At 44.7% G+C, this 125230-nt stretch overlaps 3 protein-coding genes and 1 long non-coding RNA gene across 8 annotated transcripts in view; 2 read left to right on the top strand and 2 right to left on the bottom strand.

Annotated features, from left to right (window-relative positions):
• Positions 1–10278: 10278 nt before the first annotated feature.
• Positions 10279–66117, bottom strand: arhgap20 (Rho GTPase activating protein 20). Of its 5 annotated transcripts, none has more exons than XM_076030932.1 (15): positions 65712–66117; positions 41935–42020; positions 33564–33740; positions 31832–31981; positions 30728–30769; positions 30405–30489; positions 30221–30298; positions 29234–29300; positions 28517–28726; positions 23338–23531; positions 22455–22619; positions 21879–21988; positions 21590–21779; positions 14550–14664; positions 10279–13640 (listed from the first exon to the last, which is right to left on the bottom strand). In XM_076030932.1, exons 1-15 carry the CDS (start codon positions 65826–65828, stop codon positions 11983–11985), a joined length of 3444 nt encoding a protein of 1147 aa, XP_075887047.1. In that variant the 5' UTR covers positions 65829–66117; the 3' UTR covers positions 10279–11982. The 5 variants fall into 5 exon arrangements, with proteins under 5 accessions (XP_075887047.1, XP_075887048.1, XP_075887049.1 ...); XM_076030933.1 differs by having other exon boundaries at positions 23338–23528; XM_076030934.1 differs by lacking the exon at positions 65712–66117 and adding an exon at positions 44214–44507.
• Positions 66118–88575: 22458 nt separating this feature from the next.
• LOC142891422 (uncharacterized) lies at positions 88576–93955 on the bottom strand. The gene is made up of 7 exons (XM_076030931.1): positions 93533–93955; positions 92342–93083; positions 92100–92226; positions 91274–91379; positions 90404–90648; positions 90126–90284; positions 88576–90017 (listed from the first exon to the last, which is right to left on the bottom strand). The coding sequence occupies exons 2-7, from the start codon at positions 93051–93053 to the stop codon at positions 89897–89899; spliced, it is 1470 nt and encodes a 489-aa protein (XP_075887046.1). The 5' UTR covers positions 93054–93083; positions 93533–93955; the 3' UTR covers positions 88576–89896.
• A 14170-nt stretch (positions 93956–108125) lies between these two features.
• On the top strand, positions 108126–112285 carry LOC142891292 (uncharacterized). Its single transcript, XR_012927255.1, has 3 exons — positions 108126–108438; positions 111157–111205; positions 111493–112285. It is a non-coding gene; the product is annotated as an uncharacterized LOC142891292 (long non-coding RNA).
• A 4707-nt stretch (positions 112286–116992) lies between these two features.
• The window catches only part of rnf17 (ring finger protein 17), a 14221-nt gene continuing 5983 nt past the window's right edge, over positions 116993–125230 (top strand). Inside the window, exons 1-25 of the mRNA XM_076031198.1 lie at positions 116993–117148; positions 118050–118168; positions 118412–118509; positions 118584–118671; positions 118933–119013; positions 119112–119215; positions 119387–119555; positions 119645–119721; positions 119891–119971; positions 120056–120297; positions 120381–120461; positions 120657–120815; positions 120949–121120; positions 121323–121470; positions 121579–121757; positions 122009–122138; positions 122249–122396; positions 122479–122594; positions 122847–122964; positions 123214–123331; positions 123570–123845; positions 123945–124095; positions 124208–124320; positions 124849–124939; positions 125045–125166. Of these exons, the coding sequence (XP_075887313.1) occupies positions 117082–117148; positions 118050–118168; positions 118412–118509; positions 118584–118671; positions 118933–119013; positions 119112–119215; positions 119387–119555; positions 119645–119721; positions 119891–119971; positions 120056–120297; positions 120381–120461; positions 120657–120815; positions 120949–121120; positions 121323–121470; positions 121579–121757; positions 122009–122138; positions 122249–122396; positions 122479–122594; positions 122847–122964; positions 123214–123331; positions 123570–123845; positions 123945–124095; positions 124208–124320; positions 124849–124939; positions 125045–125166 (3248 nt within the window). The 5' untranslated portion in view covers positions 116993–117081. The remainder of the gene's footprint in view (positions 117149–118049; positions 118169–118411; positions 118510–118583; positions 118672–118932; positions 119014–119111; positions 119216–119386; positions 119556–119644; positions 119722–119890; positions 119972–120055; positions 120298–120380; positions 120462–120656; positions 120816–120948; positions 121121–121322; positions 121471–121578; positions 121758–122008; positions 122139–122248; positions 122397–122478; positions 122595–122846; positions 122965–123213; positions 123332–123569; positions 123846–123944; positions 124096–124207; positions 124321–124848; positions 124940–125044; positions 125167–125230) is intronic.

Genomic DNA, 125230 nt, shown 5'->3' with positions numbered 1-125230 from the left:
CAAGGGTTCGACTCTGTTCTTCGTTTATGAAACTAATATTGTGCCGAATTTAAGGGGTCCAGCAGGTTACGTCACTAATTATGTAACATGTGACATTTATACAGTATCCAAAACCACCTTTCGAGGTGATGAGAGCATGCCTGCCTGGCAGTAAAACCCCGACAGGCACAAATTCAGGAAATTAAATCCAGGCGAGACTTCGCCTGAGTGTGGCTTGAGGGGGATGAGAGAGGATGAGAGGCAGGCAGGAGGTTCAAGAGGGTTGTTTTTTTGTGTGCAGGTTTAAAAAGTAGAATCGCTGTCAAAGAGGGAACAATAGGTCGAAGCGGCGAGACAGAACTGGAGAAAATATAGAGAGGAAAGGAGAAATTGGGTCATTGGAAAGGAAGAAAGAGCAAAGCAGATGGGACTGAAGAATATTAGAGGCTCTATATCACACAAAACTCACTTTACCTCAACAAAAAAAACAGCAAAAAAATGTCCCGTCAGCGACCTCCCCAGAAATGACAAATACGTTCATCCTTTAGTTCTTTGGCACGACTATTAAGAATAGTTTGCACCCTCCCCCTTTTTAAATTTGATTGTTTTTTTTGTTTTTTTTTAAAAAGTAAAAAATGCTAAAAACAAGAGCAGATATCAACATGGGATTTTCTGATTCCGACTGCTGTCGAATGGGTGGTGCCCTCTGAGTAACTGATGAACTGGCAGCGGCCGGGTGATCAGACCAGGTTTAAATACAGATGCAGTTGAGCGGAAGGCAATCAGGTGAATCAGTGGCAGGTGAGTCGTGGAAACAGGTGCAGCCGATAACACGGATGAGCCCCCCCAGGCCAGCTGCCAGAATGGAGAGACAGAAGACAACAGACAGGAAGGGAGGAGGGGAAACAGAAATAAATACAACTGCAGGACCCAGCAGACTGTGGCGGCATGTTTCTAACAATGTGCATATGTGTTTTGGTGTATCATTACAACCTTGAGTGGAAACTCCACTCAAAACACACAACACAGTCTTTGACTGGTTGGGCATAGTAGACGTGACGCCCTACAACAGAAACCTCAATAGCAATGACTGTCAACCGAGCTGTCACTGTTCTTAATCCAAATCAACTTCAAATGAACTGTGTTCAATAAAATGCCAGTTCTTTAAAATCCAGTACATGCGACATTCCCATTGCCTCTCTGTCCCAAACCGTATCACAAATTTCCACTGCTGCTGCCCACCGCTATCAGGGGATGATGGGTCAAATGTGGAGGACTAATTTCGCATCCTTCGGCATGTGACAATCAGTGGGACTTTAACTTGACTTTAAATTATTTGTTTATGCGTAAATGTCTCAAATTTATGTCCCTGTTTTCTGTTTTTCACTGTTGACATGCTAGCAAAAACCACAAACCTGCAAATAAAATAAATGATTAACACAAACACTTTGTCTGACATTTTCCACGACAAATATCGACAACAGAATGCATTTATTGTTTGCTTATGAAATTGAAGCATCAACTGTTGCCTTCTCGAGCTAGTACCTTCCTGAGAACCGCATCGCCTTCGACTGAACACGCTGGGCTCCGTCCGTGAATTCAAGCACTGATTTGTTCTTCCATTTAAGTTCTCTGGTGGATAATAAACGATCCCTTGGCGTTTCCTCTTCCAGCTGGCTTCCCTAACTTCATAGAGAGGCTTCCATGTCATATTGTTTGATCGTGTCATTTGCAGTCTCATTAGTCCGTTTGCAATCGTTGCAACCACCCAAAGGCCCGTTACAGCCATCACTTCGCATGCTATAAAACTTAACTGGCTGAGCTCTGCCATTGTTGCACAAGAGATAATAGCGTGGTGCGTCTTATTACCTTTACAGCAGTCAGATGTCTGAGCAGAGCGGCAGAAAATGTGCAGTTATGTTTTGGCCATATCAAAAGTCTCAGACACCCAAGCCAGGGAGCTGTAAAAAGACACGAGCGCCGTAAACAAGAGCACTTACGTAACGGGGGTCGGAGGTCTTCGACGCAGCAGCCACCCCTCGGAGAGGTAATGAGAAGGAAAAGACACACGCTCTCCAACCCTAACACAGCCGCGGTCCCAACAAGCACGCGCCTGTCAGCTTCCTCCTAAGAGTTCAGGATGTTGAGCCACATTCCGTCTGCAGGTCGGCAGAACGGACCATCTAATTAGTTCTAATTGGAGAGAAGGTGGGCAGACTCGGGGGTTCTGTCACTCCACCGAGATGTTCACGGGTCAGAAAGTGGTGCAGCGTCCAGCGAGCAGGTTAAAATGCAGAGTGTCATCCTCATACAGAACCGTACAAGTGAAAACAACCTGGTGTTGTAGCAAAAAAGCAAAAATCAACTTGAACAATCAAACGTGCCATTATGATCCAGTTACTTTAAAGGCATTGTGTCCTTCAAAATTCGCTTTAGCGGTGTTGCCTGACAGTAAGCTTTGTCTCTTTCCTGTCAGTGAACCCCCCAGAAGTGAGAACATTTCATGCTTAAACATTTGCTTGATACCTCCCCTCAATTTAGAGTAACCACGGCCAGCGAGGTGTTGGCTCTGCCCTCTGAGAACACCTTGCCCCCCCAAAAAAAAAACAGATTTAAGAGGAAGTTTAAATTCAACAGTTGGAGATGCAAAGCTGCTTCAATGGAGCTTGGGAGAAAATCAAAGATTTGGATACCAGTATAATTCAATTCAGGTCGATTCAAAGGAAAGAGCATCAGCGCATTTATGTATTCAGCAATACTACTTGACAGTAACAATATGCAATAGACATTAAACCATTTGTAAAATGTGACAGAAAAATGTGCAAATCTCTAAAAGCAGTGCAGTCTTTACAAGTGATCAATCCAATCCAATCCAATCCAATCCAGTCCAGTCCAGTCCAATGTTCGACAGTGATCCACTCCAGCTGGTATGCTGAAATTGAAGACTGATTTGATGGAGCTCTCAGGAATGACTGGTGGACCTGAAGTCTGCAGAGTTGTCTCAGATAGCACAGACATTTGGCAAAAGATGATTTCACTCTTTGGTTGGAAGGTGGTTTTGTGATCGTCTGGAGGGAATCTAAGTGATTCATCCAATACTTTTCTTTTGGCTGGCTGGTTGTTGACTGACAGGTCAGGGATGATCGAGAGGACCTTATGGAAATAAACAGTCTACTCCTTAGTAGGGGGGGTTGAGATCAAGGCATTTCAGCGATTTCAGGTCATCCCATCAATCCCAATCCAGCCTTCTGTGAATAAACTGACTGATGTTTATTTGAGTTTAATTTTGGGCCTGAAAAATACCTCTGTTGTTCTTTTTATGTGTAATGTATTTTTTCTACTATTGGATTTACCAACAAAGTAAAACTCTTAAGTTTTCACCTTTCACCTTCACTTTCCTTTTAGGCTACATAAGCTGCATTATTTCAGTTACATAACGTGCTTGTGCATGTGTGCGTGTGCGCGTGTGCGCGCGCCCAACGGGTGCGTTTGCTTCATGTTGAAAGGTTGTGCTGGTAACAAGGGGTGGAAAGGTGAAACTTGTCTTTTGTAGTGTAAATTACACGCTTGACTGAACGAGGTGGTGACTGACTGGCTCCGAAATGAGCATCAGCCGTAGGGGGAAAGGCTCACGACACCTTCTGTCTTCACCCTAGCTAGGTTAAAAAAGAAATCAACAATGTTTTTTCAATGGGGGTAAAGCAACAGTGAACACACACAAACACATAAACAGATCACTTTATTCAGCTGGCACTTTGACCTGCAGCCCAACATGACGCGCCGACGCATCCATCATCAGAGAGGAACAAGGGGTGTCGACGCCACCGGCAGCTTTGGAGGCCTTGGTGTCTGCCAGCAGGATGCCGCTGGTTCCTGGTGTCCGTTGCTTTGCTCATAGGTCACGGCGGCACCATGATAAAGTTCACGCTAAATCCAGCCCTTGAATGTCACATGCGTTTGCGCATTTAAGTTTAGACTTGTTTAACTGTAAAGACACGGGAGCTTTAAAATAGAATGCACTAATAAAAAAGCATCTAAGAATGAATTGCCTTCCTGTGTAAATTAGACTGTAACCCCTCGTCAGTGTTGGCAAGTAATCTATTACTAAGTAATACACTACTGTGATTACTTTTTGAATAATGGAGTAATGTAACTGGATTACTGTGGCAAAACTGGTAATTATATCATAATTACTTTATCAAGTAACAATTCCATCTGAAAAAAATTCAGAAAAAAAGAAAAGAAGAACACAGCGATAGCGTTTGATAGCTGGAAATACAAACACTATTTTGTGTTCATCTGTTACTTTATCTTTTTTTTCTAAGTTCAAGTAGCTTTGTTTCTTGGTTCCATGCAGTGACTCGATGAAGTTGTTACTGTTTTATCAATGAGACGTTTCTCATGACTCGTCCTAAATGTTGGAAAGGGGGGGAAAAAAATGCTCTTGTAATTTTAAGATTCTCCTAAATTTCTTTTTAATATTATACTTAACCCATCGTCATCTGTCTATCTTGCCCTGACTTTTTATCCAATTTTCTGACTTTTCCTTTTTGATTTCTAAGGAAAATAAAATTGATGTCCCACAAGTCCACTGATATGGAAGATTGATGGTTTATCGCGTTAAAAATTGAAGCGCTCGCTCGTTCCAAATGTACAAACAGCGTTCACAGTGATGCACGCAGGGATTCTCCAAGAGATCTGGCGAGGGTTTAATGTGGCTTTAATTTAGAAGCACATTAAGCAATTCAACGTGATTACCTTTGAGATCAAAGCGTCGCCATGTTCACATGGCCACAGAACTACAGTTTTCTGCGTGTGCTTTAGTCAAAATGAGTGACTGGAGGGAGAGCTAACCCGACGGCTAATTTCACACCCTCGCTGTCGTTGTCGACAGATTAGCGCATGACCCGCGCATGTGTGTTTAAAGTTTACAGAGGGGACTGGGATCGGCCGCTCAGACAGCGAGTCTGAAGCGCGTAGGCAGAAAGCCGATAGAGACGGCAGCCTTTGTAGATGAGAGGAAGAGTCTGTCTATTGTTGGAGGCTTTTATCTGGGGGTGGGGGGCTAGGGGGGGGCCCTCGCTCAGCGTGTCGCGGGTACAGGCCAACTGCACCTCTAAAGGGAATCGAATGAAACGCACGACTGTCGATGGTCGCAGTCTTTAGAATTTATCCAACAGGAAGAGGTCGGCGTGCAAAAATGCTTTTTCCTTTTGGGCTCCGCAGTGCGGCGAGAGCGCGAACGGCGACAGGTTTCACTGCAGCCGCCGGTTTTCTGGCTTGGCCCTCGGCGACGTTACAATAGGTGCGTCGGGAAGCCGTGAAGTCATGCGAGCTGTCAGCTAATCAGCCTCGGCTGGCTCTGACGATCCCCAGTCACGCCGGGGGGGGAGGGACACCAACGGAGGCGGGAGTCACTTTTTTTTCTACGTGACACCGGCCGTTAAAACACCGCAGCCCCGGAGACCGAGCGTCTGCTCAGCGTCGCTTTGAACAAGCATCACGGGGGGAACAAATGAGCACGCACGGGAAAGTAATGCGTTATTTGGGTTTTCACGGCGTGGACCTTCCCTTGCAAGGCGGGCGCCGATGGTCGAGATTTAGACTTTGAAACTGTGCACGTTCATCTACACCGGACAGGCTCCAGAGCTTTTCGGCGTGTCGTTAACAAATCTTCTACTTTTGAAGAAAGCAGGAAGAGTGGCTGCTGCTGTGCTGCGCTTGAAAAAAAATGCAGAAGAAGTGCTACTGAGTGCAATCATGGGCGCCGTCACGCTAACATGGATTCTGATGAACCAACAGTTTCATCCGAGTGGTTCGATATGGTTTCTATTTGGTTTCTTTTTTCATTTATAAGCAATGAAGGGCAATTAAGGCTAACTGTAGACAACCACGACTCCTTTATGTTCTCACGCCCCTGAAAAATAGAGGTGGGATCAGGACTGAGAGAGGAGGATAATGGACTCTAGAGAAACATGACGACACAAGTGAGCGAGGGTTTTGTATGAGATTGTATTGGAAAATTGAGGCCCCTGAGTTGTAACTGCATGGCATTGACAATGCTTCACTGTCATGCTTTGAATGCGACGGACAAGCCTTGGAAAGATTCTCAATAGAGATGAAAAATAAGCTTCTGAAATGTTCAGGGCCTGTTACAGCGAGATCAAAGATTAAAAATAAGATTAAAACATGGGTTAAAACTTTCAGGAGACGATGTTTACATCATCGCGTAAATTATTTTTTAGAAATAGCCTCATTTGACCGTAACAGATGCTAATTTCCTCTGTGCCACACTGAGTGGGGGCGGCCTAAAGTGGATGGTTGGGTTTTAAATTGCCCGACTTTGACATCGGGGACGGACACGCTACGAGTCTAGACGCTGGTTTTCTGAGCTTTGTTGGTTGAGGCCGAGGAAAAGTTCCCGGCTGAGTTTACACAAGGGCGTGTTTTCTGCAGGAAATCATTTGCATATAAACAAAATCTCCCGTCGACCTCTCCTCTCTCCCGTGCATCCCGATCCCCCTTGCTCCTCCGTGTTTTAACATAAATCCTCTCCTGCTGTTATGCAACCAAACTTAGCTGGAGGTCCTAAATTCTTCGGTGCCGGCCCTGCAATTTGCGGTATTTAGATGTAAAACTGTCAAACAACGAGCTGACATGTTTGCCTTTAAATGGTTGTGTACCTCCACCGATTCGCCCAGCGCACCCTGCAATCACATTCTGTGGGCTCCAGCTCGAACGTTACAAAACACTTGGTTCCTTCGCGTTAGCCGCTTTCACAGCAGGGCTTGTAAAAAATGGGCTGCAAGTCGGCACGGCTACAGTATATGCCCGCGTTATTCCTCGGTTGTTGTTTTCGCAAGTGGAATCTTAATGGACCTCAGATGCAGGAGCCTACGAGAGGGGATTTGTTTGTTTCGCCTTCTCTCTTTTTTTTTTTTCCTTCTTTTTTTTATTGCGACACAACAGCGCGAACAAAGCTGCCAAAATGTGTGTCAGGAAAACAGTGTGTGGGAATATCGGGAGGGTTCCTCTGCAGGGAGTTGCATGCTTTTCCGAGTGGGTCAACGCCGACGCGCGGGGAGCAAAACACGGCTAATTGCTGTTTTGACTGAAATTCACAAGCGGGATAGATCATATCAGGCGTGACCTCATTGCGCGGCGAGCTGCGAGCCAGCCGAGGGGAGTCTCGCCAAGCGGCCTTCGAGCTCCCTTAGAAAAACATGTCTGCAAATAGGAGCAAAGTTTTCTGTTGGCACGAGGGGAGAAACTGAGGACCTGAGTGTGACCCGCATGTCACCCAGCCAGCAGCAAGGCTTTCGGTCTGAAAAAGAAAGAAAGAAAGAAAGAAAGAAAGAAAAGAAAAAAAGCCCAAGAATAACAGAGAAATATTCCACCTCTGATCTGGTGCTCCAGTTACGGCTGCATTATAAATGAGCCATGTAGTCAAAGGCCTCACTTCCACTGCTGCACAGGCAAAGAGAATGTGTGTATCTCTCGGTTTAACAAAGACAGACGCCAACTACACATCCAGTGCAGTTGTCTCGGTTGTTGTCAGCGGAATTCAACGGGAAACAATGCTGTTGGCTGCATCCGCGGACGCAAAGTGTTGGTGTGGATCAGGTGGCAGTTGATTGACTCCCCAAAGGATTTGTTTACTCTTTCCCCCCCAAACTGTCCGCATCTCTCCTAAAAAAGGCCAAAACAAATGCATTACACTTGCTGTGTTGGTATGGATGTAATACGTTTAAAAAGATAAAATACCCAATTAAAACTTGCATTGATCATATCCTCACTCATATTGTCATATATTTAAATATATATTCTATATAGTCTAGTTTAGTTTGTTTTTGTTTATCCACCTTTTTTAAGTAAAGACAGCGCTGCCGCAGACATTCATAGTTTACCCACCTTTCTTTTATTTTTACCACGACAGCACTTCCTGAGTTGAAATGTTGAGCTCAGGATGGGCAGAGTCATGGACGAGTCTAAAAGCCTCAATTTTCCAGGAATGAATAAAAATAAACCCGTACACAGAACAGAGGACTTCACCTTGCACTACGATATTAGTGTGTATTGTTCAAGTGCATGAAAGTGTGTTGCTGTGAAAGTGCGGACACAACCGCGATCAGTATCTTCAATTTGTTTGGTATTTCCAGTGAGACTTTCAAATTTGTGTTTTATCTGTCATTTTTGGGGGGGGGTTTGTAACGTTCCACAGTCAAACGTCACTGATTAAAACCCACATATTCACAATGATTCCGTGCACAGGTCAGTTCATGTGCAGTGACACATGAGCACACAATATCGTGAATCCAATGACAGGGTGCACGAGTCTCGTAAACTTCGGTTTGCTTCAGGTAAAGCGCCGTCCAGGTATGCTGTGCCGCAAATACCAGAGACTTCTCCACACCCTGCTTACATCACCCTCCAGGTCCCAGAAAAGGCAGCGCAAAGGTAACCAGGCGTAACCTACATTTAAGACGCAGATATATCTGCAGCCTTTCTGACATTTCTGGCACGCAGTGTTCCCTGCGTGGAATTCCCCAGCTGTGACTTGAAGACAGCCGCATTGACCCTGTGAAACAGCTGGCCGCTAGGCGCCTTGAACTTTAGCCTCATGGAAATAATTTAGCATGATACAGGGGAAGTTGCGAGCCACGTTAGCAAGCAACGCTATTGCTAATTAATACAACTTATCATTAAAGGGGACTGAAGACTTTTCAGTTGCCATCATGTTTTTGGTGGTTGCTGATTACTTCCCTGATAAAGATGCTAATGGCGCGTTTTTGTCAATTCAGTAATTTTGCATGTTTTCATCTCTTCCTTCTTTTGTTTTCCTCGTCAGTTATGACTTTACTCTTATATACTAGCATTTCATTGGTTATCACTACAAACAACACACTTTTGTACAGGTTGTGCGAGTCACTCTGCAACAATTATCGTTCTTGCGTTTAAGACAGTTTTAGAGCAATGATGGAAAACAAGACCAAAGTTTCATCCCCAAATCGAAAGCGTGAACCTTGCAATTTAGCTCGATCACTGCAATTTCATATCTGAAATAGTACTTATCCATCCTGAAAAACTCCAATTAAAAAGTTAGGCTATAAATTATTAGTTTCATTCAGAAGGAACCAGTCACCTTCCTTCCAGTCAGGTTAGGGTTAGGGAGTTGGGGAGTTAGGGAGTTGACTTTCCCCCCCCCCCCCCATCAGCTCCAACATCAATACCTCGCTAGTTTCGTCGCAAACGGACGCCATTTTTTCATTTTTATGTGCTCATAAATCCGTAAGCTGACAGATCTGGCGCTCCGGGTTTCTAAAGCTAATTAAAAAAGTGATTTGTTGCTAGTTTCCTTCTGTTCTGGTACCACGAGAAACACATTTGACTCTCCGGAGAATTAAATATTACTGCTACTCACCAGCCATTTAATGACACTGTAAACATGCGTATGGGCGAAGTTAAGGGAAAATTGAAAACACGCCGCGAGGCCGCTGTGAACACACACACACACACACACACACACACACACACACACACACACACACACACACCCTCCCTTGTCACTCTGCACTGAATCCAACCAGTCCGATGGAACGCAAACACCGCGGCGCAGACATGCGAAGAGGCTTGTCGTCTGCGAGTTTGCGGTTTTTATGGGCCACTTTGACATTATGCAACCAAATTATATTTGCCTTACATCACCTGAAGTGCCAAGCAACCTGTCGCCATGAGGAACATCAGGCCGGCGGCTCCCCACCACTGCACCGCTTGTGTACCTCAAGCTTCATGGTGAATAATGTAAGGAGTACTAGATACGCCACAAATCTTCTGACCGGTCTGTATTTGTGCTCGCTCCGTCATCCGAGCAGCTTTTAATATACGAGCTGGCCGTGATGGTCTGCTTTCTGTTGAACTGCCGGATTCTCCGAGAATATTACAAATTAGGCTTAGAAATACAGGCGCAGGGCCTCGCTTCATTCTTGTGTTCGTAAAGAAAAAGGACGCATCCTGGCAGTAAATACTCATATCAGGTTCGCACTCACAATTCAAATTGCTTAAACAAACATTTCTGGGGCGCTTTTGGGCTGCAGTCTGAGGGGGAACCGCACAGGAATTTCTCCATGAATTATTTCCCAAACCTCAGCAGGAATTGTGTAACGCTTAATCCTCCCTAAATTTCTCATGCCCGCAACCAGTGGACATTGTCCAGTTGCAGGTTTTTTTTTTTGTTTTTTTAGTGATTTTGTTTTTTTTTTTTTTTTCAAACACAAAGCAAGTTAAACTGGCATCAGATAGTAGTTTCACAAGAGCGACATTTATTCAAAAAAAAAAAAAAAAAAAATCATTAATGACACAATTTACAAATGGTGCATTTTGTAGCAAATATACTTTCTATAGAGAGACAGCAGCAGCAGAATTGGGATGTACAAAAATACACATTTGATTTTCTCGCACGCACGCACACACACGGGCATGAAAAAAAACACGCTCGCTCTCACACACACACACACACACCGGACAAACAGAAGTAACAAAGTAATATATTTATATATAATTATATATTTCTGTATTATAAATATGCGGAACTTTACAAGTTGAACAATGCTGACTGCGGCAGACAGAGCGGCATGGTTAAGACTTAAAGATGTGGAGGCCATTTACAATGGCAACGCTTGGATGGAGGTTGGCCTTACCGACGTGAAGAATGCGCTCGCAATAACACTGTGTTAAAAGTATTTACATATATATTTGTACATAATAACCATAGTAATGAATGAAGGGTGGAAAAAATGTCACCTATCACAACAGCAACGGCTACCAGCTGGAATATTATAAGTCGTATCATCATGGACAAAATTAACCACACTTGGGGGGGGGGTACGACAAAGTCTTGAATGTTTCGTACGTACTTACACACATTTATAACACAGAGACACATAGGAGTGATACACCCATATCACTCTGGACTGGGAGGACGCCAACATTGAAGTGCTACGAAAGCAAGAGGAGAGAGTTCTCTCACATTCCCGCTCAGGACGCGCCGTCAATGATCACATTGCAACAGGCAACAGCAGCGACGCTTTTTCGTACACGCACACACACACACACACACACGGGTCGTTTCTCCTCACTCCCCGCTCTCCCAGCTCACAGTGATATGAACCAGAGCCGCGGGGGACAACAGTGGCCGCAGTGTGTCTCTGGAAACACGGCTCAGGTGGATAAATACCGACTCAGTTCAGACGCACAGAAACGCTTCTCAAAGTGGTGGACGATCAAGTGTCTTGGCCCTCTCGCAGATGCAGTGGAGTCGAGGTGCTGCTCGGTTGCTGGGGAACATTTAGCAGGCACGGCTGGAAAAAACCTGCCTCGGTGGCTCGAAATAAACATCTCAGGTGTTGCTGACCAGGAATCTGTTTGGTTTTTTTTGTGGCCAGTGAAAGGTTTGAACTACTCTTTTCCGCTCAAAGCCCAGAGGAAAACGTTAGCAATGCAGCATGAACCCATTTTTATAACAGATGTGGTCAATATTGCGAAACTTTGCGAAACACAAAGCACGTCTAAGCTTCCAAACCATCTTGACCCCTGCTTTTCCTCAGAAAGAAACATCAAAATCGAAGTGTTTCTTAATGTTCAAAGGTTAAGCAGATTGCAACAGAACAGCTGAAAACAAGCTCTGATATTTGTTTGCTGGTCCAGATGTTGAACTCAGGCCCTTTCATCTCAAAGATGCAAAATAAACATCTATTTTTTTCTTCTTTCGGGATTACAGATGCGGCAAAAGTAATTAGCGTGACAATCAATTACGCTGAATGGAAGTAATGGAATAAAACCAAAGGTATTGACAGTATCTGAAGCAGGAAGTGAAGGGTTAGAGCTGCCAGGAGGAGAGAGGTGTTTACACGGAGGCGAAATCATCACAACGGTTAAAGACACTCGCACAATTATCAGTCACTTGAACAGTCCGTCACTTTCGCTTTCGGTCCCAAAAAGTCTCGTTCACACGTACGACTCCTCCGCGAAAAAGAGCTGCTCGAACTCGTCCACCCGGGGGTCGCTGCAGCGCCTGCTCTGCCACTCTCGCTTGCCCTGCACGATGGCCAGCGCCACCTCCTGGCTCCTCCTCAGGCAGGCGTCGGCGTTGTCCTGGCCCTGGGACGTGAAGTAGTCCCGGACGGCCCTCGTGGCCGACGGCGACAGGCAGAATTGTGTCTCCCTGGGCAGCGGGCCGCTGCCACCGTCGCCGTTATTGTCCTGGCCCTGGAACCTGGAGGGGCGTGGCCGGCCCAGGGTGCGGCTGCCGGAGGCCAGGTTCAAGTTCCTGGCCGCGGTCGCCGGCTCGGAGGCGCGGCGGGGGAGGGTCCTCGTCCGATTCTGCGCCTCGACGGCGGCGGGCGCCGGAGGGGGGTTGGACTTTTGCCTCTGGAGGACCAGGGCGGAGCCGCTTTGTCCGAAGAAGACTCCCTGCGGGGGCAGTGCGCCGGCCTCCGGCCTCTGCGTGACCTCGCTTCCTGTGGGCGGGGCCGCGCGATCGTGGAGCTGCCGCAGCTCGCGCACCGTTAGCGGCTTCTCGGTGCCCCTGTAGAACGGCGAGCGGCTGTGCTGCAGCTGCAGCAGCGCCTGCTGGTAGGACGGGGGACTGCTGGACCGCCGCCGGCAGTTCCTGTTGGCCGCAGCATCCTGGACGCCGGCAGTGCCGTTGACAGCCGGGTGAGACTTCCCGTTGGCCACGGGCGGCGGCTCCTCCCCCTCCTCCGCCTCCAGGTTGCCATTGTCGGGCTGCTTGAGCGAGAGGCGGCGCTCCTTCTTGAGCCACGTGTTGGGGTGGAGGCCGTGTGGGTTGGAGGGGGCGTGGCCAGTCCTGGGGGGCGGAGCGTCCCGCTGGGGAGGGGAGCCGCGGGGCGACTGCTGGGGGCGCCCCGGGTGGGGCACGGGGAGGAGGAGCAGCGGGGGGGCGGGCTCGATGTGGTTGGAGTTGTAGTCGGTGGAGTACTGCGAGAAGGCCGAGTCCAGCGAGCTGAGCGAGGAGCCGGTGGGCGAGGTGGCGGGCGACGACAGGCTGGAGCAGCTGGCGTCCAGGCGCAGCGGCGGCGGCGGGACGTGCTTGGCCCTCCTCCGCCCGCCGCCCTGCGCCTTGGCTCCCACCTTCTCGCGGCCGCCGCCCCCTTCTTCCTCCTCCTCCTCCTCTTCCTCCTTCAGCTGCAACCCGCCCAGCCGCTCCTCCAGGAAGACCTCGTCCACCGCCTGCCCCTCCATGGCGGCGTCGTAGCTCGCCTTCCTCGCCGCCGGCCGGGTGGAGTCGGCGTTGCGAGGGATGGGCGTCGCGCCCTCCAGGGCCAGGGCCGGCTCCGAGCTCCGGCGCAGCCTGCGGGGAGCCTGCGACGGCGAGCCGTTGGCCTGCCGGCCGCGCGGCTGCCGGCTGGCAGGGTTGAACCGCCTGGGCCGGGCCAGCGGGGGGAGCTGCAGCAGGAGGTCGCTCTCGTGGTCCGGGTCCGGGTCGCAGTCGCTCAGGGTGATGACCGAGTCGCGGCTGCGGCTGTCCGGTTTGCCTTTATCCCGCAGGGGCAGCTCCTCCTGGTAGGGCGACTCGGGGTCGTCGTTCAGCTCGTTCTCCAGGCTGTCGTAGGACGAGTCATTCATCTGGAAGGACGACACGTCTGTGGGGCAGGGGTGACGAAAAAGACAACGTCAGTGAAAAGACTAGTCTCTTGTCCAGTATTACCCTACGAGTGGTGACCTACGCATTTTAAAGGTACAGTGTGTACGTTTGTGTCATCTAGTGGTCAGATTTTAGCATTGCAGGACTCATTCGCTCACCCTCCCTCTCCCGGGCTTGCCAGTAAACTACACTGGCCTGCGCACAAAACCTTCTTCTCCATTGGTTTAGTTGAGAATACGAGCGTATACCCTAAATACGAAGCGCGCTGTCAGGCAGCTGAATTGTCCACACCAGGCTTCCTTCGAAATTTGGTGGTGTAAGATGGCAGCTAACTGGGAGCAAGTACCCTTGATGAATGTATATTCTTATATTTAAATAAGAACCATCCTAGCTAGCAACCACTTACTGGGAACAACACAATAACTGAACAACATATGGGAAAAAAAAGTGATGTTTGGACACATCAAAGCACTTTTATAACCCAATACAATTGGTTTGAAATTTTTTTAGAGCGGGAGGACGCACATCGTGCTTGTTCCTTGACCCGCGACGTGTCATTCAAAGCGTCGGGGACGTCAGTCGGCGGAATTTCATGAATGAAGAGATTCAGTTAAGTCGGCACCTGTGACCCCCCCGGCAATCAGCGCAATTACCGCTGACCCCAATCGAGTGACACAGGGTTGCGCTTGTCCTCCTGGGACCACCTCGTGGTGACATCTCTTTGAGATGCAGCACACTGAGGTTCTGTCAATGAACGAGCGCTTTGAGCGAGCAACCAGTCCAGCTGCCGGCTATCTGCGCCCCCTTCAATGGCGCCTCTTGTCTCGAGCCGTTTCTGCTTCTCCTTTGTCTAAAAAAAAAAAAAAACGCCGCTCGGAGACAAGTGGAGGTATTCTGTTTGCCCCACCTGATCCGTGGTCGCTGCCGCTGCTCTTCTGGCTGAAGCTCCTGAACAGCGCCGCGACGTCGTCCCCCAGGACGCTGCAGCAGTTCTCGATCAGCAGGCGAACCAGCTCGCACACCTACGAAGGGAAGAGCGAGCTCGGGTTAAAAAGACACAGAAATGCACCGACGGCTCGTTTCTGTTTGTGTTTGGGTTGCAAAAGTATTTGCATTCTTAAAAGTACAGATACTTATACTGATTCAACTCCTTCACTCAAGTCAAAGCCAGAAAGTAAATGTAAAATCTGATCCGGTTTTATATTTTACTACACAACAGCATTGGTTGCAAAGTATTCGTACTTCGTTGCTTCCAACCACTGGGTTGCGGCGATGCCTTCGGTGGACGGCGGCCAAGAGTTCAGCGCCCGGCTCGGCGAGCAGCTGCAGAGCTTCGGCGCCGACACGATGAGTAAACTCGGAAATTTGCTAAGTGGAGTCACGTACACAAACACGCACGGGTGTGGAAAAATACAGATCAATCTACCAAAGCCGCCCGGTGGGCGATTTTGACACGAGTCAAATGGAGACGTGATGGAAAACATCGAACGCGTAAACACCAAACTCCTTCTTCCGAGACCCGATAACGTGCTGATAATATCTGACGTCACGGCTTGGCTCCTCATTTGAATACTTGTCAGGTGACTCAGAGAGAAAAAATACACTGTTTCTGCACAAAAACAGGTTCTACGTGTCGTGAGATGCCACTTCACTGGAAAAATATCACATCATATGAACTGATATCAGCGGCCTTCTATGTCAGTGTCCACCCCCGGTCTATGTCAGACCTCTTGACAAACATGAAAATGTTGAGATATTCTAAATAGGCCTCAAATTAAAAAAAAAAAAAAATGCTTCTTCTCCAGAGTTTGTTTTGAAAAATGCAGACAGTGCTGTTTTATGGGAAACGCCGACCCACTTGGAAGCATTCCCAAAAGAGACAAAAAAAAAACCATTCTGAAGCTGCCGCCTTTTAAACTGTGTCAACAAAATTTATTAGACACAAAAGTTGCCCTGTGACACACACACAAAAAGGCTCCGAACGCCAGGACAGTTATTTGCCTTCGGGCTCACATCCTCCCCGGGCCAGTGGAAAAAGTCTCAACTCAAGTCTGGCCCGTCGTGTTCATAAATTAGCAGTTTCTCTTCTCTTTCCTGCTGCGACTGCGTCTCGGTGGCGCACAGCTGGGACAAACACTCTTTCGGGGGCCTCCCTGTTTGTTTGTCGGGCCAGATGCTGTCTCTCTGCTGTACGACTTGCATGGCGTCCACATGTGTTAAATGAGTCATGCAACAGACGGCCCCGTCTGCTCTCTGTTCATTTTGCAGCGTAATTTCAGAGTAAACAAAATGATTTGAGGGGGCCGCGAGATGATTTTAAACCGCCGGTGCGATTCAGGGCGCCCGTAACGTGACGACGATATCGTGGACTTGAGCCGGGAGTTTAAGTTGAAACAGGACGTTTTTGACAGGTGTGCAGTGTTGGTGAGTAATCTATTACAAAGTAATCCACTATACTGCAATTAAACTACTTTTCAAATAATGGAGTAATGCAACGGGATTACTGTGTGCGTCACTTATTTTTGTAGTTGCGCAATCTCGAGTGGCGGCGGCAAATTTTATTGAATTAAATCGGAATTTCCTGACGCGCGAGCGGGTTCCGCGTGCAGTCCGCGGCTTAGGCCTTCTCATTTTAGGACTGTTTTTGTAAACAAAGCAGGGGTGGGATGACGGGAGATAAAGAGCTATCGTTTTTACAGTTACATAATATCATAAGCCCTAAAGTGTAATTTTAGAAAGGGTAATCCCGCACAGTCCTGCAAAGCCAGAGAACAAATACACCCCGACTGTTACTGCTTGCATCCCCGCCAGTTGACCTGCTCCACGCTCTGCCATTTACAAGATGCGCTTGTAAATGGCGGTTATCTCACGCTTCATCTACACACACACACACCGGGGCCGTATAAATCTCCCAGACCTCATCTCTCGGGTGGGTAAATCATGTCTTGCGCACCTCAACGTGTCATCTGCATAGAGGGCGAGGGGGAAAGAATTTTGATGATTTTTGCCTGGGGGAGGCCGAGACAAAGATGCCATTAAAATGGATCTGTTTGTGATTACAGGTGAGCTCTGTTCAGATATTATCACTGCTCTGGCACATTCCTGATAAACAGCGCATCTCCTTTCCAGACATTTTTTTTTTTTCTTGTTTCAGTCGACGTGGGGGTGCAGCGGTTATCAGTGGAAAACAGTGCAGTAAGAAACACGCGTTTGATGACTTACATGTCAAACATCTGCATGTCTGGATAGGATTTTAAATGATAAAGATCTTGTTTTTTTTAGGTCTTAAACCCTCTGCATATTTAAGGGAGTACGTTTCAACTCTATAGTAAGCCATATTTGTGACATTTCTCTTAAGAATTTGCTAAAACTCTGTTTTTTTGGGGGCTTCGAATGGACCGAAGCCATTTTTGAATGTCTTTCTCCACATGGTGAACCCATGCATGTTAAATAAACAAATTAAATTAATTTAGATCCATTTCTACAACAGCAGATAAAAACAAATGAATATTAAAAAAAAAAAGCTGCGTTCAAAAACACAACTGTCTTTCATGTTAGCTTGCTTTCCCCTGCTCCTGACATTGTTTTTAAGTCTCCTCATTTCTTGCCCACTGTCCCACGTTCCCCCTTGTTATCCCCCCCAACCCCATTTACTCTCGTCTGGCCTGTGTGACGTGTTCATTCAGCTTTCTGCTTCCAGTCACTCATCGTAAGTGCCGCGCTGCCATTCCAGAAAGGGCCGCCGCGCAATTCCGGAGCCCACAGGCGTCCAGGAGACTTTCACTCCTCCGTCAACAGCCCATTCACAAACCATTCCTCTTCCTTCACTCGGCGGGATGTTATCTCGAGCGCCCCACTCAACATTCATATCCAACTGAATGCTGAGTCCAGGTAGGCGGCAATCTTTCACAGTAGCCTGGTTTCTTTCTTTTGTACAAGTTGACAGTAATTGGTTGTTCAGCCAGTGATTTGGTGGGATGAGCCCCACCGGGGACTAGTAACACACCATAATATTGCTGTAATGAAATGTGGAAAAAGTGAGAAGATACAAACTGGAACTGTTTTAGTTTGTGGGGTCCTATGAGCTGCAACCCAATTTGCCCTTTGGGACATGAAATAATTTGAACTGAACTGAAGTGAACTAGAAAAGAAACTGGTAACTTGGGCACATTATTGCCAGGGTTATTGGTAGATAGATTTTTTTGGATTTTCTTTTCATGAATGAGGCAGAGTAACATTATGGCCTCCAAAGTGTGTAAAGTGTCTTTTTTTTTTGAACTCACCCTTCAACATGTAACTCAAAAACTGAAAAAAAAAAAAAAAAAAAGTTTTAAAATCAGATGTTTAATTTAACATTTTGCCATTTTTCCATGCACTCCTCCAAAAACTAGCACTGAAAAAAAGGATTCGGAGACCCCGTCAATGGCTGCTGCATACAGCAGACAGGGACACATCACAGCTGCTTCTCAATGGGTCACTTTCTCCAGCGCTCCTCCTCGGGGCGTCAGTCAGACACGGGGTATTTTGTGCAAAAAAAACAAAACAAAAAAAAACATGTCCGGTTAAAAATAAAACACAAGAGGCACTTTGGTTTGCATTTCAAGAGCCACGCTGGTGGGAAAACAACAACGGGATCTTTTTTCCTGTCCGCCTCCATCCGGAGTCGCACACACAGCGGCTGAGAAACTCCTACGTGACTGCATTTTTTCTGTCCGCCAAAAACATTTAAATTACACGTTTACACGAGAGAAACGGGGAGACGACTGGCCCGAACCGAGCGTTCACGTGTCTCCTGACAAGGTTGGAAGATATCCATTACGCAGCCAGCGGGGCCCACGCCGGTCGGAGTTGGCCCCCGGCTCCGACCGCAAGCAGGGAAATGTCGAAATCTCGCTTTGTTATTTTTCAAAGTTTTTTTTTCTCTCCCCCCTCCTCCACCCCCCCATGCCCAGAAATGAAAGGCCGCCTGTGCTCGTGCTGCGCTCACAAACAGGCTGTGTGCCAGAGTGAAAGTGTTATCAGGGGAGTGTTTGTAAAGGAGATATTTCGGTATTTGTGGGTGTTTGAGGGTATCTTTGCCGACAAGCGTGCATGTTTGTGTGTGTGTGTGTGTGTGTGTGTATGCGTGTGTATGTGTGCGTTAGCGTGAAAGAGACGGCTGTTTCGCAGAAGAGATGTCAACCCGCTGCAGCGCCAACTCGGCCCTCTGGATCCTGTAGGAAATTCTTTGCATGTTTTCTCAATGAACCTCAACTGCCTCGGGTACGAGCGCACACACACAACATGGGGCCGCTTACTCACAAAGATAAGCCAGCCAGCCAACCAGCAAGCCAGCTAGCCACCCACTGGGGTATTCGCGAATAACTCAATTGCAGCGACTTTTCCAAATAGACCACAAATCATAAAGCTCTGCGAGCGTTTCGTCTCGGTGACTGCACGAGAGACTCGGCGGAATGAAGGCTCGTCCTCGGCAGGCAACCTGAGGCAGTTGAGCTCCCAGATTACAGACGTTTAACACGCATAGACACTTTACTTCACCTTTGTGGTCCACCGATAATCCGTGGCCCGAACTACCATTGGGAAAAATTGGGTTCCCGTTTTACCTCTTTCACTTGCTGATTTTTAACTCTTCAAGTACTGTTTGAGTAATAAGCCCATTGTGATCTCACAAAGGGCACCGACATCTCACACAGGTTACTGACCACGTCCCCCGCCTAATGTGTTGGCTTGACCCACTGATTTTGTTCCAGTCCAAATCTCCAAGTGTGAAAGGTCCGAAAAAGGTGCTGAAAGTGCTGAATTTGCTATTTTGGGGTGGGTGAAATGGACTCTTGGATAAAAACACAGAGGATAAAAGGCAAAAAATCCGACCTTTAACAGTGCCAAACTTAATCAAAGCCTCTTTCAGCTCATTTTTAGCCTCCACAGTCCTGCCCTGATCACATGCAGTGATTTATCTTGACAACGGACCTGGTTACATGGAAAACACACACAATGGTGAACAGAGAAACCTATGACTAACGAGCCAAAAGCCTCATCCAGGGGTTGTCAAACCCCAGTGCCGATAATGAATTGATCCATCAGCGACTGTGAAAGCTTGCCTTACCACACAGCAACCGCGACACACAAGCTGATTCACTGTGAGTCAGTCATCAGCGCATGCTGATGCCAACAACACAAAAACACTATTTAGCTCAGAGGATTTCCAACAGTGTTTTTTTCATATCAAGAATCAAGCGAGGCCGCTTTACCAGAACCCCGGATGACAAAAAGTGAGATCTGACAGTGAGAATTTGTTTGCGAGGACCATTGAGGCCATTGCAATTTAAGCCTGGCCTGTTGAGATGCGACAGTGGATGAGCGTGCGCGCCGATGATTCACCGCAAGCGATGAGTAAACTCGAGAACAGCACAATTAGGCTAAACGATTTGTTTGAAAAGTCAGAAACCACTAAAGCCGCACTTGCGGGAAAAAAGACGCACAATCACACATCTCAAAGTGGTTTCTGGTCAAAAAAAAAAAAAGCTCTGACATTTTCAGGAAAGGCTTAACCCGGGGATTAATGTAAATCACGTCCCCGAAATAGTCTCACATGTTGATGAAACCGAAGCCATCTGCGAGGCCAGAACCAGCCCTTTTGTTTTTGTCAGGCAGCTTTAACTCCTTCACGCTCGCACAATCGTGCAGATCATCAGGTAGATACCTTCCTCGTGCGCTCCGTAGCGAGCTGGCGTGAAAGCGTGAAAAGCCTTGCCTCTTCCCGTCAGGCTCTCACACTAAGCCCGGGAGGATTTTCAGTGTGAGAAGGTTGTGATTTTTTTTAGATCGCGAGCGATGACATGAGAACGTGACCCCCGGGGCGCGTGCGTGTGTGTGCGCGCGCGCGTGCGCGAGGCACAGTTTACTCAGCGCGTCGCAGCTGCGCGTTACTGGGTCAGCTCACATCCGCGGCGAAGCCTGCGATGGTGCTGACGGATCCGATTGTGTGTATAGACACGCCGGCCTCGTTCCTGTAAAAAGCCTGATATTTGATAATAAAAATAAAAATAAAAAACAGCGCCTTCCGTCGGGGTCGCAGGTGTTGTGCGCGACGCTGACGCCGGCGCACTCACGGCTGAGTGATTTGCTGTCATCATGTCGAGGGACTGCTAAATTCCTCAAGTTTGCACAGACGCACACACACACAGGCGGCTGAGGCGGCTTTCAGAAAATGCTCTCATGTGTCCTCTTCTCAAGAGTCAGAGGGAAAGTTTACGTCTTAGTCATGCCAGCAAGTTCGACTGTTTACGGAAAGACAATTAAAATAGCTCAGCTGCATTGTAATCCGAGAAAAACAACAATTTGTGGTTGAAAAAGTGTGACATGTCGAGCAGTTTTCTATTTTATTCATCTGTCTGTTTTGTTTTTTTGCTTTTCTTGTTTAAATGAAAATGAACTTGGGTATGTTGGCCTCCGAGGCTCTCGCTGAGTCTCACTTCAGGTCGCTGTCACTCTTAAATGTGGCTCCTTGTACCAGTTTGCTCTCCCCTGCACACCTGCCCTGCATCGGCCTCGTTAGTCCTGCCCTGTTGCCGCGCTCACCTGAAGCTTTTTCCCTCGTTAGGGATTGAGCTTGAATTTCTTTTTTTTTTCCTCTGGAAAAGAGCCCATCAGAGGTGTAAAAGGGCAAAAAGAGGAGAATAGTCCTGGAAGGTGATTGGTCAAACTTCCAGCCAATGGATTTTCCTTTTTGCTCCCAAATTCAGTTCCATTCTTTGCTCTTCTTTCACTGTAGTAATGTTGATCTTCAATGTTAAAATTCTGCAATTATTTCCAAGCTTTGATTAGCTTCCTGTTTTCTATCTATCTATCTATCTATCTATCCATCTATCTACACTCTATGTACATAAAACGCAGCTTTAGTTAACACAAATTAAGGTGCTGTCAGTCTCTGTGTTTCTCCCTCACCTTTTTCGTGCCCTCGCCCTCCATCTCGGGCGTGCTCGGCGCCGGAGCCCAGAGCATGCTGGGAGCGATGCACACCGACAGGTTGAAGGCGTTCATCTGGTTGTCGTGCGCCTTCCCCTGGATGCACTGCAGCACGGCCACGACGTGGCGCAGCAGGAGCAGGTTGTCGGCCGGCAGCAGGTGGAGCAGCCTGATGCGGAGGAGACATTAGAAATGGAAGGAGGTCGAACCGGCTATGTCAAGAATGAAGCAAATCACGGCGCGTTCGGGTGCGCGACGTCCATCTCACCTCTGGACAGAGTGCATCTTCTTTTCGTCTTGCTCGACCTCCATCGCCTCCATCCACTGGTCATACAGGTCCACGCACAACACGCTGCCGGGGATGTTTCGCAGGAAGTCCTGGTGGTGAAAACGAAAAGCTTTAGCTTGGGTGTCACTGAATCAGTCGGCTGGCTTTAAATAAAGGCTAGAGCTAAAGGTTGTTTTTTTTCTTGATTAATCAAACAGGGGCTGCAAAATATTTTATTTGATATTTTTAGTGTTTTAAATTCACAATAAGACATAAAAGCATAAAAGCAACAACCAGGAGATCATTTAGCTAGCTACTAGCAGCTAGCGGTGTGTAAAACCCTGACCTTCCTGTGGTTGCAATGACTGCTGGATGCTGAACAATGACCACCTTGTGTGTGTGTGTGTGTGTGTGTGTGTGTGTGTGTGTGTGTGTGTGTCAGCCTGTCTGCATAGAGACAGATTATCCTGTCTGGACTTTATGTAGCTTTGGAAGAACTTCAGTCGCACCAACTTCCTGGTGTCTTTTTTTGAGTGTGTGTGTGTGTGTGTGTGTGTGTTTGTGTGTGTGTGTTACCTTGAGGACGGCGGCAATGACGAACACAGACTGGTGTGAGATCTCCGGGTCGTCCGCGCCGCTGTCCAGCCGGTCCCGAAGCTCCCTGCAGGCTTTGGCGGCGGCTGAGCGCCGGAAGACGCCCTTGGTGTACGGCCCCTCCAGGTACAGGAAGACCAACATGTCCTTGAGGAGAGACGACACGTTTAGGCCACATGGAAATTTTATAGTGGGAGACACTGTAAAAGGGAATTTTTTTATTTTCCCTGAAAAAAAAGAAAGAATTGGCTCTGTATTCCTATTTGGTTTGCTATAACTTTTGTCCCTTACTATGAAAAAAACCCATCTCTTTTAACATCAGTTTGTATCTCTATCCATGAGTCCTCCCTTTACCACTTTTGCTTCCACCTCTCTCACATTTGAAGGTCTGTGAAAATCAGCTTTTTGTGATGTCACCGGTAATTCCTCTCCCACCCCCCCGCAACACTGCCATCAATACTTGCTAAGCAGAGCGTCAGTCTGAGCAGGAGGTTAAAACCCTATAAATTTGGGAGGAGACTGCAAACAGAGGGCTAAATCAGCTGGAGAGCTACAGACCTTTCAGACGAATCCTGGAGTTGGGTCGAAGAAACAAAGGTCCAAAGAACTTGGCAGATTCAGTTCCTTAAGGGTAACTTCAGATTGCCAGGAAACACATTTATTTGTTGAGGGAGGATCCCTCTCTGCTTGTTCAGCAGACCCAAGTTTCACTTCTCCAGAGTCTGCACGATGTCTTTTCAATTCATAAAATTGACATTTGTCTTCCTGAGGTGACCCCGACACAGCTACAAACCTCATTTCAGTTCCCGCTATCAATACAAGTGAAGCTAAGCGCTCCTCTGACTAGCACTCTCGCTCCGCTCACCATCACAGGCTTGGGCAGGCCCTGGTCTGGAGAGCAGATGGCGCTCAAGGGCCGTCCAAACAGGCGCCCCAGCGTTGGGGACAGCGAGGTGGGGGACAGGGGCAGGCCGTCCAGTTGTGTGTTGGATCCTTTCCAGAAAGGCCAGTTGATCAGAGAGCGCTTCCTCTTGAAGGTCTTCTGCTGGGCGGGCTCTGCTGGAAGACACATTTCACATATGAATGCAAGAAGTCTGCAAAGCAGTTTGCAATAACAGCGTCTCGTGCGACGGCAAATTTACACATCAGCATTTTGATCGCGCTGCTATATTAAAGTTCCGCACTGGCTTCCGCAATAATCTGGATATTGCTTGCGTCCGCAAAAAAACTTCAAATGTCGCTTCAAGCAAAACATCCGCCTGTGTTTTTGGTTTTTATTTCCGATTTGCATTTAGGTCAGTCGGCGACGTGACAGAAAAGCTCTCCTGCATGGACATGGAACATTACGGCTACCTCATGCTTACCAAATGTCAGTGCAAACACCCAGTTATACAAGTTAACAGAGTCGTTGCTTAGTTAAATGTGAACAAATGAAGTGACAAGGTTTCGCAAGTTTGGAAAAGTCTCGATCGTCAGATTTTATCTCAAGATCATGATCAGCTCATGATCAGAAGGATTGTGTCTACTTTAAATGACGCGACTCAGAATCGCATGCAATCGTCGAGATCTTATCCATAAAACCATTAAACGATTGGGGGGGTCGTAAAGAATTCCTGCTCGACACTGGTGACACCCATAAAACAGCAAGAGCCCCGAACACGGCAGTAAATCTTTTAAAGGACTATTGCTGTAAAAATACATAATAGCAATTACGGCCGCTCCTATTTGCCAAACTCATGAAACATTTACATGAGCGTGATTTGTATCCAAGGGGAGGGCTTCTCAAACAAACCAGAGATTCTTCCAGAGGGTGGAGGGCCCGGCAGCACCAAAGGCAAAATAAAAAAATAAAAAAACAAAATGTGTTGCATACCTCACGTAGAACTCATTATTTAACGATCTGCCGTTGGCGTCATGGCCAAATACACAGAGGAGCAGAGTTCAACACTAACAGAATTACTGGGCTGCTCTGGCACTTCTCAGCAGGCCTTGGCCATCATGGGGAAAGAGAAAGCAAGCAAGAAAGAAAGAAAGAACGAAAGAAAGAAAGACAGAAAGAACGACCATGCAGTAAATCTGCCGTTACATCATTACGACTCCCCCGGTGTGAAAACACACGTAGCACACAGATGGCTTGTTAACTGGGTGGCCGACGTCCGTCACTGTGCCATGACCTGCTGCTGGCATGTTACAAAACATGTGCTGGATGGAGTTCTGCTGCTCAACAGGCAGCGGAAAGCACGAGGCGAGGCATGACCAGCCCACAATCGAGCTAGCATGACTCCCAAAAATCATGTCCAACCACTGTGGACCCACTGCAGTGCTTCTCCATCTTGAGCTGCAGAATGGTCATCTCCATTTCCACAACACCTCAATAACAGAAATAATGATAAGTGAATCCATCCCTTTTTTGGGACAACATTCTGAAAAGGAGCCACTCTGAAAGACAAACTGAAAGAACTCCACGTTGCTTACCCATTGATCATTATCCACCATGTTCCTCTGTCCCGTTCCACCTGCTTCTTCAACATCTATCTATCTATCTATCTATCTATCTATCTATCTATCTATCTATCTGCCAAAAGATGAGAGCACTGAGGACACAGGTGGAAGGAGCCTGATCCCAGAAAAGACGCCTCACTGATCAGATCTGACTCTTCACTTCACTTTAAACCTTTTGAATTCTAGTGTGTTTTCTACCTTGCAGTCCACAAACAAGCACACAGGGCATACTGTTGACTCTCAATTGTCCATTGGTGTGAGCATGGGTGGATGTTCGTTCCTACACGTCCCTACGTCGAAATGGCTACTTGTCCAGGGTGTAACGCTGCCTTCAGTGGCGAAGAAAGCAAGTAGATGGACAAAGAGCCTGTCGGCCGCTTCTTGGTGGATATTGTTTGTTGAACGGAGGCTGCGGAGAGGAATTTCCCCCTCTGGAGACAATCAAGGCAAGGTCTAAATATAAGGGAGTCCAAATCAAAAGTATTGGCAGCGGAGGGAAAAGGTCCCTTAATAATTAAGAGGAGCGCGAGTCAGCTCCGCTGGGGCATCCGGCCGTTTGATGGTCTATTTTTGTAAACGATGCGGCTCGTTATGGTGACCCCCGCTCCGCAAACAGGCCGACTTCTGGCCTCTCGCAGTCTTTCATTACGGCAAACACGGGGATTTACAGCGTAATTAAGGTTTGCGAGCTGGAATGTACGTTGAACTTGAAGGCCTCCTTCCTTCTCTCCTGGTGCCGGCGATAAAAAAAAGCGGTCAAATACGAAACGTCGGCCATTGAATGTATAAACTGTATGAACTCCGGCGGCAACGCTGACTTAACTTCCACATTCCGTGACAAACCTGTTTCTTTACAACCATCACTAGAATGTTTAAAGTCCTGGGCTGGCTAACTGAAGGGATTTGGTAGGTCGGCCAACCAAATCACCTCACTTGTAGGTCCCATTCTTTCGTGCAGTAAAAGGGCCCTGCGCAAATAGTCTACTGAAAGCTCTCTAGATCTACAGGAAGCAGCTCATCTATTGCTCCATTTACAGCTTCCTGATAAAGTTAAAGTCCCACTGATTGTCACATTCCAAAGAATGGGAAACTTGTCCTCCGCATTGGACCTGCATCCACTGAGAGTGCGGCGAGCATTGGGTGACCTAACCGCCCAAAGTCCAGCCCCAAACACTGAGTGCCAAGCAGGGAGGTAATGGTTACCATTTGTATAGTCTTTGGCATGACAAGGAGGGCAGGGGATCGAACTCACAACCTCCAGGTCTCAGGGCAGACCCTTTGCTGGACTTTGGAGGATGGACCTGGCAGGGCAGGGACTGATTGAGAAATTCACCAAAAAAACAAATACTATTAAAAATACTATTAAAGCTGTGTAAGGACAGCGGCACGTTGTACCTGTGTAATACTGTGGTTCTCTGGATGTTGTTAGGGCCGAACCTTTTTTGTGTTCTTACTTTGCTGCAGCTTTGTTATGTCACTGATAGCCCAATCGTGCAACATTTTAAGGGTATTAGTGTGTTCCTTTAATTGGATAGCTATCTAAGCTAGCTATCTAAGCTAGCTCTCTAAGCTGTCTAAAGTAAGAGAACATACTGATGAGGTTTTTTTTTTAAGTTTTACTTTTGGAAAGTGCAACAGTGTGGCAGCGCATCGGATCTCTCGCAAAGATACACGTCTAGCGGAAGGACGGCGGTTCCGCGGAGGTGGCGGAGCTACAACTCCCGTCTCGCTTGGCGGTGTGTGCATTAGCCTGCGCTGCCAAAATTCCATCATCAAAGCTTGATTTAAGCACGTACTAATTATTTTTTAATACGCGAGTCAGGATCGCCCCGAGGCATTGTTTGACAGTAAATCCCTGCCTGTCGCTGGAGAAACGCGGCGGCCGGGTGTGAACGACGGTATGAGCCACTTATGTAAGACACTGTTGTTCCTGAGCTACGGGTCTCTGGCGGGAAGCTTGCGGCTTACACGCTCTGTGGAAAAGTTTTTTTCCCCCTCCTCTCGACTTGTTTTTCTCCCAAACTCATCCCCTCCTCGCCTTTTCATATTTCTGCATCCCCATTAATTTTTTTTTTCCCTGTCCGCCACCGGCTTCCTTCTCTTTTCACCGTCCCTCTCACTTCCTCTCCCGCTGTAAATTCCTCCTTCTCTATCAGCTCCAGTCTGTTGTTTCTTTTTCCTTCACCCATGCTAACCTCTGGGCTTACTCAATAGCTGTGTCATCTCTTTTCCCTTTTCCATCTTCCTATTCTCACACTCATCCATCCCTTCTGGGTTTCTGTGGTTTCTTCGTCTTTGTCCTCCTGGTGTTTGTCTAGCGCTGACACCACCGGGAAGCCCTAATTTCTCACCGTTCTCGTTAACTTGTTGTCCGCGACGAGATTCGTATCACATAGCAAGAAGACAACTTTGCTCTTCTTTTTTTTTTCCAGTTCGGCGGCTTTTGTTTATGGAAAAAAAGTCTGAGGAAGTAGCCGGCTTTCTGTTGTGCATTTTATTCTTTTGTTTTCTCATCTGTCTCCTTGAGGTTGCATCAATTAAAGTCGCGGCTACATTCTTGGAACTGGCCATCTACTTATTTGTAAACCACAATTTTAATGTTGAGGTCTTGCCCTTGGAAACAATGTGGCTAAATGTCTTTTTCAGAATTCACCTTGAAGCGATGTTATGCAAGGTGTTGTTTTTTTTTTTTTTTTCAACAACTTGACATTCCATCATGTTTCACATCCGAGTTGCAAACAAGGAATTTACAGCTGCTCTGACCCAGAGTCTGAACTCAACTGTATTTTACAAAGGAACTTGTAAATGTTTCTGCATCATGTGTTTTAAAAACTAAAATAATTCAAATAGACAGTTACAGCGTTATATATATATATATCCCCTCAATTAGCTGAGAACTTGTGGCACACTTTAACTGTGTTTGCTCGTCAGTGTTGTCAACATAAATTGCCAAAAGCAATAAGTTGCTAATGTAAAAAATGCTTCTGGTCCCTTTGGAGAATGGAGTGATTTCAGCAGCAAAGTGAGATGAGGAAACTCTCATGTTAATTCAACAACAACAGCAGTTCTGCTGCATTTTCTTGACGGTAAAAACTGTTTTTAAACAAAAATATATCAGCAGATCAAGTTTATATTTGGTCAATGCGTTAAGGATGATTTTCTCTACTTTTTGTTGTGCCTGAAAATTAGCTGATGATCTTTTCCAGCGACTTTTAATACAGCCAGCGTTTTCCTTTTCTGAGGAGTTGGCGTCGATGTTGCTAGTTAGCCTCATTAGCTGCGAAGCTAGAAAACTTCTCCTGTGCCCCTCCATCTCTGCGCCAACATTCTTCACCCTCCCAAAAAGCTCCTCGTCCAGCAACATTAACACACCGCAGCATTTCGACAGATCTGCCTTTGGTTATGAAATATATGGACTGTGCTTTTTAAGCAAAAAAAACAAAAACAAAAAAAAAAAATCATGTTGCTGCCCAAGTGCAACCTCAAGACACGGGGCGCGATTTAATATCATGGAAAACCACAGTTTGACCAAATGTTCTTACCAATAAGTGGCGCCAGTCCCAGGATAGACTTGTTGGGTTTGAGAATGAACTGACACTGGGTGTCGGGTGGGAGACACTGGTCCAGCAGCAGCACCCCTGGACGGTCTGTGGGACTGGTCAGATCCCTGCCCGTCCCCCCTCCCAGTCCGGCGGCACTGCTCCCACCATCTCGAATGTGGCTCATCTTGATGCTGAAGGGGAACTCGTGGCCTGAGTGAGAGGAAAGTCAAGGCTCAGACATTTTCAGGGCAGGCGCGTCGTTTGAGGCGAATCCCCGGTAAAGACGCGCCGTCGGGGAGGAAATCTGACAGAAATTAGGGGCGAATTCGTGTTTGGCAGCGATGAGTCATGAGGTGGGGGGATTTTAAAACTCCATTTCGAGTTGGACGCTTCGACCACGGAACAAAAAAGATTACAGTAAGACAATTTAACTGAAACGCCCCGGTGACAAAAGACTAACTGCGCCGAAACGCTTCCAGATGTGAAGCGTTTTGTGCTGATGTTTGCACACCAGTGACCCCAACTGTGGCTACCAACTGACTGACTGACTTCTTTTCGCAAAGTATCCTGAGACGAGGGGAATAAACAAGAGCTTTTGTATTTAGTTGAATCCAGCAAAAAAAAAAAAAAGGTTGATGCCAGCTGTGCAAATTCGTAAAGGCTTTAAAAGCAGCTTTAAAGTGAGGACAGGGTTAGGTCAGGTTCTGGTGCGCTCACCAATGAGAGGGTACGGAGGTTCGTCCTTACTGGAGTTCACCCACAACCGGTGGTCTTTGACACAACCCTGGAAAAAGAGGAGAACACACATGAAATCCAGAACATGAAGCACTGTGTTCTCCATCAAGCATCATTCTGGCCTGGTCTACACATAAAACTTTCGACAATGCCAATTGTTAGCCCTCTGTTTACAGCCTCCGCTGAGTTTAAGCCTCCTACTACAACCTCGTTGTCGTCTTCGCACATCCTCTCTTATTTTCTGAACAGCGGGGCAATTAAAATAGATTTTAGTTTTTTTTAAGATTCAAACCAGTGGTGTAGTCTACGTGATTTGCAGGTATGTGCCGTACAACCACTAGAAAAGGTCCCAAATTACCGTACAACTGCTAAAAAAATTCGCAAAGATACGTGTCAATCTGTCTGTTTTTGACACAACTTTCACTCTCCAATTTGCAAATGTGATTACAATGATGTTTTATGTTCTGATTTTTTTTTTTCAGCCATTGCTTTAGTGTTTTGTATTGGCACATGACTGCTGAAATGTTACTTTTTTATATATAAGTGTGTTCATTATTTACAAATTTTTTCCTTGAAATAAATTAGTCATGTGATTGCTGTTTGTCCATTAATTCACTGTTAATTAACTGTTCTATACCTTGTGTTGCTTACAGTACATTCACGTTCAGACAGCACAGAAACAGTCTTTCATGGCTTATATGTGGATACAGACTTAAAGCATTACTGAGCATGACGGTGGTTCTTATTTTGTGTTGTTTTGAAGCAGCTGCTGCTGGACAGATGAGTACGAGGCTGGTAGGAGGGAGGGTATACCCGCTAGAATAAACTAGACTACACCACTGACTCAAACCATATGCTATATGATACATTGACATCACAGAATCACTCCACGTTCTGCTCCAAAACTTTATATTTAGTGCTGAATGTGGACTCAGGGCCCTGTACCAACACTGGCGCTTGGTTTCTCACCGATATGCCAAACTGCAGCAGAGCCATGCGGATGACGTCGCTGGTCGTGTCCATGTTGCTGACTGCCAGCGTCTTGGCCTGGACGTTGGGGAAGAAAAAGACAAAGAAATTGTCCACACTTGAATTAAATTGACATCTGGTAGCGATACCGGCGATTGACGTCAGGGGAAGAGGAGCTTCTTACATATGCACAATTGCCAATGTCCTTGGCAAAGATCTTCAGGGGGACGGTCTTGGGGTCGTCCCGCTCCTTTCCCTCGATTATTCGACTGCAAGGTTGAAAATGGAGGAAAAGGACAGGAGTCGGTCGCCGTGGAAATAAGAACCGGCTCCGTTTACGACGGGCTCACGGACATTCGCGGCCACGCACGCTAAAGCTAAACCGCGTAATCTCGGATCTTCATCTACCAAAGCGGACCAGGCAGTAAATAAATGTGACTTTTTCATGATCGACTATTAGCTGAGATACCGAGTTGAACGACTACGGGTCGAGGAGGAAATATTTACCTTTTAATGAGCGCCGACCACTTGTCCTTGTGCTCCGCGGAGCTGCGGAGGGGGAGACACATCAAAGAGTCAGAGGGGAGATTCAGGCTGAGAGCATCTGCCTGCTCGGTTATGTAACTGCGGCACGCGCACAACAACCACGCAATCGCACATAAATTGTCCATAAACGTATGGGTGTGTTGGATGTTTGTGGACGGCCGTGCGCGAGGCGTTACTCACGCCCAAACCGCACTGAAACGTCAGATTGAGCGACTCCCCAACAAACGGCCCGAGGCCCAGCGTGGTTTGGGGTGAAATATTTTTGCTCGCTCCTACACTGTTGACATACGTGGAGGGAACATTTTGTACCCACGCGCTTGGAGTTTACGCCGGGGCGACTCGCGGCGTCACTTCAGAGCTATGTCCTGCCTTGTGCCGTGTGATGTCAGCAGATGTTCCGGATGATGAAGTTATGCGAGGAGGGACGGAGACGCTTACGATTCACAAACGGATATTGAAGGAGCTACAAGTGGAAGTTTCATTAAATGACTCATGTTATAAACATTTTCAGAATTGGATTTATTTATGTATCATTCAGGGCTCTAGTGGAGCGGCCTTGCACAGCAGGGCAGGGCAGGGCAGGGCAGGGCAGGGGTTTGTCCCCCACTGAGTTCTTCGTTGGCCAAACTGGGAAAACTTTGTGACATCACAAGGGTGGACCTCCAGAACCGTGTGTTTTTAAGAAACGTCGTCTGAAAATGGATGTGAACGCAGATGGATTTTTCTGACACTGATTATTAAAAAAAAACAATGGTAATGTGAATTTTCCCGTTTTGTGGGTGTTTTTTTTTTTTTCAAATGAAAACTAATCAAACGAGTAACTGAATGCAACACTTTATTTCTTTTAATTTCAGACCAGACTTCCTAGTTTTTGGACTCTTATGTGTGCATAATCTTTTTTTTTTGTTATGTATGTACACACACAAACAAAAAAAAACAATGTATGTATTATGTATTATTATGCACTTTTTTCTGTTCCTTTTGTTTTCTATGTTCCTTGAAAATCGATGAAAATTGAAATGATAAAAAATTAAAATGAAAGACCTATGACCTATGCGTGCGTACCTGAACATGGCCACGGAGTTGCAGGTGGGCCAGCCCATGACGAAGCTCCTCTGCGGGTTGGTGCTTCCTTCACACACCTCCTCGATGCAGGTCGCTGTCCACATCTCGCACACTCGAACTTGGGCCTTCACCTTGAAGTGGGTGGGAGACCTAGTGGACACGCAGGGAACGTCCATCAGCCAACTAAGTGTCATTTCCCCACGGAAGCTCGTTCTAGAAGACTTTTTTTTTTTTCATCTGTAATATGATAATAATAATATTAATAATAATAATGGTAAAAGACCTTTCTCAAATTGAAGAATCTAATAAAAACCCAATCAACAGACACACTGTTTCCATTAGAGACTCACTTCTATACGTGACAGCGGTTTCTTTCCTCAGGCCTCTACACACACACACACACACACACACACACACACACACAAACACACATGCGGCGGCCCCTTTAAATACATTAGAATTATAAGAAAAACACAGCCGTCGCTATTTTCGCTCAGTCAAAGTGTATTCATCCGCCGCTGCATCTGTCATTATCGAGGGACGCGCTCCAAAACGCTCGCATGTGGCGCGCTCATATTCTCCCCCTGCTTATTACACATGTATTAAGGCGCGCGCACACATACACACGCGCGCGCACACACACACACACACATTCCTGCAACTCACTCTGACTGCAGCCACAAGGTAGCAGCCAATTATAGCCTGCAGCCTCAGAGTCGGAGGGGTCAGGCCCGCCTACTGGCACATGACCACAGAGGACCTGCTGGGTCTGCATGAAAGGCTGTGTGTGGCTGGCTCGGTGTGTGTGTGTGTGTGTGTTTGGGGGGGGGGGGGGGGTGTAGCTAGCTAGCATTTAAAACTATTTATAACTACTTTTCATTACGACACGGGCTTTCTGTGTTTGCTCTTTGGAAAATTTGTACGACTGTGCGTTTCCTGCGCAGTCTTGATTTTTCTCCGTTTAGTTTTTTTTAAGCGTGTTTGTGTGCTTCTGTCTTTTTTTTTTCTTTTTCTTTCTTGCGTCTGTCTTAAGGCAGCCTCGCGTGCCTTTGATCTGAGTCCCGGCCTCATACGGATTTAATTGGCTGGACATAATTACATATTTGGGGATGAAAACGCCGGAGCGAGGAGTGGAAGAATGTGGCGGCGGAAAAGCGGAGGAGGGACGTGAATCCACCTCATCCATTCATAACCTCGTCTGTGTGCGTTTAGAGGAGGGGAAAAAAAACACACGGAGCGACAGATGCCGTCATTTCTGTTTCTTTAACCCTTCGTGGGACGAGGGACATGAGGTCTGCTCAATTCCATGGGCATTTATTACACACAAATATACAGTATAATGACAAATATTATGAGCAGTTTTAAGATTCTGTTTCTGAACTTTAAAAGGAAATGAATGTTGGTAGAATCATAAGATTATTCTCTTATGACTTTTTTTTTCACATTTTTATGTACTTTTTAAAAAAATATATATATACTAGGAACTGGTAACGTCTTTGACCTTGCATCAAAAAGATGATTTTTAAAAGACATCCTCTATTGACACTCAAAGATTTAGGTTTTAAATCAACAGTATTTTCACGGCTGCTGCAAAAAGGCTTGACATGTTTCACTTGTTCTTTTTTTTTCCTCTCTTTTTCCATTGTTATTTTTAGCCTGCCTTCAACTCAGCCACACAAGTGCACAGACCGTCGCTCGGGGGGAGGTGTGGGGGTGTGGGGGTGAAACTCACTTGGCCTTGGCGACGAGCAGAGTGTCGCTGAAGAGGAAGAGGTGCCTCTCCTGGGTCTGCAGGCCGGTCTTCAGTTGGGTCTGGGCGTGACCCAGGAAGAGGCGGCCGGGACTCTCGGCCAGGAAGGCCTGGACGAGGGGACAGGACTCCGGGCTGACCGGGATCAGGCAGCTCTCCCTGTGGGACAAGAGGAGGGCGCCGCTGAGCTCAAATGCAAATGTTTGATTCCACGATGACACACACATGTATTCCAATATAAAAAAACATGGGCATTTTCTCTGCTGGCCCTCCATATGATTTGTAATAGAGTCTCGGGACTCAAAGCTCACCAGTGTTGTTGGGATTGCTCCATAAAAGTAATCCAACTACTGATTACTCATTTAAAAAGTCTAAAAAAAAATAAAAATCTAATTACTTCTTTAACTACTTTGTTTCATAAGTAATCAATTACTAATTACTTAAGTTAAAAAATAATAATAATAATAATAAAGTAACAGTTGCTCAGTACTTTGGAATGAACTTTATGAAAGTACAAATTTTGCAATTCCAAATATTGGATGATAGGACATTTTTAGCTTGCAAAATATTTCAGAAAAGTAACGGAATCGTTACTTGATCAAGTAATAATGACATAATTACCAGATTTGCCACAGTAATCCCATGACATTACTCCATTATTGAAAAAGTAGTTTAGTTACAGTAGTGGATTACTTAGTTGTAGATTACTCGCCAACACTGAAGATCACACACACTTGTATGAAGCAGAATTTGTGACTGCTGTCCATTTAGGGTTTGGACACTGATTATCTGCAGATTCTACAGTGACATGCGGCTTCATTAAAAGGGAAACGCTGGAGGATTTTTCTGCATCGTAAGGCTTTTTTTTTTCAACAGAGGTAAGAAGCAACACTAGATCAAACAAAGAAAATGCAACACTCTTTAAAGTTCTCTAAAATAATGCTCTTGCGCTTGTTGAGAACTAGACTGTTTTTGGTTTGTGTAGTCTTTTTTGGGCATTATTTTTTTAAACATAATCAGCATCGACAATATATGTAAGTAAGTGCGAGTAGTTTTTATTGCCTTGACATCCCCTCTACATAGTTTTTACTTCATGAGCACAGCCCAAAGAAACTTTCTGTTGTTGATTTGTCAACAACAGATCTGTCTTAATGGACTTTCAGTCAGTTTGCTTGTCGTTGTACTGCTGTTTTTTACTCGTATGAAAAAAAAACAGCAAAAATCCACGTTACACCGCATGTGGCCTCTCTCCTCTCTGAATATTGGGTGTTGAAAATAACGATATCGACGCATCAACCACCTCGCCGGGCCGCTGCCGGCTGACGGACGGGTGAACGGAGGCGGGCTTGCGTGTTTGGCAGAGGAAATGGTCTGAAGGGGCTCCATCCTTTCCTGTTTACCCCCCGGCTGCCAGATAAAAGACCCAGATCTCCGCTAACACACACGGACAGACACGGCGGCATCTGCGTGTCCCCCGCCCCCTCCCCCACCCCTTGAATGTACACAAATGCGCGGCAACACTCTGCGCTCTCACGCAGGGGCGCACGCCCTCCCGACTCACACACAAACACACACACACACACACACACACAAACTCAGCTGCTTCCAACCAAGTTTCCAATAATGGTCAGAATGTCGCAGCGGGGACGAGGAGGCTTAGATGCTTTCATACGGCAAAATCCGCCGGAGCCCCGTTGCATAATCCCCCCGTTATGTAATTAATTAATGAAGGACACAAGGTCAACGCTGGAGATATTCCCTTTGTGAGTCCTCCAAAAATAAATCCGCAAGCAAATTCAATTAGGGAGCCGCGGACGTGGCAATTAGGTGCCGACATCCCGTTGGCCCCTCATGACGGGCGACGGCCTGAAAAGGCCTCAGGATCTGTTTTCATCCACCGGTGCAAGATGCTCGACGTCGCACTTGACGTCGCTCTTTGTGTAAATTACGTAAGTCGATACATCGGACGGAATATTTCCGATGAAACTAAACTGTAGCCAGAGAGAGAGTCAGGAAGAAGTTGAAACATGTTCTTGCTCTTCTTGTTTTAATGTGAAAGGAAAATCCTGCCGCTCCTGAAATGTACATGCTAGAGTCATAAGTCTGTGCCGACATTAGATTTATTGAGAAAAAAAAAAAAAAAAAAAACGCAAAAATGTTTTTCTTGCTAATTTATTCTGAAAACTCCACATATTCAAGGTAAACGTGGCTCGACTTCATCTGGTCGCATCAAGTGGCAGCTGCTAGTCAGTGCGATCAGACATCAGTGTAAACAAAGCAAATGACTCCAATCAGTTGAGTCCATTTGTATTAATGTTGCGACTGGCTGGTCTAGTGTGTGTGTGTGTGTGTGTGTGTGTGTGTGTGTGTGTGTGTGTGTGTTTCATCTTTGCCTGGTTTGTAATGGAAGCCCAACTTTTGCCACAACTGAAAGGAAGCTGCCAGGTGATGGAGTCCGAAAGGTTTCTGGAGTTTGGCAGCATTACAGCTGCACTACCGGACTATAACATGTATGTGTATCACTAACGAGTCATCAATCCTCATCTCGCTACGATTCCAGCATTACTAGTGTTGTCCAGGGCATCTTCATCTTCATCTTCATGTTTGATGTCAAATTTTTGGGTTAAGTTTAACTTTCCCATTTGTAGTGTTGTCGTGCTCGAGACTGGTCTTAGTCTCAAGACTGGCCTCTTCTTAAGGGTCTCTTGTCTCTGTCTCGGACTGGACGGACTGGGTATTTTTGATTGATTTTTTTGTTTTTTCTTTTTCTTTCATATATAAAGTCTTGGTCTTGTCTTGGTCTCGAACCCCAAAACGTCTTGGTCTCGTCTCGATCTCCATACTCTCTAGATCTTGATGATGTCTCGGTCTCGGTTGGTGCGGTCTTGACTACAACACTATGGGTCCTCACTGCAGTGTGACTGAGCCGGAATCCAAACCGGTGTGTCTCCTCCTGTCTTCCCATTGTGTCTGTGCAGTCGGAGCAGGGAGACGCTCCAAATGCACACACTCACTCATGTGAATGCACAAACTCCTCCTGCAAACCAGCCGTTCACATCTCGCAAAAAAAGAAGGGAAAAAAAAGCCAACATCTTCCGTATTCAGCGCACATCCCTCCCTCCTGAATGCGGGACTGGCAGCTCTTTGAAAGGGGACGGACGGACGGCTAATGGCTCCATTGTGCGTCATGTGATGTTGATAAATTGCGAGCCGGGGCTGCCCGCGGACGCATGGCGGCCGCCGCCGTGGAGGCGTGGCCCCGCGCGGAGAAATGTTGACTTTTGGGAACGCGGTGGGGGGCCGGGCGCACAATGGAGCACACGACGCGGCATACTAATGTCCCAGTGAATGACAAGGAGGGCGTTTGGCCGGGATTAAAGGGCGGAAACCACAAAGATGTCTGATGAGTCTATTCAAGCCGCGCGGCCCAGTGTCATGAACCTCAAATCATGACAATGTTGCCTATCGTTGATTTTTCATCCCAGGCCCCAGTGGAGCAGCCTACCGTGATTAATTTACCATGATTATTTAACAAATTGAAAAAAGTTTGTCTTTGTCTGTCCCTTTGTGACATCACAAGTGGCTCCTTTGCTTTCTGAAAAGTGCAGCAAGCATAAGACAAAAGCAAAAAGAAAGAAAAAGAAAAAAAGAAAAATGTAACAGTAAAAGTAAAGACGTTTTAAAGAGATGCAGATAATTGTTTTAGTTTTTTGTTTTTGTTTTTGAAACAAAGGTAGAAACTAGGCTGGGTGAGTCAGTAAGTGAATCCATCACAAAATGATTCACGAATTGGTTCTTATGTTCAAGGAAAGGATCCATTTCTGAACGAACAAAAAAACATGGAATGGGTTTCAGTTGAGCTGAGAGCTGAGAACATCTAGGACCTCTCTCTCTTTCTCTTTCTATATCTCTCTCTCTCTGTCTCTCTCTCTCTCCCTGACACACACACACAAGCTGTGCAGATGAGAAACATAAGTCAGGTCTTAGTCATCGACGCGCACAGATGGACTGACACCTGCAGCTTTCGCGTTCTCCGTTCCGTTCCGCTGACACGTCCGTCAGTCCCTCCTCCCTCCGCAATGCTGGTGGGGTTTTTTTTCTCATTCCTGAAGTTATTTTTATCTTTCTGTCTAATTCAGGCAGAGGTTTTATGGTTTTGCTAGTCTACGTAGCAAAAAAATAATAATAATAAATTTGTTCGCCTGGCTGTCAGCGAGGAGCGGCTGGCCCCCTCGGGGCATCAGGGACTCGCACTTATATAACTCGGTTCATCTGCTCGCCCCAGGGACAGCAACGTGTGTGTGTGTGTGTGTGTGTGTGTGTGTGTGTGTGTGTGTGTTGTTGCACAGGTTTCTGTACCGTCGCATCATTCGCAGCCTATTTGGCTGCGGGAGAAAACCTGCAACATGAGACCAAAGAGGGGCTGAACGACTTGAGAAGTGAGGAAACTTTAAAATGAGGAGATCCAGAGTTACGACCCGATGACGTGAGACGAGAAAGAGTCTGTTTTGTGGGCATTCTTCATCAGTGTGTGTGTGTGTGTGTGTGTGTGTGTGTGTGCCCGAGAGATATGGGTCAGATATGCGGTGACCAGACGCACAGATTAATGTTAGTATTTATAGAAATGATAAGAGGTCAGTGCCATCTAGATTAATAATAATGCAGAGGCGTTTCTTTAATCCCCGTTGGCGCCGACAAAAGTGCACGTGAAATAAGGTCAGAGCGCACGTTCCTGGTCTGGATCAAGAACTTCAGCGGCTCCTTTCGCTCGGCCCCAGAACCCAAACCGGCGTTAAAACCTTGACCTAGATTGTCCACATGGTGCAGATGACAGGAAACTGCCGCTGTTTTTTCCCCTTCGGCGTGTTAAAAACACTGAAACGAGACACCTAAAAAGAAAAAGAAAAAAAGACTCCTCGAGATGTGGAGGGCCGGTGCGGCTGCTTCCCATCGTTTCCCCTCCAAACTCTTTCTCCCCTTCAGACGCCAGGCCCAAAGCTGGTGGCTGGGCCTGCGCCACATCATTTCCATAGGCAAACTATAATCTCATTCTTGGCTGACACACAGCCTGGATGAGGTCAGAATACTAAAACACCTTCCTTTTTTCTTTTTTCTTTTTTTTTTTGCAGCCTCTGAATGAGATGTGACCGGGGGGCGGCGGGGCGAATGGGGGGGGGGGGGGGGGGGGGGAGAGTCGTAATACATGACTTCTTTAGCAGAGCTCATTGTTGAAACCAGGAAATGTAATTTGCATTGTGTGAAAAATGGTGATAGTAGTGGTGTGTGTGTGTGCGTGTGTGTGTGTGTGTGTGTGTGTGTGTGTGTGTGTGTGTGTGTGTGTGTGTGTGTGTGTGTGAAAGATCTCAAAAACCTCAGCCCATTCAAAACTAGCATGAAATTTGCAAGACATTTTTCTACTCTATCATATCTTTTCAGCTTAATGCAGTTGGATGGAATTGAAAGAGTGAGAGAGAATCTGCATCTGCAAATATTCCTGCGACTATTTCCCTCCGTCTCTTTTCCCCGACTCGAGGAAATCCAAAGGCAAAGTGTCTCTCCGGAATATCTGCCAGAATATCTGCAAATTCCTCTTTATCGACGAGGGAAAAGGCTGTGGTGAAAATGAACAATCGAGCCACATTTAGGGAGAAGTAAAAGTGCAAGAGGGAAGCAAAGGGGTTGCTGCAGAGCAAGAGCTGAAATATGAATGAAATTATGACACCTCTGAGCTGGACCTCTCCCTGCGCGCCTGTGTTTTTAGTGGAGATTTCTCTTGTGTGGCAGCGCTGCGGGTGTGAGGTCCGGCATGCCAGCCAAATCGTGTGTTTTTATACTTTTGCGGTTCTGTCACTTTCTTCCACCGCAGTATGGATTTCACCGCCCGAGGCTCCACTTAAAAGCGCGTAACGGCCCGGAGTGTAACCCTGTAGGCTGACGGATGAGCTTATACCTCTGGATGAAGTGTGTGTGCGTGTGTGTGTGTGTGTGTGTGATGCAAGTGGGTGAAATGAGGGTCAGGCAGGTTTCATGAGAGCCTCGCAGCCGGCTTGAAAAAAAAAAAAAAAGAAAGGTGGAAGGGTGCCAAAGAGGAAGGGATGAGGAGATAAAAGAAGTTTCAATGTCCTTTAAATGCAAAGATTAGAAAATCAACCCATTGTGACATCACAAAGGGCACAGACAACCCTCCTAGGTTACTACCACTATCCTGAGCCGGGTGTAAATCGATAATTTACAGTTCAAATCGCATTTGTTTGTTTGCCTGTTGACGTGTAGCAAACAAAGACGTGAAAATTGGTGCGCAACGAGAGCTACACAACGGCCACACGAGCGGAGCGGCTCCAGCGTCGCCACACCAGACTAACCAGTTGGCCTGCAAGCCTGAGCTACACTCAGAGGAGGGGTGGGGCGGGGGGGGAGAAAGATCTTTATCCTCAAGCGTTCTCTCTCTCAGATTGCCTCAAAGAGATTTGGGCTGAGAACGAGCAAAGAGATGGAAAATGCCCTCCGGACTCGGCGGAGGGGAGGCGAGACGTGCAGGCCGGCTCTCTGCAACCGGAGCCTTTCAGCTGGAGCCCAGAGTGGTGGTGGAGAAAGTTGCTTCATGTTGCTCTTGTTTGTGGAAGTGCCTTGGATGAAGATGGCAGTGGTGATGCAAGCAATGGGTGAGCCAAAGGTATTGTTGGCAGTGCGGGTTTATCCTTTAAAACTCTATTAATGAGACTTTGGGGTGGTTTATTTTGGAATCATGCGCAATATATACCAGCTAGGTCTGGTAATATTCCTGTTTTGTGTATTTTATTTTTGGAAATCTCGACAAACATGCTTATTTAGCTTCCTGTGTGACGGCACAAACACCTGTTTGAGAGTTCGGTGACCAAGATGACAGATGTGACATCACAAAGGGCCGATCTGGAGAAGGTTGGATGTTGGATTATTGTAAAAAAAAAAAAAAAAAAAAAAAAAACAATTGCAAAGTCAGTTTGGGACCAACGTGACCTTTAAAACTGAGGCTTTGGCCTCGCAGATTTGCTAATCATGGACAACATTTTTGGTCAGTTGAGTAATAAACCTGAAGCACTGTTGCAAGAAGGAACAATTTCACACCAAAACTCCACCCGCTGGGAGTCAGCTGACCACTTTAATTTCACAACTCTCTCCTGTGGGGGACCCCATGCACACACACACACACACACTAATGAACACCTCATACACTCACTGACATGGGCTGTCTTGACCCCGGGTGACCCCCTGCGGCCCCTGCGCCTCCTGACAAGAGGTCAAAGGTGAAGGGTGACGGTGGAGAGTGTCAAGCTCTCTGGCTCCACACATCCTGAGACGGACTCACGCGGCTCAGGGCCCGGGGAGCTCTCACCGAGTAGTATGTCGTCTGAGTCGCTGCCTCCGAGCCCGACATGTGAGCGAAAATTCGCACTTCTCAGACACACACACACACAGAGAAACGCACAATGCGCCGCCACCGCTGACCCATTTATCAGCGTCGTCTTTCCATCAGCTTCGGTCTAAAACGGTCCGTTTTAACACTTTCAGCATGCTGCAGTCGCCCACCCCCGCCCCCCCTTCTCCCACTGCCTGCACTCAAATGCCTATGTGAGCTTGTGCACACACACATACATACATACATACATACATACACACAACAAACACACAACATGTCAGAAACTAGCTTAACTTTTAAGCTTCATCTCGAGCCAGAAGCGAGTTTTGGGGAACCTGAACGGGCTTTTTTATTTCACCCAAAGTTGTTTGTTTCTTCCTTTTTAAAAGTAGCCGTTCCCTCCGGGCCCCCTTCCACACCCCCAGAAAGGAAAATCTGTCACTGGCAAAGGCCACATGAGACAAAGACTCTGGGAGAAAAATGCTCTTCCCGAGGGATCTCAAACGGCTTATTTCCGACCTCGCTGAAGGAAGAGGAAGGGATTTGTGCGATACGGCGCCGATGAGAAGGCCGATAGCCGGGAGAAGTAAGCGTTTAACCCCCCTCCCACCCCCTCAACCCCGCCCCAACCCCCACCCCCGACCTCCACCCACAGTAAGCCGTGAATGGGTCGCGGAGGCCAACGTCGCAGCTCCGTTGGTCGGCTTTAAAGTTGCGAACACACTGGGAAAGTCGGCAAGTCAAACCACATCAGCCATCCATTCAATGTTATTATATCTGCAGTTATTGGCAATTAATATGAGGTTCAGATAAGATATTCACTTTTCATTAAAGCGACTCAAACAAATAAAGTTTGCTCCACGGGCGCTTCCAAACAGAGGTTTCTGGAGAAGCCGTGTTTCCAGCCAGTAATCCGACAACAGTGAGTCATGTGAGTGTTTTTACGTCGGCTCCTACCTGGATGTGCTTCTCGACCTGGTAAGTGCTTTGCTGATGACCAGCGAGGGAGCCGACTGTCGTCTCTGGGCCAACGTCTTCATCTTCTGGAAGGAGAGAGGGGAGACGGGAGACGGGTCAGCGGCGAGCTGAAGGGGACACTGGGGTAACATGTCGCGTCTCCGGAGGACGAGACGTCTGCGAACGCGGCAGCTTGAAGCTGTCGCGCCGACGTGCGCGCTTTCCGGAAAACACAAGCAGACAAACAAACTCCGAAAAAGGAGAAGCGATAGCGGCGAAGAGGAAAAGACGACGTCTGGAAGCTAAATGATGGCAAACAGCCAAAGGGGGGGGGGGGGGGGGGGGGGGGGGGGCAGAGTAAAGCGACGCTTCACTAATTGAACTACATGACAAAAAAAAAAAAAAGAAACATGCTTAAATCAACTGAGACGCCGCAGCCGTTGAGTGTGTAATCAAATAGAAAGAATGAAGTAAAGGTCTTCTAGTAAGTCAGTTACTTCTAGTTAGTGACTAACAGGGGGGAATTGGATGGGAACCTTTCCCCCTCCAGCTTCATGTCGCAGCAACCGACGGGCAACAAATTTCGCTGTAAAACAGGACGTGTGAGTCACAGTGACGGCATTTTACAGCACTTGTTTCTAAAAACACAGCGGTGGGATCCCGCCTGGAAACACACACGCCTGCCCGCGCTCCAACACCGCCACTTGTTTGTGCGGAAGCAGCGAACGAGGTGTCGCACAGTGTCGTGCTGGCGACACATCTGGTGCGCACTTCTCTGCGCAAGTGACACTGAGACGACAAGCTGGTTTGCCTCCGCGCAGGTGCCCAGGTGACTGACAGGATGGCCCGGGACGGCCGACGTGCAAAACGTGAAGGAATAGCGATCAGCCAACAGCCAATCGGAGCGCGGCCTTTCCAGGTAACCCTCTCGCATTCTGCGTTCCTTACGCGGAAACGACCCCGGGAGGGGCCGGAGGTGCAAAGCAATGTGGAAAGTCGACATTTGTTCCGGATTTCTGGGACAACTCAGCGTCCTCTGTGCGCGCGTATGTCAACAGTCGCCACGGCAGAGCGACGTTTCTCAAGCTGGGATTGAAAGTTGCGTTGAGGTGTTTGTTGACAGAGCAGTGACAGTCAGAGCTCAGAAAGGAACTTTGACTTGATTGTGTTGATTGCAATGTTGTTTTACTGTCAACAATACAACAGCACAATTAGCACCAGTGATGAAGTGTGATTTTGTTTTGTTTTTTTTTGTTATTTATTTGTTGTTACACCTTATTGCAAATACACAACTCCTTTGGCACTTTTGTTGGGTAAAATCTGAGAAAAACAAATGTTTGATTTGATAGTTATAGTGCAACCTATAGAATATTTTATTATTATTATTATTATTATTATTATTATTATTATTATTATTATTATTATTATTATTATTATTATTATTATTGCCGTCAGTCAATTATCTGCTAAAGGATGAAGTTCCAGTTTTCAACGCACGCTGAGGGGCGGCGCTGTTTACCAGACTTTCGAGGCTTTGCCTCCGTCCATTTGTCACCGGGGGATGCAATAGAAATGACAACAACAATGAAAACCTTTCTCCCAAAGTTCAGGGCGAGCAGAGAGGAGCCAGGGAGCTAAATGAGAAAAGTCTGTCGGAGTCGGTTTATCAGATCAGATTATTATTGTTATTACGATTAAGACTTCAGTGGAGGGACACTCGAGCTGATGGCTCCACTGTTTGTGTCATCATTCCTCTGTGTCTGCGTGATGATTGCTGGATTTCTGATTAACAAGCACTAGGCGCCAAACACGTTCTCCAGCTCCAGCTCTGTTATTCCTTTCAATGCATCAAGTGCTCACTGGGGTGCACCTTCAGCCTTAAAGTAAGAAAGGTCTGGTACTTTGGTGAGGGTTCAATTCATTGCAAACAGCAAAAAAGGTTGCAACAAACAAAAACTGACGGGCAAAAATCCCCATTAGAAGAAAACGTTTGAACTGGTAGTTTTAATGCGACCAAAAATTATTATCATCATTAATAATAATAATAATAATAATAATAATAATAATAATAATAATAATAATATTTTTGGGGGATTAAAACAAACGCGTGACCTTACACCTAGCTGAGTTAGGAAAAAAGGAGAACACTGATTTAATACATGGTTGAATCTTCTCTAATATCTCCAACTCATCATATCTTGCAGGACCAGGTGCGCAAAACGCGCCCCCTCCATCATCAGAACAACCCCCCACAGCACAGCATTATGACCGGCAGGTACCTTCTTGTTGTCGGCGGGGAGCGCTTTGCTCTCTCGGGTCAGTGAGTCGGACCTGTTCTGTCCCATGGTCCCCTGCTGCGGTGACATGGTTTCCATCAAGACGCGATATATCCACGGCACCGAGCGCAAGCGCTGCGTATTCCCATGATGCGAGAGTTTTCTTTTTTTAGTTTCCAAAGTTTATCCGGCAGAGAGCGGCACGCGCTCCCGGTGTGAATCCATGGCGGTGGTGGGCTTTTGCTTCTGTCCGCGCGGTGCGTCTCCTCGGTCTGTGCGCGCGGTTTGATCTGAGCGCTGCGCACACGGTCCGCCTTGTCTCAGTCCGACGGTGTCAATTGCGGCGTCGCTTCAGCAGACTTCCGCTCAAGCTCTTCAAAATAAGACGGCGCTCGACCGGATATTTCGCGGCGTTTAGCAGGAGAAATGAGAGGACATTGTTCTGAGGTGTAATTTAGGGGCGCTTCGTATTCCATAAAAGTGCAAAAAGACTTTAGTGAGGTATTTATCAAGAATGTTTCGAGGGATATTGGGATGAAACGGTGCCCGGAAGTATTACTACGTGACGGCTGTCACGGTCGTTTTGAATTTGAAGTATGTAAACGTGTGTATGTTTGGAATTTTTCCGACTTACGTGTGTTTTTTTTTTAAAAGGGATAAATACATTTTTGGTCACGTGAGGTCAAATATAAATAAAGTCAAAATCCTTTTAAAAGATGTATTTGTTGCTGTTTTCATATAGACAGACACTTGAGATGTGTGTAATTTAATCCACAAGGGCTTCTTAGCCGTCATGTCAAACGTCGAAAGGATTTTGTGGCCACGCAGCGTTTCACATTTGGCATTTAAATATCCAAGAGCATGCAAAAATAGTAATATGTGTCTCTGCCCTGTCAGAGAAGAAACACACAAACACTCAGTAAATCCAGAAAGGGGAGAAAATTAGTATAATTGCAGGAGGGGTCATATGTTCCATACATTTCAGGTCTCACTTGACGATCAACTTTGACAGACATAGATTACTGTATGGAAACATTGGCAGAGTCAATTTCAAAAAACACGAAACCTTTAGGAAAACAAAACGTTGGTTCATTATGCAGCTAAACTACATTGAGATTTACTAAATGTCATCGAATTTCTGGTTTACATTTACCCTCAGTCAGTTGATACTTGCGCCTCAACAAAAAACTTTAAATGCACTTGACAAGACGCGGTAATAGCTTGACCTAATCCACGTGATTTGGTGCGGTTCAAGTGCCTGGAAACATACGTTGGCTTGAGTTGGAAGCCCGTCTGTGTACTAACGCCTGCGTGTTTATATTCAAAGTTATGGTTTTTTTCCTGTCTGGCGGTGAGGAGCATATAGAAGGTGACTGTTCTGGTGCGGCAGGACGGCAGTTAGCTGAGGGTCCAGGCCAGGTGTAAGAATGCTCTCTGTGGGCCAAGAATAACATGACTGATGAGGAGGAATGTCTACAGTATTTTTTTTTTCTGTGCATAGGCATGATGACGCATGACACACTTGCCTTAGCTACAGTTACAGTATAGCTCTCTGTAAGATAGCTCTTGTGGGCGGGAATGTTTGCTTTTAACAGGCCAAGAGTTTCTAGCGAGAGCACGCCCTTCGGTCAGAGCTAAAGTTGGAAAGATTTGGGATTTTAAAGATCCGAGATCATACATACAAAAATGTGTTTCTACTCTGTAAAAAAAAAAGAAAAAGAAAAAAAAGCACTCAGTGAGTCCAGTTGTTTATGATGCTCGAAAAAAGCCTTGCACTTAAGACATACAGCTATGAAAAATAGCCATTTTTGGATGTAAGTCATTCCTGACTGGTGGCCACACCTACAGCAAGGTGCTGACTCTGCCTTCTGAGACCGTCTCGCTTTATGTCTCCTTCCAAATGTGAAATTTGAAATGTCCAACAAAGCCCCTGTCTAAGCAGGAAGCTTAACTCCAGTATTTTAGTAGCTAGCTCCAAACGGAGGGCTGAGCATGCTTGCTCAGCTTGAAGCTTCATAGAATGTTCAGGATGACAAACATGTGAGATTATTCCACTGGATTCGGATAATGAAAATTAAGACGTGAAAACAGGATGTTTCAACTGTCACAGTTCTGTTAATATTTCATAAAGATACATCAAAATCACAATGTGAATGGACTAAAAAACTGGGACAGCTTTTGTATACTTTTAGTAACAACAATCCTGCGAACTGGCACACTTTGAGAACCAAATAAGAATCAGACAGGGTTACTTGGCAAAGCTCTCCTCTGCGAAAACACAAAGGTATGCAGCAATTGTTCCATCTTATCTGACCCCCTGAAAAGCGACGTGTGCCGCCTGATAAGAGCTGCGAGGGCGCTCAGCCATCCCCTTTGATCAGGTCACAGGAGTAGCACGAAACCAAGAGTCCAGAGAACAGCAGCTCCCACTCTTCTTCGACCCAACCCCGCCTCCAAACCACCCTTTCATCCTGGTTCCCGCTGCGGCTGCGTCGCATTTGTTCTCACAGTTGAAGCGGCATTCGGTCTCCCTCTAGATTTAGGGGTGAAATGAGTGCTTTTGTTTCCTGCTGTTTGTCAAGCGTCGTCTGTCTGGAGGGATCCGAGGCAGGCGGAGGGGGGAAAAAAAGAGAAAAAGAAGAAACTAAATGAAGGGTGTGTCAGAAATGTGGTTGGAAAGGCCACTGGTTGACCACGGCTGCCAGAGCTGCAGCGCCGATTCCTCTCGGCCTCCCTCATTGTTCCACTCTGTCACTGGAGGACGCCTCGGTTGTGACAGTAGAAAATGAAAAAAAAGCGTGGACGCCAAGAATGTTTTCCTCCGCGTATCCATGGCGAAGCAACACGTCCCTCTGGGATTAAAAATCCAGCGTGTAAAATTTGGCTTCATTTATGATTTTTGTATTGGTAAAGGCTGAACATACTGCCCATAAATACATCAATGAAAGTGTGTACTCGCAGTACAATAATAGTATTTTGGTTTTCCTACCCTTAGTACGGTTGTCATATATATAACAATATACATAGATCAAGGGTCTTGCTCCTTGTTAGATGCCATCTTGCATTTTTTTAAGGAAGCCCGCCTGACAGTTGCCCTAAACACAGAATGTACTGTCAGGTGGGCTTCCTTAAAAAAATCGACACACTGGATCTTTAAGTTAGGAACAGACTTTCGATTCAGCGCCCCCTTGAACCACAAAGTGGGTCACACACGTCGCTGTCAGCCAAACACTCCTCATTCATTCTCCTCATGCCTGAACCGACTGACTCCAGGTCGAAGAGAGAAACAGCCGGTCCGATCCGCCCAGAGCCAAATCTCTCGCCTTGGCTTGAGAGACGGGGGAATCGATACGTGTCCTTGACAGTGTCGTGCCACGTTTCCTTTGAAGGGTGTCTGAAAGGGAATGTCTTTGTCGTGCCTGGGGGAGTTCAGGCTTTTGAAAACCTGAACCAGACATTCGTCTACTTGGGGGGGCGAGGGGGGGGTGTTGGGGGTGGGTTCCTGGGAGTCTTGAGGTGCACGTGACGGCTGTGTTTTTGGTCGGTAAAGAAGCAACTTCGCATTCCACATGACTGTAAATAGCCAAAGAATCTATTTAAAAATCTCTAAATTTGCCCAATCTGCCTTTCGTGCTGTTCAGGAAGTCTGAAAAAGACCCCCGCAAACACCTAGCGGAGCTAATTCTACAATGTGTGCGGGGGCAGACAAATGAATTTCGAGGCGGCTGCAGGTAGATGGAACTAGCTGTGGGCCAAAACATCCATACGCCGCCACAGCCGCCACCGCTACTGCTGCCGTTTTAAGACCTGCACCAGTGCCAAAAATAAAGACCTGCTGTTACCGTTTCTTTTCTTTTTTCCCTCCTTGCCCATACAACATAGTATCAAGAGGTTTCTTGTAACTCCTGTTTGAGGTATGACTGTGCCAATTCTGGAAAAAGAAAGAAATGACACGTGGGTGGGAAATATTTTGGCAGAGGGAATTTCTAACCATTGAATCGTGTTGGAGTGACTGTAGACTGTAAGGCCACGTCCATCTAGATTGTTTCAATAAAGAAAAAGATGGATTTAAGAGTTTCATGCAAAATATAGTTAGTATCAGTTGGTGCTGGCTCCAGTTCGTATGTCCTAATTACCTGTTTTTATACCCTAATGGCTAGGTTAGCAAGCAAGCTAAGGCAAGCTTTGTTTTGTTTTGTTTTAAGTGTGCCACTTGCAAACAGATCGTACACACAGAATGGATGCCACAAAAACAAAATGCACACAATCTAGCGAAAACAGGGTAGCGAGCAGAACTTTAGCTTACACGCTGACTATCGTATGTCACGTAAATATGACATTCAGTTTTAGCCAGCGTATGAAGCATGGACGTACGTTGCACACTGACGCACTTAAAATATTGAGTGTTTCGCAAATAAGTACGTGTTCACACACACCTCTTGAGTAAATAAAAGAAACCAAGGCTATGCTAACCTCAGCCATTTTTTTCAGCCTCTTCAGAAGTGATGACTCAAAAAAAGCATGAATAAATAATTTAACTAACCATTTCTTTCTGCGTGTCATGTCACTTTACCAATACTTTCTGGAAGCCTTCGTGAAGAAATATGATATGCTTGATATCATAATCGGCTCGTCTGTCTTTTTAATGTTTAAACCTTTGGCAGTGAAGATAACTGGACAAATGTTTAGACAAATGGGTCAGGAGGAAAAACACAGACTATTAGTGAGAGGCCGGACATAAACTGTGGTTACGCCAGATGACTTGCAACCGCAACATTTTTCCTGCTAAAACCGTGCTGCAAGTTTTATCCGAGGCCGACACAATTATCCACATAAGCAGCCAGTCGGTTTACAGTGTCGTTGTCTTCTCACCTTGTTCTGAAAAAGTGTGTATCTATATCTATTTCAACTATGCAACAACTGCAGTTAGAATATCGCACAGGAACTAACTAGCTTGAATCCTGTTCTTGGGAGAAGTTCTTTATAAAAGTGACACTAGGCTGCGTTCGGATAATTGGTTAAATGTAATTATTTAGTTGGGACGGAATGTTTCACTTTGGACACAAATACTCGTCTTTGGTGTTTAATACATGTCTGTTTGTCCTATCACCTGTTCGTACAGTCATCTATCTGTCCTTCAATTCCTTCTTCTTGACATTCATCAACTCAATTGTCAATTGTCACTCATGTCTGCGCATCCTTTAAATAATCCATCCATTCGTTCATCCCGTTCACTTGTCCAACCATCTCCAATTCACGGGTCCATCAGTCCATCCATTCATCTGTCCTTCCATCTGACCATCCATTCATTCATCTTTGCAATCCATCCCTTCCCGGTCCTCACGCTGGGCTTGACTCTTTGGCCCGCTTCACTGGTGTACTTTTCCATGTCTCCCGACTAAAACGTGACTCAGTGTCCCAGTGGATCCGTTGCACGCTCTACAAAACCAAGCATCAGAATCACGTTAATGATGCGGAGGCTCCAAACAATGCACCGAATACCATTGCCATCAATTTCCAAATTAGGGCCGTCTTAAGAACGCTCTCGTAAAACGACGTGCGGCTGGGAGAGTCTCCTCTGTTTACGCTGCAATAAAAGAATCATTGCGCAAAGGCTGTTGGAGTATTGAATCAAGGAAAGGTCCGTCTATTTGGTCTGAACCTTTCAATTCGGAGAGCTCTTCAAACAAACAGCCAAGCACTTTGCATCACAGTCATTTACGTTGCACTTTTGCAATATGAAAAATGAAAGTGAGCATGTTCCAATTTGAAACGTGACGAATGTCTGTTTACTCCGGAGGGATTCGAGGAGGGGGCGGGGATCTAGGCCTAGGAGCTGCGCCGACAAACGCGAGGCTTTGTTTCACAAAATGAGGAGGCTGAAATCTCGAGCGCTCCCCGCCACAGCCATCGCGTCTCTGTCCCGTTCCCTTTGTCTAAACATTGCGGCGGGGCCCGGCCTGCGGCGGCTCGGCCCGTGGAGACGTGTGGAGGAGACAGACGGAGGCAGCTCGAGTGAAGTGAAGCGAGACAAAGCCTGCGGTGGTGGTAGCGGTGGTGGGGGGGGTGGTGGGGGGTGATTCAGGTGAGATGCCGGGACAGAGGATGTCCAAACAATGCTTGGAAATTGTGGGTTAGTTAGTCGCTGCTGTTTGCTAAGGAATGGCTTCTCCTTCTACCGCTTCATCCAGGGTCGGGTCGCGGGGGCAGCAGCCTTAGCAGAGATGCCCAGGGTTAGGGTTAGGGTTAGGGCCCTAAGGAATGGCTTTTTTGTTTTTTGTTTTTTTTTTTTGTTTTTTTTTGGTGGGGGGGTTTGTTCAGTGATTCACCAAACCAAACGTGAAAGTTTTCAGCCAGTTTAGATCCAAATATTTATAAGTGCCATATTCTAAGAAAAAATGTATTTACTTACTCACATTTTTTCAAAAATCTCTTTCTCTGGAGGGAGAGTGAACTCCCCACTTGTTCCGTATACGCATAATGATGCCTCCATCGTCCTGCTTGCTGATTATACTTATGATGTCACAAAGGGCACGGAGTTTCGTGGCGACTGACTGTATCGAGCTGCCTTATTTGTGTCCAACATGCGAAAGTCCGATGAAGTATCAGTGTGAACAGGAAGGATACTGTAAACAAAGGGCTAATTTCTGGCATATTCTGAGACTGAAATCTGGTATGAAAAATAAAAAGGGTGAAATACAAAATCTTTCAATTACAATGCAGGCTTATTTATAGGCAAAGGGTGATACGGTATCATATTCAAAATTCGAAACAAAATGTGATTCAAACAGAAAATCTATATCACATACATATATGTGTCTGTGTGTGTGTGTGTGTGTGTGTGTGTGAATAAGTTATAAATTGATGAAAAAAAAAGAGGTCAAAGAGTCAGGCGCACACAGACTGAATATTAAAACAAATAACCATTTTGTATTCCGTTAGCGCAAGAGACAGATTGCTTCTCACTTCGCTTGTGACGAAGACAAGTCTTTGGCAAACGAATCCGAAGCTGCACTCATTTGTCACTCGTGCCGGCTGACACAATACTGGACCAGTTTCAAGACTTGATTATGTGTCACTCACGCGCAGAAAATATGCGTGAGGTTCCTGCCAAGGTTTGACAATACAGGAAGGAGCTGCCACCTGGCCAGGGATCTTGTCACAGCTCTGCGTTGTTTGTAAGCCTGATGCAAAAAACACCCAGCACAGAGAGACAGACAGTGGAGCACAGAGACAGACAGACAGACCACTCAGCCAGTCCAGTCAGACAGAGAGATAGAGGGACAGAAGTCAGAAAAACAGACGGTCTGAGCCTTTACTGTTGGCCCTTTACATCTGCTCTCCTGTTGGGGAGACACACACACACACACACACACACACACACATATAGACGCACACAAACACACACGCACACACAGACCCCTCCTCCACCTTCCAGACCCCGTAACCCCGCTAATCTGATTAGCTCAGTCTCGCTACTCCAGGGATGCTGTTGACACGCTGTAGTGTGCTTGTTTGTGCCTCATCACCGTTGTTGATGTTGCTGGCATTATGTTGAGTCATGGCTTTGTCTTCATTTGTTTGTTTACGCTTATTAAATATATATATATAATATATACTGATGTAATTACCATGTACTCATTGCCCAGTTTTCTTTTTAATTGTATGAAGTAATAGTCATATTAAGGTCTTATAATGTAAACGCACCTTGCAATGGCTTACCGGCTTACAGTGTATATACATGGCTTATATAACTACATACTTACGTATTTATATAGGAGATGTATGTTTAATGTATTATATATCGTGACTCTGTGTGTGCGCGCACATACGCGCATTTGTTTATAAAGATCCCTTGTGCACGCGTGTGTGTTTGGACAAAAAGTAAGCCAGCCATGTGGTTGGACAGGTTGAGTTATCTCCTCCGAGCTGAGAGGACTGGTTTCCTCGCCGGGGTCGTGCTGGTGTCAGCTGCAGATTGAGCTGCGCAGGATTTCCACAGCGGAGCAGCAGGGGCGTGAGCACCAGCGCGGCAGATTGGACTGACCAATCAAACGGCAAAAATGAGATTAATGGGGCAACACACTGACTTAGTGATGTGGTGAAATATGCCAGTCATTACTGCATGTTTTCATTGTTAGCACTTAGGCAGGTAATGCGTACATGGGACTGGCCTTTGTTCTGAAATACACCGGTCGTCATTCCCTGAAGGACGCGATGGGGCCAGCTATGCTCGACATGCAAATACATGACATATTTTGCATTTACCTGTCACGGTGCAGTGAGCCCCACCCGTCTGGAGCTGCCGGAACTTTTACATGTTTAAAAGAAACTGACTGTGACTGCACTTTTCGAACCAACAATTTATCAGTGCAAAATGATCAATTTTCTCAAAGAAAATACTACTTTCTTCAAACAGTCTGAATCAATCACACACACACACACACACGCACACGCACACACACACACACACACACACACGCACACAACAGGATCACAATTGCAGAATTGCAATGTTCAAAAAATGTGTGTGTGATGAGGGAACGGCCTTCTTGCCCAAAGTGTTACGCAATACAGATGGATGGATGAACGGATAGATAGATAGATAGATAGATAGATAGATAGATAGATAGATAGATAGATAGATAGATGTCTTGTAAGTCATATATGTTTTTCTCACATGTTGTTGTATTGCAGCTGGACAAAAACTTTCAAAATCAGAGCTGTGCTGCCAGTTCTTGACCTCAATCATAAACCTTTCTAAGTATTCCTGTGGTCATACCTGACGTGCAGGCTCACTATCTGGTAAGCTGACTATCACGACCCCATCAGCCATTCAATGACAACTCCAAACGAAAAGCCATCCTTTAATTATCCGCCCCCCCCCAAACAGGAATTAGTCACGTCTGACCGCCACTGCAAATTCCTTCCGTAAACAATGCCCCAGAAACATATGTGGCAAACCAGCAGAAAGCCTTTAAAAAAAAAAAAAAAAGATTGTTTGCAAAGTATGCTTGTTTCCAAATAGGACATTGCACTCACTAGTTGGCTTGTTAAGACAGTATGCCGGTAAAAACGTCCTTCTCCCGAACATTTGATGGACAAGATATTTATTTCTACCGTACTTCCTGGAAAAGCGCTGGAGCCCTGTGTTCGGGGATGCATAGGAAACGCTGATGTTGACGATGGCACTGCCAGGAAATGTCTCTACTAATTCATTTTTAACCTAGTTGGCTGGTGTTCCTACCCCCTCGTCCAAACAAACCGGCATTAAATACATAATAACATTTCCTTTGTTTTTTTTTCCAAAACTTATGGCTGTGGTCACGTTTCCCAAATGGGCCAAAAAAAATAATAAATGCCTCCAGAGAATTTACACTCAATTTAGAAATTCAAGGTCAAGTGTGTAAGTGTATACTCACAGCACAATAAAAGTCATTGACTTTTCCTACCAATACAATGGTTCCTATTTAAATATAAGGATATACATACTGTAGATGAAGGGTCTAAGGAAGCCTGGTGTGGACAATCCAGCTCTCTTGACTGCGGGCTTCGTATTTAGGGTGAACACTTGCGTCCGCAAATAAACCAACGAAGAAGAAGGTAGACGAGGTATCCAGGTTTGCGTACGCAGGCCACCGTAGTTCACTGGCAAACTCAGGAGGGGGAGGGGAGTTGAGCGAATTTGAAATCTGATCACTAGATGGGGGAATTTTACACACTGTACCTTTAAGACTGGACATGCACATGGATGGATGGATGCCACTGTCAGTTTGGTGAATAAGGAGTCAGTGAGCAGGACCTGGTTCTCACACGTGTTAGTTTCCTGTCCATCAGAGAGTCTGGGTGTGCAACAGTGTCCCTGGATGTCAAGGGGACGTTGTTTTGTCGTTTTGTTAGAAATGCAATGGCAAGTCATCCAATAAACCAGTCTGCAGTCTGATTCATAATAAGAAAAAAGAAGAATCATATTACACTTCCAAACAAGTGGCAGCGAGGCCTCAAGTCGCGTTTTCTAAGCAGGCCGATAATTCTCTAAACCCGTTGGATGCTTCGCTGTCAGGTCTCTTAAGGTCAGAGGTTTAAAGCCCCCCCTGACTCAGACGCCTGAGCTGATGGGACGGATATGAGCAGCCGTCACATAGCTTCGTCTGGTAGCCGGCATTATTGGCTGTCAACGGGGAGGCGGGGAGCTTGACACGTTGGATGAATGAAAGTTGATTAATGAAGAATGTAATTACATTCAATGGGGGAAACGCCTCTCCCACGTTAATTCTGTTTTGAGGACACTACTGAGGCGGTGATGAAAAACATTATCAGGCCTGTTCGGCCAATTAAAGTAATTCACCGTGTGACGATATCACTGATCCGCATCCGTTTTTCCTTCAATATTTGAGGATTAACAAACACAGAAGCAGTGGATGTCATTCTTTAGCGACTGGACGGATGATTAGCACCATAACAACAACTGACTCATGCCTGCATGAAACATGTATTTTTATACAAATTACATCTTTTTATTTTTATTTTTTTTAACGTTCCATCTGGTGGCCCTGCATGTCCTCAAGCAGGTACGTCTCAATTCAGGGGCCTCTGTAGTCTCGATGAGCGGACGGAATGGAACGAAAGAGAATCACAGCAAGACGCTAGCTCTTTTTAGCCCTTTTTGTTTCCACCCGTCTGTGCGGCTGCGACGGCAATTTTAAAGCGCCACGCAGTAATGTTGACTGCGGCTGGCGGTCAGAGTGTCTTTCGGTCAAGGGGCCGCTCTGATTGAGTGACACGGAGGAGGGAAGGAGGAAGGAGAGAGAGAGAGAGAGAGAGAGAGAGAGAGAGAGCCACTCAGGGCGCACGTGACAGCTAGCGCTCGGCACTCTCTCCGCTGGAGGAGCCAGGGGGAGAGGAGCATTTAGCCATCAGGAGCATTTAGAGACGGGGATGGGTGTGTTTATGTAGACTTCAGTCAGAAGCCTCAGCCTCCAATCAATCACAGTGCTTGTGGGTGTGTGCTCGAGTGTGTGTGTGTGTGTGTGTGTGTGTGTGTGTGTGTGTGTGTGTGTGTGTTTGCCCGGTTGAAGCTTCTTTTTTTTAGCGTCAATCAACGCCCACGTTGCATGAGGGTTCTGTCAGTGGGCCCCTGTCACTGCCAGCCGTCCCCTTATCGGCTCAGCGCAGGTCAGAGGTCAGGGGTCGGACCCGGCATTCCACCGGGGGTCAGGATCATTAGCGGACCGCCGAACTACGCCCAGGGCCAAGAATGAAAAATCAGCGGAGGGTAATTGAAAGTTGACACTTATTGGACTGTTTATTCCGAGGGGAGAAAAACCGCAGAATAAACTTCCGCTCCGGGCTGAAGGGGGCCGGAGAACGTAGCCAATATCCCCGGGGTCAAAGGTCAGCAACCAAAGACGAGAGCGCCAGACGGAGTGCGGGGACGAGGCTTCCTCGTGAATTGTTTGGCTGTGAGCTCAGGAGATGATTGCCCCCGCTGATGTCTGCCTTCGCTCCGATGTCGCAACCTGCGGAGGCTGCCAAACCGCAGATTCTGAAAATCGTCCTCATCCATCTTCAAAAAAAAGTTTCAATCAAAACTTCAATCAGAAGTTTCCTGTTTTCGCAGCTCGTAACCGATTAGCCTCTTTACACACGTGACCATCATAAATAATGGGCATCTGGAATCTGCATTTAATGCCGCAGTAGAAGAAGAGGACAAGGAGGAAGCGACTATGAGTGTAACTGCTACTCAATGGACGAGCCTGGTTGCTGCAGTGGTGGCGTTGGTATTAGAATGTCTGCACACTGAAGCCTTTTATTAGATGTTTTGATTGGCTGCGGGCTGGTATTTGGCAAGATTGTTACTGAAACATTGCAAAAGCGTTCAACTGTTGTGAAGTATCTGAGTGGTGGCTTTGATTGTGACAGAACTGAGGGTCATCCGGTTTTGTTTTTCAAATGCATCTCTCCTTTAGGGTGAAATAACTATTAAACTAAATGACTTTTTTTTTTTTAGGTACGGGAATGAAATATGCTGTTTCATGAAGGAACCGTTCTTAATTTCAACTGTCATTGGTGCGGAAAGGACACAAGCAAAGGAAATCTGGCCAACTCTGGTGAATTCTTGGTAGTTTCTTTGAGTTAGAGATGAAAAAAGTCATATCACCAACATTTTTTGATTGTCTCTAAATCACTAAATGTGAGTTTCTATCTGTAAAATTCAAAGACAGCACTCTGCCTGTGATCCTTGGCCAGGAATGAATAATTACGTCTGGCTTCTTTGCGGAGGCTGTCAGAGTTACGAACAGGAACGTCCTGGAACACTCGCTCGCGCGCACCTCGTGCGTCACCTTGTGATGTCTGATTCCTTTTATTGTCTCTGTCTCTTTTTACTCTGCGCTAGAGTTAGAGATGTATTTGTTCCTGAAGGACAGAGTTGTGTAATTACGTGCTCTATTTATTGATCTCATTAAATTTATTTTCAGCGTGTGTGTCCGGGGCCTTGACGTTTCTGAAGTCGTTTTTTTGTATCTGCAAGTTTGGAAACACAAAATAAAAGCACCTCGAGCCTTGGAATGAGGAACGAATGAGTAAATTAACGAGTGCAATATAGTGGGCCAGAGGAAAATATGATATTTTGACTCTCGACTTGCTAAAAAAAAGAAAAAAGATCATTCTTCATTTTCTAGACGGCACGATATCGCCGGGCTATTTCACGAACGTGAAAGTTGCAATATAGCTGTCAAAGCACAGTCAGCCTTAATAACTTACTTTATGTTTGGCGGTTTACTAAATAGCCCCAATCCCCCTAAAAAGAGTCGCGATGAGCTATGAGGCATCATAAAACACAGATATAAAAAATAATAAGTACCTCAAAATTGTTATTTACTCGTTTTCCACTGCAGGAGAAAGTAAGCGCGCGAGGAAATGTTTTGGTTCTCTCCGTCACAAAATAACACATGCGAACGCCACATTGAAGGTGGGGAGGTAGCGGGGCTGGGGGGGGGCGTTTTTGCACCACTGACAGTAAATGAGTTTAGCGGTTGTATGGCAGCTTGAGCGGGACAGGAAGAGGGGAGCCGATCCGAGTCCGTTCGAGGGGAGCGGCTCCCAAACGTTGTAATTTGACGGGATCCTGTTCCACTGCGGCTTCGCCTAAAGCCGTCGGAAAAGGCAGGGAAAGGCACCGTCTGGCTTTTATTAGAAGGCACGGGCGCACGCGTGGATGTGCGCGCTTGTTTGGGTCTGTTTCCGTTCGGTGTGCGTGCGCGCGCGTGGGTGGTTGTGTGTGACTTAATAGGCCTCGATGGCACGTCTGGGCTATACAGCACCAGAAATAAACCCGGATCTGGACCAGAATTGCAACGTTGAACTCTTTTTTTTTTTATGTTTTTTGTTTTTCCCATCAACGTAGCCACCGTCAAGCCGCCCAGCACACGGCCGCGCAACGCTGGCGGCAACCCAACGATCACATGCGAGCGTTTACCAAAACACACGTTCCACAATCGCAAAAATATGCGTTAATGGCGCGCAGTGTTAAAGCTGCGTCGGGCGCCCTTCTCCCCTCCCCCACCCCCCTCACCCCCACCACACCACACCACACCACGTCGCTATTTTTATATACGCGAGGCCGTGTGAGCGTTTTTGTTACGCCGAGCGTTTTTTTTGGTCATGTGTCCTGTCAAAACAAAAGCGGCGGAGAAACGTGAGTCGTCGAGCGGCGCCAACTGTACAGTTGGCCTCCTGCCAAGACGGTCTCCCGACACGCATGCGGCCCGCCGTGTCAACATCGGGACTCACATGCGTGAAATGCGTAACTGGGGGGATTTGCATCATATTCGGAAAACAAAGAAAAATTCCACAGAAAGCCGCATATTGTTGTTCAGAATTTGTTTTTCTTCCAAGCCTCAGTCAAGATTAATTATCTTCAAAACTTGTGTGGATACCACCCCCCCCGCCCCCCCTCAAAAAAAAGGTTCATTTAGCCCTCTGTTTATTGCCTGTTACTAAAAATAGTGGGTGTTAGCTTCCTCCAAATACTTTCTTTGTCGGACTTTCCATATCATTGGAAGGGGACAAAACCAAAGTGGTCTCAGAGGGCAGAGCCACTCTAAGGTGATGTATCGCTGCCCTTTGTGACATCACAAAGAGCTGTTTTTTTTCTAAGCTGCATGTTCCATCTCTCACGCACACCTAGTGCATATTCCAGTACACTGCCACATATATTCCTGAACACAGGGGGAAGTAACAAGTACAAATGCTTTGTTACTGTAGTAGATTTTGGTATCAGGTATCTGTGCTTTACTTGAGTAATTTACTTGAGTATTTCTTTTTCCAGAGACATTTTACTTTTGTCCCCTATTTGTACCCAAGTACCCAAGCAATCCTCCTTAGACTTTTAAACACACAAGAGTAGCAAGCATATTTTTCCAATGCAATAGAAAGTAAAAAGAGAGAGAAAAAAAAAGAAATATGTGTGTACAAATGTAAGGAGTGAAAGTAAAAAGTTTTCAGAAAGAAATACTCAAGTAAATTACAAATGCTTGAAAAATCTACATCAGTACAGTAACAATTGATGCCACACTGGTGAAATTTGCCTAATTACAGTGCAGACAATGAAAAAAAACTACGTAGTGCTGCTTTGACAATACGCGCTTGTGTAAGAGTGTATGAGAGATGTGTGACTCTCTAAGATGATCATACAGGAAAAAAGAAAGGAGACCAAAAGCCACCTCTGTTTATGTCCTGGCTTTGCTCCATAATGGGGCACAGGCACACGCACAGACACAGACACAGACACACGCACACACACACACATACATATGCACTCTGGGCCAAACGTAAGTGTTCGCATAAGTCATTAAAGTCTGTGTTGCCATAGCACAGCTCCAGCTACTGTGGAGGAGAGAGAGTGGCGCTGTGGAACGAGGCCCGGGCTAAAAATAGCGGCGATGGTGCAGGCAGCCTGTCGTTCCGTCGCTCTGCTTTCATCAGTCTGCCTCTCGCTGGCTCTCTGCTTCCAGGCAGCCCTTCATCTCCAGTGATCAGCCTGCCGAGAGTCACTCTCAGCTCTCACCTCATCTGCGCTTGAAGAACTGCCTGGTTTGGTGTTCTGCTCAATTTATTACCCACTTATTGTGCTTGTATATACAAATGTAGCATAGCTGTAGTCAAGAAAATTGAAATATAATTCAAACATATCCACTATTTTAGTAATATTGTCACCAAGCAGCAACAACTATAATTCAGTGAATTACTTTTAAGGAAATTTGTAACTTTGAAAGTCTTTTAAACACAAGAAGTAACAAGCATGTTTTTTCCAATATAGGAAGTAGAGATATTGTGTACAAACGTAAGAAGTAAAAGGAAAAAGTCATCAGACAAAAGAAATACTCCAGAAACACTACAGTCTACATAGTACTATTAGTATAGAAGTATACTAATACCACATATTTCACTATACTACTATTTAGTATCCTAGAGATACAGTACTATAAGTGTTTATACTTCGTTACTTGGCACGTGCTCTCTCTCACGGGACTAAAACAAGTTTCCAGAGTTGCTGCTGTAGAGTTTTCTTTCTTTGCATCCAGCCGCGTTTTTATTGCTCACCATAAAACATATCGCCCACAGCTCTTTGCTGGTTGGTTTCCTATGTTGTCATCCATCACGGAGACTTTCGAAGCCGGATCACATAAAAGATGAATCACCCGGCGACGTGTGTGGGAACTTTATCCTTCTTGTTGGTCTTTTCCCCTGTTTTTTTCCTTTTCAAACGACCCACATCCTCGTTTGGAATGGAAATCATAGAACCTCTGAAGATGGACTTTTATTGTATGTGTTCAAAAAGCCACGCAGGTCCCAAACAATGCTCACATGTGTGTGGACTTCAAGCAGTGGGGACGAAAAAAAAAAAAAGCCCCTGCGTCAGGTCAGCCCTGTGAGGGCATAGTAATAAGGCAAACTAATGGCCAAATGACTTCACGGATGGTTTAGGAGTGCACTTATACACATGCACAGAGCTGCACTCGCACACACGCACACACACACACACACACACACACACATAGACAAAACAAAACAAAACAGGCCAGTCCACGGAGGAGTTTCAAGGCTCCGTCTCCCCGTTTCACCTCTCCATTTGTCACTGCTGGCGAGGCAACGGTTGTGTTTGGGGAGTTGCTATGGCGACACAGTGATAAGCCGTTTGGCCACTCTTACTCACTTCTTTGTCACGACCCGGCCACAGCATCCCTGATGTTTGTACCATTGTTTCATATCCATCCACTAAGAATATGCATGCATACTTACAAAACCACTGCCTATAACTGCAAATGTTTTACTCTTACTATAAAAACTAAACCAAAGTACTGATTAATCGACGTAGGTTATATTGAGCCATAGTGATATATACAGTGGTTTTACATGCATTTGTAATATATATCGTATTTAGAATCACTCAAATCAAGTCTTTAAGTCGATATTTCTTTTAGCACAGCCATTCACAACCCGCAGGATAATGGTTCTTGCCATTGCCAAATATTTTATAACATTTTGTGTCTGAAAACTTTTTTCCACAATTGTTTCCACTATTCTGCAAGAGCCAATGACGTAATTGTTTAGTTCCTTCGCTTGAGCTTGCTGGAACCAGTTGCAATACAGTTTTACGACGGTTCTAGGTTCCATCACTGTTTTTATATCTTTATTTTCCAAGTCGGAAACTCATGTGAAGCTCTTTGTGAATTATCCCCCCCCCCAACAAAATCTGCTGATCCTCAAAGTAAACAGTACATACAGCCTTAAGCCTTCCACACACTTATAGAGTCCTGGAAAATGCAGTACTGTGGCTGCAATTAAAAACGCTGACCAGGTTTTGTCTTTAAAGAGGCAACAAAACTCCTTTTGTGACATCACAAGGGGCACATTAGTAGAATCAGTTTTTGGGTTTTTTTGGCTATACTTCGGGAAACGTAAGAAAGGGAAGCTCGGTCAAATGATCTCAACACTGATAAAGGCATGGAATTCAGCCAAGGTTCTAATAAAATAAATCAATAGAAAGGTGTGATCTGTCCATTTGTCCAAGCTGGGCACGTCTCACTCAATTCATGAACGCAGCAGCAGGGGGAGCTACGCCTCTCGCTGAAGTTGAAAAAGTTACCCGCTGCGGGACCAAAGCCTGTCAGGCATCAGCTCATTAAAAACTTGATCCCCCTCCTTTTTCTTGGGTCCTGCCCTTCCTTTCATCCTACACCCAATCCCTCCTTCCTTACCTACTCACCCTTCGCTTGCCCTCCTCCTCCATCCAGCCTGCGCTGTCTAACCTGCGCAGGATAGGTCGCCGGGACATAATCCCTCCCCTTGCTGCTGGACTAATACCTCCTGCCGCCACCCTGGTATCTCAGACTTCACAACACGCCGTGTCCGCGGTCGGCAGCTGAAGCCGAGGGGACGTAATGCGCCCTGACGTTGGATCTTTAGTCACCGTGGCCAGAGTGGAGGTGAATGGTGGCGATGGTTATCAACCCATTGGTTTCCCTGCTGATGCGAGGTTAGCATCTACAAAGGCTGCAAAGAGTTAAATCACAGATAAATAAACAAATAGGTCCAAATTTTTGGAGCCAATCAATACGGGTACAATACAACATCACTGAAGTCAATTCTGCCTTCATTATTGATGTCATCCATTCTTTTCCACTTTTGCGTCTCAGTAGGTTGTGAAACCAGACCTTGTGATGTCACAAAGGGCAGCCTCTAATGCACAGTATTTCCACCAGGGAGGCTGAATTTTGATTTGTGTGGTCCTGGGAAGACATTGATGGGATTCTCTGAAAGGGGCGAAAAAAACCCTCAGAAGATAAAGAACCAAAATCCCCAGAAGAATGTTTTGCACGCACACACACACACACGCATGCGCGCACGCACACATACATGAACCAACCTACACACACTTGCATACTGTACTTAAATTAAAGGAGTCACGTGCCAAAAAAAAAGGCATAACTTCATATAACACGATCGTTAACCCCCTGAACTCTTGCACTCACGTGCACACACACACACACACGCACACACACACACACAGAGCGAAACATATACACAGGCATCATACATGTCTAAATACATATACAGTGCATCGGTATGGTCTGATTTGTTTTGACTTTGTGGAAGTAATGATACACCTGCGGCAGTCAGGATATAACTTTAATGATACACCGAGCGTCACTGCTCCTCAACCTCAAACTCCAAGTGTGTGTGTGTGCATGCATGTGTGTGTGTGTGTTGATGACTGTGGAGCTCACACAGCATGGGACCCGAGGCTCATTGTATCACATGGCCGTATTGACCATAAACATACCATGGCGTCCGCACACACTGAACTCGCGCTCACACAGCCTACTGCTCTGTTTCCCCAATGAAAGCGCCAAAATACACGCATGTTGGATATTTGTAATAAGAGACCCCCCCCCCCCCCCCTCTTTGTAGATGACCTCACATCCAGTTTTACCTACTCGCCAAATATAAACACCTGTTGTTGGCCATCTCATGGGTGATTGGAGGCTGCAGTGAGCAGTTGTTTTTGTTGTCGGCCAGAACAAAACCTGAACACGTCCGAGTTTATTTAGTCAATTTAGGTTTAAATTAATCTACACTTAATTAGGTTATACTTAATCAATTGCCGGTTTCAGAGCTGGACCGCAGCTTTTTCTACACAGCTTGATCTTTCCGACATATTTCTTTCGTTAAAATTACCACAATTCTGCGTATTGGAACAAGAACAATCACTCGGATTTATTCTCTCATTTCACGTCCTTGACGTTGGCAAAGCAACTTCCTGTCTCATGCTGCAAGCATATCTACTGGCCTTGCGGTCCGACAAATGTGTTTTCAATTGCAGCGCGAGGTATATAAAGAAAGGCTGGCTGTCAATTACATGTGGGGCTGGAACACATGTTAAGTTTTTGTTGTTTTTTTTTGCCCCAAATGCCATATTACATTTCCTCTTACGCTCACAAATTATGTTGAAATTGCAACATAATTTGAAACGGGTGCAGCTGCCCTTTGAGGTTGAAAAGCGTTCTCTGTATCTTTACAGAAGCAAGGAAACCCATGTTGTTGTTGTTGTTGTTGTTGTTGTTCTTTGCTACTCCAAATCATGACCGTTTACATTTTTTCTCAACAGGAACTCAAATTTTGAACTTGCTAAAGTGGTTTGGCACGCTGTGTAAGCAGGTAATAAGCCCTCGGCTGTGGTGGATGCAGATCTACTGTACGGTCAGACAGACGTTTGAACAAAGGGCCGGCGCTCTCACTATACCAAAACAGCATTCCTCTGCGTCTGTCCAGTCTGTGAGCCACCTCACGTGACGCCACCTGACTTCCTACTGTGCACGCCGAGCCACACTTGTGCCGCCGCGATCCCATCGAGCACCAAAGGTACCCGATTGGCTCTGATATCCAATAAAGAGAAAATCGGTTGAGGGTGAGTTGCTTAGGGATTTTCTTTGTCATCTGCGATCCTCACTCTGGGGGTTTCCATGCTTTTGATTTACCGAGTGTTAAGACAAGGGTCGTAAATATCCATGACACAAGACAGTATACCTGTAACACTTTGACACTGGTCCTCTCTTAAGGGATTCCAATTTGACAAAAGCAGTAAAGTGCGCTCCAGGGAGAGGCACAGGTGTCGGTGAAAACCTGCCACAGGTGATCGGAAACAGACGGGTACAGCTCGGCTCTCCCCGGCATCTCCTCCACAGGTTGGCCAGGGTGAACCAGACAAAAATTGCTCCCTCTCTCTTCTTTTTAACCTAGTTTAGCCCCACTTCATTTGTAGGACATTTATGAGCCGCTCAGATGCTTCTCTGGTTTGTGTTCGAAATGATGTCACTGCCAGATCACCTGCTCTTTACAACCAAACAACCAGGATGGTCCATCACAAAGTCATGTCTGTGTCGGTCTATTTACACCTTCAGGGTTTGGTGTTTCTCCAGGAAATTGCCCTAAAAAAAAGTTTTGAATTATTGCCAACATTTCGTTGAATGTGTTTCCGACAGAATCTGAACTCAACAGTTCTGATGCTTCTCTGCTGCCATGCCACTCCTCCCAGCATCTCCAACACGCCACTTTGTTTCACCCTACTGGTCTTCGTCGCTTTCGCTTCAGCAAACTCGTGTCTGGAAATCTTCCAAACAACATCAAAAGAGCTACTTCGTTTTTTTTTTGTTTTGTTTTGTTGTGTTTCTGTCATTGTTTTTTTCCCCCGCAATCACACCATCGTGTTCTGAGGCAAATTAAAGGTGGTCCATCTGGTCTGGAGACGATAAAGGTGACCTGTTGTGAAAGAATGCAATAGGACATGTGACGCTACTTTTATTGACATCTGTTCGGCTGTTGCTCAGTTGGAAAAAAGTCAACATTTCAATCGTGATTTTAATCGTGTAGAATAGTTGGGAGGGGGGGGGGGGTGGACTTTGCTCCGATGGTTCCAACAGGTGCCCTGCAAAGGTAAAACATTTAATTCCCATACTCTATTTTGCTTGGTTCCTGTTCATTCTCTGTCATTTACAATCACAGATCTGTCTTTGTTGGTGCTAACAACATATCACCACCATCTTATCACCAGCAGCATATCTTGATTTAGCAACCAAAGCTTGCACCTCTTGTGAAACTGTGAGGTCATTAACCATTCCGCTAAAAAAACAAAACAAAAAATAAAAAACACAAAAAAAAACCCATCAGGTTCAGCTCCATCTGGCAACACAACTCAGACCCTCCTGCAAACAGCCCAACTCCAATCGCGTCCCGATCTCTTCTGGTCTGCTGCCTTCGACGGGACCGCAGAGAGGTCGTTGTAATAATGGTTGAACTTATCCGTCTAAATACCGCAGACATTATGTGGACTTTATTTTGCATGCTGGAGATTAGGAGCTGCATAACAAACAGGAATCAGGGTTATGAAACTAAGATTACGCTCACATTTAGAGTGTTTTCTTAACCTTTTATGCACAATGTGGTGCGTGTGTGCGTGTGCGTGCCCGCCCGCCCGCGTGTGCTGGTCTTGTTAACAAAGGTGAGCTTGTTGTTTTCCCCCTAGCCAGATAATTTACTTTCATTGGGTCGAGCAGCCGTGATAATACTAATTGTGCCACTTTTGTCGTTTGAATGGCAAGTTTCACAAAATATAGACGACTCACCAGCAGTCATTAATAAAGTGCGCACACAACTCGTGCACTTAGCTCTAATTTTCGCAAAAGGTCAAACAGAAATGAATGATGAACCGTTTTGAACCCCCCCCCCGTCCCCTCATCTCCAGCCTCAGGGTGCACCGTGTGCCTGTGCAACAGGTGGAGACACGAATCCCAGTGTATTTCTACGAATTGAATTCCCTTTATATTTCACTGCGCCCAGTGCAAAACATTATCATTGTGGCGTAACATTCCGAATAAAATAAACTGAAAGTCCGATTTAGCCTCGAATGAACTGCAAAGAAAAACCAAAGCAACTTACTTTGATGCCGTAGATCTCGGCGCAGCTGCCCGCTCTGCCCCTGGTGGCGCTCCGGTGCTCGTCCTCCATCCCTACCAGCATCTCCATGTCTGAGAACCTCCGTCCGCTCGAGGGCATGGTCCAGGATTTTGTCCGAGGGTCCAAGCTACGATGGCATGAGCTAAGCCTGATCCCAAATATTTTGTTTTCTGCTTAATTTGTAGAAATCATCATTGCGCTCTTATTTCCTCGTCCTCCTTTTCTTCTTCTTTTCCCTCTTCTTCTTCTTCTTAACACCCAAGGCTCACAGGCTTCCCCCCTCCACACCTGCCACAGACGGATTCAGCTGAACGCACAGACTGCACGTCGACGACGCAGCAAGAGCGGGACCTTCTCTCGGCCTCCCTGCCTCGACTCTTCTGGCCGGCAAAGGTGTTGTTTGGTGCCGTCCGCTCACTCGTCCCCACCCCCCTCCTATTCCTCGACCACTCCGTGCCCAGACAGGCCACCCTGGTCCTATTGGCTAGTCAGGTGGAAGGGGCCAAACAATGGGGAGGGGCCGGGGTCGGCGGCGGCAGGAGGAGGAGGAGGGAAAGAGATGAGTCGTGTTATTAGAGGGGGACTCACGGCGTCCCTCCTAACTGTCGAAGAGGCGGGAAAAAGACAGCTGGGAGGGGGCAGGGAGGAGGGGGGAGTGTTATGCAGGAAAGCTGGTGTGAGCTGAAGAAAAAGAAAGACTTTGCGAGGAGAAGTTTCCCCCAAAACTCACCGTCTTCTGTTTGATTAGACGTGATGTTCGCCGCCCTCTCGGCTGTCTCACGGTTGAGCGACTCAGCAACAGAGGGGGCGGGGGGGGGGGGGGGGGGGGGGATAGTAGCAGCCAATTACATAAGCGTCGCCCGTTTTCTGGCGGTCGACCCTCACCGGTGGTCGCTGCTGCAGCTCTTCAGATTCACGGCGCCCTGAATGTGGAGCTCTCGGCACAATCAGCCACATTCAGCCGAGTCTTCCTGCAACTCGGCTGGGTTTTTTTTTTTGCCCCCTCCCTTGTTTTCTGCCAATCGCACGCCAAACAACGGCCCTCACAGGCTTCATTATGCCTCGGCGCTAATGAACCAGCGTTGCGTTATTGTTGTTCCGACGCGGACAACGGCGGTGGCTGTCAATGTTGTCCAAGTGCCAGTGAGGCGCAAACTGGACCGTCAGCAAGAATCCAGTCACTTAAAAACTTTGTTCACCCCTTGGATGATTATGTAAACTGTGTAATACTTGTTTCCATTTAAACTGGGCTTATTTTTCCCTTCACCAGTGAACAGAAGTGTATCAATCATTATTATCATTTCTAAAAAAAAAACATAATGTGATTCATTTCACCACTGTTTTATCCCCCAAAAATGTATCTGTCCAGTCATAAATTCTCCTGAAATAAGAAATTACCACCCACCGCCAACCTCTGAGACCAAGCAAGCAATGCATCATTTTTAGCAGGAAGTTGAAATCCAGAGTTTTACTGGAAGGTAGTGAACAGTGGGCTAATTGTTCTGACAAGCTTGGCTGGAGTCTACGATTAAAATCAGAGCTCTAAAAAAAAAAAAGACGTTTATATTTTTGGAAATCCACGGTTCTCAAATATTTGATTCTGTAGTTAGAAATGCTGCCATGTTTGTTTTCCTTTTCGCATTCGAACAATAAGAATAATCCCACAGGCCACTACGAAGTCACCTCCGGTCACCACCATGAATGTCCAGGTTGGACTATTGAGGTTCTAACAATCACTCCGAGGCCAAAGCCTTAAGAACAATTTACTCTAACAGTTCTGCTCAACTCAGGTTTCCGTTTTTGACTTTTTTTTAAGGCAGCATTCCACCAAATAATATTTATTTTTGACTCAGACCACAAACTGCAGAAGAAATATGACGCCTCACTACCAGCTAATTTCTTTGGAGACGGACTGGGTGACTTCCCCCGAACTGAGAGTTGTTGGTCATATCTCGCTGAGATTACAGTGAAAAAAATTTTTGTTAAAGCCATTCTAAGCATTCTGTGCTGACTCTGCGCCTCCTCCCGGTGCACCCCCGCCAAAATGCAGCCCATCTATTGAGATGAGTCGCAAACTGCAGGAATCAGGCATTAAGATGAGATTAGATAAGATATTTTGACAGCGTGTGATGACTTGTTTGGACTCTTTCCCCATCTCGGGTCTAATACCTCCCCTGGATTTTCTCCCCCGCTGTGTTTGGGTTTGCTCCATTTTCACTAAACTAGTTTATTCAGGCAACATAAATGCACACAGAGGGATTGTATTGTTTGTGCCATCATCTTTGAAAAACGAACGAAAAAAAAAACAACTCAGAGATGTTTATTCTAAAATGTGAATATGCGTCGTCTTTAATCCCTTGGACGTCGCAAGTGTTGTAAATGAGCAGCACATGGTTGACAAAGACGTAGGCTTCATGCATATTAATGCTCACGTTGCATTCAAAGACCTGCAGCTGTTATGGAAACACAACACTGTTGGCCCTTGGGATGGAAGTACCCCCAAGATTCATCCAATCACAGGAGCAGGGTTGCCGCTGTGCCGTCGAGACAGTCTTGCATAAGCCTGACAAATTGAGTGAGTGGCCAACCTTTGGTCTGGGTCTGGATCTGACTAATTGGATCACGGCTCAGTCGAGCTTTTATAGCGCCATGCGGACAGCTGACCGAAAAGTCCGACCAATGCAAGATTTGCAACCCCCTCCAATTTGTTACAATTTGATACAATTTGACTGAAGAGACCGCACACCAAAAACCTGCCCATTTATCTCGTTTCCTGTAGTGTATATACAACAAGCCCTCTTGCGTAACAGCAAAGAGTCATTCAGATAAAATGAAAATGACAAGAAAAAACGTAACATTAACAAAAATTGGAGGCATGACACCATTAAATTGTTGTCACTGAAGTTAGCTGGTTAAATTAAGCCAAATGAGTCCAATGTGAGTTCAAAATTATTCCCAGAAAAGATTTCTTGTAATCGTTAAAATGTAAAGTTTGTACATGGATATTTTTCTGATAAATTTCTTAATGAAATCCATAATAATACAAATTTAAAATTTAGTTTAAAATCATGTATGGACAAGGTCTTCAGTCTCCTTTATCAAATCGATGTAAACTTGTTAGCCAAAGCACGGCGAGGTCTGGCTTGCCAGGTTTTGTTTCTTTCATGCCATTTTACTAATGGAGTATTTGTCACTTTGCATATGTGTTTACAGTATATGTTGATGATGACTGCATCTAACCTTTATCATAATACTACCAGCTCCGTTTGAACATGAAGGAATGCTCCACATTTTTATCACAAGCTGTTTCAATATATTGATCTCGAGTTGGCATTCGTTAAATATTGTATTAAACAACTTAATGTCTTAAGTCTGGCAAATAAACTCCATTGAATATGTAGCCAGTCTTCTAATTGTTTTCTTAGGCGTGAAAAGCTTTGCCTTGGCCACACATAGCAGACCCTCTTGGCTTCGCCAGGCTGTAACTCTTCAATTTTCTTTTTTTTTTGGGGGGGGGAGGTTGTGGGGGGGTCTTTATGTGTGTTTTCTCTTCACTCCCTATAATGTCACTGTTAACCTGCTGCGGGGAGTGATGAGCTCAACACGCATTGCTGCCGCAATAAGCACTACAATCGCGAGTTGCCTGACTGAGATGTATTAAATCTAGAGACGACCCCAGCGGAGTGACAGCTAAAGTGTTCACCACTTCACTTGAGTTGCCAGCACATAAGTGATTGGACATCTGGTATGAAGCCCGAGACCTCGTCCTGTCCTCACACCCTCTTCATCTCTCTCACTCACTCCTCCTCCTCACTCACACACTCTTCCCCTCCTCTGCTGCTCTCTCATCCCTGGAAGTGTCTGGGTTCGTTCGACCTCTCATTTTTCCACGCCTGTCTGCTCCGCCGGGAGTGTTTACCCCCGAGCAGAGCTTTATGTTCCCTCTAATGAGAATTTAAAATCATAAATCCTTCCGTGCGTACGGATGGATGGCTTTCGTCCGTTGACCTCATGTTGCGTTTCACCACTTTGGAGACCCCGTGAATGATACGCGGCGGATTTTAATGGTTTTTAAACGTGTTAAGCGGGGGAACATTTTGCCCCCCCCCCCCCCCCCCGCCACCCACAGATGAGTGAATTCACTCCCCGAGGGTTATTTCCTTTTCAATTAGTCACTTCCGCCAAATAAATATGAGCGATAATGCTGAAGTGTTGTCACGATGCTGCACCGGGGCTGTTAATGTCACGGTCGGGTCTCGACACTTGGAATGACTTTTTCTGGGAGTTTTCCGGTGGCTGTCCTAGATTGTAGATGAAAGGAAGATGCTCCGCAGCGAAAGAAACAGAGTGGGCTGGGTTTGATGTTTGAGAAGTGTGTGAAGTGGCTGGGTGACAGAGGGCCACTAATTTGCCACCCGATTTAAAAAAGTAAACTTCTGGATGCAGAAAAAGTAGTTCACGAACACTTGTTTATTTTTGTTTCGGAGAAAAATTGTTTCGGGTCCCAAAATGTTATGACCACTTTCAGATCTTTACTTTTTATAGTGGTGCAGCCCTACATTATGTAAAAAGAACAAACAAAAACTAAATACAGGCAAAAAAGAAAAAAAGAAGGAAAGAAAAACTGCACATTTAGCCTCCTGCTAAAGTCCTGGGTTCTGCTAAAACTGATGATTCCATGTTTGGAGGGACACAAAAGCAAAGTGGTCACAGAGGGCAGAGTCAACACCTGCCTGGGAGTATTGTCACTAACCTGGAGGAGGTTGCAGTACCTTCCATGACGTCATAAGTGGATTTTTTTTTTTTTTCAGAACCAAGCGCTTTAAGTGAAGGGAAGAAGTTGTTCCTAATTTCTGGAGCGCTAACTGACAGGCTTGAGATACCTATCTATCCATCTATCTATCTGTCTATCTATCTATCTATCTATCTATCTGTCTATCTATCTATCTATCTATCTGTAGCTGCGTTTCCATGACAGTTTTTCGCAAAATAAAAGAGATATTTCTAAAATTCCGACAAAGTACAACTGCGATTTGCAGGCGTTTCCATTGAATGGTGTGACGCGCATAAGTCGTAATTTTTACTTGAAGTGAACTGGTCGAGTGACGTGTAAATGCGGAAAAGTGTTTCCATGACACTTTTTTGCGATATACCTCTATATTGATACATCTGAAAAACCACCTGACGATTGCATGAAAACCGTCTTGTGAGGTTATTATTTCAGAGGTTTTTCAAAGTTTAGGCGTTTCCATTACCAATTTTTTTATTGCAATATTTAGGTTTTGCACAATTCTAGGGGTAATGGAAACTCAGCTTACCTATCTATCTATCTATCTATCTATCTATCTATCTATCTATCTATCTGTTTGGAACTTCAGGTTTTTTCCACCAACAACTATCCTACTTGCCCATTATTGGCAGATTTTAAACTTCCTTCAATGGAATTTAATTCTTGTGTACATTTGCCTGTCGTCAACCGACTTGGTAGCAGAGGCTGTGGCGAAACATTGTTATCTCGTTAACTCTCGTGCTGTGCATGAAAACTGGTCTGACTGATCGGGCGACATTTGTGTTTTAATGCGCATCACATTGCAATATCAGCGGCAAACCTGTAGCTCACCACCCTCATTCCTGCCCTTCATTATGTAATGTTCCGACCCGGACGTCATCCAATCTGTTTTTCACCGGCTCAGCCTGGATTCAACGCCTCTCACCGCATAATTTAGCCAGTGACAAGAGTCACAACAGGGTCAAACCAAAGAAACGGGATCAAATGATGACACTATATGCGGGATTAGCACACTGTAGGTCTTGCATGAACACGAGGGCCGCTGTGACACTGAGGGATGCGGACGGGCTGCAGGAAGCATTTCGTGACGCAACAACAGAGAGCGGCACAATGCAGATATGTGACTCTTATTTTAAAAAGAGTTGTTTGACCGGAATCCTCCAGGCTTTGGAACGAACTCACATGGCTGCTGAAATGTAAGCCTGCCAGTTGTTCCTGTCCATTGGTCTCTTTTTTTTGTTTTAAAACTGAAGATCTGAGATGATGAACTCCTGGCTGACCCTGAATTCTCCAGATGGAGTAGAGAGATGGTCAGACAAGCGAGGATCAGATCTTCCCAGCAGGTAAACATTCCTGAGCCGTGTGTGTGTGTGTGTGTGTGTGTGTGTGAGAGAGAGAGAGAGAGGGAGAGAGAGCATGTGCATGCATATGTGTGTGTGTTCATGTGTGCACGTGCATTTTAGTGTCAATCAGGGGAATATGAGTTCCCAGGTGCTGCTTAATTTGATCATTTCAGATGTAAACATAAACACACAGGATAGATTGTCAGAATCAGTAGATCAGCAGCGCAGCATGAACTCACTCCCTCTACCTCCAGGGTTCCTTGGAGTGTTTTTCTTTTTCTCTCTGTCTTTGGCTTGCTAGCTATGAAATGATTTGGTCTTGCCACCGGAACTTGGAATTTTGCAAAAGTCGGACTGGTGAAAATCTCCTCATCCATGTGATATCAACATTTTTGAGCAAATAAGGAGTTTTTAAATAATGATGGATGGATGGATGGATGGATGGACTTTGAATTTATTTGCATCGCCCAAACCTAAGTTACATTAATTCCGGAAAATAGTTTACTGGCTAAAAACACCTCTTTGTTCAGGCTACATTATAAATGTGTAACAAAGATTTTTGTTTTATTTCAGAATCTGAAACCTTTTAATCCACATTTAATGGCAACATCAGCATTTGCACAGAACCAAAGCCTAAAGCAACAATATGTAGTTTGCAAAAAAAAAAACTTTTTTTCATAATTGTGCACAGCATGCTCTGGTCAAGACAGGGTTCAAAACAAGGTCTTGACATGTATAACAGATATGTGATATTTGACTTAGCATTTTAATTAGCATATTTGGGGTTAACAAAGAGAAACGCACTAAAAGCATGTGGCAAATGTTGAGAAGACACACATGAAAAAAGTCCCGTGTGAATATTTGTTGTGATAAAGGGTTTTTTTTTTCAAGATTTTTGTCATATTGACATACTTCTAATGACTTCTTAGGCCACATAGTTATAGTTTACATGACCTTATTGTGATAACGTTGATGGACATGGAAATGTAATACTCAGATTATGATCTTAAACGACATGTTACCGTAGGAAAAAAAAGAAAAAAGAAGAGGGGGTAGCTGAGCAAGGCACCGCACAAGGATGTCAATTACAAAGTCATATACCGACCAGCTGGGGGCGCTGTGTCAACGACTAGCGTGCCGTTCTCCCTGTTAATTAATTATTGATGCTTTAATCCGAAAATGAATTGAACACAACCAAAGAAGCTCTTGGGGAATATTTACTTCCATGCTTTCATTAAGTAGGAGTAGCTGCACAAGTGTTGTCTGCTGTCACAAGATTTTCTTTCCCCCCCTGAGGCAAATTTTTCTTCCCCACCAAACCAGAGCGACTATGCAGCTCAGGTTGCGGTCGCTGACAGACAACGGAGTGCAGTTTTAAATCAGAAGTCAGCGGGACGCTCATGGTCACAGTTCCAAACAGGACTGGGTTTAGGTGCTGGTTTTACAAACACTCCTACGTACTGAAGCTTCACCCTCTTCACCAGTAGTGAACATATTGGATCACTTGACATCGTTTCATGATTTTATCGTCCTTATTAGTGTCTTTTAAAATACTTTGCTGCAGCAGGAATTGTATGCAAACCAATGGAACAGACAAAAAGGGGGTTAAAAGTCTTAAAGAAACAAAGCAAAGCATTTTATTCCAAGAATTTAAACAAGACTCACGATTCCACTCGACTTCCTTTTCTTTTTTTCATCTGCTGAGGACCAGATGGGAACATGAACCTGCCAGTCTTCCCTTCATATGTGCAAATATCCTAATTGAAAATGTGACAATGGCACATGTTCAGCAATGTCATTTCCTGTGCTAATCAATAAACCTGCGATGGCGTCGATGAGGTCACAAAGTCTCTCCCTCCTCTCCTCCACCTCACAGTGTGAACGACAATCCTCACAATTCTGAGAGAAGAATTTTGAGTATGATTTTCCCTCTTGCACGGGTCCAGTTTGTTTACCAAGGTCGTTTGGCTTTTTGAGCTTTTTAAAATTGGCCACCAAGTGCAATGCACACGTGCTTGTTGTTTGGTTGTTCCAAGGACCGCAATTTGAAGCAGATGTTTTTACGGTAGCTGTTAAAAATGAAGAAAACAAATCTTGAGCATGCACCTGTGAGAGTAAATGCAGTATTAAACTGGACGCACGCCTCACAGCATGAGTCGTGTTTGCAGACTTCATACGTGAAATAATCTTAACACAACCCTTTCTCCCTAAGAAAACGTGTTATAAATGATCATATATTGTGGGGGTTTTCTAACGTTGAGGACACATTCCCCTCGTCCTCACCTTCGAGACATCACCTGTGTGTTTTTTTTCTATGACAGACACATTTGTCATGCTCAGTTGGGACACTGATGGAGACCAGATGTTTTTCTAAATCTAGAAAGAGCCTCCGTGCAGTGCAGCCTCCCCTGTGGTTTTTCCGCAAGTGTGCACATACAAGCAGTATGATTAAAAAACTCAAGGCCTTTTTGTGACTAATCTGGAATCTGCTGACGTTAATTAATTCTCCCTGCAGCCGACATACTGCAGTCCCTGCAGGATTGTGACAGGACGGAAAACAATGAGATTTTTTATTTATTTCGTTTTTTACAGTACCGCTGGCTGAGATTTGCGCGTGCATTCCATGATTGTGCTCCACGTGCAGGAATCCAACCCTTAAGCGTTTGCAGATTCGGAAGAATGCGCGGCGGAGTTGATTGCCTTGCTCATCGCCGCACCTGACGCGCGGCCCGTGACGGTGTTGACACAGCGATGACGGACGCAGATAAGACCGATCTGGAATGTATTTTAGTAATACCATACGTCCTTATCGCCGCGTGATCTGATTCCAGTAAAATGCGGGAAGTTGAGTGTTTTCCTTGGCGCGGCGCTGTCGCTTGTGTGTTCCCCGAGGCTGAAACCAATCTCGCACTAAACTAATCTTAGACTCAAGGGAGACACAGCCAGAGGCGGCAACAACCCCACCATCCCCATCCCCTTAGAAATATTGGTGTTTGATGAAATACTCGAAGGTTTACGTGCCTCATGCAGAACCCCTCCAACCCTCATGCTGCTACGACTTCACCAATATCTATTGGTGAAAGGAAAAAAAAGAAAGAAAGAAATGCATTCCAGATTGCTGGAGCTTCAACATGATAACAAAGATACAGTGCAACATCAGGATTTAATGGAAGAGATTGTGGTTTATTATTGTGTTACTAAGAGCTGTTACAAAAGTATTTTGTGTATTATAAAAATATGCATTTTGTGGACCTACAGTCCTAACACGATTATTTAAAAGAAAAACATGTACAGATTTAAAGTCTGATTGCTCTCATATATGTGAATATGGCTGAGCCAATCAGAATCTTTGACGATGATTCAGGTCAAATTAAAACAAGCTGAGGGAATGAAAGTGGAATTTAAAAAAAAAGAAAAAAAAGAAAAAAGAATCAGCTGTTCCAGCCAGTCAGCTTGTCAGAAAACGTGGCCGAACGATTTTTCAGCCAAGCTCTAATAAAAACCTTGCAGTGACAGTGAAGCATCTGGCTTCCATTGGCAGCAGCTGACCGTTGACAGCAGAGGGACCTTATTATGCTTACGGCACAGGGATTTTCACAACACTACATAAAGCCTTTTTATTGCCGTGTGTAAAAAAAAATTAACTCCTCCAAAACAATGAACCAGGTTCCTATTGTGGGCAAATGGTACGTATAAAAAAAAAACCTGATAAAGTTGCGCTTAAATCACGTGTGATTCATGAAATCCTGCCGAACTTCTGGGGATCAATTTAGTTCTTCATTCTCAGGGAATTACCGAAGCTTTCCTATTTACATCATCTCCAGTGGAAAGTCTCGGTTGCTGGAATGTTACAAGCCAATAGATCAAACGGGACACAGTTCATTAATGCTGCTATTTCAAAGCTACGATTCCCAGTTCTTGTTTAATGGCACATTCAATTCTTGGAAATCCGGGGACAAAAATAAAGGCCTGCTAATTGAGACCATCTCTAAGTGGCAGGTTTGGCAAGATCCCACTGTTTTTTGGTTGCTAGATGCTGCACAGTAACTTTCATGAAATTGAAAATCAAAACACTTTTTGTGCATTGAATTACGTCTTTATTTTATTTTTTCCAAGAAGTGTTGCTGTTTCTGTCACAGTTTTCCAGTGTTGTTCTCAAAAATGTGCATGGACACGGGGAGATGGAAACCCAACGACTGAGCTGTGAAAGCGACCTTTGCTAGGGAATAGTAAGTGTACTGATCAATCCAACTTGGTTGCCGGGGGGTGATACTTGTATCGCTGTTATCATCGGGACTTCCCTTTTCCTGACACCTCTGGCTTGCTGCTCTGCTTGCGCAAAAATGAAGAAAACCTACAACCACCACCTCTCAGTTTTCATGCACCTTCAACACGCTGCCATGTCTTCACATCTCTGTTTAGAGCCCCGTAACATTTCCTCACAGCAGTAGCCATAAAACGCTCCTTTGTAATTTAAGTGCGTACAGACCCATGCAGCGCGCTAATCTCCATCTTCATTTACATCTAGATTTATATGGATAGTGTTTCCACTACATGTAGCCCCCTTGGATTTTAAGCACATGAGCGCGCTGATTTATTCAGCCTCTATAAAGATCCAACAGACTGCGCTGCAGTGTAAGAGAACTGCGCGAAGCAGGGCAGTAACTTCTTGACGGCAGGCACTGCGGAGCTGACAGATGATGGAGAGTCTCATTAATTTAATTTAAGGTGGCCGTCATCACCCTGCAAGCAAACCCCCATGGCTCGACTGTGAGCCCTCAGCAAGCTCTTGAGCACACTGCCAGAGCACTATTAAACAATCCAGGATGGTAAAGTCAGTCCAGAATACTAATTAATCGCATTTATTTTTCTGCGTTGGAGACAGGCTGAATGTTCTGTATAGTATTTAGTGGCGCTGTGCCACTACCAAACTATCAGGGACTAAGTACCAATGATGTTCAGCCAGAAATACAGCTTGGAAAAAAAGGTGGAATGGAAGAAAGAATGCTTTCAGGGTTTGGACCATAAGTATAAAAATTGAGAAAAAAAAATACTGAAGGGTGGTACAATCAAAACAAATGTGTCATTTTAAATCTTGTCAATTAAATGATGTACGACCTATGCAAAATTGTTTTAGAGCTGCAAATCCACCAAAACAAACCACTGCAGGCACGTTCTCAGGTTTTGCAGAGATTAAACATTGAGATTCCTACATTCACACACGCACAAACACAAACACACACCAGTTCTTACAAAGCAACTTGTGTTTATATCTCAAGTCTGATGACTTGAATCTTGTATAGAACCAGTAAAGGAATCTTCTGAAACAAAATGTGTTGATAAATGAGATAAAGTGTCTTTGTTTTGTCTTTTGTCTTTTGTGTTTTTTTTTATTATTATTATGGCTTATATTTACACAACGAGCGGGTCCTCTATTACATATGTATTTATACATATATATATATATACATATAGTATACATCATCACATCCATCAGCCCTGAACTTGGATCTGGACTTTGTGACTTTACCCTGATTTTACATCTGGTATGAAACATCAAGTGTGACACCAGAAAGCTGGGCTGGGCATGTGTTTGCAGTACACGTTCTCATAATTAGGTGCACTACATCTCACGCACCAGGGCCTTTAAATGTAGGATTTCCCAATGCAATCTGCTCTGCCTACTTTGTAGTCTTGTGAATTTGATTGCTCAGAAAATTCTCCTGGGATTCCAAATAATTTTATATGGAAAAATAATTTTCTTGTTTAAATCAAAGTATTTCTTGGGGCTGACCTTGGCTTAAGTCCCAAATCATAAGCCAAGGAAGGAACGCAACAGGAAATAAACAAGAAGAATGTTAAAGATAACAAAACGTAATTTCAGAGTAAAGCTCTCTTTAACAGTTGGGAAGGGCATCAGTTGTTCTTGGCAGGGCAGCGCTGTTCCGCCCCCATCCGCCGCTAATAAACAGCTGCTTTATCATTGAGCCGTGTCCAATAAAGTGTCGAAAGAAGTGGGTCAGAAATGCATTTTGCGTCACTTATTCTGCTTTTTGGGGGAATGTTACAAAAATGCGCGAGAAATCTATAACAATAAGTCCCAAAGAAAATTGAACTGAAAGATAATAACTTCATTTAATTGATCAATTCTCAGCGTGACGCTGTTGGACTGTGTTCTTGAAAGTTGTGAATAAACAAAGTCGTAAATAAACTTCACATTGTTGTTCGGATCAAATACCAAGATATTTCAGTTTAAGTCGATAAAAAATCATCAGTCATCACTCTCATTGGGCTAAATGATTGATTTGTATATACTGTTGATGCAGTGCGTACACAAATTTGTCGAAAAGCAACAAGAACAGACTGGTAACCTCTATAAGAAGAAAACTATTGTTCGTTCTCGTAGACTAAATCTTTTGACTAGTGGGCTGCTAATTAGCTAGGTGGGAATAGCTAGCTAATGAGGTCAGGGGTTTGCTGCAGACTGAGGTGATATCTGGTAGCAGAGCTTCAATGATCTTCCCATCAGATTTATCATCATTAGGAGTTGCCTGTTGTTCTGTCTTTGTGCACCTACTGAAGCACACAGATGCAGGAGTAGGTCAGCGACGTTGCTGTGCTGGAAATTCACCAGACCTTCCCTGACGGGAGCTGTTGAGCTTTTCTGATCTGAGAGTTAGCACATTAGCCATTTTCAGTCAGCTCTAACACTGTGTCTCGAATGTATGTACTGATGTTATGTTATGTTAGTTATGACCAAAATAAAACTGAACTTTGAAACTAGTCATGGGCAATTAGCAAAAAATTTGGAGAAGACAAATGAAAGACTGTTTTCCTTTGGCCTCGACTGCAATCTTACTCCAGATTTCATTCCACCGGCCCGCTCCTCAAAAGAAGCATGTTGGGTCACAGGAGGTCGCAGAGGTTTACGTAGCAGCCAAGTGTACACGACTCGTAAATCTCGAGTCTGGTGTGTCAGATGACTTCCAACTTACTGTCAAGCAGTGGGATTTAATCAGTCAACAGAAAAATGTGTTTATGTTGGTGAGAAGTGTAAAAAAAAAAAAAAAAAAACTACCATGGAAACAGCTTCAGAGGACTGTTCAGTTGCAAAGCAGCATGTCTGAGCAGTGATCTAAGCTTCTGGGAGTCACTGACATGATCTCACAAGGGCCAAGACGATGTTGTCGTGCGCACTCACAAATTTTTTCTCTTTTCTTTTTTTTAAAGCAACCTCACCGAAGCCCTCCGCCTCGCTCTAAATCGCGCTGACACTCCGCAGAGCGCATCGCGCCCAGTGAAATAGGCCTGTGGAGAATATTTTCCCCTCGGGAGGAGGCAATGGAAAGTGATACTTTCCTGAGATCTTATCTGAAAAACCTGCGAGTCTCTTCCACGGCTAATCCCTGTCAAAACAAGTGACTTGGCACCTCAAAACCCGCATGTGACGGACGAGTCAAAGGGAACAAGGTTTCAAGTTTTCAACGCCCCAAAACATGTGGAAACTTCACCTCTCCTGATGAACGGTGCTGGAAATTAACACTCTGCACTCAGTGCTCTAATTTATTCCTACTACGTCGCATGGGTCAGACACAAGGCTGTGAAACCAATTTGGCGTACTCTGTGTTATGATTCGAAATGCTGACTCGCTGATGAAATGTTTTTCACCTCGAAACGCTACAGAAAGCCCAAAAGGCCCAGCCCAAACAGCATTAGCTATGGCCGTGAGTCACCCCGTCAAACTAAATTAGCGAGGCTGACAGTTCTCCCTAGACTGTCCGGGGGAAGAAATGGGACTTCAATACTCACAAATGACCGAAATTAAATATCGCAGTGTGAAGGTTGATTCTCCATCTCATTTTTTTTTTTTTTTTTTTTTAAAGAAAGAAAGAGCTCAGTAACCTCAGGTGCCCTCGGCCCTCAGCTCACGCCTGGACTTTGTTCACGGGCCCTTGAGCAAAACTTCAAACACCTGCCAAGCCCCCGATCGTACAGCTCACCCCTAAAGCAGCGGAGTCGAGGGAGGGAGGCGGGGATCAATACAGTAAGTACAACATTTACATTTTGTACCACATTCCTGGCATTATGAGCTTGCGCGTTCATAAAACACGGCGTTAGAGGCGATAAACAAGCTGCATTCCTGCGGAGAGCTCGCCGGGAGGGCTGTCTAATAACTCTTCGCTCCAGTGACGAAGACAATGCAGCTGCAGCCAGGAAAATTAATCTGTTGCAACCAGGCGAGAGGAGGCAACGTCTAAACTCAATGCTCGTCATAAACACATCACCTTTTACTTGTTATCTATACAAATGTTTACTCGCAGACACACAGAAACACTCCCAAAAGGGTTTTTTTTCTTCTTCCCCTCCATTTAGGACTATTTAATCTCAGCTGTTACAGCTAAACAGCCTGACATGTTTCCCAAAGCCCCCAGATTTATTCCCCGTATCCATTAGGGGAACGGAACCGTGATTATTCGACCAAAACCAACACAACAATCTTGTTATCACTCTTGCTAAAGTCAGCATCAGGATTTAAAATAAGTGTTTTGAGAAACCTGAGACCAATTCAGCTGGCAGTGCATTGGCAGTGACGCTAGCAGTGAAGCACTCTAATAGGACGCTAATTGGTCCAGCCAAACATGCTACACCAAAAGAAAACAACTCAGATTTAAAATGTGATTATGCAAATTCCAACTTGAAATCCCTGTGATGTCGATGCGTTCTAGTACTGGAATCCAATTCTGGTATTCTTAATACTTTTACCTGGCTTTGAAGGATCTGATTTTATCGTATATAGTGGATTATTTTGGTGGAGCTGAGTTGTAGTACCCACAGGGGAGAGTCGCTGGCACTGCAAAGCAGAGGTCTCACATCACGATGACGTTTTAAGAAGGAATAGAGGGCAGAGACCTCTGGCAATCCCACTGGGCACACAGATGGAACCCCTCAGCGACTGGCACACAGCTGAGCCAAAGTGCCACTTCAAACAAACTCCGAAGAAATGTCTTTGTACGAGTCACGGTCAGTCTGCCGCGGACCTGAACGTGTCATCAGGAAGCTGTACTTAAAGCCAGCGCTCACTGTTGCTTTTTTTCTTCTCTCTTTTGAAATCTGACACACCAGTTTAAAGTTTTGTGGATGCACCCAACTTTCACCAAAACCACCAAAACCAACATTATGATCGAGCTGTTTCTTTGACCTCTCCGGCAAAGATAGTTGAGATTTTTTTTTTTTTTTTTTTTTTTTTTGCAGGGGGGAAAGCAGAGAGGGGGCGAAAACAAGAGGCAACAAACATCTGAACATCTACGCATGAAAACAGACCAGTAAATGCAGAAATTGCGTCTACCTGCATTGCATTTAGTTGTTATAAGCCTGACATGCTTCCAGAGGTCGCATGTGAAATCATTTAACCGGGCTTTTCAAAGTCGTCCGACAGGTCTGACGCATATTTGGCCGGACTCACCGCATGCTTTATAGACTTTGTAACTCTCCGAGAAGAGAATGAGTGTGGGAGATGTGCAGCAGATGTTTTCCTCAATTATCTTTTGGACATTTTATGCTTTATAAGAGGGCTGTCAGTGGAGACAGGAAAGGAGAAGGGCGAGTGGGAGGAACGTGCGTGATGACCCCCAAGTGGAGTCCGAATGGGCGACACACCTGTCTGCCCCATATATCATGAGCGTAATCACTCTTAAAGGCATTGGGGTATGTGTTGTAACGAAGGTCTGCAAGGAATACAACTATTTTTGAAGCGAGGAGGAGTCCATCCACCCAACTAAGCTGCTGTTTGTGAGGTTCCTCAGACCAGCCAGATGAATATGAACCTCAATCAACCAGTTTTGACTGGTTACTGGATTTCAGATCATTTGAAAGTGTGCCTTCACTCTGGCTTCAATTGCCCGATGCACATGACACCCAAACTATGGATGTGTTTGGGTTTTTTCTACCCGACATGGCATTTTGGATTAGTTACTGGGCTTTGGTTGTGTACACTTGACTGAAACAGAATGACCCATCAATAACATCGTTACAACTCACAAAGGGAGAGGAACCCAGATTAGAAGCTTGGAAGTCTCTGACGTCGCTTCCCTTGTGAAGCTCTGGAACAAATTGCATGTGGAGGGCTGGAAGTAATTCTTGTTACCTTGATGTTTTGCATTGTTTAACAGTTTATTCCAACCAGGGCACCAACAGGAGTTGAGCCTTTATCAATTGCCAAACACAAAAGGGAAAGACGCAAGGAAGCGTCCTAAAAATGTCAGCTGTAATTGCTGTCCGGCCTTTGTTTGCACTTGGGAAGGGAGGCGTCAGATGATGTCAGGGACGACTTTGTCAATCCTTTGTAGTTTTTGGCTTTGTTTTTGTTACATTGCAAATAATTGTACTATTTTTGTAAAAACAAAAGAGACAGAGGCAAAGAAAAGAAACATTTGATCTTTGGCTTTGTTTAATTCCTCAAATCTATGTCTAAACAAGTTTTATTGGCCATTTGTAACTAATGAAGATCTACCGCTACAACCTACTTACTACCTGGCAAGAACGCTTGGCAAGTTTCAGAAAGAAAAAAAAACAGTTTTTGTAAGTTTGTCTTAATCAAAACATGTTGCGACACAGAACGCAAGGTTTCAACTAACCAATAAAACACTTATTACAAACAATAAAATGTCTAAGAAATCATATAAATACCACACAAATCACCGTAAAATCCTTCCACCTAAGCCAGCGTGACAGATTATTCTCACAACACATAGGCAAAAATTAGACAGAGTCACAACTCTGTGGAAGTGTCGTTGAGCCAACGAACTGAGCCACACTGGGCGCTAAAAGTGTGCAGGTTCTCTCTTTTACGAGAAGAACGTCGGGTTGAAGTGACATTTACGAGGGGCTGTTTGAGCGTCCGGCGATGGAGCTCCAAGACAAAACCGAACGCCTCTCGCCAAGTGAGTCAGTAGTGAAACATTCCAGCCAACAGCATCATCCCCTGACCTATTTCTGAAGCCGCTGTGGGTTAGCGTTGTTACAGATATCAAACGCAGTCCTGCAGCACTGATTCAATCTGTTGCAATTTTACGCTGATTTTCAACCACAGATAAAATTGCGAAATACGGGCAAAAGACACGGTCAAACAGTGGGGGTGGGGAGGGTGTGTGTGTGCTTTTGTGTGTTTGTCAAAGTTTGAGTAAATCCAGCGCAGTGAGGCTGGAGCCAGCCAAGCTCTGCTCCAAGGCCACCGCAGCCATGAAGTTCTGTGCTAGGGTGGAGGTGGAGGTGGGGCAGGGAAATAGAGCAGATGGAATTGAGTTAAATGGAAGGCAGGTGGTCTAGATGATGAATGAATGGAAGAATGGGAATGCTATAGCTGCAGTGCAGCGTTCAGAGAAAGATTCTCCCCACGAGATCCCGCTGAACGCAACGTCGAGCCTAATGTTAGAACAATCATTTCACATGCTGGATAACTTATAAGGTTGAAAGGCTCACTTACTTTTCAAAATAAAGCAACAGTTACAAGAAAAAGAGCATGGTCTGCTATTTTGATTTAAAACAGAATGAGATTTCTTTATTGCTATTGTCCAAGTAAAATAAAATAGTGTAGGTAGCACTGAAAGGACCAACAAATACATATCAAATGCATATCATAATAATAAATGCAAACATTCCCACCATAAAACTAACAACCATCCACAAATTTGGGATGGTTGTAGACTAGAAAAAAAAATGTTTCTAGTCAGTCTCTCAGTTCTTGCTTTCAATACAGTAATGTGCAATAATTTAACTTAAATGCTAGCTTACATCAGCTAGCATTTACTCCTGCTACACATTGCTCACACTTGATACCAGAATGGAATGTTTACACGTTCATGTTTCAGACCTGCTCTGTGCTCTGTGTATATTAGCAGCCAAATCAGCTAGCTAACCTGTACTATACACCACATGCAAAGCGATGAAAGAAAGTTATGGACAAGTGACGGGGAGATGAATCATCTCGACGGCTGATGTCCCCGTTCTCCAGAAGTTGCATTCTCGTGGGACAACTTCAGACAAGGATTTGTGCACTGAGGGGAGCCTTGCTGGTCAAGCCTGCAGTGGGAGTCTCGCGTAGAATCCCCGTAGGTGCAGCCAAAACGTTTTCTGCGTGTTCATATTTCACAGCACATAGCGTGACATAGCACCTCACAGAGAGCTGACGTCTCCGGCTTCTTTTCTACCTCTCCTCTGCACCTCAGCCCCACCTGCAGACCCTCTAAATGTGTCAGCCAGTACTACGGAACCCTAGTCCCCCCTCCCCCCAGTCCCTCCCTACCCCTCCCTCAGGTGCAATATATGCTCCAGAGGAAAAAGTTCATCCATCCATCACCACCTTCCTCTGAGTCTTGTCAGCTCCGTTACTCTTCTCTGTGTTCACTAGGGGAGCTGATGAGCCCTGCAATTACTGAAACTTGAAGAAAAAGTGGGGGGTAATACCATATGGTTTCTGTTTCGGATTGTGTTGTGTTAAAATACTTGTCTGTTAGCAAACATCTTACCATTGCAACTACCACTATTACTACAGAAATACTTGGGAATAAAAAGGTTTAATTCCCCAGAGGGGATGACTAACACTTTCAATGTCATCATCGTCGTCATCATCATCATCATCATTTTCGTTCACCTACTACCCTTCCTGATGGTCGGTACACTGTCTCTGTGCAATAACGTCATCATATTCTGTCCAGTGTTGCTGATCCCCTCAGCGGTAATGCAGAAAAAGTCATTTACGTCACCAGAGGACCAAAATCTAATTTATGTGTCAGGACAAACAACCATGCTTGTCAAATGACTCAGCAAAGTGTGACTCACTCAAAACCTTTTGTGAGGATAAGTTGCTGACTGTTTAATCATTCTCTAGTAAGGTCGACACTGGCGAGACATTCATTGTGTTAAAAAATATGGGATTTTTTTTTTTTTTTTTTCATTTACTCTGTGCAGAGCGCATAAATCTAGACGGAGCAGACGAAAATATTATCAGCTGCAACATCTTGAATAGACAGAAACAGACTGAGGGGAACCGGGCCAAGACATAATTTTTTTCTGTCAAACGGAGGCATAACTCTGAATAAATCATCTTTTCATCTATTAAGGTCCTGTGCAGGCGGTCGTAAAGAAAAAAAAACACGTGAATAAGAGTAAAACGTCCTACATGCAAAATACCCTTTAAGAAATGTTGTAATTGTATGTTAAAACACGTCTTTCTGAAATGACACATTTGTTACTTCTTACAGGTTACTGACAGCAGTGTTGGCTCCGCCCCCTATGACCACTTGCGTCTTGTCCAGCAGGAGGCTGTAAACAGATGGCTTATTAAACTCATTCTTTCCCCCCCTGATGTTCTGTGGAGTTTTCCGGATAATTCATTGGACAGGGCTGTTCTACTCGAATCCGGGATGAAAACTAAAGGTTCGGATGATGGGCACAGTATGAGGCATTTTTGACTGAGAGAATCTTCGTGGCTCTCCAGCGTTGGGACAAAACCAGCCCAATCCGAATAAGGGACAGATGCGCCCTTGGCGATGAAATATGTATCGATGTCCTGTTCCTTGGCTGGGCAGGGACACGTCGCATACGGAATCATTCAGCCGTATAATAAAGCCACTTTTTCTTCCACTTCCCTGTGGATCAAATGGTTTGCAGAAACATCTGTGGTATGTTGGGGACTTAATCTCCTCCTCCCCCACCATCACCACCACCTCCTCCCTACCCTCTCCTTCTCTCTCCCTCTCCTCCGCTCGCTCTTCACCCCTGCACCCACCACCACTTTTCTAAAGCGGCCTGTATTTTTGGGTGTGTTTCTTGAGTGTGTGTGTGTATATATATATATATATATAGCCGCATGCATCCCTCAGCCACTAATCAACATGACCGCGATCCCAGACTTCTCCAGTAAGGCCGGTGTGTGGGATAGAGAGAGAAAGAGAGAGAGAAACATTCAGACTGGTTGAAAGTTGGTGCTTTTTATTTTTTTTTAAGACAACACAATGAGCGACTGCCCTCGGAGAAACATTTGGGGTTCATTTGGTCTTCTGAAAACATCGACCGATTCCAGAGGACACGTGTTAGGAGAAGCATAGCATCGTGGGTTGTTTTTTTTTTTAGTTTATCAAAAAATTTGACAAAAGTATCTTAAATGAGATAAAGACGAACCTTTACGCAGACTGCATGGCCTACGGGTACTTCTGAAACTCTGACCCACACTGGCTGTATGGAACCACTACGATCATACTGTTAAAAATCATCTCACTCGTAGAGGGGTCGGACGCAGCGACGGAGACGGTACCGCAGGGGCCGACGGATGATTCAATGAGTGACACTGTGTGATTCATTCGCTGTCGATTCGTTGTTTTTTTGCTATTCAGATCCAACAAAGGGGGCTCTGACTGTAAAAAGAGCGCGGCGTCGACGGGAAGGCCTCCGAGCTACCAGGCGGCCCTCGCCGCTCGTCGCTTATTATTATGCGGGGACAAAAAAAAGGTGCTGACAGCGAATGTTCTCGCACACAGTCTCACCCTTCATCAGTCATAAATTGTCTTTATACAGTAAGTGTCAGGCATTGTTGCGTATGTGTGTAACTTGATGGTGACTTAAAAGTAGCAGAGTTAAGCTCGAGTACGGTAAGAAATTATGGCAAACGTTTTGATAAAATAACACAAGCAAGTTTGGTTATTGAGAGCTGCTAAATCATCCCTTTGAGATAAAGACAGTGCTTCAGCACATCCTTATATTTAGCCTTGAACACCCTGATGTGCTGCCGAATCTGCTTGGTACATGTTACATTTTGTCAAGATTTTAAAAAAAGAAGAGTTTTATTTGAAAATACTTTCAAGTTTTATTCATCCTCTCGAATGCCAAACTGCTCCTTTTTGACGTCCGAGCGTTCCATCCTAAATTTCTGCTGTGTGTGTGTGTGGTTGTGAGTGTGTGAGTGTGTTACAGTAAAGTACGCCAAAACAAATAAATGAGTGGCACAACAGGAGCAAAGAGTCTTTATGTCCCTTTTGATTGAGGGCATTTGTTGTAAAATACTGTTCAGATCATCGGCAAGGTGCATCAGTGCAAACAGCGGCACTTTTACCTGGAATTCATTTGACTGGATAAGAAATAGATAGCTCGGGGACTTGATGTTTCAAACGTGGAATGTCCAACGTCTATCTTCAACTCATAGTGGCCTTTTCCTGCAGTTCTTCTGTGGTTTTCCAGAGCAGCTTGAAACACTCACTTCAGTGGTAAAGGAATCTGGTTTTGTTGTTGTTGCTGTTGTTGTTGTTGTTGGACCGAAAACTATGTCTATTGGAAGATTGGCAGTGGATGGATGGATGAGCTAAGTTGAAAACACTGTGACTAGCTTTTGCAAGAAGGACCCGAGACGACCAATTGGAATTTCTTGTTCAATATCAAGGATTCAACTCAAATTCACCACTGCCGCCATCATGAAGACAAAGTTATCTTTTTATTCAGCTGTGATTGACCAAAATGAAGCCAGCTCAGCTATCATTTCCCACTGAGCCTGGATGAGGAGTGACCAGCAGATGTTCCCCATATATCTCACTCTTGTGTCCTCTGTGTCCACAGCCAAAGATAGACACAGATGGCAGGACACTGCATCCTCCCATGTTCCCATCCACATCCTAGTTACATAAACCCCAGTGCCCCACGAGCAACCCTACCATAGTTGGCTGAACGGCACTCGGTCGTATATCCTGCCATTACACAACTGTCCGGCTTGGCAAATGAGACGAGCCCACGGCCAGGCTCAAACATATCAAGACTCTCTGCCCACTTTCACAAAATGAAAAGCGAAGGCCGGGGCTCAGCTGCTGAAGCGAACGCTGCTGTGAGATGAGGAGTTTGGCTGAACACAAAGAATCTCTTATCTGACATCCAATGAGCATCGTTTTCTGGGTAATAGATCTTGCAGGGCTGATCCATTGTAGCATGAGATGAAACGTGTAGTTATGAAAAGAGGTATAAGCAGGAGCTTTAAGATGTATCATTCATTTAATATGACTGAATTAACTGTTACTGAGTGTAATTCCAACATTTCCAAATCCAATCAGTTAGAATTTGGCTTTGTTTGTTTATCAAGTGAGTCAATTTTGTTGCATAACAAGGAATGTGTTGGCGCCGCCCTATGTTGAGTGCTAAATAAATACATAGAAGAAGAAGAAGAAGAAGAAGAAGAAGAAGAAGAAGAAGAAGCCTTTATTAGTCCCACATTAGGTAAATATGCACAATTACAGCAACAATATGATAGAAAATAAAGTAGATTACATTGATTAAAAGAAATAAGGAAATAGAATAGAATCAAATCAAATTCAAATAGTTATAGGCTAACAGGAAACAAATGGCAATCAAAAACAAGATATTCACAAGATATTTACAATGTAGTGGAATTTCCAACCTTTTTTTTTCCATAACTGAGGAAGCCTTTTGGATGAATCAATACCAAAACCAGTCTAGTTTGCTTAACTTAATCATCAAGTACTACATGTCTTCCATTCGATATTTTTGTTGAATTTCTGAGTGTTGATTGTTGCTTCTTGTTGAGTCTTTAAAGCAACGCTATGATTCCTCTAGTCGCCAACGGTTCAAAGACGTATTTTTGTTTGTTTTTTTTGCATCTCATTTTGTGTCAGTTAGCAGCTGAAGCTACAGTTTAGCACTGCTGATGTCTCAGATAGTTTACTACGTCTGCATTATTGCCCATTCTACATTATACCTGCAGGACCTACACTCCCTGTCTGCTCCTCCATGCACGATTGCTACTGCCGCAGAACAACAAGATGCCCAGGAAGTTGCGTCACTTTCCAGCACTGCGACTGTTGCTTACGTCTGTTTTCACAACAGCAAAGATTCTCAGGATCTAAAATGGATCCCAGCTTTATCCCAGTGGCTCTGATGTGGATTTTCTTTTCTGAGTTATTATCGGTGTTGATCATTTGGTCTGTTGTTGGAATAACATTTGTGGCGTTAAGATTTGATTCCCTTCATGGCCAAACATATTAAAAAAACACCAATTCACAGAACTGCAACTCGCCATGGATAACAGATACTAGATAATAGTGGCAGCAGAATGGTCTTCTGTTGTTTCACATGTTGTGTAATGCAATAAAGGGATTGCGGCTGGAAAACATTAGACATTCTTCAGGTTTATGAGGCCTGCGAAGGCGGGGTAAACAGCCATGTAGTGTGATATTGATCTGCTCAACCACTCCACTGATTTTCTGCAGGTTAAAGCCATTCTGTCCATGTGTATGTATGTGCATGTATGTGTGTGGTATCATCTGACAAAATGAGGAACATTGTAGTTATGTCAAAATAAAGTAACCCTCCTCGATACATGTGTTATAACAGGTACGTAAATAATCATGAAAAATAACAAATATAACTAATGACAATTTAAAACAAACATTTTAAATGGCTGTGAAGAATCAAGAGACAAATCTTTGGTCCTGGATTTGTTGTCATTCCTTTGTTCTTATTTAACTCAGCAGGGCTTTAAGACTTCAAAGCTATTGCATGTAGTTAAAGGTCTTATGTTATACCCATTTCCAGAGCTGATTTTTTTTTTTAGAGATCTTGGGGGAAAAAAACACATTTAATCTTATGTAAAACAAATATAGCACTGTAAAACAACATGGATGTTGGACCTCCCATGTTTTTTGGGGGGGTCACTAAGGCAAGGCAGTCTCAGAGGGAGGAATAATCTGGAACCGTTTCCATTGTGACATCATGGAGGGCTAACTTCCAGAATAAGTTGTTTTCACAAACACTTGGAGAAGGCTCAAGACGTGAATAACGGAATTTTCTTACGACCGGGGAGTTCAATGACAGACTTGATTAGAAAATCCAAGTAAAGCAATCCGTATATATAAAACAGGGGTGTAATGCCTCGGTTTAACAAGTTGATTTTTCCAAGTATTTCCTTGAACAACTTTCCCAAATAGGGATCTCTGCACTTCGATCAGAATCAACATTTGCTGATCTTTCAGCTCTCGGACGATTCACTTGGCCTTTCTCATTATCTTTTCCAAATGGATTCTGTCCTTTTCTGGAATGTTGGTCAAAAAAGTCCTGAATCCCTTATAAGTGGCAAATCTGCGGAGAACCGTCTGCCCGTGCTTTCTGTAAAATAATTTGTTAAGCAAAAAAAAAAAAGAGCAGTCAAAGAGACGCTCCACAGGACTGAGGAACATCGCTGTACACAACACAGGTCAAACTGAAGTGGCCCACCTGACTTCGGGGGCGGCATCCAAAGACGCTTTGCAGATGGCGGTGATGAAGCGATCTCTGAAGGCCTTTGGTGCGGTGAAGATTTGCTCCTGCTCCATGCTGTCGGCAAGCTGGTGCAGGTGCAGCGCCGTGCTCGCCCGCACCATGTTGCAGCTGTGGCTAAAGAAAGGCAGAGACACATGCAAGGAAATCAAGGTCAAAGAGCTGTTTCAGTCCTCCAACTTCGGTTTCCTTTGCCCCGAACAACGCCGTGAATCAGGCTCAATTTCCTCTCCTACCTCATTCCGTTCTTCAACAACGCATTTAGGACCCGCCCGTGGCTGCAGTGTTGCACCATAGCGTTGAGTGCCTCGTTGACTTGTTCGTTGATGAAGGCACTTTTCATTTTGGTCAGTTTGAGTTTGAGCAAGAGCGCTTTGCACGTGTTGTCGACGTCTGGGTCCATGGCCTTCTTCAAGTGCAGGAACAGGTCAGCCAGCGTTTTGATGGCTGCGAGTGCGACAGTGGAGCGCAGGCTTTTTACCTGTATAGTCAACGCAGTTGTCACAGGTCAGCCTTCAAGTTCATTGTTTACATGGAAGCAAGTAAACATCAGAAATGACGAGGGATGGAATGATAATGTAATCTGTAAATATGTTTGTTATCTGTCCTTTCAAACCATCATGTCTTCAGAGAATTTCTAATAAGCCTCTTAATGTACATTTTGAAGAATATTGCAATAGTAAATGTATGGAAATAAGATTCCAAAAAAATAGCAAGATTCTGGGAAAAATCCCAAAGAAAAGTTAGTACACCAGCTTGAAGTGGTTTTTGTATCTTTTAAATCCGGGCTACTGTGCAAATTGATTAACGTCATGTAGCAAAAAGTTTATCTCAGCTGTTAGCCACATGGCATCATCCTATACATCACTTTGCTAATTAGCCTCGTGAATTTGCATCAATTCACTTAATTGAAACACGTCAAAAGAGCTTTTATATTGTTTCATTTTGAATTTTAAGTGAATTGCTTAGAATTCACTTTGACATTTAATAAAAAATGCAACTAATAGCCCTTTTATCGCTGCAATACTATAAAATCATTACACCGCTCATCATTAACAAGAAAAACTAATGGCAATAATGGCTGCAAAAAAAGTGTGTACTGTGACCTCCACAATGATGGCCAAACAGACTCGTTGGAGGCTGGTCTTCAAAACCTCAGGGTGGTGGTGGGCAAGACTTTGAATGGTGCTAAAGGCCTCTATTTTCTTCTCCCTGTATGATAATGCAACACAGACTAATTAAAGGGGACAGTGCAACTGAAGTTTAACAAAAAAATTTTAGGGTGCAAAAATTATACTGCTGATTGAGAGTGATTCTTTCATGCAAAACACGAATACCACAATGGGAAAACATAGCCTTTTTCATTTTAAAGATAAAGGTCCATTTCTTTGCAGTGTAAACAAATGCATCATCCATTGACGATGCGATTCCGTGGAACAGACCTTGGGTCTGTCTTCATTGAAATGTTTAGTATATGTGTTGTTCAGTACAAATTCTGTTTTGACAAGCAAGCAAGCAAGATCTCGAAGTTGGCTACGAATGTCTTCTCAGATAAGCTGCTAGCTTTTGTAGGAGAACAGTTGCCTACTGTTCGCTGTTCAGTTCTTGCATTTCTGTCAAAAATTCCAGTCATGGCTGGTGTGAAGTAGAAGGGTTAAGTTAGGGCAACTGGACTTGTTCTTGTGAAGACACTTTTGAACATTTTCTATTTTCGTGTTGTTTATTTGTTTAGCATCAACAGTGTCTAAAAGCCAACAGTGCTGTATTGTTTGAAGGGACAGTTAAAAGTATCTGCTGAAAAAAGGATCAAAACTCAAAAATATTTGAAAAATTTGAAATTGTGTACTGGAAAATTACGTTGGAACACTTTAGTTCCTACATAGTGCACCAACTAAACATTGACAAAACTGTGATTCAGGGTCCTTAACCTACCATTCTTTCGATTGCAGGAGGCTAAAGACGGCTGAAAGGCTCCCAAAAGGTTTGTTAGAGGGAGTCCAGTCAAAAAGCCCGTTCAGAGACATTGTGTTGGGGCTTGAGTCTGTGCCTTCATTCTTGCCTGTAACCACAAAATGAATGTGACACTTATTAATGCAAAAGCACTGTTCGAAATGTAGATGCTATAACTCAAAGCTTAAACAATACTATGTGGGGAAAACTCAGAATAAACTTACTTGCTCCTCGGAGGGAGTTTGCCCTTGATAGTGTTCCTTGGCTTTTTGCCCCGGGACTGTATGAGGGCGTCAGGGCCAGAGGCGTTATAGTCAAAGGTGGAGATGGCTCAATGGAAGCAGCGTCCCCAGCTTCGTCTCTGATGAGTTGGGGCGTGCAGCTCTCCTTTTTATTGGCTGCTTTTTTTAATCTGGATTCAAGCACTGGCAGGCGAGACGTCCGACTCCTTGGCAGCGAGCCGGAGCTTTTCGCTGGAGACGGCGTGAACTTTTCCACATCTGGGCTTACGATCCTGGAAATGGCCCTCAGCTCTCCGGGCGTGTACCTATCGATGGAGCTGAGGCAGGACATGGAGCGAATGGGAGCTGCTTGGGCGTTGCCCTCTGCCGTTTGAGCTTCCGTGCATGCCTGAGCGGCCAGCTTGCTGCCGAGAAAGATCTGCGTCCAGAAGAAGTCGTCGCCGTCCCCGAACTCAAAGGACCGCGGAGCTCGTTTGGTGGCATCGACGTTGAAATGAGGTAGGAAATGGGCCTGCTGGGGGTGCTCCGAGCACTTTGCTGGGTTTGAACGAAAGTGAGCTGATGTGTGATCATCAGGCTGGTCACCAAGACCGAGTCTCTCCAGATCGGCATCAGCTATGCCCACCGTCGAAATATAATGTTTCTCCTCTTGTTGGGTGGGCCCCAAACTGTCAGCCCTGTCCATCCCCACCATGATCGAATCAATGGTTGTGCTTTAAGTTGGCTGGGGAAATAAATGTCATCAGTGTTTTCCTCAATCGCACATTTTAATCCTGCCACTAGAGGTGATGACCTCAAGGCAAAGAACTCTAATAGATCGGAATGTGCAGATGGATCACAACTTCCTACATAAATGGATACATAGTTAATCCAGGCCCTCTACAAGGCGGCAATAACCGTAACATTCTAGAGTGGACTCATACATTGCACAATGTCTACGATCAAGACAGTGGTGGCTTATGTATCTTAAAGGACTCGCTCGATCCAGATCTATTTTGGAAGGGATTGAGAACTCTCAGAATCATTTAATGATCCAGACCTCTGAAAACCCATCAGCAGAGTATGTAGTTGTGTTTAGGACCTAAAAAATAGCAAAACCAATTTAATGTTATCATGTTTTAAACGAGCACAACCCAATGTGTCCTCAAGCAGGGACACATGGTAACAACTCACCCAGGAATCTCTCAGTGTGGGCTTGAATTGCACTGGTTGTTGTCTTCTCTTGCTGTTTTCTCTTTCCCTTCCTCTAAAAGTTTTGACTGCAGGCAGTATCCAAAATGTTGTGCTGATACCATTGTCTGTTTTCATCTTCCTCCACTTAATTCTTTTAAAGATGTCCTTTCATTAACTTCAAGTTTTCACCTTGTTTTCAGTGTCCCTGTTCTCCTGAACTTTATTTTCAACTTCTCTTTTTAACGTTGTCTCCTATTTTAAAATCTCCTTTCATTGTTTTCTTTCTTTTCTTTTCACCTTTCCTTGATCAGAGCCAGGGCCAGGCACAGGGCCAGGGCCAGGGCCCTTTTCCATCTTAAGAGGTCAAAGTGTAGTTATGGTGGGTTAAAAATGTTAATTTTAGAACAAAGCTCTGAGATTAAAGGATGGAATATATTGGAATGTCTATTTCTCAGTAAATAGAGGACACACACCAGTGCGAGCGCTGGACTTAAAATGAGAGAGAATGATCATAATCGGCCAACAGATTTTTCACAAATAAAAGCGCAGGTGAGTGGAATGGAAGCTGTCAAAATAAAAGCAGTTTTGAATCAGAATGTCTTTGGCAACCCTTTACTTGGAATATTAACCGAATGTTTTGAAGTTGAAAAATATTTCATTGATTTGGACTTCACACTTGGAAGTCACATGGAATTTAGTTTTCTTGTAATGGCACAGAGTACATTTTCACAAACTTGTTTCACAAAAACAATTGCATTGTCTTTTGCGACCGTAAACACTCCGTACTGGCTGTAAATGATCTTTTGTGCCCCCTGAATGCCATATTACATTACATAACTCCCATGGCCCATTCAACCCCGGAAGTTCTGCTTCAGTGGCACTGAACGCTTCAGTTTTAACACAAACAACACAAGCCAACAGACATTCAATTTGTTGTTTGTTTGCTGTCTTGTGCAGCTGCTGTTTGAACGCTCAACCAAATCCCTGACCCTGTAGGTCAACACGGCGAAACACTACCCGTACAGCGAATCAACGTGTTCAAAGCCTGGTGAGAATGACGTGGAATGCACATGTGCAGGCAAAACGCGGTTGCTCGAGGACTGTGTGAAAAGTTTTTGGAAAGGCAAATAGCGCGGGAAAAAAAATCATCTTTTTTATATGGCTGTCAGTAGATTAAAATTTTTAATCGCGATTATTCGCATAGTGTCCTGAGTTAACTCGCGATTAATCAAATCTTTTACCCTGCTCTGTATGTAACTTAACAAGATATTTATTGTGTTTCTTATACTCTAGGAAAAAGTTGGAGTGGAAAATAATAATTTGTGGAAATATTCCGTTTTTATTTTCATTGGAACATTCCAAAACTATTACATGCTCATACTGTAAAGATACTCTCCAAAAAAAACAACAACCCTCAAACCTTAAGGAATTCTCAAGCTATGATCGCATTTGTCAATTGCGGTGTTTTATTTTGAAATCATTTTTAAAATTAACGGGTTTTTCTCATGTTTGTTCCGCGGCCGGTGTGAACCCGGCCTGAACAGGTGGGCTGCTCCTGCCTCCGGTGTAAACCAGGGGTCAATCACGTGTTAAAAAATGAGTGCAGTTAAAAGGAGTTTTGAGTTAACACTTTATTAACACGTTAACTTTGACAGCCCCAATTTTTTGGTTTGAAATCGTCGAGAAAAACCTGAAGTCCTCCCATTTTGAACAAAAGGCTTGGCTGAGGTTTGTATCCCCTCATTGGGCAGCCCGACTTTCCCCCCTCGTTAAATGCTGCCGGTAATGAGGGTCAGGGCGGATTCACTTCAAAACAAACAAGCTCGCCGGACACCTCCGACGGCCCATCGCACACGGTCATGAGATGCTGGAGACACCTCCGTTGCGCTCCCATGACTCTTGTGTAACAGCTATTTATTTAATCAGCATCTATTGTGTAACAGCTAGGCTTAGGCTCCGTAATGAGCGGGAAATGTTTTCACAACAGAAGAGGCAGAAAAAGACAAATGTATTTAATTGTGCAGACCTGCAGAAAAAGAAAAAAAAAATCACAATTCCGTTTCGCCCCATGGTTGCTGAATCCTCGGGACGTCCATGAAGAAAAGAAAAGTCCACGTTTGTACCATTTTTATTTGATCAGAGAAATTCACATTTAGATTAAATTCTGAAGCTTGTATTTTTTTCCTCTTATGACAGCTGCTCTGCTGCCTCTGTATAAGATTACAAGGCTGGGGAAAAAAGCACTGTGTATTAAGGTGCAGCTCTTGACTCGCAAAGCCCTCCTCTACGTTCCTCACCATCATTATCCTTCTCTTTAGATTTTTGTCACCGCTCTCTCTGTAGGTTTGGTTCTTGAGAAACGTCAATCTAGACAACCCTGTACTTCACCCCCTCAAGCCATGGCGTCTGCTGCTTGATGTTTTTGTCTTCACAGGTCTGCCTGGGCTCATTCGCACGTTCAACTTCAATGGGGAGCCGCAATATGTCAAGGCCAATTGAATCATGAGTGGAACGAAATTTTGAGGTCGTTTCTTCACTGACACACCAGGCAAATCGCTCAGAGCGTGAACCCAAATCTCTCCCTGTCTGGTGCAAAACACTTTGGAAAAATACAGTATTGAAAAACGTATTTACGGTATGATTACGGTTATTTAGTGCTAGTATGACTTGGATTTGTATTAATGGATTGGTGGATTTACTTAGCCTGTCTGTAAATAAACTATTTCCATTGTCTCAGTAACTATTTTGAGCTCAAACTTAAATATCAGAATGTTTTAAAGAGAGAAAAATACGTCCAAATATTTCAATTTCTGGGTACCAAGGTGGTACAGATGCAATGTGCAAAAAGGTTGCAGGTCCAATTCCCAGATCTGGAGTCCTTCTGTGTGGAATTTGCATGTTCACCATGTCTCACACAGCCTAAAGATTATACCCACATTGTGTTTATAGGCAACTCCAAAAGATTCATACATACATTCATACATTTTTGTATGTGAGAGCTTACAGATCATGTACTTATTTCCAAGATCTTTTCATTCATTTTCCATACCCGCTTAGTCCCGAGCTCAGGGTCATGGGGGGTCTGCTGGAGCCTATCCCAGCTGTCATTTCCAAGATTTAAAGCAAAAAATGCTGCAAAACGTCCATCAAGTACTTTAAAATGCATCCTCAGGATGTGAATTTACTTTGGAGGGCAACTCTATATCGTAGTTGCAGCCTAAATAAACGTGTTTTACTTAATCCTTTCATAAATGCCGTGCGAAATCATTACTTTTATTGTCTTTCTGTGCAAAAGTCAATGCATGCTTCTCTGTGTCTGTCTTTGCGAAATAGGCAGACATTTTCCTCCACATTAGACCAACCTCCACTTTGACATCAGTGCTGGTGCCGAAGAATTAAAGCCCTTTTGCCCCTTCATCTAACTGGAGTTAATAACAGGGATATGTTTCATAGTTTGACCTAAATTCCCTGGTAAACTGTGAGGCTTCTTTTTATGTATTGCCCAAGACTTTGCAGGTAATTGTGGGTGTAGTTTTCCGTGTTAGACCTAAATGCTGCAGTTAATTGCAGGGGGATACATTTCATAATTTGCTGTAACAAGCAGAATATCCTCTCAGCAGTCCACAAATGGCCCCGTGGGCATGCATGTTACAGCTATTGCAAAGCTGAAGAGTTGCCGGAGCTGTTTCATTGTAAAAGCCAAAGGCAAGGAGTAGCTGGAGTGAAAATTTCAAAGACACGAGTTTTGCTGCGCCTGTTGATTAATTAAAACTGCAAAATATCCGTGAATATGTAAAAAGGTCGATTTAACTACTATCCTGACTTCGCTGATATATTTTTTTGATAGACATATCTATTTAGCTAAATACGGAGAAATTGTATTTACGGAGTAAATACATGTCTTCATCCAGATTTTTCCATTTTCATGCATGCAGACTGAAACTTACAGTCAATGCTTCTTTCAAACTTTCTTTTTTCATTGTAAAGGAGTCTCATTTTCCCTCGAAACACCGAACCACTGAGCAGCAGCAGTACAAAATTCCCAGCTTCCCTCATTAAGATTTTCCCAGGCAGTTTTGTCTCGGGTTCCTCCTAACTCTCGTAAGGCTGTTTCCAAATTTGTTCGGGGATCCTCGAGGGACCCTGAGATTTCTTTGTGAAAAAGAACAGGGAGGCTGTCCTTATTCAAGGGTGCGCGCACACACACACACACACACACACACACACACACACAAATCTACTTATATATATATTTAGATATACAGAATAAAGAGTTATAGAGTTGAGGCCCAGGACCAGGATAATTAGTGTGTTGAGCTGGAAGGATTTACTGAAGCTGTCTGTTATTAGTGGACATGAAGTTTAGCCTTCCGTCCTGTAAATGAAAGGCTTCTTGTCATTCATCACATTACTTTTTTTTAATTATATGAAGCACTTTGTATTTCCTGTTTTATTTTGAAATCTGTTTATTCTGTTGTCTTGTTGTCCTAAGTTTCTTTCTTGATGTCTGTCACCTGTGTCTCTTTGTCAGCTCTGCCCTTGACTGTTCTCACCTGTGTTTCTCTGGCCCAGTGCATAAATAGTCCTTGTCTCCCTTTGTCTTTGTTGGATCACTGTTTTCTGTCTGAGTTTGAGTCATGCTGTTCTTGTCCTGGCCATAATGTTTAGTTACTTTCAGGTCTGTTATTCTTGGGGGGGGGTTTCTTTGTTATTTGTTACGACTTTCTTTTGTACTCCCCTTCTTGTCTGTTTTTCTGTTAAGTCTGCCGGTTTGTTTTTTCGTTTTTTCCAGTCTCCATGTGCCCAGGTAACCCCCAAGGACCTCATGAGCTGCCCGCAGACCCCTTCGAAAAATTGCACAGCTCATTGAGCTGCGTCTAAAATTCTATTTTATCCAACCTTGTTAAGTCATTTTTGATAATTATTGAGAACTCATGAGCTTGATAAGTGTCTTCACATAGATAGGTATCATTAATAATAATATATAACTCAGAGAGTTTGTTATTTCAGGAGAATCTAGCAAACTGGTGGCCCTTCATACGGCTCAGGACCCATGAAGTAGCTGTCAGTGCCAAAAAGGTTGGTTACCCCTGGTCTAGAAAGCATCGAGACATCTGCATCAAACATCTGCACAGTCATACAAGGAACATGGTAAATAACGCCAGTGAGTGTCAAAAACAAAACGCAAGGTTGGTGAAGCAGCTGTTTGTGCCTTTGTCTGACTCTCGCGCCGTGCCCCACTTCCTGTGTGATCGCATTATGAAACAAAGTGTCAAAAGTTGCACCAAAACTCTGCACTGCGGCCAGCACGCTCTGTGCGAAGGTGCACTCTTCACACCTCGGCCCTGGGGTGTCGGCGGGGGATGAAAGACGGTGTCTGGAGCTGCGGCACATCTTTTCCTTCCGAGCTCATCCGAACAGACAGAAACGCAGAAAAGTCTGGAAGGACGGAGGGCGCAAGAGGCTGGAGTGGGGGGGGGGGAAGAACGCCGCAGCTGCAGCAGCAGCAGCAGGAGTGGAGCCTGGATGTTGAGCACCTGCGGGGTTTTCTTGGCTGTGCCATTTTTTTTCCCCCCTTCTGCTCGTGTCAGGAATGAAAACGCAGACAGCCGCAACAGAGAGACCACAAAGAGATATTCAACCTGTGTTTCGAACATATGTGATATTCTCGCTTGCAGCCACTGCGCGGCCGTCAGTATATGAAGCAATCCCTCAGCTTCCACTGCGGTTTCGTGAGGTCTGCGCATTGCAAAATGGCTGTTTCCTTTTCAAAACTGCAGTCGTTTATGTTAAAGGTTGCAAGGTCTTATCAGCGCGGCTGCAACACAAGCCTGTATTCACCTTGGACTCTCTGATCATTTTTTTTAATTCAATCACAACTTAAAAGGATTTGACGGAAAGCAGCGTGCTCACTTTCTGTATTGCTGAATTGATCCACACATGTGTTGTGACAGAAAAGCAGAAGTGGGCTAACAAAAGATTTCCAATCTGCCAATTCTACATAAAAGCCAGACGGCTAAAGAGGAATCCCTGAGATGTCACTCATCCACGTTGGCAACCTTCAGTCGACGGCATTTTCAGTCGACACCCAGCTGGAACTGGCCAGGGTCACGGACGCGCTGCTGTTATTGTGCAGTAACACATTAGATTAGTCCGTTTATACTTGGTATTGACAGATGCAGTCGTCTTCCAGGTTCCAGATTCCAGATTCCTTTTTCTAAACCCTTTCTGTGCGTCACATGGAATGGTGAAATAAATGCAAAGGATTTAGTGAAAGCATTCCATCTGGTTGCCAGGTTAGTTTAATGTTGATTCAAGGATTGGCTGAGGGTTTTCTAGTTATATTTGCTTACATTCTTGAGTCTTACGTGTAACAAATCATTAGACTTCAACAAGCTGTCAAACAAGAACAAGAACAGCAATGGCAAATATTAAAAACACTGCACGACACCTTCCTTTCATCAGCGGTGGACCTGTTTTCTTAAAAAAAAAAAAAAAAAGAATGGAAGAAACTGACAGATTTTGCCTTCAGGAAATAATAACCAGGCAGGTTCTGTTTTGGCCGGCACAGCTTGGTTTTATTTTTTCATTCTTTTAAAATAATTTCCCAACGATGAGATTCTGATCCACACAACAATCTGCCTCCCTTGGTCAAGAGGGCCCGCCAAGTGAAACACCGCTTAATGAAAACTGTTGCCACTCATGGCCCTAGCTATGACTCAGCACCAATGTTGCCATTTTTTTTTTTTCTTTTCATATTTCATATTTGCAAGAATCCGACAAAGAAACGTTCAAATATTAAGGAAAAAGTCAAAGTTTTTCTCTTATGTATATGTTTCAAAAGAAACATCGAAGAAATATTTAACGAAGAGAAGCATCACTGGCTCCAGGGTGTTTGAGGAGGGTTATGCAACCGTGGATGAGGGGAAGTTTCAGACTTCTTATGAAACTTTGGCCTGCGCTCATCGATGGGACTGATTATTCGTGTGTGTTGACAGCACACCCAGCGCGTTTCCTTGTTTAATAAACATTTGGTCCGTTCTAGAGAGGATGTTCTCATGCGATTATACACACTGACAAACGCCGACTGGCCTCAGGTGCGGTTACAAAACATGCAGAAGACCACAGCGACCACTTCAAGCTCGATGACTATCAACTGGCTCCATGGTGACTTCAAGTTCGGCCTCCAAAGCACTGAGCTTCGTTTATAACCACTCTCTCTGAAATACGATGATTAGGTTGTTAACAATTCTGTGTTCCAAGAAAGTTATGTCAGCGCTGCATTTAATGCGGCGTCATCATTTCTGCGAATGTCTCACAGTGTGTGTGTCACCAAAGGGAACAAACCCATTCTACACAAGTGTGTGTTGAGAAGTCAACAAAGCTGCAGTAGCTATGTATCTTTTACTCTGTGCCATTTGTACCATCTACAGAAAAATATTATGTGTGTGTGTTTTGTGAAATGTTTTTGACCCCTGCGAGGCACTTTGTTTGTTTTGCATTATTATGCTTAAAAAACAATACGATTGAATGCAGCACAGTACAATGCAACACAGTAAACATCATAGCCCATCCGATCAGACCGATCATAATTGTCATTTTTCTCATTAATATAAATAAAGTGTGACATGTGCAAACTGGTAACTTCCACCAAGTTAGGTACTTTGTGTTTTGTTATAGCTGTTTAATTCATGAGCCACATTTCCATTACCCCTAGAATTGCGCAAAACCTAAATATTGCTCTTCAAATATCTTCAAAAATAACTCTTCACAACATTCAATGGAAACACTTGCAAATCGCAATTGTACTTTTGCGAAAAAACTGTCATGGAAACGCAGCTATAGACTCGTGATTTATTTCAAATTGATAATATGCGACTGTTTTGATTATTTCACATGCACTAGCTAGAATTAGCTAACAGTTAACAGTCGGCACGTTTCCTCCGACATGTTCCCCTGGAGCTTGGTTCTGTTCCCATTAGTCTTGTTTTTCCTGACAGGGGTACAGCAAACACAGGTATGCATCAGTCATCAGAAGCCGCTGGCAGGCATGTGCAGTCTTTGACTCTGTACCCCAATTATAATAATAAGAGGAGAAGTTTGCTTTCCTTTCCTTTCCCCTCTTGCTGAGCACCACCGCTGCTGGGCAGGTAAACTGAGGACAAGCCCAGTTGGCCTTCTCCGCACGTGAGCTTTATTATCAGTCTGCGCAGTCACTCGGTGGACTTCCAGCACTCATTTCAAAACTGATACTGGGAAGTGGTTTTTCAGCTTTGGTGCATAGCAGGAAGTTGCAGGTTCAGTTCTTGCACTCATAACCTCAAATCTAGGGAAGTTGCTCCGTTCTCAAAAAATAATACATACTTCATATGAGGCTGAAGAGGGTTGTTTGGTTTGGTTCGGGGTTTTTTTTGTTGTTGTTGTTTGGGGCCGTTGATGCTGACTTCACAGAAACTGTTCATGAGCTTATGCATCATGAAATGCGCCGCACAAATAAAGTTGGCCCGCTTCTTTGCTTTGTTGCATGCTGGCATTTTAAACAGCACGTCGCCAGCAGCTGAGGGAAGCCAAAGATGGAAACACTGGGAATTCTCAGGTTCGTTTTTGGCTCTTTGGGCTATGCACAGCTGAAGTGTGGCTGGCCGCTGTCAGAAGTTGAGCTCAGTCTCTCTCTCTCTGGTTTGCGGGAGGATTGAGAGGAGAGGAGGATTTGTGTGTTTTAGAAAAGGGAACTAACATGGGGAGAAAGTGAAATGCGATGAAGGAACAAGGGAGCGACAGGAAAAGAGAAGATGGTGAAGAAGGGACAGAAGACAACAAGAAAAAGGTAAGTTAAGCCTTGAGAGGAGGAAGAGGAAAGGTTATAACTTGGAAAGTAGAGGGTAGTCAGCCTCTATTCTGAGCCGGGCCTGATCTCAGGCCAGTTCCAGTCATCTCTGGTTAATCATCATCCGTCTGGAAGCTGGCACTCAGAAAGGCCCGGAAGCAATCTGTACCGGTCCAGTGAGCCATCCACCTACAACTCCATGCACCCACCCCCACCCCCATCCCCCACCCCCCGCCTTTCACCACAAACGTCGAAGCAGTTGAACCAATGAAACCCCTCCAGGAGGACTCGCCCATGTCAGAAATATCCATTTCCAGCTCATGTCATGTGTCTTGTGTCGTCTCATCTCATCGTCACGAGGCTGTTTTGCTCCATCGCAGCAGCCGGTGGAATGTTTCCCCAATCTGCTGGATTTGTTCTCAATCGTTTCAATCATCCATCTGGTAGAGAGCCCACGGAAGACATACCAAATAGGGAGGGCACGAGGATGGAAACCTAATGAGCAAACCTACCATCCATCAAGGAATGGCAACCTTATTTGTACAGCACAACACAAGGGCAATTCAAAGTGCTTACCAAAAATAAAATAAGTACAAAATTTAAAAGAAAAATAGAAATCAAGGACGCAGATGTAAGAAGTTAAACAGCATCAAATTTGTAATTCTGTACAATTAAATAGTTTTATTGCACAATTTGGTGAACACAACTGATTCTGATTCCCCAAAATGAATTCTAGAATTAGGCTTTCAAAATTGTCATGCCTTACGCCTACGAATACTTCCATAATGCCGTGTATAGAATAAGACCTTCTTGGAAAGTGCTACCAAATTCTTCACTGCAGGCATTGCAAGTCGGTGAGGTGGCCAACAACTGATGCCTGTCACCTGGTGATGCTCTTGGCACTCTTTCTTTTGTCGAGTAAAATGCTATCTGCGTTTCTTTAAACTGAGCACACTGCATCAACCAGCAACCACCTGTTGCTCAGGTGTTGACACATATCAGCAACAACCGGACATAATGCCTGGCATTTGCTATCGATGGCTCTTAAAGTCCAAAGTCAACTCCTTTTGTGCGTGAAAAATTCCAGAATGTGTGCCGTGGGTTAGCCGCCACTGACAACACTCAACAAAGACCGTCCGAAAAACAATATAGGACGGAAGAGGAAGTCGCGTGGCTTTTTTTTTTTTTTTTTTTTGTCTTCATGTACAAAAGGCACGTCAAGTATCCCGGGTATGCAAGGTTAAATTACACTGCGGCGGGTTTTTATTGTCGGAATAGAGCGGTGAAGTCACGTGACAGCCTTGGCACGCCGACGAGCGGTGGCGCAATCCGCCGATGGAGACAACACATTCACTTTACGCCTTGTTCGAGAACGTGTTCTTTTCATTCGGCAGCCCCGCTGACCTAGATTTAGCTGGCCGGTACCGCAATCTGACGTTGCGCCGCACGGGCAGGAATCTCATACGGCTCCACGTTCCACGCAATAAAGCAAAGCAAAGACGCCCCGGTGAGAAAGAAACACACACTTTGCTCAAATATTTACAGTGGGATTTAAACAGTGACAGCCCTGACAGAGAGCTGGGGTGAGATTTTACGATAGGAAGCCCACTGTGTTCGCAAATCTTCTCACTCTGTTTCTTTGTCTTGCCCTTTGTCTCGTGTTTTTCTTTTGTTGTTGTTTTGTTTTGTTTTTTTGCTGTTGCCCCCTTCCAAAACACATTCCGACAGCAGTGGCCGACGACTGCGGATCCAATCTAGCGGCGCATCAATAAAATCGGCTCATTAAATCTCAATTCCAAACAGCTCTCCTGGAACGGGCCACACTCATATCTGCAACATCTCACGCGTTGACACAAGCTTTTAACCAAAGCCCAGCGGGCATTCTGGCCAAGACAAACACAGCGATCCCATTCCCGAACAGCGTGCGCACATGTTGACACTGATGTCAGCTTCACCAAGTCGCAACCCCTCCCCCCCAACCCCCCCCCCCCCCACCCCAAATCCTCCAAAGATCTCCACAACACCGTCCTCACGCTGGGTATCCACGTCGTCCCGTTTACAGTAAGTGGACGAGCCCATAATTGAATGAGGGTAACATGACGTCATTCTCCTGGTGGCCACTTGTTGAACTGGTGACAAGGATTATTTTACTGGCGTGTTTTGTGTGTCGATACAATTTGTTCCACATGTGCATGGGTACGTTTTGGCAAACAAGGGACAAGCTATTAGTATCAGATCCGACTGGATTGTGCGTTTTGTCAAGCTAATACGCGGTGAAGGCTCTGGAGGGCTGGTGGTGGAGGGGTGGAGGAGTGAGAGGGGGCGGGGGGGCATAATGGATTAACCGCAGCGCAAGAATCCGAGCTGATCCTGCACAGCGGTTTCCATTAATCCAAAAATAACACAACATCGCTATCGAAGCTCCCTGCTTTTCAACGGCCACATTCATGAGGAAGTCCTGAGGGAAAAAAAGTTGTCTTTTTTTTTGTTTTTTTGTTTTTTTGTTTTTTTAATAAAAAGAGTGCATGCCATTACTGTGGAGAATCTGATGCCCATTCTTTTACTTAAATTCCCTGCCTCCTGATAAAACCCCTTTGCCTTGCTGGACCTTCCACGTGCTTGAGAGAGGACAAAAATAAGGTGATCTCAGGGGGAGGAGTCGGCATCCGTCGAGGAGAGCTGCTAAAGCCAGGAGAGGTCATCACGATCGAATCTGTTCCATTTATTCATATGATTCATGTTGCCTTTGAATGCTTTAGTTGAGAGAGACCAATTGAAACTGTGTCGCTGTGCAGTGCTGTTGGGATTACTCTATAAAAGTAATCCCACTACTGATTACTCCTTTAAAAAAAGTAATCTAATCGCTTATTTAACTACTTTGCTTCATAAGCAACCAATTACTAAATACTTTAGTTTAAAAAAGATAAAGTAACAGTTGAGAACGTCTTGTTTCCTGCACACAACGTACAAGCAACCATAATATTCTTTCATTTAGACGAGATGAACTCAAAATAATGTTTGTATTTCCAGCTACTACTGGTGCGTCGTCGCATATCAATGAGGTTGCATGCGAGGTTGCATCATCAATCTGTGACATCACTGTTTTCGGTTGCTTTTCTACATTTCAGACATTTTGTGAATAATAGGACATTTTTAGCTTGCAAAATGTTTCAGAAAAGTAATGGAATGGTTATTTGATAAAGTAATTATGATATAATTACCGTTTTTGCCAGAGTAGTCCGGTTAAATTACTCTGTTTCCAAGAAAAAAGTAGCTTAATAACAGTAGTGGATTACTTAGTAATAGATTACCCAACACTGTTGCTGTAAAATTAAGTTCATCATTGGAACGGGCGGACAGAGTTTCCTAAGAAGCCAGTGCAACGTGAATGCAGTGCACTCCCTTCCCAATTTGTATTCCCTTTCTATCCACCCTTTGTCCATGCACGCAGAAGCCTCTTGCAGAGCCCAACATTCTCTCTATGATGTGATGGGGCTTAATGACCTGACAGGCATTTTATCAAAAAGCCGGCCTGTTCACCCTGGAGTTCATCCGTTCCCTGTGTTGATCTCTTCATTATACTGACATTCATCCCTTTTAGTCAAATGAACAAGCACACACATTCCTAAATATACACTAAGAGTGTATGTGTGTGTGTGTGTGTGTGTGTGTGTGTGTGTGTGTGTGTGTGTGTGTGTGTGTGTGTGTTCCCGTGTGAGGGAGAAAGCCGTCATGCAGTGTTCCATGTGCCTCCTCCAATGTGTGTGTGCTTCGCTGCTAATCTGGTTACTATCAGCGTGGACCCCGAAGCTGACTGACAAAGAACTTCTAGAATTAACGCGACGGGACTTGGTGTTTGCCACATTAGAGGCAGTGCCAGCGCCAGTGGGTGATGAAAGCCCATTTATGGGAACATATGAAACGTGACTGGCAAGGAGAGGGAATGACGGAAAGGGGCCGGGAAGTCAGTGTGGGAGCCCACAGAAATTATAAGCGGCAGCGGGACCGAAAAATGGGATGGGGGGAGCGAACAACAATTTTTGAAATAAATGCCTCCTCTATCAACCACAAATCACACAGCGGAGTTTTCCAGTAACCAAACCAGTGCCATATAAAAAGGTCGGAGGTCACCACGGTTATCTGGAGACACTCTTCGCGAGCCTGTGATTTATAGAAGCCTCTCCCTTGCTGATAAGACACTTTAAATCCTTTTCCGTAATTGATGATTCTAGATCACGGAATGAATTTTTCCCACATTATTGGCTCAGACTATTGGCTTGGATTTGAACTGCCATCCCTCACGATAGCAATTCGCAACCCTCACAGATAATAACCCAGCAACACTTAGGTTTGTAGAATCTTTAAATGTGTCGTGAATGAATTGAGGTGATGTTCATGCAAATCGATCTAGCTTCTGCTTATGACTTCAAATAATGGCTTCATACAATATGAGACATCTGGGCATGTGTTCTTACATTCTCAATTATAATGCATTCACTTTACTTATTCAACTTATTTAACAATGCTTTATTTTTGGCTGATACTAAACTGATGTCTTTGTTGACGCTTCAAATTCTGTCCTCAGATCAGCTGAGCTGTAAAAAATAATTTAAAACGCTCGGAGGTGCGGCAGCCTGCACACCCAGTGAGCATTCCTTCGCTCTGAGCGAGCCAAACTTATTTTGTCAGAGCCATGACCTGGAACCGAAGGTCAGATGGCGTCTAACAACTTGAACTTGCGACGTTCCGCACACACGGCAGGTCTTTGTATCCTCTGATGTGTTGGCCTACAAAGACTTAACCCAAGTTTGTCGAAGGAGTGACCTTCGGATTCAGTTCAGCCGACATCTACGAGGAGTTCTAGAGGAGCTCGAGCTAAACAATACTCGCCAGTCACCACACAGCGTGGGTGAAGGGAAAAAAAACGTATCTCTTGTTTGCTGTTGTCAGCTTCGCTTTTGTGGGATTTTCTTTTAACTTGTGCCTTTCGTCAGATGAAAGGAAGCGCAGACCTCCAGAAATCTCCACAGTATATATTACACTGCATGATGATAAATTCCTGATTACTGTCGTCCTGATGTCTGTCCAAAAGTATTTTTTATTATTTCTTGTTTTTATTTTTACATACACATTCGTTATACTCATTAAAGAAAATCTTAAATGGCTGAGAAACTGTGTACAGAAACTTCTATGTCTTTCCTTTATTCCAAAACTTGACAATTTTTTTTATTTTTTTTATGCTGCATTTCAGTTGGAATAAACAGATGACAGTGTCTGAATATAAAACTATTCCAACATTATGGGCAACATTGTATATTACATTGGGTTTGTTTTCACAACTTGAATTGTTGAATTCCCCAGAGCTTGAACTGAAAACATGTAACCTTCTCCTGTGCCATGGACAGACGTCCACATGAAATAATATTATACATTGTATATATTATTTTAATATGATTCTAATTGGCAGGTATACAGACACAATTCAACTTATCGTTACATTTTTACACCTTAACACCCTAACCTTTGTATTCAACCTGATATCCATCATCTACTTTCAACTTAATGCCCTGAGATTTGAGTTTTGTTTGAAATTATGTCAGGCACGTGGAACAGACACACACACACATACACATTCCACGAGGCACGTTTCCAACGCCGTTGTCACAAATTGCTGCCATACATTGTTTGCGCGCAGTATTTTGTGACACAGTCAGGGAAGTATTGTGTCAACCACTTCCTCTGGCTTCCCCTAATTACAGGGCGGCGCGGCGCCGCTCTCAACAACCCCGGCCGTCTCTCCGTCACCCCGAAGACATCCACACAGGTGTTTCTTCGCGTCGCTATTATGGTTTGCCGTGGCTCCGGCTGACAGCGGGGCGGTACGGCGCCGCACCAGCGTGCAATTATGACGTTTGGTTTGGCGGCTGATAGCATTGTTGCCGTGGCCTGTCAGCGGAGACGGAGAGAAAAAGAGGGCGAGACGGAGGAAGAGTGATAATGGAGACCATCTGCCAAATCGAGAGGGCAGCTGAAGAGGAGGAGATTGGAGGACAATGGAATTCCAAGGGAACTGGTTTGTGTGCGTGTGTGTGTGTGTGTGTGTGTGTCTACGAATCAGCACAACTCTTGAAATTATCGTGTGTTTTTTTTGTTTGTTTGTTTGTTTGTTCATCACACAGGAAGTCAACCCAAGTGAGTGTTTTGTTGCTGTATTTGCTTTACCTCACCAGCTATTTTTCTCTTCCGTCTCCTCCGTCCAAACATAACACGGCAGTTTTTTTTACTTGAAGTGAACTGGTCACGTGGCACCCGTGAATCACGTCTGCGTCAACGTGTAAGTGCGAGGGGAAAAAAAAGTGTTTCCATTTAACTTTTGCGATATACCACTGTACCTCATGAGAGCGTAAAAACCTTTGAGCGATATTTGAAAGTTTTTTTTCAAAGTTTAGGAGTTTCCATTACCAGTTTTTCATTGCGATACTTAGATTTTGCGCAATTCTACAGGTAATGGAAGCACAGCTACTGTTCCTGATTTCAACAGAGAATTTGCTTCCTGCGGTTTTCTACAACTGCTTCTCTCGCGGTCTGGAAGGTCATGGTGCAAAGGCTGCCTTACACCCTCGACAAGTTGCCAGGGCCACATAGAGACAACCAGTCGCACTCACACCTACGGTCAAGTTAAGAGTTTGCAATCGCCTCACGTGTGTGTCTTTGGATTGTGGGAGGAAGCGGGAGAACCCCGAGAGAATCCACACAGGCACAGGGAGAACATGAAAACTCTACACAGAAAGGCCCCAGGTCTGGAACCTGTGGCCTTCTTGTCGTGAATCGACCACTGCACCACCGTGCCCCCCCCAACACCAGCACCAGCACTACCACCAGCACAGAATTTGATGGAAACGTTCCAAATCGTACATACCTAAAACAAGCCATCTAAATGACCAGCGTGACGGCAAGCATTCCTGAAGAAAGAAGAGGTTGTGAGAGAATGATTATATATTCATTGGCCTGGAATTCTGATTCAGATTTTTATTTTTTCAAGCCCGTGCATTTGTTACATTTTCCATAACTGTCAGTGAGATATGTTCTGTTTCAGATTTTTTTTTTTTTTTTTAATGAAAAGCAGGTAGGTAGGTCAGTCTCGGGCCAATACTTCAAATCGCAGCCATTATAAACGTTTAAAATGAAATGCTACAGCCAGCGCCACAGTGTTTGCATGTGTCATTATGAAGTTACGGTGGGGGGGGGGAACCGTGAGCAATGGATTTCTGAACATGCATGATTCTTCTCTCGGAAGCCTCTTTTTGCTATTTTACTTGCACTCAATAATTCTCCTGTCAAATTGGAGGCCAGAGAAGAGCAGCTTTATTATCCCACTTTTGGCTGTGCTGCTCCCGGCTATCACAACATAATCCTTTAATTTGTCTCCTCAATGTTGGCGTAAACTGCACACACACAAACACCTGAGTGGAAGCGTTCGTCCAACTCCTGCACTCTGCTGTTTTCTGTGATAGAAGAACTTGAAAGATCTTAGAGGGCAAATGTTATTCTAAACGGCAATCTCTGCTGAGCACCTGTCAGTTCTCCAACGTTTCCAAATCTCTGTTGCCACAACAAGAGACACAAGTTTTGCTGCTGATTCCGACCAATAAAACCTTTTCTTTTCTTTTCTTTTCTTTTCTTTTTCTTTCTTTTTTTTTGCATGTTTAGTCCCAGTTTCCAAGAAAAGCACGTGAACTCTGTTGTGGAGACTCAAAATGATGATGTTTTGAAGGCATCACAGTTCAGTTTTTTTCTTTTCTGGCATTGTTATTAAATTCTTCAAAAGGTTGAAAACTGCACACACAACAAGATTTATAGCTTCTTGTTTGAAATCTGGCAATTTTTGTAGCCTGCACCAGTTGTTCATTCCCACCAATGAACCAGTATCAACAGATCAAAACACTCATCACACTCTGTCCAGATTTTTCTAAGCTAAGACAATTGCACACATAACTAATAGACTTCATGGCTCATCAGGAAAAAAAAAATCATCATTTGATCATTTGATATCCCTGTCATTTTTATTTCAAGTAGTAATGCTTGATTTTTGAGTACATTTTTTGAAAACACCCCCTAAAAAAATTTGACTTAAATAAATCTCTGATTTTAAGGAATGCTTTGTATTTATCTGTGTTAACTGGGAAATTACAACAAGAAAATCAAACAGGCATGGTCAAAACAAAGAAACCAGGCTTCAGTGGCGCGCGATTGTGTATCCACGTTGAAGGAAAACCTGCGACTGAGGGTTGCCAAAACGTCTTTGCAGTAAATTCTGATCCAGTCCACTGAGCAGCTGTTCTTCCATCTGATTCTTACAAGGCTAATGGAAGTGGAAAACGTTTTGTTTTGAGATTGTTTTTTTTTCTCCAGCTGTGTCCAGCTGAGGTTTTTTTTTTTAGTTATGCCACAGTTGTGAGATTTGTGATATCTGTTTCTGATTTGAAAGATATCTGGAAAACTGAAGCAAAAAAAAATCACCTACATACCAATGAAAGTAAGTCAGACAATATGTGCTGATTTCGGGTTACTATGGCAATGGGAATACCTTCTCGCTTCAGTCATGGTGATACCACTCATACACAGCAACACTTCCTTGGCAGAACAATAAAACTGACAAAAAAAAATGCCTTTCTGAAATCCATTGTTGAGGGTATTTTGCCATTTCTAAAAGATTTTTTTAATTGTTTGGGTCTTTGGGTCTTGTGATGAAGTAAATCAGCCAACTCCAACTTCACCTCTCTTGTTGCCCACCCAGGAAGTCCAAGACTCTCACGGCCTCCGTGCCTCCACAGGGCAGATAACTGGTAAAACACACACACACACACACACACATACACACACACACACACACACACACACACACAGATTATCTCATTTAAACATGTTCTTTCTCTCTCTCTCTCTCACACACACACACACACACACACACACACACACACACACTCCCACGTAGATCTGTGCCGGCCCCTGGCTCGCCTTGACAAATTTTGCCATATCAATGCTGAGAAGCAGGTCATGCATTCTGTATGTGCAGCAAAGTGAGATAATTGCTCCCGGCTTACTATTAAAACACCCTTTTCGTTGCCCCAAGGTGGCCCAGCCGCTGCTCAATCCAAGACCCGACCTTTTCTCCACTTTCACGGCGTCCAGGACACCCAGAGACTCGGCGGCCCGAGTGGCAGCGGCGCCGAGTCGATGGTTTTTTACCACAGCCGGGGCGCAAAGGGCTTCTCGCGATTAGCCATGTCGGCTAACGAGCTGCACCTTTGGTCTGACTTCTCTGCTCTCTCCCACCCTCTCCCGATCCTTCCCCCTTCATGTGGGTCCGTGTGATGTTGAACGGGTATTAGGTCACAAAGGCGGCGATGGCTGGCCTAGCAAATGCGCCGGCTTGCCTGAGTCACCCCCGACGGCTGGTACCTTGTCTCATTCACTCTTTAATCGCGCCTTTGAACCTCAAAGGACCAGTGGGGGGGGGCTGGGGGAGCTGGGGCTGGAGAGGGGCTGCAGAGGGAGCATGACTGAGTGTATGTGTGAACGAGTCCAGTCCAATGATGGAGTACATGTAAATGTATAGGCATGTGTAGAATGGCAGGGAAGGAGGGTGACTGGGGGCACAAGGGGTTCACAGACAGTACCTTTAAGCCTGGGTTGTTTTGAAAGAGTTATTGGAGGGGGCAAGTGTCCCCCTTTGTGGTGGGATACTAGGATGCCTTTGGACAGGAGTCTCACAAGGTGTTAATGCAACACGTGAGTGAATGCTCCCACTGGGTGAAATGCTTTACGTGAATCAAAATGGATTGATGCTTTAGAAAATGTCGCCACAGCTTAAATAGACGGAGTTAGGGTTAGCGACTAGCATACATTTGCTAGTTGTTAGTGACTAGCAAATGTATGCAATATCATTTTTAGGTGTACTTTCCCTTTTATTTAGGGCATTAGTATAGTAATAATTGTAATAGTCTCCAGGCCCCAAAAACCTTCAGTGCAGAATAAGAGATAGATAGATAGATAGATAGATAGATCTATCAAAAAATGACTTTGGCAATTATGCTATTAGGCTAACGATATATAACATTTTATTACATGGTGATTTATTATTATTAATAATAATAACAATAATAATAATAATAATATTAATAAACTTTATTTATATAGCACTGTCCATACACAAAAGATGCAACCCACCGTGCTTAACAACAAAAAAAGAAAAAAAGTGATGATAATAATAATAATAACAACAACAATCATAATAGTAACGATGAGAATAAATAAAGATTAGAATCAAGATTCTAAGACAAAAGAATCACTACTTGTTTTGACCATATTCCAACAGTTGCAATATGTGTTGCAATATGTGCTGCAGAATGTGCTGTGAAACCTCAGTGTTCTGATTCTCTTCCCGTCTGCGTGTCTAGAGTTAGACTCAGGACTCTCGCGGAACTGCATTAAAATCAGCATATCCCTCCCTGCTTAATCAGTAATTGCTTCATTTGGACAAGAACACACACAATCGACAAAATCCAAATCTATTTGTTTGCATGTAAACAGACTGATTACATCACTCAATCACCCATACTGATTAAAGTGTGACTGGAAACGCTTTGGGACGGATAGACCGAAAACACAAAAAGCTGGGAGTTAAAAGGCCCCAAGCCCTCGATAAATCACTCAGCTGGAAACTGTTACCAGTGGATCATATAATAGATGCATTTGGAGTGTTTTGAGGACAAAGTATGAAACATCCCCCACCCAACAAAATGAGCATCGCCGCAGCATTATGCGTATTGATGTGGCCAATCCACTTGAAGAGCAGTCGTGTGTGCGTGTGTATTTGTCAGCTGACCTGGATCTAATTACAACCATTACTCCCAGCCAGATTTTCACCAATCAGAACCAAAGGTTGACCTTAGAGACATGAGGCAGATACGAAAAAAACAACAAAAACAACAAAATCAACGAAAACGTGTGAATCAGTCTGCCTAGAATTAATTAAAATATAATGAATAATGTAATAAATTAGTGTGACCAGCCAGCTCTTATGTAGTTTTCCACTGATTTGAACGGGTTCTCCTCACTCTTACAGTACAATTCCCCTTTGTCTGATGGCAGGTCTTTCTTTTGCCAGACAAAGAGATTAGCTAAGGTATAAAGCCAATGTCATTTTTCATCACCCCTGCTCTCTTCATGCTGCAGCCAAGTGGCCTGCAGGGCACATTGTACAGGAGCGACCACTTAAAGCCAACCCAGGGGTCTCCTGGCATCTACTCACATGCCGGCTGACCTTTTACTCGCGTTGTTTTTGTGCCCCAGTCGGTACAAGATCTAACCCTGAAAAGGAAAGGGAGGTTGTTTCCATATCACGCGAACAAATCATGTAGGTCAGTAGCGGGAGCTTCTTCCGCAGGTGACCTGCATTTCTTTGACTTTTGTAAATGAACTCATTTATTCAGGAATCGCGCAACCATCAAACTAGGAATGCTTGTTCTGTTGTTGTTTTTTTTTTGTATGTTTGTTTTATTGTTCCATTGGTTCTTTTGAATAAATGTATCCTCCTGTAAACAAGGATGACCCCCCAACCCCATCCCATAAGAGATCTGATAAATTGGATGGATGGACAATAAAGTGCACGGATGGTTGTGCGAGAGATATGCATGACATCATAAAGAGGGCTCGCAAGATAGTACGGCTTAATTAAGGGCATCATTAATGAGAAAGTGGCTTAATAAGGGCTTTTTTTCGGGGGGGTGGGGCTGGCACGGGCCGTGGCTCCTACAAAAACACAAGAGAAATCACCCGAGGATGGGGAGTGACCCACATTTTGCAAGAGGAAAGATGGGGGGGGGGGGGGGGGGGGCAACCCCCATCGCCCTAACAGACACCCTTATGTCCCCCTCTGGGCAGCCTGCCGATTGGTTCATTACACATAGTAAACACGTCTACTACCCCCCACTTACACACACACACACACACACACACACACACACACACACACACACACACACACAAATATCTATACATACCCTGCTCCCCCCGCCTTGTCTGTCTGTGATCATCCCAACCCTGAAGAAGAGTCCTGGCCAGATTCCTTCAGTGTGCTCATCGCATTCATTTATGACTCCATCTGCTCGACTGCAGGGCGATCAAAATGTTATTTTGTTTGAGAGAAAGAGATCAGAAATATCAAAACATGACTCTCTTGAGGACCAAGCTAAATATCAAATACCAAAAATAACAAAAAATCCACAATTTCATCCAGTCTGTGAATTGTCCAACCAAATAGTATGTACGATACAAAGGATGTAACATTTCATCATCCAGTTACAGCAGCAGAAGTTATCTGGATGTAATTGTTGACATATGACAATTTCAAACAAAAGGTCTTTCAGGTTAAAAAAAATAATAATTTCTCCCAGTTTTAAAACATTTTGGTTTTCTTGTGTAACAAAATGACAAAGGAGACAAAAACAGACAACAACAATGTAGACCCTGGCAGGGTAGAGCTATTGCACACTTACAGCAATTGTTTGCACATATTGTAAGATTAAAATTTCCTTCAATGTTTCTGGTTTTGTTATGTGTACAGGGACAGTGAGAACAAGCAACATTTCTTTAGCATGCTAGTTTTATTAACTGTCGTCATTGGCAAACTGTTAGGTGCCAGCTAAAAAATAGTCACGTGAAACTTATTAAATCAGGAGCCAATGGGTGTAACTGCAGTTAAAGGCACATCAAGGACATTCAAATACACAACACCTACTGTAAAGCAAGCAGGCTGAGCTATAATGCAGGCATATAGGACATTAGCTGTTAAAAAAAAGTGACTATGGGTGAACAGTGAAGCCTGCAGATAGATAATGCAACTTGGCATTTTTTTTTTTTAAACAACAAAGAACCAAACATATCTTGCAGGAGCAAGAGTAACTTAAACGCTAGATGCAGAGGCAAGAAATAAATAAATACTTCAACAGGATATGTGTAGCACATCCTTGGGCAAATATGTAAACTGATATTTGCCGCTTTTCTGCTTCCTATTTGACAACGGGTGTCCTTTATAGCCACAGGGTATTTTCACACCCCACACATAGGTGGTCGACTTTCACCTCAAATCAACACTCGCAGCTGTATCTCTTTGAACATTTGTCCAGGGGAGCGAGTCAGACTGTTGGTTTTGTGTGTCTCTGGCTGTTCTTTGGGGGCTGCAACCTGCCAACTCCAAATGACGAAACCTCTGTGACTCTCTGCATGTTGTCTCTCCCCTCCGGTGACTTGGATGAACGCCCGCTGAAGGTTAAAGTTTTGCTCACTGTTGCATACCCGATGATTTACCTTTACCATCTGATGCCTGTGCCCCTCTGCTCCCCATCGGCTGTCACTGCCGGTTACCGCTGCCTCATTGGCTGGTTGGGCATTGTCCTCAGGCGGCGCACCGATGGAACAGAGAGGAACTGACATGCAGCCATTAGGCCTGCAGTGGAGAGATGTGATTGGCTCGTCAGGAAACAAAGGAATATTTTTTTTGCAGTAAAACCTGTAACAGTGGAACACAACAGGTTGAAAAAAGGAACACATAGTGTTTTTTTTAGTTGACATTTAGACCCAACAGTTTACAATCAAAAAATCCTTTCATTGATAATTTAAAAAAAATGTTGATACCATGCAATAAATTAAAAATCAAGATAGTTTATGTGCATTTTATATAATTTTCTTGTTTTTTGTTAAAGTCCCAGCGATTGTCACATCCTGAAGGATGCGAAATTTGTCCACCGCATTTGACCCATCCCCCTGAAGGAGCGGTGGGCAGCAGCGGTGCCACGCCCGGCAATCATTGGGTGAGCTAACCCCAATTCCAGCCATGAATACTGAGTGCCAAGCAGGGAGGCAGTGGGTACCATTTTTACAGTCTTTGCTATGACCTGGCCGGGGACTTGGCTTTGAGGTCATGGGGGACTGAAAGATGGGGAGAGGCAGAATGGGTAATAGTTTGGGACAGCATCCTTTACACTTTAGGCACTGTACTTGACTATTGAGGTAAAGAAGGTCTATATCTACCTGTCTATGTACATTGCAAGCCTCACTTATGGTCATGAACATAGGAAAATGTTACAAAGCTAATTATAAGCTAAATGAATTGCTTCCATTAGCCGATCCTGGCTTTCTTTAAAGGCATCTCGGATTAAATGTATTCTTGTTTCATTTTGCATTTTCCATTTCATTGAAGATAAACATGACAGTTGGGAAAGGTTCCAACAAACCCCGACAACCCTAGGTCCAGGAGTAATCTATATAGAAAATGGATGGATGGATGGATGGATGGATGAACGTCTATTTGCGCCAAACAAAGCGCTTGTTTTTAACTGCTGCACCGTCTAAACTAAGTTAGTCTTTTACGCCCTCGTGTGTACAAAGAGGAGAATACATGTCGGGGTTGTTTTTTTTTTATGCAGGACCTCAAAAAAAAAACTTTGCTTTTAATATTTAGTGCCATCGACGGTTAAACATTATGAACTATTACAAACAGCAGTTGTTTGCTGTTTTTGTTGTTTATGTGACACAATAAAGCTTTTCTTGGTAATTCCCGCCCTTGAGCACTGAGCAGCCAACGCCTTTGGATCACGTGACGTGACCTGCTAGTTCCTTCTCGTTTCGGCGCAGATTTGATTAGGTCAAACCTGTCGTCATGGACAGAACTCAAAACCCTCACGCTGTTAATTGCAAAGTGTGTAACGAGGCGTTCACTCTGCCTGGTAGGAGGTTCATGTCTGTTTTACTTGTACCTGTTAAGTAAAAACTTTTTTTTTTTTTTTTTCAGGTTGGGAAAGTTTCAATTAGCGATCGTACATTGTATTAGCAAGCTCGCTCGCTAGCTAGGTAGCGCGTGGAAAACGTTGAGGCAATAATGGCGAGCTACTTATTTAATATAAGTGTGACGGCTGGTCATTGACTTTATTAAATAATCTATTTATTTATTTTTAAATACACCTAAAGCTGGTGTCTCGTGTCATCCAATTACTATTCTCAAATGGCTGTTCGTCAAGTTCGTGTCGTGCTATCTTCATTACACAACTACCGCTTAGCTGTTTGTGAGGGTTGTGATGAGCGAAATAGTGCTTTTTAAAAAAATTCGATATTTAGCCTGTATTGCTGACCTATCACTTCAACTTGTGTTTATATATATATATGGTTAAATATCATTGTGCATATCTTGTCTGATTTATGACGCACAGTTAAAGTAATAAACGCATTTAGTTGCTGTTGAAAGGTCACGTGACTTATCGTCACCAAACCAATACCGAGATGCGGTTATTGAATTTGACAACCTACATGCAAATTTGTCAATAAATTACTCTGCCCTGGATTTAGAGATTTTAATGACGCACTATGAAAACTTTCAGACTTACTTTTCGAAATTTCTTTCGTAGTTTGAAGTTTGTGCAAGAATGTAGGCATAGTTATAAAAAAATATGCGTGAACGTTTATGGACTTGTGGACGTTTGTTGACTTTTTATTTCAATTGTTGTAATTTTTTATGTTAATTTTTGTATTGTTGGGGACTCCGGATGGGTCTGTCATATTTACAGTGGCTACTCGTATACGCAGTGTTTCATATGCACTGTCCCGTCTAAATAAACTTCCTGTCTTTCCCAGAAAATGATGAGGACGATGACTGCAACCTTCCTCGTTCACTCTTATGTGGCCACATTTACTGTACCTCTTGTCTGCTTGCTATTCATCGAGACACATTCATCACATGTCCCGAATGTCAGGTGAAATTTCTGGCCTTGTCCACATGTGGCAGATCATTTATAAAAGTTGTGCAATCACTATGGCATGCATAGTATGTATGTATAGTATACACCATGGAATAAATGGTATGCTGTGCTTTTTCTTTGTGATACTGTTGTTTGCCTGTACAATTTGTTTAAATCTGTTACAGTTTTTAGCCGGGTATTTGGTCTACAAGTTTTAAAAAAAAATAATAATAATAAAATAAAATTGATTGTGTGCAGGCTGAGTCAGTTCTACCTGAAGGTGGAGTGTATGAGCTTCAAGAAGACAGCACGATCATTGGCCTGTTGTACACCGCCAAAATAAACAAGAATAAAAGGTATAATTCAGTTTTAAGTGTTAGACTGAGCCTCACATGAAGTCAAACTACCTCCACCTTTTCTTTTTCTCAAGCCTCAGGAGTCAGCGAGCGAAGCATCGCACCTCAAACAAAATTTCACCACCTGCAGATGAAAACGGCAATGCGAAGGGTGCACAGCAGGTGTGTTATGATTGATTGTGCGCAATGAAATTTGCCATTTGTGTCGTGTAGCGCCAGGTTGCTCCAAAATTTCGATTACAGTGTAAAACAAACGTTTTGAAGAAGTGAAAAAATATGTTGTCAATGTATGGAGGAGAATTCTTGAAAGTAAAACATTAATGTGCGTACAATTTTGAAATTCCCTGTAGGAAAAATAAGTGCACCTGTAAGATTTTAAATATTTTATGCAAAAAAAATATGTGTTGTCATGTTATTATTCAGGCAGCTGATATGGAGAAGACGTTGGACGAGGCGCTGGCGGCGGCTGCTAAAAATCTGGCCCAACTGGAACACGTCCATAACGTAACAGCTGAACCAAATCTGCAACAATTGTGTGCAAGTTGACTGTCTTTACAAAAAGAGAACATCAAATAAAATGCTCGTGTGTTTACCGTTGGCAGACTCTGATAGACGACCTGGCAGAGCAGTCCCAGAGCAACAAAGCTTGTCTGGAGACGGAGGTCAAGCAAGTTGTCGTCAAATCTCGTGACGCTGTCCAGAAGTGGTATGGACATTGTTTTTCAAACTGTATTGAAAATGGAACAGCTGCTGTCAGAAGTGTGCTGTAGTACAAACAAAAAGCTATCTCTCCGTTCCATCTCCTTTGTCTCTGAGAAGTCATATTTCAGACATCATTTGAAGAATGCTGTGCTTTTCTTTGCCACCCTGACAACAGGAAGGATGCGCTGTTGCGTCAGCTGACAAAATCTGGGACGCGCTATTCCATCAGCAATGAGAAGCTGTGCGAAGTTCAAGAGAGGATCGAGTCTCTCGAGCTTGCCATGAAGAAGGCCAGGGAGATTTGCCGTGTCCCTGATCTGGAGCAGTACTGCTCCCTTGATAAGGTAGCGAATGTTTGCATTTAAACGGGACGCTTCTGTTCAGTGGAACATTTTGGCTTTATCGTAATGTGTTGTTTAAAATTTCCCTATAGCTTTTGGAGACACTCCAAGCGCCTGTTGACAAGGAATCTTTCCTGGTCAAAAGCAGCAATGTGGACTCTGGATTGAGGTCTGCATGTTTGTTGGCATTGCTTTACATTGAGTCTCGTGGCCTTTTTTTAGAAAGGTCCTGACTCCGTCTTCCCTCTTGATTGCCATTATTAACAAATACAATGTTCTGTATAATGCTGAAATTGTCTGAATTTGAATTTGTAAACTCATGTTTTTTTGTTTTTAAGCTGTATTTTCCATTCAGAAATTCTCAACCAGAACGACTCGTTGCTGCTCAAAATAGAGGTCACCACCACCAGTCCAGTCAGGTAACTGTGCCTCAGTTCGTGTTATAGATTTTCCCAAATTAATTTGCCTTCCCTGTATTAGGTCACGGTTCTTTTCTCATGTAGTTTTTCAGAGTTGCCACCCGGTGGCCACCAGGTGGCCACGAGCAGCCGACAATCAGAGGGGAAGATCCCTGCTGCACAAAGTGACAAGCTGGAGAGCTCAGTCGCTGAAGGTGTCTTACCACAGGACTCAACAGCTGGTGGTGCAGGACCTCCCGACACCATCAGCCTTCCTGAGTCCGTCTCATATCCAGAGGCTGAAAGTCCAGATGTGATTATTGAGGAATATTTGAGTGAAGACAAAGGTGTGTGCTTTTGGTTTTATACAGACACGCACACACATATACAAGTTCTATCTACACATCAACTATGCTCCATCTCCCTGTAGCTGCTACTGGTCCTGAACTGCCTCATGAACGATGCAAACCCCTGAGGAGAGAGAAAAATAAGTGTAAAAAGAAGATACTAGGTAAAGAAAACAAATGCCAAACTTTTAGTTCCTGATGTCTAGTTGTATTTTGAGAAAATATTATCAAAGGAGATTTTGCAATATATGGGTCATTTTATATAAGCAGTGTGAATAACTTTCAAGTAGTTACTACTGTATTGACAACCCTCTTCCTCCTCCTCCCCCACCCCTCCCCCCCATGTGCGTTTCTTGCAGTCACCTTGTGGGTGGTGGTGACCCACATTGTGAACCCAAATGAATTTTACGTCCGCTACATTACCGAGAGGAAGGAAAATGAGGCGCTGTCCAAGAAGATCAACCAGCACTGCTGGAGAGACGGCTTCCACTTCGCGTTAGATGACATGTTGGAGACGGGTACGTGTGGGTTTTTGCACCTTTCTTTAAATACATTTACTATTGCATTGCGTGCCACTTATGGTCCCGAGATGCCCACTCAGCGTGGGGCTGAACTCTGTTGCTGTGTTTTGATTTGGCTGCACCCATCAAGGTTCCATGATCTTCGCAAAGTGGGCCGCAGGCCTCTGGTGCAGGGCTGCCATTGTGGAACTACAGCAACATGGATGTGCGGAGGCTGTGAAGTTCTGCTGGGTCAACCAGTTGGCCAATATAAAGGTCTTCTTCATTGACTATGGCCTCACCAGAAGCATCAGCATACTCAGGTGAACTTGGACAGCTTTTGAAAGTGGCTCTTATCAATGTATTGCCAGTCTGCTTTTTTTTTTTTTTAACAGTAACATAATTTTGTCAAACAAAATATTGACTCTAAAAACTCAGCTTTGCTGACTAATGATCTTCTCACATGTCAATGCATCATTTTGGGCAACTGCTATTTTATTTTCTTGCTTTGCTTCTGTCTCACAGCTGTTCCAAAGAAGACAGGAGTGAGTCGAGACTGACGGTTGTGAACGAACATCTGAGAAAAGTTGATCACGCCCTGAACGTAGACCAGCATAGCGTTCCTCCTCAGGTCGTCAAATGTTCTCTCAAGGGCCTGGTCCCTTACAACTCGGTAAGGCTAAATGACATACATTAGATACTGCTATGAGATACACTGTACCATTCCTATCTGTTTGCGTTCTACATAGCAGATGTTTTGTCACGCCGTGTGTGTTTTTAGAAAAGGGGCTGGTGCACCAAGGCAAAGATTGAATTCCACAACCTGGTGGGGTCCGCGCCTCTGGAAATGAGGCCACTGGGCAATGACCCAGAGTTGCTGCTGGTCGACCTGAGGAAAGTTCCCAAGGGTGGCGCGTCCATCTCTGTCGCGGAATTCCTGGTTTTCGTTGAAGTGGCGAGGTACGTTTTCTTGTGGGCAGAGGAAATGATCTTCTGGGTATCAGATGGCATCGTAGGTCTGAAAAAAGATCCAGGCTGTAAAAGGCAAGTGTGGGATTTTCTGCCAGACTGCTGAGGTTTTCAGTCACAGATCTCACACATCTGAGTCATCGAAAACCGTCTGTCCGGACCAGTCAGCGTGAGCTTCTATCGTGTAAGAAACTGTCTGACCCATTGCGCCAGCACTTAACATGTTTTGTTATGTGGAATAGGTTTCATTCTCCAGGGCTGTGCGGCAGGAACGCTCTGCTTTACGTCCCTCCCGTCTATCCAAAACTCAACACAGAGGTCAACGCTGTGGTGTCTCACATCAACAACCCTGCCGACTTCTATATCCAACTGGTACCACATACATCGCTGAAATGATTACATTTCTTTTCTTCTTCTTTTTTAATTTCTACCCGTCTGTTTTGAACTTCTTCCGCTTTGGCAACTTCCTGCCTCTCTGCCAGGTTGAAAACACGGAGGCCATGTGGCTCTCCGCCAAGCTCCAGGACTGTTACAATTTCAGAAGACCGGGGCTGCACCTCTTCTGCCCCACGGTTGGCCAGGCATGCGTCGTTCGAGTTGAAGACTCGTGGTGCAGGGCTCAGGTCACAGGTGAGGCTCTGCATGTCAGCGTGCGTTAGTGTGTGTCAAGACCTAAGTTATGAAACGTGTGTGTGTGTGTGTGTGTGTCTAGGTTTTTCAGGAGGCAGAAGAGTGGACGTGCGCTATGTCGACCTTGGCAGTGACGGCAGTGTTCCCGTCACTGCCCTCAGGAGGGTGAAGGATGAGTTCTTTGCTCTTCCCATCATGGTGAGAAAATTCTAGAGCCGTTTTTGTTTTTTGTTTTTGTTTGTTTTTAACATCTGGCTGTTAATTGTAACGAAACTTCCACTTTCATGAGGTCCAGTAAGGTTATTTATTGCTGGTACTGTTCTGATAAATGTCTATTAGATCTGGATCTGGTCTTGGTCCACCAGAATGAACTGACATCCAATCAAACCTGTCGTCCACTGTGTGAAACCGTGCGAGTCTCATCTCAGTGTGCACCTCTGCGTTCTCCAGGCAATCCACTGCACTTTGTTCGAAGTGGCTCCTCTGGATGGAGCTTTGTGGAGTGACGAGTGCACAAAAAGATTCATCAGCTTGGCTCACCAGAAGCTGGTCACAGTGGTGGCCACAGGTAGGTAACTTTTTAATGGACCTTTTCTGAGCGCTCCACTTTTCAAGTACACTTAGGTTGATCAGTTTGTTGATGATGATGATGATGATGTCACCATCAAGAGAGATCGGGTGTAATTTTTGCAAGATCACTAATCTCGAGTCAGGGATGGAAAATAAAGATCTGAAAACGGGTAGAATATACTGGCTTTCTTTTCAAAGTAAAACAAGGAGAAAATGATCACTATAAATTACCCACAAACTGTTTTAGGACCCGTTTGCAAGACTGGGCCGCTGCAGATCAAGCTGTTCGAGAGCACCCTGTACGGACCTGTGGCCAACATAGCCGGGCTGCTGGTCCAGGAGGGACTGGCCTGCTTCAAAGAGGGGTGAGTTTAAAGTTAAAGCATTGACTGTTTCTCTCTTTTCTCTCTTTCTTGCATTCCCATTACACATTTAGTCAAACGATTTGAACAATAACCATCATAATGCCTTGTCTTCATACGGCACTTTTCTCAAATCTCACTGTCGCTTCACAAAAGCGCATTCTGGAAATGAACAAGGAATAGCAAGAAAACCGCTTTTCTTTATTTCTCATCATTCCCATTTATTCTTCCTTCCTCGCAGATTGGGTTCCAAGGCTTCTGCTGCGTCTGACGTCGAGTTTGTCATTTGGGACCCTCCAGTCGAGATCGATTCGGCCGCGGATTTCGCCGACGAGACCAGACGAGAGGAGAGTGAGCAGCAGCAGCAGCAGGAGGAGAAGGAGGAGGAGGGACCAGAGTTTGAACCTCGGCTGAAGCTCCCCGCTCATCTCAAAGACCTGAAGGTCCAAGTCAGCCACGTGAACTCGCCGAGCAGCTTCTACATCCAGTTCACAGAAAACAGCAGGCAGCTTAAACGGTTGGTAATTGGTCCAAACCTGTAACTGTTTTTGTTGGCCCCCGTCGACCTCGTGAGAAAACTGCACTGACCTATGAATCTGGTACCATGTTGGTTCAGGTTGAGTGAGCTGTTGAAGCGGGAATGTGCGCCCGCCGAGACCCCGGACGTCGAGTGGTTAAAAGCAGACGTGTACGTCGCCGCTCTCAATGGCGCCATCTGGGAGAGGGGGCGGGTCTGCGGCGATGTCACTTCCGGCGGCGGCGTGGAGGTAACGAGCCCAACGGCCCCAAAGTGATTTCTGCTCAGCTTCCTGGTTTTCGAATTGAATTCCTAACGTTGTATGATTGCACATCCACTTCTCCAAACATCCCGACGTCAAGATGATGCGCTGCGACCACGGTAACACCGTGAAGCTTGACCACAGCAAGTTACGCCCACTGCCGCAGCACCTGGAAGGCTCGTTGGCACTGGAGTGCAGCCTCACTGGCATCAGGTCTCATACACTCACTGTAACAGTGATTTGACTCAGAATTGAAAGGTCATGTTTGTAATATTCTGACATTTTGGAGAAAAAAACGGCGACATCAAGTGGTTACATTTTAGATTGCACCCTCCCTCAGAACTGTTCTCAGGGTAGGAAAACAAAATAACCTTTATTGTACTGCAATTATATAGTTTTATTAATGTATTAATGGGCAGTATATTAAGCTTTTACCAATATAAAAATCTTAAATCGAGCCAACTATTACACATTTCACCTTTAAAGTTCACAAGTTATTTTTTACAGATATCCTAAAAGGTTAAATGTTTCATTTATTTATTTTATTTTATTTTATTTTATTTTACACAATCTGTGTATGTATGTGTGAATGTGTATAATTTGTATCTGTTTTGTTCTATGATTTTGGGCTCTTTATTTCTTTGTAAAAATAAATAAATAAATAAATAAAACACCTTGTTTTTTCTTTTATCCCAGTGAAAAAACTTTATTGAAAAAAAAATGTATCTTCTTTTTCTTCAGGCCAGCCGGGGGTCAGTCCAGTTGGACAGCCACAGCCTGTGATTTTATCTCCGACTGTCTCAGAGGAGCCTCGGCTGTGATGACCATCCAGGTTTTTGTCCTCAGCTGAGCTCCCTCGCTGACCTTTCTCATGTTTTTTAGCCTTTCCTGCCCGTACACTTTTCTGTTTTGACAGTTTTGTTCTTGCGTGCTGCAGGAGGCAACCGAGCAGCCTCCTGCTCTGGTCCTGTTGCGCTTCTCCGACAAGATGGGAAAAATCGTCAGCGCCGCAGACTTCCTGGTCAGCCACGGTCTCGCACTCAGAGACAGAAAGCCCAGGTCTGTGCATTGTTCAAGGACAGCTACCGGAAGAATGAACAGACATAGACAGTAATGGAAAAAA

The sequence above is a fragment of the Nelusetta ayraudi genome, unplaced genomic scaffold (assembly GCF_046127955.1).
Source record: "Nelusetta ayraudi isolate G7.1 ecotype Tasmania unplaced genomic scaffold, CSIRO-AGI_Nayr_v1 ptg000031l, whole genome shotgun sequence".
In the NCBI taxonomy this organism is placed as follows: Eukaryota; Metazoa; Chordata; class Actinopteri; order Tetraodontiformes; family Monacanthidae; genus Nelusetta; species Nelusetta ayraudi.
This window is presented reverse-complemented; position numbering and strand designations above follow the sequence as displayed.

Excerpts from the sequence above, each read along its gene's own strand:
- arhgap20 (XM_076030932.1), bottom strand. The coding sequence starts at position 65,828 with ATGCCCTCGAGCGGACGGAGGTTCTCAGACATGGAGATGCTGGTAGGG. Across the intron at positions 42,021-65,711 it reads CCGAGATCTACGGCATCAAA|AAGATGAAGACGTTGGCCCA; the intron begins GTAAGTTGCTTT and ends CTCTCCTTCCAG. Across the intron at positions 33,741-41,934 it reads AGGTCGAGAAGCACATCCAG|GGAGAGCTGCCTGATCCCGG; the intron begins GTAGGAGCCGAC and ends CTTGTCCCACAG.
- LOC142891422 (XM_076030931.1), bottom strand. The coding sequence starts at position 93,053 with ATGGTGGGGATGGACAGGGCTGACAGTTTGGGGCCCACCCAACAAGAG. Across the intron at positions 92,227-92,341 it reads AAACTCCCTCCGAGGAGCAA|GCAAGAATGAAGGCACAGAC; the intron begins GTAAGTTTATTC and ends TTGTGGTTACAG. Across the intron at positions 90,649-91,273 it reads GTTTGGCCATCATTGTGGAG|GTAAAAAGCCTGCGCTCCAC; the intron begins GTCACAGTACAC and ends TTGACTATACAG.